At 41.4% G+C, this 144,179-nt stretch overlaps 1 protein-coding gene across 1 annotated transcript; it reads right to left on the bottom strand.

Moving 5' to 3' along the window:
* Positions 1-72,521: 72,521 nt before the first annotated feature.
* cps1 (carbamoyl-phosphate synthase 1, mitochondrial) lies at positions 72,522-142,407 on the bottom strand. The gene is made up of 38 exons (XM_034109301.1): positions 142,127-142,407; positions 140,876-140,985; positions 140,472-140,616; positions 139,745-139,834; positions 139,602-139,658; positions 139,414-139,506; positions 139,169-139,258; positions 138,694-138,822; positions 138,127-138,233; positions 137,619-137,760; positions 137,322-137,399; positions 135,067-135,165; positions 134,682-134,777; positions 133,668-133,857; positions 133,230-133,387; positions 133,018-133,146; positions 131,724-131,868; positions 131,076-131,286; positions 130,259-130,457; positions 129,926-130,102; positions 126,238-126,356; positions 110,580-110,721; positions 109,888-109,953; positions 109,658-109,721; positions 109,358-109,539; positions 106,512-106,706; positions 104,261-104,328; positions 100,338-100,413; positions 98,330-98,407; positions 95,700-95,807; positions 95,371-95,460; positions 94,851-95,021; positions 89,491-89,565; positions 89,275-89,373; positions 79,281-79,340; positions 79,031-79,143; positions 73,691-73,820; positions 72,522-73,580 (listed from the first exon to the last, which is right to left on the bottom strand). The coding sequence occupies exons 1-38, from the start codon at positions 142,250-142,252 to the stop codon at positions 73,443-73,445; spliced, it is 4,545 nt and encodes a 1,514-aa protein (XP_033965192.1). The 5' UTR covers positions 142,253-142,407; the 3' UTR covers positions 72,522-73,442.
* Between the last annotated feature and the right edge of the window lie 1,772 nt (positions 142,408-144,179).

Raw genomic sequence — 144,179 nt, 5'->3', positions numbered from 1 at the left:
TGAATGTCGTATGGTTAGACAGGAATAATCAGGGTTCCAGCAAATCCTTAAAAAGTATTTTAAAAGGTATTGAATTCATTAATCTAAAAAGAAGCCCTTAATAAGTATAGATATGTATTAAACAAAAGACATGGGCAGTAGTATTTACTTTTTTTATGAATCCTTTTTTGACACTGCAACTTCAATTGTCAAAGTAATTTTCAACATCTATTTTAAAATAATTTACTGTATGTCTCTTTTTTTTTTTAATGTCGCATATTTTGCGGCATGGCTGAAACCAGTACTATGCAATGTAACACAATGTTCTTTGTGCAGAAAATATCAAACGCAGCTTGGTGGGAATCACGTCAGTGGAATCCTCCATGCAGTGAGAAACACTCAACTGGCAGGTCAACCTGCCAAGAGTTGCCTCTCCAGGTATTTCTCAGTTCTCCTCTAGCCATATATCCCATCATGTCATTGCAAGCAAAATTGTCCCCAACAAAAAGATCTTAGTTCTGTTCAGTAACTTTGGTTACTGTAGTATTGAAAACGTTTTAAAAAGTCTTCTTGCTTGAGTAATAGGAGCTCTGGATAATGCAGCTTCAGGTGTTTTAGGAGCTAAACTGCTCAACAAGAGTGTATGTGAAATCGTAATCCCTGAACACTGCTATAGAACGTTCAAGCTGTTATGAAGAGATCAGCATCTGTCCCCTCACACGGCTCTGGGGGCTGGAACGACCTGCTTGACTGCCACCAGTGGTCGTCTCCCTGCCCATGGAGGTGGGAATAGTGGGCATACAGGGAGCTTGGTGATCGCACTCAGCAGTGATCAGCTCCATTGAGCATTCCATTGAGCATCTGGTGGTCCGTCATTACGCACAGCATCTGAAGTGCTACCATTTCCCATACTCTGCTGTGACACCCACACAAGGGACAGCGGATGAGTTTCATGATTACGGAACCCCAGCCATGCATCATTTGGTTAGGCTCCCAATACTATGGTACACAATTTGCCTGCTGTTAGGTATGACTTTGGAAGCATGTATGTTAGTGTGTGTGGGCGAGTCTTTGTTTACTTGCACGCCTTGTTGTTGTGTGTGGCTGAGTACCAGCATCTGTCAGTTTGCGTTTAAGTGGCCTGCTATACCTGCATGTGCCTGGTCTTGGCTTTGGATGTGTGTGTGTGTGTGTGTGTGTGTTGTGTGTGTGTGTGTGTGTGTGTGTGTGTGTGTGTGTGTGTGTGTGTGTGTGTGTGTGTGTGTGTGTGTGTGTTGTGTGTGTGTGTGTGTGTGTGTGTGTGTGTGTGTGTGTGTGTGTGTGTGTGTGTGTGTGTGTGTGTGTGTGTGTGTGTGTGTGTGTGTGTGTGTGTGTGTGTGTGTGTGTGTGTGTGTGTGTGTGTGTGTGTGTGTGTGGCCTAGCATTACTATACTTGTGGGGACCTAAATCTGTTTACATGGTCACGTGTGGGGACTCGCCTCCCTTATGGGGACACATTGGAGGTCCCCATAAGGGGAATCATTAATTTTAGGGTGAAGACTTGGTTAGGTTTAGGGTAAGGGTAAGGGTTAGGCATGTGTTGGTTATGGTTAAGGTTAGGAATAAGTCTCCAGGAAATGCATGTAAGTCCATGTAATGTCCCCTAGAGTGATGTTTACATGGTGTGTGTGTGTGTGTGTGTGTGTGTGTGTGTGTGTGTGTGTGTGTGTGTGTGTGTGTGTGGTGTGTGTGTGTGTGTGTGTGTGTGTGTGTGTGTGTGTGTGTGTGTGTGTGTGTGTGTGTGTGTGTGTGTGTGTGTGTGTGTGTGTGTGTGTGTGTGTGTGTGTGTGTGTGTGTGTGTGTGTGTGTGTGTGTGTGTGTGTGTGTGTGTGTGTGTGTGTGTGTGTGTGTGTGTGTGTGTGTGTGGAGACAGGTAGACAGAGGGACGCTCTGCTGCGCTCACACTATGTGCAGCAGGGGTGCGGAAAAGCCGTTCTTGGCAACATACACGTAACATGTGTGCCTTGTAGGTGGCATGCGACACACCGATGATAAGTGCCAGTTAGCAGCACCAGGCACCAGAATGGAGCCGTGCCAATCTGCTGCCAGCGCCATGGGGATCATTCAGGCCAGAGAAACCGCCACTAGAAGGTAGAAGTGAATATCCGACACTAATCCAAAATACCTTTTCTGAAGTATTCTCAACCACACACAGAAACAAGAGGTATATAATGTATTCATTTGTTTGCGTATTATACCTGTTCACATGTTCAATACCTTGAACCCTTTACATCTGATGTGTGGGTGTTTACTTGCGTCATTTGGGATTAAACGTTTATGTTACGATGTTTGTTCTCGTCCTTGTATCAGGGTCTGTGTTTGTATCCATTTGTGTGTTGATGTGTCTGTGTGTTTCCTGACCTCCAGTGGTGCATTGGGAGGCAAAGCAGTGTCTGGTTCTGTGCACGTATCGTGTTCTCATTACCACTAACAGCCTTGCGCCGGCCTCGTCATTAGAGGGAATCATTCTCAATCCAATCACCTATCGGTTACGCTACGCTACAGAGGCCCACAATCTGTCCTCATCCAGCGGCTGAGATTTCTGTGATGTCTCATGCATTGCAAAGGACAAATAGTGACGCAAGGTGAGGAAGAGGAAGAGATAACATAACTGGAAATGCACCCACAAAAGGATGGTAGCTGGTCAGATAAGCGCACAGGTTTCATGACATCAAGACAACCTGTGAAGAGAAAAGGTTTTATTCTATTTATATAAATGATGTTACAGTACACACTAGCAAGACACCACCTGATTGTGTTGGAATGAAGCAAACCAGCTGGTTTAAAGGTAACCTATACTTGTTTGTCCAACCCTGCCAAAACTCAGCAGCTTAAACACAACAAAGTGTAGCTCAGCAGTAGCCTGCATCTGCACATTCCGGGACATTACACCCACTGCTGGAGTGATGGATGACAACAGAACTGGAAAATGCTGAAGTCACTGTTAAAACATTTTGACTCTCCTCTAGAGGTGAGTAAACATAACCACAGTTTAAGATCTGGTGGCTCAACTCAAGCTGTTGTAAAACACCCTTCTGACATCTTTTCATTTTGTTTTATGTAGCCTTTGGTTCTTTCAGTTGACTAATAAAACAGTTAATTTAATGAAGTTATTTCAATTAGACTATCTGGCCCATACATGTAAATCGTGGTTGTATGATGATTTTTGATACTAGAATGTATTTTTAAAGGTGAATATGAAAGTGTAACTGACAGTCGTCGGGTAATAAAAAATAAATCAGATGTTCTTTCTTTACAAATCAAAACCCCTCAGTATTGTTCAGAAAGTTGTGGAAAATAATCGTAATCAAAAATGTGTGGCCACTCAAATAGGGGCAGGTTAAAACAACAAGATTTGTATTTTGTTTTTCTGTCAGTTATGTGGTCAAATTCAGGATGCTTGTTGTTTAATCTACTTTGTCTTCCGTGCACAGCCAGCTCAAGAGACAGCTGAAGACTCTCTCTCCTCTTTCCCTCATTTTGTATCATAGTCTCATTGCTTTTCTATTCTCTCTCTAGTCCCTTCCTGCATGTCTGTCTCCTTGTTTGGATGCTGGTGGCTGTGCAGGTAGGGAATATGAATTACCTGGCAGGCAGGCGTTGTTCTGCTTGGAAGACTGCTGTCAGCATGGTGAGGATGGATGAGGAGAGACAGGAGAGAGATGAGACTGACAGCTCCAGCCAACCTTCATCCATACATCCATCCCCCCCTGTCCCCTCCCTCCCACTCTCTCTCTCTCTCACCCTCCCACCGACTCTCTCTCACCCTCCCTCAGTGCCTTTCTTAAAATCCTTGGTCTTTTTTTCTGAGAACAGGCACAAATAGATATTTGCCACTACTTTACTGGCTAAAAATAGAATAGTGGGACTTGTCATTTCCACAAAGAATAAACATCATGTTCCAACTATTGCAACTGACCAAATAAAGGTAACCTTGGTGTAGAAAGGAATTTGGCTGAACATTTCCAATGAAGAGTACAGCAGATTTGCTAGACCTGTAACAACTAATTGACGCAAACATTTACCACCACAAGTTGTTGATGCAACATAGAAGATCAGTCTGTAAAAGCTTTGCAGTTGCCACCATTTTAAGAAACATGTTGTGGTCTGCTGTGTTTAGCCTTTATCACTTTCTACAGACCCCAACACAGACTCCAGGCCCACTGCGAGGGATTTAAATCCCCAATCCAGTTTGGGAGCGTGAATGTTTTAGAGGAAAGTGTTGGAAAAAAAGGCGAAAGACACCAAAGACTTCACATGAATTAGATAATGCAGAAACAATTAAAACCTTCCTTTTTTATTTTCAATTTTCCAATAATGATGCATACTGATCAAACCCCTAGTTCATGATACAAAGTATGACATTGAGAGTTGTTGAGTTAAGAGTGCTAAGTAGTCATTAATAGCAATACGAAAACGACTTCACAGTTTCCCTCCTACTAGGCCTGTAAGGGACATTAGTAATCTTCATGTTGTGCCACTGCCAACTGGGTGCTTGTTGTCTGAATGAAACAAAACCAACGTTCTCTAATACTAAATGCTAAATTGCTTATTATTAGGTTATTTTTCATAAATACTTTATTGGATAAAATATGAAATAACTTCCATGTCATTTAACCCGATGACTTCAAATCCATCCGATGTTACGACATCAGACAACCTGGACACGAATTAATTTCCGTCTACCTTCAGTTTTTTATAGAAGTGTTGGAATATTTAGGATTAGTTTCAATTGAAAGGTTCCTATTTACTGCTGAATTTTCATTTAAAATAAATAATTCAACAATAAAAGGTGTATCCTATTTTTACTTTGTTATACAAATATGGTATATGGATTCGGGGAGGTGACATAATAAATATATAGAAGGTAATATCTGATATCTGCTGAAATTAAACATTTTAAAGTTGTATTGCCCAGCCTGTGGTGTATTTCTTTCATTTTTTTCTTTCATAATTCAGTCACAAAAAAAGATGTTCAGCTTCAGCCAGCTTTTTGTGGCCCTCCCCTATTGTCTGTTAATCTGAGATGACTTTCAGTTTCACGCTGCAGAGTGACCTCTGCATCGTTAGCAGCTGGAGTGATATTTAGAGACGGAGAGAAAGCAATGTGAGAATAAAGCTTTCCTTTATATTTCCCTCATAGTCCTGATGGATGTCCTGCTTCATCGCTGCAGTTGAAATATGTTTTAATATGTTGGAGCAGGCACATTTACACCCGGGCAGAGGTTCACTTTTTATTTGGCTCCTATTGCTCTGTGGTTTACGTCCAAATGGAAGAAGTATATGCTGCAAGTGTCAGTTCTCCGCCATTTGATATTTGAAACTGATGCAGCAGTCATACAGCATACAGTCATCATTGAAAGCTTTTTCTCTCTACAAAGAGATGTAAGTAACAGCTCTTGATTTTTTCCCCCTTCCAATTAGGATGGATTATTTGCCCCTGTGTGCCTATTTTTTGTAGCTTTGTTTATTTTTAATTGTCCCTCTTCCTGCTCTGTCTCGCTGTCCTCAGTGCGACTTCAGTGGCGATAAGCTGAGGCAGAGGTATCAGGCGGAGCACCCATGCAGGGATCCATTAGGCAAAAACCAATTTCACACAGAACCAATTTCATAAATATGGAGTATGGGCCCACCTTTAGCCGTGCTTGACTAGCTTTTAGAGGGATATACACAACCATAAACAACGAGCCTGTGCCTGAGCACTCATTTTAAATGATAGCTGGAGTGTGTGGCATGGAGCTAAACACATTAAGCTGTAATTTCAACAATTTAATGAGGAACACAATGAATTACTCTTTTATTCAAAATCCAGACCACCCTAATGGAGGATTTGTGATCGGTTAGATACATTTAGAACTGCCTTAAAATGCAGCTCATTCAAGGTGTGTTTGGTTAAAACCTGCAAAGGTACAGTATCTTTCACTGGGGTACAATGTAACATGAACTTCATTTTGTATATGTTTGATGTTCGAAGGAGCACTTGTTCATAGAATTCTAAAATGGTACCTAAAATATTTTAGGGACAGCATTTAAATATCACCTTTCTCATGTGCCCTTTACCTTGGCAGATGCAAGACTTGCTAAGCAGTTTGTTTTCTATTTGTTTAACTTAAGAGCAGGTGGTTTTATTTTCCCTTTCTAGTAAATTGCACATACTGAAGGTGTACTTGGTCTTTCCGGATTTTTACTAGCCTACTTTACTTCCACTAAGGACAGGACTATGGGATTGTGTCTCTCTCAAAAGGTGTCATTATCACAAAATAATGTAAACATTTGAATACGGTGAGGTCAAAGATAGCTTAAGGGGCAAAATTGGATCTTGCTTTTTCTCTTTAGGCAAGGCCATGCAACACATATGGGGGCAATGGGATAAGTTTTGGGGATTAATACTGCTTGTTTAAAGAAAATGGAGAACCCATCATTCAACCCAGGTTTAAGTGGTGTACTGGTGATGCAAACCTTTAAGTTTAGTTCTGAAGCTAACCTGCAACATCTCTGGTACTGGGAAGGTGGTGATGATGATGATGTGTTGATAATATAAAATGTGAATAGTCCTATGCAGCATGGTATCTCAAAACTTGACAAGTAGGACAAGCCTCTTTCAGTTGGATTTTAGTTTTTTTTTTATGTATTTATGACATTTCCTTTATAATTCTGCCTTTTTTCGAATTAAAAGTCTTGTTTCTTTCAACAGCTTCCATTTAATGTCATCAAGTGACTCCGTATCAATGCAGCTTTGTAATAGTACACTGAACAAGAAGGACACAGCTCTTTAAATGTGATTTTAGTGTTTTTTTAATTTTATTTCTATCATTTTTAATATTTAAAGTGGACCTATCATGCTAAATTTGAATAATATATTGTAGGGCCATACCTATATAAAACATGTCTGTGAAGGTTTTTTTTCAAAATACCAAACATATCATTCATTTCTCTCTATTTGCTCTTTTTTAGCTAATAGTTTTCTTCGCTGCTTTTGTGGCTTTTGTGGCAGACTACAGCACCACCTAGAGGCCTGGCATATGGACTACAGCGTCTCCAGCGCTTTCGAAAAGCAATGGCCGTGGCTGTCTCCTCCTGATAGGTGGGGAGTTGCCCATATAGGCGGAATTTTCGAATCTGGATCAGTCTGTATCAGATCCGTTGCAGCCCCGTTTTTAGAGATTTGGGTATGGAGGAAAAGAGAGAGGGTTGTGTTTTCTGACACTTGGTAAGTTCCCTGACACACCGGGGACACATATTCCTGTATACAAGACGTACAAAAGTGCATTTTGTATGATAGGTCCACTTTCATGTAATTGCAATTTCAGCATTCTCTCTATTGAAAAGTCTATTTGTAATAGCTTTGATGTCCTGTGACTGAATGCAGCATTGTAATACTACACTGCACGGGTAGGACACACCTCTTTTGTCTGGATTTTAGTCTCAGCATTAGAGATTTTCAGAAATATGTATAATACTCAGTTACAGGTTATTTGTTACATTTTAAACTGTTTCACAGACTCATATTTTTGTATTTTCTCAGTTACCTTTTATGTATTGGAGTAAAATAAATGTTTTCTTATTGAGAATCTGAAAACTTCCTCCATCCATTTATCTAAAAATGTTTTAATGGAGATAAGATTGAACAGTACAAAGTAACACATTGCTTTAGAAACTGTACAGCTCTCAATTAATCCTTTCAAGAAGCATGTACGTACGTACCATCAAAGTAGTTGCAGACCAGGAAATGTTCATTTCTACTTTCAAGGTCTTTTTTATCTGCTTCTCTAAAGTTCACTTCTGAGGCTCCAGAAGGATCGGAGTTTCTGAGATGTTAGAGATGCAGAGACACAGGATGGCTGAGTGCTGGCTGCAACATCAAAGTGGTTTAAAACAACGGAGGAAACTGAAGCCTGCAGCCTCTCAGACTGACCTCTCGGGTTTGCACTCCTTCCTCTCAACCAAAATTGCAGCATATGTCATTGCGAGACCCTGTAGCCTTGTTTCTTCTCCACTTTTATGAAGCTTTCTAAGTCTAAGAAGATACTTTCCACCACAAAGTTATGTTGTGTTTATAATGGCCTGTACTCAGGAAATTGGTCGATCTTCTCTTGAATAAACTCAGTTTGTATCCAAAGGTCTCTGATTTCAATGGCAGAAGCTTCATAATTTCTCTTTCTGTTTCAGAGCTCTTCACCTCTTGAAATGTATTGTGATATTGAAAACTGCAAAGGAGCATCCTTTACTGTAGCTTTCATAATGTTCCTGGGAAACAGATTTAAAGCATGACCTCCAAACAATGAAGAAAGACCTTCAAATGAAGTTTGAATTAGTAGCTTTGATGTAGTACAAGTTCGTTTTAGTTGTAATACTCCTGAACAAATCCCATGTACAGTATTGCAGATGCTCTCCCCCTGTATTGGACACTATACATTCTCATTGTTGTGTATGACTTATTTTCCAGGTGACCTTGGCATTAATGTTACTGGTGGCTGCTGAGAGTCAATGCAGAGACTCTCCATATGTGGGAACCAGCAGTGGTGGAAGAAGGTTGGCTCCGCACAGTTCTGCTCTGGAGAGATGTCCACACTCATTAAGAGCAACCAGGCCTTCTCTGCAAGGGGGGACAGCGGGGGGGGGGGTGAATATTCACAAGGGGTATGGAGAGGGGGAGAGACTACAAACATATTATGGTAAGAGTAAGAGTCATTTTGCCATTGCTTGTTGGTTTGTCATGCATTTGTGAATTTTGGTTTGATTGATTCAAAGAAAACAGGTGTTACCTGGCAAACAAAACACTGAACAAAAATATAAATACACCACTTTTGTTTTTGCTCCCATTTTTCATGAGATGAACTCAAAGATCTAAAACATTTTCTATATACACAAAATAACCATTTCTCTCAAATATTGTTCACAAATCTGAAAAAATCTGTGATAGTGAGCACTTCTCCTTTGCCGAGATAATCCATCCCACCTCACAGGTGTGGCATATCAAGATGCTGATTAGACAGCATGATTATTGCACAGGTGTGCCTTAGGCTGGCCACAATAAAAGGCCACTCTGAAACGTGAATCTTTGCTTTATTGGGGGGGTTCCGAAAACCAGTCAGTATCTGGTGTGAGGGGTAGGGGTAGGGTTAGGGTTAGGGTAATGTTGTGAATCGAGTGGCCCATGGTGGTGGTGGGGTTATGGTATGGGCAGGCGTATGTTATGGACGACAAACACAGACCACTCGATTCACAACATTACCCTAACCTAACCCTACCCCTACCCCTCACACCAGATACTGACTGGTTTTCGGACCCCCCCAGACCCCCCCAATAAAGCAAAAATGCACGTTTCAGAGTGGCCTTTTATTGTGGCCATTCTAAGGCACACCTGTGCAATAATCATGCTGTCTAATTATGAAGGTAGATATGGTGCAAAATGTGAGAGCGTGTAAAACCTGATGTGAGCACAAGCAGAAAAAAAATCTGAGTTTGTGTGCTTACATTTACACTTGTATAAAATATCCACGTAACTGTGAACCAAATGTACACTTGTATAAAATGTCCACGTAACTGTGAATCAAATTTACACTTGTAAAAAATATCCACGTATCTGTGAACCAAATTTGAAGTCACAGAAGAAGAAAAAAAGTGTTGTAGCTTGTAGAAAAAAAATTACATTAGTGATGAAATGTTCACTTGCAGAAAAATACATATTTTTTAAATATATTTTCCATTACAACTGCAACTTTATTTATTACAACCTCTCAAATCAGTCATTACAACTTGACGAATCTGCTCTGTGGCAGTATAAATCGACGAATCTGCGGTCTTGACTTTTGCTACACTTCTTGCGATAAATGTGTCGCAAAAGTAATTTTCACCTGTAGATGTGGGGGGAGGTTGGGGGGTTGGAGCTATCAGAACAACGAGGCTTGGGTCAGTCACAGTCACAGTCAGGTCGAACCGGATGACAGCGGGGCTAACTGTTCACTAACGGTTCGTGTCGCTACCAGTCCGCTGACATGGCGCGTCAATCAACGGTAAATTTTGCCCATTACTTGCCCAGTATTACTTTGAATATTATTATTGTGATTGAGGATTAAATCTGCTTTGAAGACCACCGTTTTATATCGTGCAGTTTAGCGGCGAAATAACGTCAGTCAGCCAGCTAACGCTAGCTTTGTTGAGTATATGCTAGCTAAACAAGTAGTGGTTGTAGTCTATACAGCAGTAATTCATATAGTATAGCCTACTGCTTTGGCACTAACGGTTGATAACCGTTTATGAAAATAAAACCAATTGAACTGTACTGAAATAATGACAAGTTTTATAATTGTCTTGGGCTCCTGCTGTGTTTTTAAAGCCTTTGTAAATTATCCATGCTATTTTCTATTTAGCTAACGTCGAAGTAGTGTATGTGAAATCAACCTCACAATAAGATGTGTGTATATTACAATTATTAATGTCATATTTCAAGATGATTACTTAGATATTACAATATGGTTGGTTGAGCTGGAGTTCATTATTGAGCTTACAAGTTAACGTCACAGTCATCTGAAGAACGAACCCAAACCTTGTTGTTTTTATTAATTGTATTACAAATTGATATCAAATAAACAGTAAGCATTGGTAACACAATTTCTAAAGTTACAGTAAAATAAAAAGGACCCTGACTCGGACAATACACAATCCAAAATGTTCAACAGAAGAGAATCAGTTATATTGTTTGTACACATGGTACTTTATATATCTGTTCTCTCTCAATATTGTCTGTAAAAAACGTGGTAAAAGTTATTCTTTCAGTGAGACAACAGAGCAAGCTTCTACAGTTGCACTACGTTTTGATAACAGTTAAATATTATTTTGATAATAACATATATTTCAATGTTGATGAATTTCATACTGTTCATTCATAATCTGATTACAATTAAAAAATAATTATATCAACAGCCCCATAACACACAAACACACCTCTTTCATAAATAACACACTTTTTCTGCAATAATGTTTTATGTTTCCTGTAATTTTTGTCAGGAAAGGACATGCCCGAAAGACACGACATCTTCTCCTTCTCTGAGGGTCAAGAAGAACATCCAAGAGGAACATTAAAAGCTGATGTTATGACATTTTAAGACCAGTACAGGACATTCACTAAGAAACTACTTTTATTGTGAAAACAAAGATCTGCACACCGAATATTTTTGTAGTCTATCAGGACCATCATTTGTTTGTGACGCTGCCTGCACCTCAGAGAAGGGGTGGTTATAGTCAGGCTTATAAAGTGTGGCGAAAAACATAGTCAGCTGATCGAATGTACCTATTTCCACATCTACACTCCATCAGCTGATTATTTCTATTTGCCTCACTTTATGAGCTTCACATCACTTGTGTGACACCGCAGAGTTTGCAACGTCACAAATAAATGGGGCCAATCTTCAGTCAGATGTGAATGTGTAATCTAACATTTTCAGTAAGAATAATGGACAAAAGGAGTGCAAATACAAATACAATTTATTGAAATGTGAACCAAAAGTTAATCAAATGTTTTAAATAAAAAGCACATATGGACAGAAGGTGTAAACCTATTAAATGTATAAGTAAACACATTTAGTCAAATAACGTGACAGACTAGGCCTGTGCAGTTGGTATCAGCTTTGCCCAGCATGGGCTCCTTCATCAGCCCTGGTCCTCCTCGCTGAGGAAAGACCCTCAGTCCTCTCCAAACCAACAGACAGGACGTCCATCACACGGAGGTTTCTCCCTGAAGTCTCTGCAGCTCTCTGGACACCACAATGTCTCAATCCGTCCACACTGAATATGAGAGGGGAAAAATGAAAATAATAAATGCTTTAGACAATAAGAAATATAAAGTTGACTGCAGTAGGGCCTGGCTCATTTCGTGGCATCTGCAGGCAGTGGCAAGTCCTTCCGGCATATGCCACAGAGGCCGCTACTCTGTGGTAGCTGTGGCAAGTACTTCCGGCATATGCCACAACTTGCCGAGGAATCTGCCGCTGCTCAACGGGAGTTGCCACAAGATGCCAGAGAGAACGTTTACGGAAGCTGCCACTCGCCTTCCGTGGCAAATGCTGCTATTTAAACCCGTATTTATCGTGTAAAATGTCGCTGTTTTGGCATGACTTTATCTAACTTATCTGTACACAGGACTGATGATCTGTACACAGGGTTGGGTTGTAACGGAATACATGTAACGGCGTTACGTAATCAGAATACAAAAACCAAGTAGCCTAACTGTATTCAGCTCGCGTTACATTTGATAAACAACTAATCCGATTACAGTTACTTTCGTAACCTGAAGTGAATACATTTTGGAATACTTATTGGAATTATTGGTGGAAAAGTTTCCTCACAAAATGTATCCTAATATTCATTACCGGCAGAACTGTGTGCACACATGGATGTATAATAAGAGTGTGCACAGCGCAGCAGCATGTCTGTGAGGCCCCGCCCCTGCACGCAGATGAGAGAGAGATCTCTTTTTAAATATATTGAAAGTTAGAAACGGAGATGGTTCGATAAAACGTGCAAGATAACGTTTATAGCATTTCTTTATTGTCGAAATTATGACATTTCATAACGGGATAAAATCAAAGTGAATGGCCTGCTGCTGCTGAAGGCATGGGGCAAATATAAGTCCTTTGCCTAATTTATAAAGTAAACCTTAGTATCTCACTAGCAGTGGCAACTGCAATCAGTTACAGCTGCCCTAAGTCTGTAGCCAAGTCTAATAACACCAGTGTACACGTTGCTGTGTCCATACAGATATTTATTTGTTAATTATTTGTCTTTACTAGTCATAGGCTACACCTGGTTTATCGTAGCAAGCAGTGGAAACTCCCCTCAAGAAGCGACAATTGCCAAGGGCGTTGCAACCCTCACTTGCCAATATTTCATCATAAATATAGCACGTTTGTTTATTTTAGCAAACCATGCTCCAAGTAAAATTGAATAGAAATGATAATGTATAATCTTTTTGAAAAACAGAGATCGCACATCAGTCCTGTGTACAGATCAGTTCGATAAAGTCATGCCTAAACAGCGACATTTTACACGATAAATACGGGTTTAAATAGCAGCGTTTGCCACGGAAGGCGAGTGGCAGCTACAGTAAACCTTCTCTTACTCTGGCATCTTGTGGCAACTCCCGTTGAGCAACGGCAGATGCCTCGGAAAGTTGTGGCATCTGTGGCATATGCCGGAAGGACTTGCCACAGCTACCACAGAGTAGCGGCCTCTGTGGCATATGCCGGAAGTTCTTGCCACTGCCTGCAGATGCCACGAAATGCGCTTGCTGTCTCTCGTTGACTGTTGAGTTGCTCAGTTTTTTTAGATTGTCAATACTATTACATACTGTATAACTAATATCTCAGGTTAAGAGGCACCTTCAAATAAAGATTGGTCTTTAAATACAACTCAAGGATCTAGAACTGGTACTTAGTTTTAATGATACAGTCTGGTTATTATGCTGTTTGGAGGAGGCATCACAGGTAAGAGCACTAACTAGCTGTACACATGTAACACATGTACCTTAGCTTGACTTAAATGTATTAAACGTATAGTTCAGTGATGGCAAAATATAAATAACTAATGTCATGCAAAAATATTAATATTTGCTTGATTCCAGAGTTGAATTTAGCACAAATGCATACAAACGTTAAGGGATTTTAAGATTCTGAAGTCTTCGTTCTAAATAGAAAATAGCATGGATAATTTACAAAGGCTTTAAAAACACAGCAGGAGCCCAAGACAATTATAAAACTTGTCATTATTTCAGTACAGTTCAATTGGTTTTATTTTCATAAACGGTTATCAACCGTTAGTGCCAAAGCAGTAGGCTATAATATATGAATTACTGCTGTATAGACTACAACCACTACTTGTTTAGCTAGCATAAACTCAACAAAGCTAGCGTTAGCTGGCTGACTGACGTTATTTCGCCGCTAAACTGCACGATATAAAATGGTGGTCTTCAAAGCGGATTTAATCCTCAATCACAATAATAATATTCAAAGTAATACTGGGCAAGTAATGGGCAAAACGTACCGTTGATTGACGCGCCATGTCAGCGGACTGGTAGCGACACGAACCGTTAGCGAACAGTTAGCCCCGCTGTCATCCGGTTCGACCTGACTGTGACTGACCCAAGCCTCGTTGTTCTGATAGCTCCAACCCCCCTCCCTCCCCCCAAATCTACAGGTGAAAATTACTTTTGCGACACATTTATCGCAAGAAGTGTAGCAAAAGTCAAGACCGCAGATTCGTCGATGTATACTGCCACAGAGCAGATTCGTCAAGTTGTAATGACTGATTTGAGAGGTTGTAATAAATAAAGTTGCAGTTGTAATGGAAAATATATTTAAAAAATATGTATTTTTCTGCAAGTGAACATTTCATCACCAAGTTAATTTTTTTTCTACAAGCTACAACACTTTTTTTTTCTTTTCTGTGACTTCAAATTTGGTTCACAGTTACGTGGATATTTTTTACAAGTGTAAATTTGGTTCACAGTTACGTGGATATTTTATACAAGTGTACATTTGGTTCACAGTTACGTGGATATTTTATACAAGTGGAAATGTATGCACACAAGCTTAGATTTTTTTTCTGCAAGTGCTCACATCAGGTTTTCACGCTCTCGCATTTTGCACCATATCTACCTTCATACTAATCAGCATCTTGATATGCCACACCTGTGAGGTGGGATGGATTATCTCGGCAAAGGAGAAGTGCTCACTATCACAGATTTGTGAACAATATTTGAGAGAAATGGTTATTTTGTGTGTATAGAAAATGTTTTAGATCTTTGAGTTCATCTCATGAAAAATGGGAGCAAAAACAAAAGTGTTGCGTTTATATTTTTGTTCAGTGTATAAGTACATACAAACTCAATAAACCAGCAACTTATGGTTCTGTCACATGCAAAGACTAAAAGGGTATACAAAAAAGGCAAAATAATGTTGGTGTGTACCTTGTGTTCCTCGGTCCTTCTTTTGTTTGGTAATGCCAATAATGTCAAGTTGTGTTGCTTTTAATCATCCTGCCCTAAGACCACATTTATTAGGAAGACGATAATATATGCCTCAAGAAAACAACTCATGTTAAACTATTTAAATGACAGCAAACACAGAAAATAATATTAAATATAAAAGTTTGCAGCAAAGTCAAGGGTATTCTGTCATTTTAAATGATTACATCCCAGGAATATATGACTTTCTTTCAGATTTCTGTTAAAACATGTTGACTTTTAAACACAGAACTGCTGATAATATATCATTGATTTTTATTTCATTTATTCTTATTATCTGACCTTTTACACATGTAAAAAAAGACAGAAGTGTAGAACAGTTAAACTTAAAGTGGACCTATCATGCTATATTTGACAAATATATTGTAGGGCCATACCTATATAAAACATGTCTGTGAAGTATTTTTTTCAAAATACCAAACAGATCCTGCATTTTAGCCATGCCTCATTTTGCTCTATTTGTTCTATTCCAGCCCTGTTTTTGCAAGGGCTGATTCTGTGATGTAGCTTTAATGCAAATGAGCTGCAGCTGACCACGCCCCCCTGCAGGAGAGGGAGATCAGCTGCTGGGCTCTCAGAAGAGGGGGAGGAAAAGAGAGGCTCTGTCCTCCGTGTTTTATTCTTATATGATTATATAGAGTCGTTATTCATTTGTTTTAAAGCTCAATAAATAACAAAGAAGACCTTTGACCAGCACTTTTCTAATTTTGTCCGGAAGATTTAAACTTTAACGGACATGTTGACCGGCGGAAAAAAATCTAACTGAAACTCTGCCGCACGGTTTCCTCGTCCCTTAGAAGAGGCGGAGAGGTGGGTGTTTGTCATCTGCTGGTGGACTACCGGAGAGAATTACATCGAGGGAGGGATTGCATTGAATAACAGCAGCAGGAGCAAACGCTTGCCTCGGGAGGGAGAAAAAGAGCCACTGCGGACAACCATGCGCGAGAAATCTTCCTCACTGCTTTTGTGGCAGACTACAGCGCTACTTACATGCCTGGCATATGTACTACAGCGTCTCCAGCGCTTTCGAGCGGCAATGGCCGTGGCCCAACCCCCCATTCCTCTGATAGGTGGAGAGTTGCCCATATAGGCGGAGCATCCCTTTTCTGACGTCAGACAAATTGAAATCTGTATCAGATCCGTTGCAGCCCTGTTTTTAGAGATTTGGGTATGGAGGAAAAGAGAGAGGGTTGTGTTTTCTGACACTTGGTGAGTTCCCTGACACACCGGGGACACATATTCATGTATAAAAGACGTACAAAAGTTCATTTTGCATGATAGGTCCCCTTTAATATACTGTGTGTATAATGTGTAAAACTATGCGCATAAGCACAGACTAAAACATATTTACCTGCTTTCTTTCATATTTGACGTTCTGCTCTTAAACAAGCCTTCTCATTCGATGCATTGCGTAGTCAGACAGCACAGGTTTCAAGCACTTTTAGAAAATACTGTTGAGACACAGTAAAAGCTCCAAAAAGAGAATGTAGGCAAGCTGAGCTGAAGTGGAACCATTACAAAACAAAATTATGCTCTGAAAGGCTAACTGACCTTGTTAAAATGTACATGAAACTAACCCATTGAAGATCTTTTCATCACACAAAACTGTGAGTTGTCAAAAATGTTATAAAGGGTCATCAATTCTGTCATTGACCCCTCATCCTCTTTGCTGACAAAGAATCCTCTCAGAAATGTAAGAGGTTCAAGGTCGAGATGATAAAACTGCAGAACACTCCATTAGCACAAGCTGGATAATCAATACCTAGTGACCAAATCTGAGTTATTAAATAGTGATTTTCCAAAATAAACTCCACCACAGTCTATTTGCAAGATGTGGTTCAAACTTAGTTTCTAAAGGGGACCACAGATCATTCTTAATTGCAAGTGAATATCCAAAAATGTTTTCTTCTGTTAAAATGATGTGGTAATCACTGACCAACTGACCCTTACAATATGTGATCCTTACTGTATATACCTTAGTGTTAAGGAAACATTTTTGCATTATTTTTAATACATTTAATTTTTTTCAGTTTTCCTGGTTTTTGACGCCACCAACTACTACTGTTTTAAAAGACTGGGTCGATGTCCCTTTTTATGCCCCGGAATTACTTTGTCAGAATACATCATATCTGCATATGATGCTTATGATCTACATTGCTTTCTTTGCCCCTTTGCAATACATATTACATGTTATTGTTCCCCTTTGCCAGGGACTGTTGGATTAAAAACGGCTGACACAAGCTGCCTGGCAACAAATAGCACACTACCTTTCTCACTGTTCAGCCCAAAGGCTTTTATAATCAGGTGTTATACACTGGAAAGCAGAGAAAGGATTATTTCCAACAATAACAAAAATCCGGTGATGTCATAAATCAGCAATAAAAACTATTGGATTAAAAATAGCAGTGCGTCTTGGGTTTTTATATATTTAGTTGTACATTGCAAACCAACAGCGGTAGAGGGATAGTTTCAATGTGACTCAAACAGAGTTGAGGCTAGGGATCAGACTTAACAGTAGCCTATGGTGAAATATTTACTTGGCCTAGATCCATATCTAATGAGCTTAAAGAAACCCAGTTATGCAACGGAGCCAATGTTTAATGTTTAATGTTGTGTTGTTGAGAACACACTGGAGGGACATACACTCATCTTTCAATTAGTTAATCTGGCTTCTGTCATACAAATGGGTTTAGAATGAGTTCTTTAAGCGTACTTCACCGTATGCAACGCTCTCCTAGTTTTCCTCTGAACTCAAACAGACCGAGTCAATTTCAGAATCATGTCATGTGGGCTTAAAATAGTATGTCATCTGCTCATTGACTTTGAATGTTTTACAATATTGTTGCTATTATGAAAATGTTGTTGGACTCCTACATTTAACTGATAACTTCATATGTCCATCAGACCTATTTTTGGTGGGTGCAGTTTTTGTTAGAGCAGCGCTGTTTCTAAACATCTCTAATTAGCTGCAAGTGTGCCAGATCTATTAATGTAGCCTGTCTTCAAGTCGTACACTTTAAGGAGCCCACTCAGCACTCATCTGTGCAGATCTATACCCCAGGGTTGTAAAAATAAACCATTGCTTGGTGGGAGAATTCTGATGAGCCTAATAATCCAACAAAAGTTGTCATTTTCATCAAAGGCTTTTTAGATTCTGTTTTTAAGATTTGTTTCCCCCTCAGCCATGTGTCTGTGTCACTAAAGGAAAATTGTCAGAATATGGGTTTCCATGAGGCTAATGAAGCTCTGAGGTTCCTAAGGAAACGTCGATTAAATGATTGGACCCTGTAAAGTGTGCTTTTGTTGTGGCTTTTGATCAGAGTTGGACTTTACTCACACTAATCAACAATCGCCCACTGAAATCAATATTATAGAAATGCTAGAGTTTTCAAATCCATCTCTGCGGAGTTTCCCCCTCAACATATAATATTATTTGGAAACATTTGTGATTTTTAAGGTCTAATTTTTGATCCAAATGTTGTCAAAGGGGTTGTCTCACTAGCAAGTACTGTTTATAGTAACTATTGCGGTCAAATAAATGAACTTTAGAAAATAGTTATTGTAATTTGACACTGGGAAAAGTTAAGTAAAGTAACTCAAAATGTACCTTTTTATATGGTTTACTTTTTATGACACTATGATATTAGGGATAATTAAGAATGAGACCTTAGGATTCCTCAAACTTCTAGAAAATGGAAGTATCTACAGTAAGTTATGGGTTTTTGCATGTGATTATGTTATTAAACTACTTAAGATTATCCCAATTTCTGAGAGGATGAATTGCAAATTAAGAGTACTCTTTCTGATCAGTCTTGTCCACAAAAATGGGCGAGACATCAGCCCAAGTTTATTGTTAGTTAAACAAAACATGTGATGGTCCATGGTGAAGTCATGATTAATTCAATCCAACCTAAGTGAGATTCTGGTGATGCAGAAACATTTGTAATAACTGGTGACTTGAAGAATAATACAGCCGTGATAAAGGCAGCCGTGTTCAGGCAGCCAAAAACCAAACTGGGTGTATCCTCGAATGCTGAGGTAACTAGGTCAGCACTGAAATACAAAGAGAGACCAGAAGACGGGCCAAGGCGTAGATGCACTGACTGCAGACAGTTTCAGACCAGAATATAAAAAACACCTTAAGGAGCAGCAAGAGTTGTTAATGCAATAGCAAGCATAATCCCTCCTGGGTATCAATGATACTCATTATATGTAATCATTGAATAAATCCAAAAAGAATGGTTTTATTTCACTCTGATTATTTTCTTTGAGTGGGGGTTAACATTAGCCTGAGTGTTGTTAGCAAGGTAAAGCTACTCTAATAGCTAAATGTACTGATGAAGTCAAAGTGATTGGTTAGATCAGGGGTTCCCTGGCAGATACATTAAAAAAAAAATCGCGGACCGGTTATCAATTTTAACTGATTTTAATATTTACTCACCAGCAGCAGGTAGCAACAGAGGCTAATTGTATGTAACAGCCTGAACAAATACTAGAACAATATGCATCCAAAACATATTAGAGTCATTCTACAGAAAAGGTGGAATCTGGGTGATACAAATCTGCTGAAATATATTCCTTCTAAACACAAAACCTGTTGAATAGCAATAACTAACTCTTAACTTGATGAATCCACAACAAGTAGAGCTTAAAGTATTTTTTATTATTTTTATACTTTATACAAAGCTTATTTGTATAGGAACGTCACTGGTGTTACATGTTACCAGGAAGAAGAGTAACACCAGGATGGTAACACCAGTGACAATTTGGAGAAAACACTACCATTTTAACAAAATGGCTGCAATGTGTCAGACCAAATATGGCTTCAGTCAATATCAAAATCGTTTAACTCTTCAACACAATACATTTTTCCATTCAAATGTTCACCCCTAGGGCTATGCAATGAGTAACACTAATGACAGACTTGAAAGACGCACGTAACATTTGAAGATAAAATGACACCTTTAACAAACAAAGTAAGAAGTATCTGACCTTCCTTATGTCTTTGTCCACTGCACTGTCTCAAATGATCTCTTGTTACAGGAGGCACTTCAGAGACAGTACATTACTTCAAAATAAAAGCGTTTTGTGTAGCAGTAACACCAATGACGTAATTTTGGGTGACTGACATTTATTGGATATTATTAATAATAATTTGCGTTTTTTTTTATACCATTTCAGTGTTATATTTAATGTATGTAATGTTATGTAATTATGAATGAGATTTATTTATTGAAAACAATTTTTTTTAAATGAAAACTATAGGCTCCACTTCCATCAATGATCAAAGTGACAAGGCAATTCCTTGAACTTGGCATTTTAAATAAATAGCAATTTATGTATAAACATTTTTTTTTAATTTTTTTATTTAGTACCATTGCAAAGACAATCTCTATTTATTCAACATAACAACGTTTAAAAAAGAACCGGGAAAACAGATAAATCAACGTTTTGTTTTTGTTTGTATGATTTACGGATAATCCAGTGAATGCTGGGAAAACGAGGAGAAGGCGCATTATGAAGGAGATGTCCGGTCGCGCGCGCGTGCGTGCGTGCGTGCGTGTGTGTGTGTGTGTGTGTCACTGGCATTTGTTTTCAGAAGATATTATGATAGTGACGTTCGTTCCGGTGCACGTCTGACAGCATTTAGCTCTACATCGAGATCAGTGGCACAACCCCACCTAGTGTCAGCAGAAAGTATTAAAATAATGATTACAACAAAATGCAAAAAATAAATTAAAATATAAAATATATTTTAAGATCATGTTTAATAATCTGATTCGTCTGTACATTGCTGTTTTAGTATGTGTTCTTCTAATTAGTGTCTACAGTGTGTGCCTATTGAGCTATTTAGAGCCATGTGGGACAAAACCCGATCCTGCCCCTCCCTCTCACTGTCTAAGTGAACGGTGACTGTAAAAACTACACTGCTCATGCTCAGAGTATTTTCCTATTTAATGTGTGTGGCAACAAATAATGACCATAGGGGCAGTAAGCTGCCATCCCTACCATACGTCATCTCACATAATTCAGAGCTGATTGGCTGTAAGTACGTGTGCCGCGAAAAGTGTGGTGTGTGAAGAGCAGGTGAAGAGGAGGAGAGAGACGCGTCCTAAAACCAGGAAGTAAGCTGCGCATGGCTTCCCTCCACAAAAAAGCAATGAGATTTCTCCATAGGATTTTAGAAAATAGCTCAAAATAAGATCTGTGGGAAACGTAGCTGTTAGATAAATGCACGTTTTGTTCAGCCGGATAATATCCACATGTCTACCCTACTTTTATAATTTTCTAATCATAAATCCATCATTTAGATTTATGATAGACTTTTGAAACTACAAGAAGATAAGGAGGACTTTTACAAAAAAGTAATAGAGATTTTTGTCCAGAAGGATAGGCAAATGGACTTCATCTTCAAGTCAAGGTAAGACCACAGTTTTATTGAAAATGGGATCTTACTAAGAGAGAAGAATTCAATATTTAAATGATAAAAATTAAAAATGTTGGGTATCCTTTTGTTGAACTGTCTGTTTAAAATAAATCGAAGCATCAGACTAAAGAGGCTTTTGAAAATAATATTAAATTTTGATTTAGGTCAAAATATAATATTTGTAAACCTGAAGAGTCAGTGCCAGTGCCTCGCCAGCCATGAACCTCACTGCAGAAGCTTACCCCCTAAACGCACCAGGAGCGTCTGCGCCGCGTTACGTTGCGGCTGCGCCACACTGCGACCTCCTCCTGCGACCCCCCTAAACGCACCAGGAGCATCTACGCCGCGCTGCGCATTTCAAAACGTTGCGGAAGCGGAGCGTCGTGTGTGCAGCCCATGGTGCAGCCTCGCAGTTGTTCTTCTTCTTCTTCTCGTTAATGGCGAATCGCTTCCACTTGGAGCATATATCGCCACCTACTGTTGAGTTATTAAATGTTCATATTAAATCCTTGTCCTCAGACCAGTGTTTTTGAGGAATTTGAAGATCAGCTTGTTTGCTTCATTTCTTGATTTACTTTCATATATTGACTTGAAATCCATGTCCTTGATGTTGAGTTGTTCCAGTGCAGTTTTCAGAATGAGTCTTTGCCTTGTATATTCCGGGCAGCTAAAAAATACATGATGTATTGTCTCTGGTTGTTGGCAACCATCACAATTGCCATTTGGATGTTTTCCAATCAGATGCAGTGATGAGTTTAATCCAGAGTGTCCCAATTTTATCCTGCTGTTAATGCTCTGTTCTCTTCTACTACTCCCCCAAGTGCTTCCTGTTCCTACTTCCCTTTGTATCTGGTATAAATGTCTTCCTTTGATGTTAGCCTCGCAGTTGTTGTTGATTTTGGAATATTTCCTGGACATTTGTACTTCTACAAGTAAGTAGGCTACTTAGTTAAATGGTTTATGTTTGTGTCTGTTTAAATCGTGTTTATTGTTGTTATTTCCTATTTTGTTGTGTTGTAGACTACAGACACAGTTAATAATAATTGTAATATTCCAGTTATAAACGACATGAATCAAAGATGTGTTGCTGTATTTTAGTGGTAAAAAAATATGCATTCATCATCATAATTATTCTATATATATATAATTTACAGTGCCTGTAAACTGGAGGAGAACGCTGGCATGTATTCTCCTACTTGAAAGACTAGGGGGTGGGGGGAGGAGAAGGAGCCGGTTTTGGGTGCACCCCCTCAACCAGCAAAGGAGACAACAAGGTGATTTTCATCACCTCGTGGCTGAGCTGAGGCTGGACAGCCAACGACATCACCAATATTTTCGGATGAGTGCAGAGCAGATGGATGAACTGCTGTCCCTCCTGGGCCCTGAACTGACCAGACAATCCACAGATTACAGAGCTGCCATTGAACCCAAGCAGAGACTGGCTGTTGCACTTAGGTAAAATGCACATTTCACAGACAATAAATCACTGACCACACATTTAATAAACGTTTTATTTTTAACAATTTCACCCCAAACAACATTTTAAACAGAAACATCAAATATAAACAATCAACACAAAAAAAGTAACTATTTACAGTAAAAAAAACAATGAACTCAATTGCTCAACTACAATTGTTCGTAAAAAAGACTCCTGCCATGCTGAGCTACTGCTGGAGGACAGCATGTCTGATGGCCTTGTAGGTGTTGATTGGGCGCGTGGGGTACACTTGGCCGAAAGGCTACTGGCCTGGAGGTGTGAATGGAATGTTGAGTGGCGGGGGGATGGTCAATGGGCTGCCAATGTTGCTGGTGTTGGGTGTCTCTTTCCAAGTTGTGGAAGGTGTTTAAAATACAGATTTTTGCCTGATGTTTTCTGTCTTTGTCCAGTCTTTGCAACACATGACTGAGGAGTTGGAGGTTTCTGCAGTAGAGATATCAGCTGCTCTCCAAGGTCTGTGCTCTGTGGCCTCCTCCTTGTGTCCCGTGTGGAACGCTGGGCCGCTGCTGGTGTGGAAATGGGATCCCTGGGGCTACGGGACCTAGAGGGCCTTTGCCTCTCTGCAGAGGTTGTGGGTATCAGAGGTGGTGGGGCTGGAGATCCACATGCTGTCCTGGCATGTTCCTCTGTTTCCAATGACAGGGGTGTAGATGCTCTCTCCATGTCTTCTACAGGGGAAGGATTGCTCAAGCTGCTTTTTGAACTATATGAAAAGAAACAACATGAAAACAATTAAAACCTTTTTTCTTGGGATTAATTTATGCAATAGGAACATATTTATGTAATTCAAAATAAAGTCTTTCATACCTTTTGCAATACATCATCACAAATTACAAAATTATATAAATTTAAATATGTGCATACATACCTCCTTTGCTGTACATAGGGCAAAAGGAAGGACATTAGGTCTGTATACTTCCAGCCCTTTTGCGTGCCGCCTGCAGATCCACTTGGGAGAGATTTCTTCCTGTTTTTAACAAAAGCATCCCGGAGTGACTTCCATCGTGCCTTGCAAATATCGACTGAAAGAAAGAATAGATTCAGATTAATAACATGATTTCACATATTTTTCTTTGCTTTTTTTTTTTACCCTTCAGATACTTGGCTTCCAGGGACTCATTGATCAGCCTAGCATTCAGCTATCGCCTAGGATGCGCTACTGTGTATGTAATACAATTTATAATAAATTGTTTTGTCTGACAAATGACTGCCAAATTATTCTTGTCTGTCCTCACAATTTATCTGACTATAAATGCAATGTTTTCCACCACAGCATACTGTATTTAAACATTATTGAGAGTATTTTGGGTAGTTGTTATAACACATGAATAAAAACAAATTATTGTATTGTATTATATTATTATTATAATACAAAAATATAATATCATTATAAAGAGTTAAACACAACTGTATTGATCCCTGGGCGAAATTCACAAGATAAAGTATAGTTAAAAAAACAATATTTATAAAAATATAAATACAAAATAATAATAATATAATCTTGATATAGGAAATAAGATCTCTTTTTATTGTGAAATGCAAGTTTACTGAACAGCTGTTAAACTACTGAATGGCTCTGTACTGTACCTACAAGTATTAATTAACTTTAAAACATTAATATGTAGTTGTTACCTTCCACTCCACAAACTGCAGCGACTAAAAACCAGGCCTTGTCCTTTCTGATGTTGTCCTTGTAAAAAGCATTGGTTACATCGTATACAATTGTGTGTTTCTCCACTTCCATTATGAACATCTCGTCGTCCATTGTGGGTATCGTAGTGGAGGTGTTGTGATGAAGGAGGGGGGTCTGCTAAATTAGTATATGTGGGGGATGGGCCTGGCCCGGATGCTCACCTTTCCACTTCCTGCGAGGAGGGGGCTGCCTGCCCGACCTTACGGCTGCGCCGCGGCAAAAATAGTATTCATCCTAATTTTAGAGAAGCGCTGCGCCGAGCCGCTTCTGGGACGCGTCTGAGCCGTAACGCGGCGCGTGTGGTGGAATAGCACCCATTGACTAGAGTGGCCGCAATCCTTACGACCGCCGTGGCGCGGCCGTAACGCGGCGCAGACGCTCCTGCGTTTAGGGGTCACCCCTAGTTTCCACTGGGTTTGTCTGCGGCGCGTTGCGGCTGCGGCGCGGCGTCCGCAAGGATCGCGGCCACTCTAGTCAATGGGTGCTATTCCACCAGACGCGCCGCGTTACGGCTCAGAAGCGTCCCAGAAGTGTCTCGCCGCTGGGCTCCACTCGAAATAGGATTGAAGTCTATTTTTCGACGCGACGCAGCCAATGTCGGAACGGTGACAGCATCCGGCCCACCCCCAAAACCGGTTCCTTCTCCTCCCCCCATCCCTCCTCTGTAGTCTTTCCAGTAGGAGAATAAAGGCCAGCGTTCTCCTTCGGTTTACAGGCACTGTGTGTAAATTATATAGAATAATTATGGGGCGACTGTGGCTGCGAAGGAGTGTGGTCGTCTTTCAACCAGAAGGTTGTGGGTTCGATCCCAGCCCATGCATTCAATATGTCGATGTATCCTTCTTGGGCAAGATACTTAACCCTGAGTTGCTCCCGATGGCATGGCCAACGGTGTGTGAATGTGTATGCATGTTAGGTCCTAGGTACACTGTTCTCTATGAATGGGTGTGAATGGGTGAATGACATGTAGTATGTAAAGCGCTTTGAGGGGTCGTAAAGACTGGATAAAGCGCTATACAGTATAAGTACAGTCCATTTACCATTTATGATGATGAATGCTTTTTTTTTACCACTAAAATTCAGCAACCCATCTTTGATTCATGTTGTTTTTAACTGGACTATTACAATTATTATTAATTATGTCTGCAGTCTACAACACAACAAAATAGGAAATAACAACAATAAACACGATTTAAACAGACACAAAAATAAACCATTTAACTACGTAGCCTACTTACTTTCTTGTAGAAGTACAAATGTCCAGGAAATATGCCCAAATCAACAAGAACTGCGAGCCGGCAGTTACGACGCTCCGCTTCCGTAATGCTTCTGAAACGCTTGTGAAACGCGCCCGGTAGGGTATGACGCCGGAGGAGGCCGGACCAAAACCGCGGCGCAGCGGTAACGCGCCGCAGACGGACCCAGTGGAAACTAGGGGTAACTCAATATCATGTTTATGTATACAGTAAAAGACATGAAAAAGTGGATTTTGCATAATAGGTGACCTTTAATATACTGTAATTGGTATGGTATAATTGCAGAATTTTTTTTTTTAATTTTTTTACCTTCCCTACGACTGACTCTCACAGACAGAAAAGTCTCAAATCCTGTTCAGTTGAGATATTTTTCCCCGAGCAGCCCAAGAACACCAGAATCACAATTCTCTGCAGGCACAGTAACCAAGCAACAGGGTGTCTTGTGGTGTTCACTGCTTACAATAACTCCCAGGTAGACCCCTATGTCTGCAAATCCCTCTTTGATTAAAGTGCAGTGTTGTTCACTTGAGCCCTCTCTGAAGAGCTTTTTATCTGTGTTGGGCCTGCTGGCCTTCGATACTGTAGAAACAGTCAGAGGTCTGTTCTGTATGAGCTTCTTGTGCCGAAAAAATGAACTGCAAACTAACAACAAAAAAACACATCTCTAACGTTGGCACGGTTTAGCTAAGTTCCAAGTTTACCAAACGTTTTGAAATCATTAAAGCTTTGGTCCATAAACTCCCAGAGACAGAAATAAAAAGAGAAGATCTGGTGGGAAATATACATGTGTTCTTCTAAACTGCATACAAAAAGTAACCTTATCAAGTGGTCAAATAAAATAAATAAAAATGAGTAAACATGGGTTTATAATTTAAGGAAGCTACAATATGATGAAGCCAGTGTTTAGGCCAGGGTCTTCTAGAAAAGGGTTAATACCATTATTAACCTTTAGGGGGTTACTGCTCCATACGACAAATAATAAAGGTCACTCAATTAACCCTATAATATTAACCTTGGCATTATTATGACCCCAGTAGACAGGGATGTTACTGAAAGTGGGAAAAGAACCCATATAGAACTGTATTATTAAGACACATCTGTAACCCTGCAGGCACAACGCTACTGTTAATTAGAAGCTTCAAAGTCTACTGGGATTTTTAAGCCTGTCATCTTTCTCTTTTTATAAGGGAAAGGTCCTGGTACAGTTTCTCATACTGGATTGTGTCACACTATGTAGTGCTACAGTTTCCAATTGTATTGCTTTTGAATGAATTTCCTATTTAAAAAAAAAAAAAATCTAAAATAATAAAAGTAAATCTGTTGACCCATGGAGGTATATTTAGTGTCACGGCAAAGGGGGAAATAAAAGCCCACTCCTTCAGAAGAATAATGTTGATGCATAGAACATGAGGGCCTGTAGAGGAGTAATGGAAACTAAAGCCAATCACAGCAGGCAAACTTAGTATACATCCTGACCGATTACAAGAAAAGAAATGCCTGCTCAAGTCAAACAGAATAATTGACACAGTCAGACTGTGTTCCAGCTTTTAAAAAGAAAAAGAAGAATGAGGCCATGTAGTCTGAGCAGCCGTGTCCAGAAACGCTAAATAATGTATCCTGTCACTACATTCCTCTAGCTGGCGTGAAGACAAACCTGCTGTTTTTGCATTAGAGGAAAGAATAAACCTGGTTAATTGTGTCATGCTGTGCTAAATGAATTATTTATGGAGGTGAGGAGCAGGAAGACAGCGCTTCCTTTAGGATGAGTCACACAGTGGTTGGATGTGTGCTGCCATGTTTGTAGAGCAGGTTGTTAAATACCTTTCAACCATCAACATAACATATATGTTCAAATTCATAGAGCTTTATTTCTTAAAACATATGTTTAAGAAGTGTTTTATACATATCTTATTACACAGCTGTACTTGAAATGTTTTGTAATATCACACTAAGTACAAGCTTTTGTTCTCAACTTTGATGATCCACCACACACACACACACACACACACACACACACACACACACACACACACACATTAAATCCTTACACAACACTATCAACTCAGCTGCTTCAGTGTGTGGTAAATACTATTCTTACAGCAGGACACCGACCCATTAGCTGTAGTAATATCTCACTCCGGTAGTGATTGTGCAGCTTAATTGTTTCCCGGGCCATCAAACGCTTTGAGTTGCCATCTGTACGGAAGACATTGCCATAATGAATGTCCATGCTGCTACAACACACTCACCTAATGTTCGTGCAAATCTTGCTTTCAGAATCATTTTTAGTTATCACGTCTCTAAAAGCAGAGAGTCACAATGTCTTTGTCTGAAGAAGCAGAACACATCTCACAGTTCAGGTGCATATTTTCAGTGCTTTTGGAGCTTTGAGTATGATAGTAACATTACTCAATATTATATTATTATACTTTTTTTATAATAAAAAAACATGTAAATAATGAGTGAATGAATGTACCACTTCAGACATGTCCAGTTTATCACAGTTTGACCACTGTCCACTTGTTTTAAAGGAATGTAGGAGTTCAGGGTCTGTTCAATATGAATGACTCTTGAATCTTGATTATCAGGAGTTGGCTTGTGTAAAAGTTAGGATATATGTTTATGTATTAACAATGAAGAATCTGAGCCATATCTACCTCACCCCTGAATCACACTAAATCTCCATATATATATAAGATTGATTGATGATTTCACTTAAGTGACATCTTCTGATTACTTTCTTGTTAACGTACTACAAATAGAAACACTTTTCAAGGGAATTAGCAGTGATGGCAAATTCCTTTAAGAAAACTGGCTTTAGGAGTATACTTTTATATCAGAATAAAACATGTTCAATATAGGCTCAATCATACCCCTTGTAAGTTGGAAATTCAATGTTTTGTGGACTGCCGTTAGTATTAAGAAGAGGATGGTATTTCACAGTTCGATCCACAAAGGTTGTAACTCAGGCTTGGCCTTGAAAACCAAATAAAGAGTATCCCGCAGCACAAACACCCACACAACTTCACTTTAAAAAAACCTGCCTAGTCTGCTAAAACCTTGCAGCTAAGCTTTAAAACACTCACCAGGGAAAGTCCTAATCACAGTATTTTAGGGTGTTTTAGACTATCTAACCAATCACTTTGACTTCATCAGTACATTTAGCTATTAGAGTAGAATATATATGATCAACAGCATCACAGAGCTTGGGGGGAAGTTCTATAAATCGAGAGTGACAGTGCTTTGTTAGACCTCTTTTGAAATGATTAGCCGTATAGTTACCATCATTGTTTGGACGAACTTTGCCTTCTCTAGCATTTTTTGGGAGGCTACATTTTCCTTTCAATCGCTTGTATCTGTTCTAACAGCACACAGAGTTCACTCTGAGGCTGCTTTAGCCATTGTTTAAGGTAAACTAAATACTGGGTAAATGGACTGCATTTATATAGTGTTATTTATCTTTGTAACCACTCACTAAGCTTATTCAACACAAGTCAGCATGCAGCCAATCACCCTTACATTCATACACTGGGGGGCAGAGGCTGCCATCAAAAGTCCCACCTACTCATCATTAGCTGCAATAAACATTCATGCACTCTCACACAGTTGGCCCTGCCATCAGGGGCAATTTAGTGTTCTGTTTCTTGTCATAGACACAGTGACATGTTGACCTAAGGGGCCGGAGATCCACTGACCTTTACACTCCGAGCCACATCCAACCCGGAACAGACAACACAAGATGTCCTACAAAAATCTGAGCAGGTATGGTGAAAAAAAACGAATGTGATTTTACACTGAGCCCAAAAAATGTAATGATCAACAACAAACAAATCGTTCCAGTCGTCCATTGCTAGCCATTTCTATCAAGAAACAGGAACGTTATAGGCTAAACCAGGGCCGTATTCACCATATACTGGGGGGGACACATCCCCCCCAATATTCAGATACACTCAAAATGTCCCCCCCAATAAATAGTAAAAAAAAAAAAAGTTTTGGCTATTGCTATTCTATGACTTCTTTATTTTGGTTATTTGTATACTTGAAAATCTATATTTTCTGTTATTGTGAGCTTCACCAAAATGATATTTCTTTTCATATGTAAATTGGTTCCTTATTTTGTACCCGCGGGTGTATTTCGCTGTTGCACGTCTGAGTCCACCTTCAGTTAGCTTGATGCTCCAAGCAGGTCAGTCATGTTTTAATTTGCCCTCCATCAGTTCTGGTATCTTTTCTAGTTAGCCCTAAAGTAATCTATATTATTTTATTTCGTAATGGTAATGTTAATGAACCCTCCGGTTTAGCTTCTTTGTGTAAGTAACTTGTAGTTCTGATGTTAAAACCGAACTTTTCAGGAATAGTAGCTAACTAGCTGTGGGCTAGCTGGTTTCAGTTGTTAGCCAGGGTTTGGCGGGCTAGTGTCAGTATTTAATATAGATATCAATATAGATGTTTTTAAAGTAAATTCAGATTGAACATAGTAAAAAAAATTAAATGATAGTGTCCGTGCAAAAAATAAACCATTACTTATTGTGAAAACCACCCTTGAATGATGGGATAGTAGACTAAAAGCTTTAGGAATCCAAACTATAACATATAATAAGTACCCTGTATCAAGATTGATGCAAAACAAGTATTTCCAAGGCACACCTTTATATGATCATAATAGTTATACAAAATAAGAGAATAACAGGTATGAAATCATTCCAACTCATACTACAGTTTAAAAAGAGAGTGATTTGTAAAATATGCATAAAGAAAAAGTAAATCTGTTCAGTTCTGTTTTACATGGGTGTTGTTGAGATGTATCCATAGATTTAGTCCCTAATGTTGCTCTCAAAGTGCACCAGATTGATGCTTTTAACTTCAACATTTTAAAAAAAATCTTCCCGGGGAGCATGCCCCCGGACCCCCCTAGAGGAGGTTAGGAGCCAAGCTTTAAAACACTCCAAGGGAAAGTCCTAATCACAGTATTTTAGGGTGTTTAATTTAGACTATCTAACCCAGGGGTTCCCAACCCCCCGGTCCGCGGACCGGTACCGGGCCGCGGAGGTGTTACTGCCGGGCCGCGAAATAGCTGTGAGTTTATCGTAATATTTGCAGAATTATAAATATATATATAAAAAAAAATATTTTATCATAATATTTTTTTAAAAAAGTGTTTCATTTGTGCACTTATACCAGTCATATTATTTCATCCAGTAGCCAGTTAATCTTTCACCAGAAAACCGTTGAAAATGGCTTTTATGATGTTCCGAGCACCACCTTCGCTGTGTTTTCCTTCATCAGAACTGCTTAAGAGTGACTGCAGGCTGCTACGTGTTAACTAACCACACACACCTCTACACACATCGAACTGCCCGATTATTCCCCCTTTTATTAGTTTTATGAAGGAGATGTCCAGTCACCAAGGCGCATGATGTGTGTGTGTGCGTGTGCGTGCGCGCGCGTGTGTGTGTGTGCGTGCGTGTGTGTGTGTGTGTGTGTGTGTGTGTGTGTGTGTGTGTGTGTGTGTGTGTGTGTGTGTGTGTGTGTGTGTGTGTGTGTGTGTGTGTGTGTGTGTGTGTGTGTGTGTGTGTGTGTGTGTGTGTGTGTGTGTGTGTGTGTGTGTGTGTGTGTGTGTGTGTGTGTGTGTGGGTGTATGTGCTCTGCTCAGCTCAGCTCTGTGTGTTTGTGTCTGTCCGACACCGGCATTTGTTTTCAAATGACCATGAACAGTAATTTACATACATCTGGCTAATTCCACAGCCTATATGCTGGTGTTCCCAAAATAAATTAGTTTAATCTTAATCTCGATCAGTGGCGTTTCTATATGTACAAAAGTGGTGGGGCACAAAAAACTTAGATGTCTATATATACAACACACTCTCACTCCCTAAGCGTCCAGGAGCGACGTTTGGTCAGTGTCCGTGGCGTCCAGTTGTGACGCTCCTAGGCTCCTTCAGCGTCATAAAGGGACGCAAATAGCTTTAAACTGATTGCAATGTATTCCCATCTGCGGCGGGATTTGACGCTCATGGAAGCACGGCATTCGTTTGTGGCGGCTGCCCTTAAAGGCAATGTGAGCGTCCATTCCCATTGGATAACGGAGAATTGTACACCCGGAAGTAAGTATTCCTCTTACTGTCGATTGATTTTACAGTGATATCTGCACTACTCATCGACTAAAAAACACCAGATTATCCTTGTTAATTACACAACATTGATTGGTTTAAATTGTGTGCAATGCTTTTGTATTTTTCCCCTTCGATTCGGAGAAACAAATATTTTTTCGGAGTAAAGGATGGCAGAAGACACTACACTACCCAGAATCCCCAGCTATCGTTTGGACTACTCGGGAAAGGGGGTAGCAATAAAGATAACACCATTAAACAGTTACACAACATAACAGAAATAATATCGATAGCAGCGTCCCTAGCAACCACCTTGGTAACAATGAAAACGTCGCGATTTCCTGAAGTAATCTTCGTAATAACTAGCAAACTAAAGATCATGTACATCCACTGCACACATAATCTGAAATAACAACTCATATTTCTCGCATCAAATGACATCAAAACGCATTTTAATGGCCAAACTAACTTTAAAATAGGCATTTTCCACCGAAAATAAAACGAAGTTCGGCCATGTTTTCTTTTTCTGCAGGGAGAAATTTGAAGATCACGTGACATAGACGCCAGCCATTGGAATGAATGGTGAAAATATATATATATATGTATATATATATATATATATATATATACATACATATGACCCCATGGTGATCAGGCGGGCAGAAGGTACAATGAGTTGGAAGGCAGAGGAGGATCGGAGAGTACGAGAGGGAGTGTAGATGTGAAGGAGCTCAGAGAGATATGGAGGTGCAAGAGTGTGAAGGGCCTTGAAGGTGAGGAGCAGCACTTTGAAGTAGGGTTGCCAGAAACTGACCATGATCAAAATCGATTATTCGGCAGCCCTGGCGAATAATAATCGATTATTCGACCCCCCCCCCCCCCCCCCCCCCACGGGAGGGAAAAAAAAAAGGACGGAAAAAAAAAAAAATCAGACAAAAGGAATTCCGTTGTTGTCGTTACTGTAACATGTTTAACAGCACAAACAACAAACAAGCATGTCATCACAACGACGTGGCCTTGAAGTGAAGTTGGTAATGGCCAGCTGTGCTGCGTCTTTCTCTGTAACCTCTTTGGCGTGCTTCGCACTCAAATGCGAACGCATTGTTGAGGTTGAGCTGTGATAGACCAACGTCTTTTCGCAGAGCTTGCATTTAACTTCCTTTGGACTTGTAAGTTCGAAGTAGTTCCACAAGGAGGAACTCTTTTTACCTGCCGCTTTGTTCATCTTTAGTCGCACGTCTGAGGGAGAGGGGGGGCGGGGTCGGTGTGTAGCTGCTGCAGCAGCAGTCTGCTCTGCATGCAGGCTTCCTCCAAGTTTACAGTAAAACAAACTGGTGGTGTGACCAATGGCCATTTACAATTATTAATACTATTACTATTATTAGCATATATATATTTATATATATATTTTGGTTGAAACTAAGCCAAAAAAACAAAAAAAAAACATAAATAATAATAAAAAAAATTTAAATAATAAAAAATATATATATAAATAAAATCGATTTTTAAAAATAATATTCGATTATGGAGACTGTAACGAATATTCGAATAATCGAATAATCGCTGGCATCCCTACTTTGAAGTCTATGCGCTGCTTAACGGGGAGCCAGGGTAGTTGTTGGAGAACCGGAGTGATATGATTAATGAAAGGAGTTCTGGTGATGATACGGGCGGCTGAGTTTTGGACCTGTTGGAGCTTACGTAGGGATTTCTGAGGAAGACCAGAGAGGATGGAGTTGCAATAATCGATACGGGACGTAACAAGGGCGTGGACGAGGATGGCGGTGCTGTTGGGTGTGAGTGACGGGCGGAGGCGGTTAATATTGCGGAGGTGGAAGTAGGCAGATCGAGTGATGTTGTTGATGTGAGCTTCAAATGATAAGGTGCTGTCAAGGATGACACCCAGACTCTTAACTTGGGGGGAGGGTGAGACTGTGGAATTGTCAATAGTGAGGAAGAATTTGTCAGTTTTAGCCAGAGTGGACTTGGAGCCAACTAGGAGAAACTCGGTTTTATCACTGTTGAGTTTTAAGAAGTTGGACGAGAACCAGGATTTGATTTCCAGTAAGCAGTCGGAAAGGGCAGTGGGGGGGGAGAGTGGAGGTGGGTTTGGTGGAAAAATAGAGCTGGGTGTCATCCGCGTAGCAGTGAAATTGGATTGCGTATTTTCTGAAGATATGGCCGAGAGGTAGGAGGTAGATGATAAATAGGAGGGGGCCCAAGACAGAACCCTGAGGAACACCAGTGAAGACTGGATGGGACTGTGATTTGAAGTGTTATTTTATTAACACGCTAATTTGATATGAAAATCAATGGAGGCTGAGTTAACTTTGTAGGAAAACCTACCGTCCATGACTGCCCCTGAGCTGTGTTTTATTTGTTAACTTCATATTTTTCATTTCCTAAATTTTTTATTTTCCTCTCATATTAACAGTGTGGATCATTGAGACAGCGTGCCGTCCAGAGTCTTATCCCGTGTTCCCACTTCCTCTGAGGGGACAGCACGGAGGGGGGGCATGAAGAAAGACCTGCACCAGAGGCGGATTTAGGATTGTAGGAGATCTGGGGCTTAGCCCAGGAGTTGTTGAGGGGGGGTGCAGGGGTAAAGTGCTATTTTTTTTTTACAAGTGGGGGGTGGACTAAACATCCGTTAGGGGTGTCGTCACCTCCTCTAGGGGGGTCCGGGGGGCTCCCTCCGGGAAGATTTTTTTTTTAAATATTGAAGTTAAAAGCATCAATCTGGTGAACTTTGAGAGCAACATTAACCCTACCTTAATAATACCTTAAAGGGGACATATCATGCTATATTTGAACAATATATTGTAGGGCCATACCTATATAAAGTATATAAATAGTTTTTCTTTCAAAATACCAAACAGATCCTGCATTTTAGCCATGCCTCATTTCGCTCTATTTGCTCTTTCCAGCGCTGTTTTTGCAGGGGGCTGATTCTGTGAGCTGCAGCTGACCATGCCCCCCTGCAGGAGAGGGGCGCGTGCTTTGAGATCAGCTGCTGGGCTGCAGCGGGGAGAAGAGGGGGAGAAAAAGAGATCTCCGTCCTCCGTGTTTTATTCTTATATTATTATATAGTCGTTATTCATTTGTTTTAAAGCTCAATAAATAACAAAGAAGACCTTTGACCGGCACTTTTCTAATTTTGTCCGGAAGATTTATACTTTAACGGACATGTTGACCGGCGAAATAAAAATCTAACTGAAACTCTGCCGCACGGTCCCCTCGTTCCTTGGAAGAGGTGGAGAGGTGGGTGTTTGTCATCTGCTGGTGGACTACCGGAGAGAATTACAGCGAGGGAGGGATTGCATTGAATTACAGCAGCGGGAGCAAACGCTTGCCTCGAGGAGGGAGAAAAAGAGCCAGAGCAGAGTATAAACAGAAGGGCAACCATGGCAACCATGCGCGGGAAGTCTTCTTCGCTGCTTTTGTGGCAGACTACAGCGCCACTTACAGGCCTGGCATATGTACTACAGCGTCTCCAGCGCAATGGCCGGCCGTGGCCCAACCCCACATTCCCCTGATAGGTGGAGAATTGACCAGTTTCATCAAGCTGTAAAACTAAAAAGAATGTCTTGAAAATATTACATCATAAATAATAAGAAAGTCTTTCAAGAGCGCAAAGTCGTTGAAAAAATATGCCAAAAGCTTCCGTTATTTATTTTGGTCTCTCGGCTGTCATGTCTATTGGTTTATTAAAAACAGCGGGGATCAGCTGTTGAACTGCTGTTGTCTTTTGCCGAGCTCCGGTGATTGGCAAATCTGGGTGATGCCTTCTGATGTGATTTAGCATGTTTGGCGTGTGTTCCCATTAGCATACCGCACCGCTATCGAACAACGCCAACACACCGTCCTCTTCCGATCCACTGCGCATTGCTTATCGTTTTATAGATCTATTCTCATCCACCATCTTTGTTTGTGACGTAAAGAGTGTAAGAGTCACGTTTCTGAATCGGGCACTCTGAGTGGATGCAGTCACAGCCAATCGGATTCAGAGTGTTGCCTGTCAGTTCTGTTGCCTGTCAGTTCCGTTGCTATGGTTCCGTTGTTATGTGTACTGAAACGAGAGCCGGTATAATTCCACGCGCGAAAACTAAATAAAAATTGGAATACGTTATTTTAGTGTCTTAAAAGTAGACTGAGGTATGAAGGGTTAACGTTACATCTTAGGATAATTTTTAGTCATGTTCTGTATACATACTAACATATAAGGGTTTTGACTTAGTGTGGTTTATCTTTTTGTCGCTGCTTTTAATTTAAACTGAGCTGTTGTGTTCATCAGTAAAGTGGAACTTCTGTGTGAACTATTCATATCTTAAACTTATTCATGTGTTTTTTCTTTTAATGTTTCTTTTATTATCTTTTACTGTTTTTAAATGCCTTTGTCTGAATGCCTTTCATTTTTGAAAAGCACCTTGAATTGCCTTGTGTTGAAAGGTGCTATATAAATAAACTTGCCTTGCCTTGGTTACTCCATGTTTACTAGCTATAAGATTAACTTTACAGTACATCACAGGGCCGGACTGGGACAATAAGTCAGGCCGGGAATTATACACCCAGCCAGGCCACTACTAGTTTTTTGTGCCATGTTGCTGCCGTTTTGCTGCCCATAGTGATAGCCGTCTAAATCTACTATCCAAAAAAAAACATATGGACATGGGTTACTATTTAAAAAAATGTGCAAATCTATTTAGGAACCTATGTGAACATATTTTAAGTGGAGGTGGACCTCAAATCCTACCGGGGGGCATGCTCCCCCGGTAAGATTTGTTTTAAAGGTCACATGTCATGGCCATTTCCACTGATCATAATTCCATTGTTGAGGTCTACTAGAATAGATTTATACTGTGTACCTTTACAGAGCTTCTAGGGAGATCGTCTCACCACCGTAGCTGTCAATCTGATCAAAAGACGTGTTCAATGGCATTAAAATGAGAAAAAACGCGGCTGAATCGGTTAATCCATAGGTTTTTAACGTCTATGTATACAAAAATGATTGAATTTATAATCCATAATTCCATTTTAATGTAAAGATCGGAGAGCAAATGCTAGCTGCTAATGGTAGCCACCACAGCTAGAACTGCTTGTTGCTGTGGGTGACCCACGTGTGTGTAGCGACCATAGACTGTATATATAAATGGACGTAGGGTCCGTGACGTCACCCATAGGATTCTGCAGAGTTGCCGTGAAGCCCTTAGTAGGCGGAGTCGGCCATGCGGCTTTCACACCAGCGCTTTTCAGTTTCTAGCTCCGAGCGGGAGCTTTTCTGGTTCAGCTCCGGTTTCCCTTTTCAGCTCCCGCTCTGTTCACACCGCCCACTGGCGCACCAGAGCTGCCCCTGCTGCGTCATGACGTCACCGTTTACATCGCTGATTTGCTCAACGGCACCCATTACGGCGCTCACAACAACAACAACAACAACAGCGTCGGGTCGATGATCGTGTTGCTTTTAATCACACGAAGCCAGAATAAATTGAATAACGACTTCTCCAACCTTATACTTTGCTCCAGAGTGCCGTGGTTCATTGTTTATTCATGTGTTTCTGCAGCATTTACCGACCGCTGCAGTGCTGGCTGCTCTTCCACGGGAGTTTATTCTCCCGTTAGCTCCTGGTTAGCTCACACTGCAGCGGCCGCTCTAAAGTATTCACTGTCCGACTCACACAAGCAGCTGATGCATATCCCCAGTTCCCCTTAGCCTAAGTGAATGTGTGTCAGTCTGAATTGACACTGTTTGGTATCACAACGCTGTTATGAAAGTTTCTCTGGTATAAAACGGGTGATGTTAGCATAGCAACCGAAGCTAAACTGACTACTTGCATCCGATAGCTGCAATAATACAAAACAACACGTCTGCCTCTCTCCACAATGATCGATAACAGTGAACGGATGGTCAAAGTAAGGTACAAATAAACAGAATCACACGAAGCCTGGTTAGTGTTGCCTGACTTTATAAAGTGTGTTTATAGGCACTACTGCTTGTAGGCAGGCATAACAGTCGACCCATTTTCAGGGGAGGTGGGTTTAGTGTCCTGCACGCCTCGACGTAAGAGAGACGTAAGCGACGTCGCCTCTTAGCTCCAAAGCTCTTGCCTCTGGACCGACAATTTTTTGGAGCTGGAAATGAAGCGGATTCCGGAGCTAAGAGCCGGCGCCGCTGCGGTGTGAACTGGAAAACCCGGCGCTTTTCAGGCTCTAGCTCCGAGCCGGAGCGGAAAAGGCGCTGGTGTGAAAGGGGCAACAGAGACCAATCGAGGGCATTAGTGTATGTATGATCTGTATGAAAGTGGCCATGTCGGCAGGCCACATCATGTAGACAGCCAGTCACCCTCTGTGAGGCAGAGTCAGACCCACATTTGTGCAGCGTTGCATTCACAATACATACATACAAAAAGAGAAATTCCTCAGGCCAGCAGGCCACTTAACAGGCCAGGCCATCGGGAAACCTCCCGGTCCTCCCGATGGCCAGTCCGGGCCTGGTACATCACTCTTTTTCACTTCTTACTCAGTCAGCCAGAGTGCAGATATCACCATTAGATTCACAAACCTGAAACATCAATTTCTTCACTGCTGGTGATGACATTGTTGTCAGCTGCTGCTGCTGCTGCTGCTGCTGCAGCTTGTGGCGCCTGCTTCGATGAAAATAACTTTCTAATATCCATAACTGTATAGGCTATTAGTTTAAAACTCGTCAGGCACTAAGAAGGATCACTTCTTCTTCAGGGCAGGGAAGGCTACGCAGTACGCAGGCTAATGTCCCGCGGCGGCTGCCTCTCTGGTGGACTCCGGTACTGCACATTACTCCCGAGACATTTTCAAAAAATGTAAAAAAAAATTATTTTTTAATTGAAACATCCGGGGCTTGAGCCCTAGTAGCCACCCCCTAGCGCCGCCTCTGACCTGCACCATCTTCATCCACGCTGGCGTTACTGTTATCACTGGCTCAGTGTCATTTCATTTGACCAAATGTCTTTACATATACATTTAATAGATTGTATTATTATCCACCTTTTTGTTTTATGTCCTTTTATTTAAAACATTATTTGAGACTTCATCTAATAAATGTAATTTGTATAATCACTCTTTTGTCTTTATTCTACATGAAAATGTTAGAGATTCCATTAAAATCTGTTGATTATTCATATCTTCCTCAGGCTAGGAATAGTATGTAGAGTTGTTAATGCTAAATGTACATAATTTTATCACAGGATATAGAATGAGACGACACCGGTTTTATCCATTGTGTATGAATGCTTCAGCTCTTCAGACCAACATAGTAAGATGTGAGCATGTTCCTAATTGTGTTGACATGCAACCTAGGTCTGGTCTGTTTAATAAAGCAAATCTGCCACTTTTATATTGCAGAATTTGTTCAATTAAAGCAGTCTGTGACGGGGTTCTATTTCTCCGTTCAAAACATGGCTTAGTCGGTTGTTTAAGCTCCAAAAACACTTTATTTATATCAGCAACAAAACAAAAAAACGGAACCAGCACAATTTAAACAGAATAAATAAATCCAAAACAGGCCGTCCTGCACTCATCAGAGTAAACATGCTCCGGTGTTGCCTTCTCTGCAACCATCTCCTGAACATGTCCCAGCTGTTGCCTTCATTGCAACATTCTTCTGAGTTCCCCCTCCAGGGCCAAAACCGTCCATTTTGAGCTCATAGCTCCTCCCACAGGCTTACCGTCAACAGGTGACGCAATTACCTCAAACCACATTGTCAACATAAAAGAATCCGACCCAAACATAAACAGGTTAACCACCTCTTAACATAATCATTTAACAAATTAACAAATTAACAAATGCACAATAAATAATAAATTGCATGGTTCATTTGGGGAGAGAGCAGGAAATGTTTAGTGTGTGTGTGGTGTGTGTGTGTGTGTGTGTGTGTGTGTGTGTGTGTGTGTGTGTGTGTGTGTGTGTGTGTGTGTGTGTGTGTGTGTGTGTGTGTGTGTGTGTGTGTGTGTGTGTGTGTGTGTGTGTGTGTGTGTGTGTGTGTGTGTGTGTGTGTGTGTGTGTGTGTGTGTGTGTGTGTGTGTGTGTGTGTGTGTGTCGGCTGTCAGTGGCGGAGTCAGTCACTCTGTGACCCGCTCCGTCACACAATCGTTAATTGTTTGACCTAAACATAGCAATATATGCTTTTGAAATGTAACATGTCTTTGAAAAATAATAGTATACAGTTTATATTTTGTATCACCTTTAGCTTAAAAATACATAGATGTGTTTTTTTAATCTATAAAATAAATAGACACACTTTATCAATCCCAAATTGGGAAATTATTTAACAGCAGCAGTGTGTTCAGGTATTACAATATTTAAAGTTGGAATAAAGTATGAACTACACATCACAAGTATAATGCACAGCAATCCATAAAATAAGTCCGATATGTTCATGAAAACCCCCCAGGAGACACCAACACTAATGTGGCCGAGTGGACTCCGGAGTTTGCTGCATGAGTTGCACTGTATGATCTGTGGTGTAGTGGTCTGTCACTCAAAAGCTGAGTAGCCAATGGGGACACACCCCTGAAAGTCCCGCCCACCTGGGATGTTTGTGTCAAAATCTCAAACAAAAAATGAGGGAGCGCAAACGAGAGAGCTGTAGCGAGAGCAAAAGTCTGATCATTGGAAAGAAGAAACAAGAACTGCAAACAAAAACCTATGTTAAAACAAAGAAAAAATACTTATAGTTTACATGATTACACAAATTTCATTTCATTTAATTTCAAACCTTTATTTATCCAGATTGGTCCCATTGAGATCATAGATCTCTTTTTCAAGGGAGACCTGCAGCATATAGATTCCACATGAAACATACAACAATAAAGGACATTATACATTATATTTACAGGATACATAGTTATAGACAGTTACAAGTGCCCATTGTATCAGCAAGAATTACATTTTGCCTAGCTTTAAAAACATGCAGAGGAATGAGATTGCTCAGTTTCAATTCTTGCTGAAGATTGTTCCAAGCAAGTGGAGCTGCGCACATAAAAGCTGTCTTACCGAAGACAGTCCTTGCTCTTGGCACATCTAACAAGACTACATCATGTGACCTCAGACAATATCTTTATGATACAAAACTAATCCCATAAAAGTACACCCTGTAGCGAGTAAAACCTACGGCCCGTACACACTACAGGCGTCAAAAAAGGCTTTCAACGCTTCGCCCATTCATTTCAATGGGGTGACGTAGGATATTTTCAAAATTCGCCGAACTGCATTGTGGGTAGCATGGCAAGGCGTTGCAAGCCTCGCGAGCATCTATCGGCGTCAAAAGTTCAACAATGTTCAACTTTTGAGGCTCGATGCTTGCTCGAAGCTGGCGTCAGCCAATCAAATCCCGTTCTTTAATTCCCGTCATTACAAGCGCTAGCCAATCAAACCGCGTGTATGCAGGTCTCGACTATTTTCCTTATGTCAGAAAATGGAGGAAAAATTAATCATTGCCGTGGCAAATGTCCCAGTCTTGTATGACTGTACTCTGTTCACCTACCGGGACCTAAACCGGAGGAACCAGGCATGGCGGGAGGTGGCAGAGACAGTTGGTGAAACTGGTAGGTTTTCAACTGTTTGGAGAGTTTATATCCAGTTTACTTCGTTTTAGCATTGAACGGACAGCTAGTAATGTAGCATAATAACATATATATTAATAAAAAAATATTATAATAAGTATAAGCATAATATATAACATAACATATAATACATGCACAGCTATCAAGCATAGACAGTATATTTAGCCAGCTAGTAATGTAGCATAACATATAATATATATTAATATAATAATAAAAAAAATTATATATAATATAATAAGTAGCCTATAAGCATAATATATAACATAATACATGCAGAGGGTGTCGTTTTTCTCATACTGATATTCTGAACAATCTGTGCTGTTGTATTTGCTGTAAAGTGTCTCTACTGTAGGCTAATTTTATTATATGTACAGCACTTTGGCTCGACCAACAATCGTTTATAAATGTGTTATATAAATAAAACTTGATTTGATTCACAGCTATCAAGCATAGACAGTATATTTAGCCAGCATGGAATGTAGCATAAAAATTGCATTCATTAATGGAGGAATAATTTAGTAAATTAAAGAAATTCACTTTATTATTTATTAACTTTATTATTTCATTTCATTTCATTAGAGAACATCTGCAAGAAAAGATGAAAGAAGTCTGCTGTCTGCTGTGACGATTGCCCAGCCAACCCCACCAGTGGTGGAGGAGGACGAGGACTTTCAATTCTTCAAGAGCCTCTTGCCCACCATGAGGCAGATGACAAAGGCACAGAGGGCAAGAGTCCACCTCGGGGTACACCAGCTCATTTTTGAGGTGGACCAGGAGAACAATGTATAATTTTATAATTTTTTCACACGTACTGATCCACATTACATTTTTTTACACTCATCACACACACTTCACTCAAATTCACCAAATAAAACATTATTTCAAGTATGTTATGGCTATACTGTGTCTTCACTTGTTCATGTGGTTTGTCAGTTGCAACATACCAGATGCTTCATGTATGTCGGTATATATAATGTGCTTTCTTCTGTAATTGGTCATGTTCACCTGTTGAAATTATGAGTGGTTTATCAGTAAAAACAGGGCTGAAAGAAAAAGGTTGTTAGTCATATTATAATATAATAATATGAATTCAAGAAACATGTTTATTAGGAATGTTTGATTTTAAAATGGCTCATTTGGAATATTTGCTCTTTAAAGAAAATGGGTAGCTCTTAAAAGAGCTTTTGGTTTGGAGGAGCCATGGTGACCCTACACCACGTTATGCTGCCATGACACTACACCCTCCTCATTCAAATAGGAGCAGAAGGTCTCCCGCAGTTGGATGGATCGGCGTGTGGCGTTGTTTGAGCCCATCATAGGTGCATCGCGCAGGGTTGGAGCTTCATCACTCGACTCTGCGACGACAAGTGTGCGTGATGACCTTCCTATTGTCTTCCGGCGGAGGAAGTTGTGCAACACACAGGTGGCCTTCACACACAACTCTGTTACCTCCAGGCTGGTGGTGGTGACACGCCGGAACATTCTCCACTGTGATGAGAGGATGCCAAACTGTGAGCTGACGTCCAGGGAACGGACGCAGCAGGTTGTCCATCAGCGGAAAAGCCTCATCTCCAACAAACACATGGGGAAGAAGGCCCAGCCGCTCTGCTCCTGGGATGACGGTGTCAGGTGGTAGCTGCAGACTGCCATCTCTGAGGCTCTCTCCAAAAGCGGAATTCCGCAGGCTCCCACCCCAGCCAGCAGTACCAAGGAGTGGGTGGACTTGTAGTTGAAGTAGAGGGACCCAGAATGTGCCGGAGCCTGGATCACCACGTGCTTCCCATCAATGGCACCAACGCAATTCGGAAAGTTCCGGCGCTCCTGGAACCCAGCAGCGATGGCTCTTCAGTCCTCCGTCTGTGGTACCGGCATGGTGTCCTCGACCAGCGCGGTCCAGATGGCACCCGCAACCTCCTTGACGATGACAGCCACTGTTGTATGCCCGACCCGATAGCTGAATGCTATGGTCCTGTACGAGTCACCGGTTGCCAGGTACCTGAGAAAAAAGTAATATACATGATTTAAAAAAAAAAGAAAGTTATACGCCACGCAGACACACACACACACCAACATACCACAGACACACACACATCACAGACACACAATTACACCACAGGCAGACACACACCACATACATACCACAGACACACACACATCACAGACACACAATTACACCACAGGCAGACACACACACACACACACCACAGACACACACATCAACATACACACATCACAGACACACAATTACACCACAGGCAGACACACACACACCACCGACACACCAACATACCACATACACACAATTACACCACAGGCAGGCAGACACACACACACACACACACACACCACACACACACCAACATACACACATCACAGACACACAATTACACCACAGGCAGACACACACACACACCACCGACACACCAACATACCACATACACACAATTACACCACAGGCACACACACACACACCACACACACACACCAACATACTAGACACATCACACACACAATTACAACACACACACACACACACACACACACACACACACACACACACACACACACACACACACACACACACACACACACACACACACACACACACACACACACACACACACACACACACACACACACACACACACACACACACACATCACCATACCACAGACACACAATTACACCACAGGCAGACACACACACAAAAGGGCACTTTTGAGAGAATTTAAATCTCAGATCTGACCACGTGAAACTGTCACTGCGTCCAGTTTCTGTCTGGGCTGCATTTAAATCCGCACCCCTCTGCGTTGTCGCCCATCAGCTGTAGAGAGTTAACTAACTAGAGGGGCGTGGCACCTTAGCTGTGAGAACTCAGCAATCAGGCGTCCATTTAGGCAGCTGTTTCTTGAGCGTCAGACAGCCGAAGACATTGGAGTCACGAGGGTGGCAAATAGGAGGCAAATCCTACTCTAATTTGAGCTAAGTATCACTGGTGTCTTATTCTTATTTTTCTTTTGTTTAGCTTTCTAGCCCCTCATGCTATAATCATGTGTATTTTCTCCATTCCTGTTCATGTGTCTTCTCGCAATTATCACTGGCCCCGTGTATCTCCTAATCGCTATAACCGGCCCGCTCTCGTCTATCCCACATGCTCCACTGAGATCCAGCACCTAGTTTCAGGCGGCCTGTGGAACTGCCAGTCAGCTGTTCCTAAGGCTGACTTCATCTCTGGCTACGCCTCCCTGCAGTCTCTGGATTTCCTTGCTCTCACTGAGACGTGGATTACTCCATCCAACACATCCACCCCAGCAGCTCTCTCCACAGCATATTCCTTCTCCCATACACCCAGACCCACTGGTAGAGGAGGTGGCACTGGTCTCCTGCTCTCTCCCAAATGGAGCTTTTCCCTCTTCAAGCTACCTAACTTCACTCCTTCCACCTTTGAATTCCATGCCGTCACTGTGACCCATCCTATACAACTGACCATTGTTGTTCTCTACCGTCCACCAGGAGCCTTGGGGGACTTCTTGGATGAATTAGATCATCTCCTCTCACACATCCCTGAAACTGGCCCTCCCGCTGTACTTCTCGGAGACTTCAACCTCCAGACGGGGAAGATAGACGAACTAACATCTCTGTTAACCACCTTTGCTTTCTCACTGTCTCCGTCCCCACCGACTCATAAAGCTGGCAATGTCCTTGATCTCATATTCTCAAGGAACTGCACTACTTCTAACCTCTCTGTAAACCTGCTCCACACCTCCGATCACTTCTTCATTTCATTCTCTTTACCCCTTTCCAAACATAACAAACTAATCTCTTCTCATCCTGCACTTGTCCGCCGTAACCTCCGTTCCCTCTCCCCCTCTACCTTTGCCTCCTCGGTGCTCTCAGCCCTCCCTTCCTCTGACTCGTTCCAACTCCTGCCTCCAAACTCTGCTGCAGAAACTCTCCTCTCTACTCTCTCATCCTCTCTGGACTCTCTCTGTCCTCTCACATCTCGGCAGGCTCGTCAGTCCCCTCCTGCTCCCTGGCTAAATGACGCACTGTGTGCTAATAGAACCGTCCTTAGGGCAGCAGAGCGGAAATGGTGGAAATCCAAACACCGTGACGACCTCCTAACCTATCAGGCTCTCCTCTCCTCTTTCTCTGCTTCCATCTCTCAGACAAAAAGCACTTTCTTTCAAGATAAGATCCAATCTTCCTATTCCAATCCTAAAAAACTATTTTCCATCTTCTCCACCCTCTTGGACCCCCCCAAAGCCCCTTCCCCCTCCTCCCTTCTGTCAAGCGACTTTGTTAACCACTTTGAAAAAAAGGTTTACGACATTCGCTCTTCTTTTTCTGACTCACCCCTACTCACCGCCGGATCACCTGAGCCACCTTCAACCGGCACACTAACCTCCTTTTCCCCTCTCTCTCCAAGTGAGGTTCTTACCCTCATTACCTCTGCCCGCCCCACCACCTGTCCTCTGGACCCTATCCCTTCAAACCTCCTTCAGACTATCGCTCCTGATATTCTACCGTTTCTCACCCATTTCATCAACACTTCTCTAACTTCTGGTCACTTTCCAAACAGTCTCAAGGAGGCGAGAGTAAACCCTCTCCTGAAGAAACCCACTCTCAACCCGTCTGATGTTATAAACTACAGGCCTGTCTCTCTCCTCCCGTTCCTGTCTAAAACACTTGAACGCGCTGTCTTTAAACAACTCTCCTGTTATCTCCATCAGAACAACCTTCTGGATCCGCACCAGTCTGGTTTCAAGGCAGGTCACTCCACAGAAACTGCTCTCATTGCTGTCACTGAGGAACTGCACACTGCTAAAGCAGCCTCCCTCTCCTCTGTCCTCATCCTGTTGGACCTGTCTGCTGCATTCGACACGGTGAACCATCAGATCCTCCTTCGCACCCTCCAAGAACTTGGAGTTTCAGGCTCTGCACTTTCCCTCCTCACCTCATACCTCAAAGACCGCACCTACAGGGTTACTTGGAGAGGGTCTGAGTCCGACCCTTGTCAATTAACTACAGGGGTCCCTCAGGGCTCTGTTCTTGGTCCTCTCCTCTTCTCCCTGTACACAAACTCGCTCGGATCTGTCATTAGCCCGCATGGTTTTTCATACCACTGCTACGCTGACGACACCCAATTAATTCTGTCCTTTCCCCGCTCAGAGACCCAGGTCGTCGCACGCATCTCTGCTTGTTTAGCTGACATCTCTCAGTGGATGTCCGCTCATCATCTCAAGCTCAACCTTGACAAAACTGAAGTGCTTTTCCTTCCGGGAAAAGATTGTCCCTCTCTTGACCTAACTATCAACATCGGCCCCTCTGTTGTTTCCCCGACTCAGACTGCAAGGAATCCTAGATAACAACCTGTCGTTTACTGCAAACATCGCTGCTACAACCCGCTGCTGCAGATACACGCTTTTCAACATCAGGAAGATACGCCCACAGCTGACCCAGAAATCGACGCAGGTTCTGGTCCAGGCTCTCGTCACCTCACGCCTAGACTACTGCAACTCCCTCCTGGCTGGTCTACCTGCATGTGCCATCCGACCTCTGCAGCTCATCCAGAATGCAGCGGCTCGTCTGGTCTTCAACCTTCCAAAATTTTCCCACACCACGCCGCTCCTCCGCTCCCTCCACTGGCTTCCGGTAACTGCTAGAATCCACTTCAAGACACTGGTACTTGCGTACCATGCTGCGAATGGATCTGGCCCTTCCTACATCCAGGACATGGTTAAACCGTACACCCCAGCACGTGCTCTACGTTCTGCATCAGCCAAACGGCTCGCTGCACCCTCGCTGCGAGGGGGACCCAAGTTCCCATCAGCAAAAACACGTGGGTTTGCTATCCTGGCTCCAAAATGGTGGAATGAGCTCCCCATTGAAATCAGGACCGCAGAAAGCTTACACGCCTTCCGGCGCAGACTGAAAACTCATCTCTTTCGACTCCACTTCGAGCGATAGAATGACTAACAAAGAACTGCTAACAGAGCACTTATATACTAATAAAGGACTGGCTTAGCCAGTTGAGCAGCACTTGAAACGATTGGCTCTTTGAAACCTGATGTTCTTATATGATTCTGTTTTCCTCAAGGTTGTGTCTTCCTGGTCGAATGTACTTATTGTAAGTCGCTTTGGATAAAAGCGTCAGCTAAATGCAATGTAATGTAATGTAATGTAACATCGCAGACACACACAATTACACCACAGGCAGACACACACACATCACAGACACACACACACAATTACACCACAGGCAGACACACACACACCACAGGCACACACATCACAGACACACACACACCAACATACTAGACACACAATTACAACACAGGCAGACACACACACATCGCAGACACACACACACACACCACAGGCAGACACACCAACATACCACAGACACACAATTACACCACAGGCAGACACACACACATTGCAGACACACACAATTACACCACAGGCAGACACACACACATCACAGACACACACACCACAGACACACACACACGCAATACTGCGTTTACCTAGCTATCTTAATTAATGTCATTCATCTGAACTAAATCACAGACTTCATTCATCCATTGCATGCATTCTCTCTTTATATACAGAGTCATATTAAAGAAGTAGAAATACACAAAACGTACCGTAGGCAGATGGCGAGTCGCTCGGCGGGTCCGATTGACAAACGCATACGGGTGTCTGCCTTTGCAATCAGTGGACCACCGACTTTTCCGAGCAACTCGTCGAACGCGTCTTTGCTCATCCTGCTGAAACAGTACACCATCCAGGCGGATCTCTTGGACAAGAACGTGGTATTCCCCCCGTTGCAGACGTTTTCTGAGTATCAGATGTACCAAACAGCGACGCACTATACGTGGCCTCCTGCGAGACATTGAATAAACCAACGCTACCGTTGCTACAAAACCGGCATCCATTTTGGCAATAGTGAAGAAGAGCCGGGCTTTTTTTTGCTTTGTATGCCGGGGGCGGGCGGGAGATTCCTGATTGGTTGTTGGTCGCCTTGGGCGCGAGAAAGCGCCAAGCCTCGGACACGCCCAGCTTCAAGCTTTTCTGACGCCTGTAGTGTGTACGGACCGTAACGGAGCGTCCACACTACAGCTTCAAAAAAAGCTTGGAGCTGGGCGTGTCTGGAGCTTGGGGATTTTATTCAAGCAATGCGACCAAAATACCAATCACATGAATCTCCCGCCCCCGACATACAAAGCAAAAACCCCCGGGGATTTTATGGGAGCAATATATATATAAACTCCCCAAACAGGCGAAAACCTACCAGTTTCACCCACTGTCTCTGCCACCTCCCTCCATGCCTGGTTCCTCCGGTTTGTATCCCGGTAGGCAGTGGTGTAGTGGAGATTTTTTTACTGGGGGGACGCTATTTGAATTAGCTCCAAACAATGCCACACAAGTGCGCACGCGCGCAGTGCACTCACAAAACGGGCAGACAGGTCCACAGAAACTACCGGTATGCTTAGTCCTACTTTAGTTACTGTACTGCAAAAAGCAGACGGCGCTGCGCTCAACACACACAGACTCCAAACCATGGACACACTGGCACATAAGTTACATAAACAATTTATAGTGTCTGGTACTCAGACATTTTCGAGAAGATCCCACGTCTTCTTCTTTGAAGATTGAGCGGAAGGAGGAACCTATTGCGGTGAGCACGTTGCACGTTGTAACTTCCGGTTGTTGTTGTTGTCATCTCCGGGTATCCCGTGTGCCTGTTCTGTTGCTGATAGCTTATTAACTTAAACTTAATCGATCGTTTTAAAACTCTTGATCACGGCAACTGCCTGACGTTGTAATCACACGTTACTACAGCTTAAGCACTCACAACTCTCCTTCTCTTAGCTACTGTAACTCCACAGTTGCCTACACTCTTTTCGGGTTTGCTAACGGTAGCTACTTTAGCTTGATAGCTAGCCATGGCTCTTTCCCCACCTTCTGGTGCTATTTCCTGCTCTTCCTGTCTCATGTTTGGTTACTTCCCGGCCTCCCTTACTGGTAAGGATACATGTGTTAAATGTAGTATAGTTGTTAGGTTGGAGGCGGGAATCATAGCCATAGAAGCCCGGCTCCGCATCTTAGAAAGTAACTCAGCTAAAGTAAAGCCCATGTTAGCATGTGCGGACTGGCAAAAGGAAGCTCCTCTTAGCCGTCCCCCGGCAACTCCCGAGCAGCAGGGAGGCTGGGTGACTGTTCAGAAGGGGCATAACGCGAAACCCGCAGGTCCCCACCAACCCGTTCACGTATCTAACAGATATTCCCCACTCAGCGAGACACCCGCTGAGAAGCCAACTCTGGTTATTGGTAGCTCTATTATGAGACACGTGAATTTAGAGACCGAAGCCTCCACAGTCACATGCATTCCGGGGGCCAGAGCGGGCGACGTTGAGGCGCATCTTAAACTGCTGGCTAAAGCTAAACGTAAATACAGTAGGATTGTTATTCACGTCGGTGGTAATGATGTTCGTTTACGCCAATCAGAATGCACCAAACTTAATGTGGAGTCGGTGTGTAGTTATGCTAAAACAATGTCGGACACCGTAATCTTCTCTGGTCCCCTCCCCAATCTGATCAATGATGACATGTATAGCCGCATGTCATCATTTCAGCGCTGGTTGTCTTGGTGGTGCCCAGCAAACAATGTGGGCTTCGTAAATAATTGGACAGCATTCTGGGGAGAACCTGGTCTGATTAAGAGAGACGGCATTCACCCTACTTTGAAAGGTGCAGATCTCATTTCGGCAAACATTTCAGGGCTTTGTGGACGTAATCCATGACAAACTGGAGTTGAGACCAGGAGGCAGAGTCGCAGTCTTACACGCTTCTCTGCGCTCTCTCCTAGGCAGTCACCCATAGGAATCCCGAACCCAATAAAATACCCAATATTAGCGGTGTGTGTGTCTGCTAAAGGACAATTTAAGGTAAAACCTAATAGAGGTGTCATACATAATAACCTAATAAAAGTAAATGTAACAACTACTACAGTGCAACAAAACAGGAAGATTAAATGTGGTCTCTTAAACATAAGATCTCTAGCATCTAAAGCAATATTGGTAAATGATTTAATATCAGATTATAATATTGATATATGCTGTCTCACTGAAACTTGGTTGAGACATGAAGAATATGTCAGCATAAATGAGGCCACTCCACCCAGCCATGTCAACACTCATATTGCTCGAGGCACGGGCCGAGGAGGTGGAGTTGCAGCAATCTTTGACTCAAGTTTACTTATCAATACTAAACCAAAATGTAATTATACCTCTTTTGAAAGCCTCGTTTTTAGTCTTACGCATCCGACCTGGAAAACTTTGCAGCCAATCTTATTTGTTACAGTGTATCGTGCACCAGGTCCTTATTCAGAATTCTTATCAAAATTCTCTGAGTTTTTATCAACTTTGGTTCTTAAAACAGACAAAGTAATTATCGTAGGTGACTTTAATATTCATGTTGACGATGATAAAAATAGCCTTACTGTTGCATTTAACTCTATATTAGATTCTGTTGGTTTCTGTCAGAGTGTAAATAAACCAACCCACTGTTATAATCACACTCTCGACCTTGTTCTGACTTATGGTATTGAAATTGAGCAACTATTAGTCGAACCGCTTAATCCTGCTTTATCCGACCATTTCTTAGTAACTTTTGAAGTACTGTTACTAGACTACAAAGCATTAGTCAAAAGCTCTTGCAGCAGAAACCTATCTGTTAGTGCTATAGCCACATTTAAGGAAGAGATTCCACCAATACTTAACTCGATAGCATGTCTGCATGTAGGGGAGGAAACTTATACAAAATGTACACCACCCCAAATTGATCATGTTGTTGATAGTGCTATAGATGCGCTGCGAATAAAATTAGACTCTGTTGCTCCTTTGAAAAAGAAGAAAATAAAACAACATAGATTAGCTCCATGGCATAATGCCGAAACCCGCAAAATAAAGCAAAAGTCTAGACAACTTGAAAGGATATGGCGTTCCACTAAACTTGAAGAATCTCGTTTAATTTGGCATATTACTCTCAATGAATATAAGAAAGCACTGCGTAAAGCGAGAGCAGCCTACTACTCTTCATTAATAGATGAGAATAAGAATAATGCAAGATTTCTTTTCAGCACTGTAGCCAGGCTGACAGAGAGCCACAGCTCAATTGAGCCTTCTATTCCCATAGCACTCAGTAGTAATGATTTTATGTGCTTTTTTAACGATAAAATTGTTACTCTTAGAAACAAAATTAATGACCTCTTGCCTTCGACCAGTATAGTGTTATCAACAGCTCCCGGAATCGTAAGTTCTAATATTACACTACATAGTAAACTAGAATGCTTTTCAGCCATTAACCTTGAACAATTACATTCAATGATTCTCTCTTCTAAACCATCAACGTGCATGTTAGACCCAATTCCAACTAAGCTGTTGAAGGAAGTTTTTCCATTAATTAGCACTTCTTTATTAAATATTATGAATATGTCTTTATTATCAGGCTATGTTCCACAATCATTCAAAGTAGCAGTGATAAAACCGCTTCTTAAAAAGCACAACCTCGATCCAGAGGTTTTAGCCAACTATAGACCTATTTCTAATCTTCCGTTCCTCTCAAAAATTCTTGAGAAAGCGGTCGCAAAACAGTTGTGTGATTACTTAAAAAACAATGATTTATTTGAAGATTTTCAGTCTGGCTTTAGAACACATCATAGCACAGAGACAGCTCTGGTTAAAGTCACAAATGATATTCTAATAGCCTCAGACAAGGGACTTGTCTCTATTCTTGTTTTGCTCGATCTCAGTGCTGCATTTGATACTATCGACCATGATATCCTATTGCAAAGACTAGAGCACTTAGTTGGCATACAGGGAACTGCTTTAGGCTGGTTTAGGTCCTATCTATCTGAACGCTCTCAGTTTGTACGTGTTAACGATGAATCTTCCACGCAAACCAAAGTTAGCTATGGAGTGCCACAGGGCTCAGTGCTCGGACCTATTTTGTTCACATTATATATGCTTCCGTTAGGCAATATTATAAGGAATCATTCTGTAAACTTTCATTGTTATGCGGATGATACTCAACTATATTTATCAATCAAGCCTGATGAAATTAATCATCTAAATAAAATTCAAGACTGCCTTAAGGACTTAAAAACGTGGATGACCTTAAACTTTTTGATGTTAAACACGACCAAAACTAAAGTTATTGTACTTGGCCCGAAGAATCTACGAAACAAATTATCTAAAGACATACTAACTATGGATGGCATTAATTTGGCCTCCAGTGAGACTGTAAGGAATCTTGGTGTTATATTTGATCAGGATTTATCCTTTAACGCCCACATAAAATCAATTTCAAGGACCGCCTACTTCCATCTACGTAACATTGCAAAGATCAGGCATATCTTGCCTCAAAACGATGCAGAGAAACTAGTCCATGCATTTGTTACTTCTAGGCTGGATTATTGTAACTCTTTATTATCAGGGAGTACCAAGAAGTCAATCAAGTCGCTTCAGCTGATTCAAAATGCTGCGGCTCGTGTACTAACCAGAGTTAGGAAAAGGGACCACATTACTCCGGTTCTGGCTGCCTTACACTGGCTCCCTATAGAACACAGGATAGAATTTAAAATTCTTCTTCTCGCCTACAAAGCCCTTAATGGGCAGGCGCCATCTTACCTTAAAGAACTTATTATACCCTACTGTCCTACTAGGGCATTGCGTTCCAAGAATGCAGGGTTGTTGGTTGTTCCTAGAATCTCTAAAAGTACAATGGGAGCCAGAGCCTTTTCTTATCAAGCTCCACATTTGTGGAATCAGCTTCCAGTTTGTGTTCGGGCGGCAGACACCCTATCCGTTTTTAAGAGTGCGCTTAAGACCTTCCTTTTTGATAAAGCTTATAGTTAGGGCTGATTAGATTCAGCCCCTAGTTTTGCTGATATAGGCTTAGTTTGTCGGGGGACATCTTACTTCTTCCTTCTCTCTGTCTATACCCGTGTACACTCATGTTCCGATTAACCCAGCTTCCCCAAATGTCTTTCTTTTTGGTGTCTATATACGCTGGGATCCGGAGTCATGGATGATCCTGCGGTCCTGTGTCCTGGATCGCGAGCGCTGGATCTTGAGTCGTGGCTGTGGTCCTGGATCATAGGTCCTGGATGGATATCCTCGTGGATTCATCTTCCTATTATATACACACATGCATTTCCAAACATTTGGACTACCTATGTTGCAAATGTATTATCTTTTCAATTTACACACGGCATCTATTGCACGTCTGTCCGTCCTAGGAGAGGGATCCCTCCTCTGTTGCTCTCCCTGAGGTTTCTCCCATTTTTCCCTTTAAACTGGGTTTTCTTTGGAAGTTTTTCCTTGTACGATGTGAGGGTCTAAGGACAGAGGGTGTCGTATTGTCATACTGATATTCTGTACACACTGTGAAGACCACTGAGACAAATGTAACATTTGTGATATTGGGCTATATAAATAAACATTGATTGATTGATTGATATAGGCCTAAATTGCATAAGCTACAGTCTCTCTCTCTCTCTCTCTCTCTCTCTCTCTCTCATTAAATAAACGAAACGAAAAATATAGCCTACTTATGCAAACAACATTGAATCTGGACTTGAAATTATTCTGATTAGGCCTAGCCTACATTGCAAATGAGCACACACACACACACACACACACACACGGCGTTCGCAAAGATCGCGGCCACTCTAGTCAATGGGTGCTATTCCACCAGACGCTCGAAGCATCCCAGAAGCTCCTCACCGCAAGGAATTTCTAAAATATAGGATGAATCCTATTTTTGACGCGGCGCAGGAAGGAAATGATGAAAATCAGCTTGTTGTCTGCTTTGCTGGTTGAGGGGGTGCACCCAAAACCGGCTCCTTCTCCTCCCCCCACCACCGTGTTTCAAGTAGGAGAATACATGCCAGCGTTCTCCTCCGGTTTACAGGCACTGTAAATTATATATATATTAGGGGTGTTGAAAATAATCGTTTCTACGATGCATTGCGATGCGGACGTGGACGATTCGGTCTCGATGCAGTGACGGAAGATAATCGGTTATAGAGTAGTAACGTTGCTTCCTGATTTTCCGGCCGCGGCTTTACTATAACGTTTTTTCTGTCACTTTAATATCAAATCGGTCGGTGACTCAGAGATCAGGGAACATACGTGACAGCGGCACAGCAACACGGAGCAGTCTGCTTTATCCACCAACACAAGAACACCAGTCCAGAACCGACAACAGCAGGACCCGCTCTGAATCACTCCGTGCATGTCGCTGCGGCTCAGAGACACAGGGAGGGATTTATGTTTTTCAAAAATAATCGCGTTACAATCATGTCAGGTTTTTGGTGGATTTAATTAAGTCTTGGATTGCAAAGTATGAATGTCCTCTAGCAATTTGCAGACGATATATACGTGTGTAAAGTTTGTGAAGGCAGGAGGAAAAAAGCTTCCGCGATCACCGTCTCCTCTCCGTTACTCCAAGCCCCGCCCCCTCCCTGAAAATAATGAGTGACAGGCTGATAGTGACCCGATAGAAACGTTGTTATTCACTTAATCACTGAGATATAATGAAGCTAATTTAATCTCATACATTCATGGGATTTATGTAACAGTAAGACAGAGAATGTAAGTGTGCACCCACATGCAGTATTTTTGTTTGTATATGCTGTTGTAAATACTCCTGTTGTCTGCTGTGTTCAGACTCAAGTCCTGTGTGTGATGCCACATTCAGGACATTGAGAATGGAACAACTTCACACACGGAGGCTAGACCTATACAATTCATTTATTTTGGTTTATAAATTAATGTCAAGACATTTATGTAATTGATTTCTGAAGCACTTTCTAAATAATAAAAAGAGAGTTCATATGTATTTACATACATGCAGTATGCATTGATGAAAAATAAGCCATGTGCAGTAATATAGAAAATTGAGGATGCAACGCATTGGTATGAATCGTGATGCACCGTGATGCACCGGGATATCGAACCGAATCGAATCGTTGACAGGATAATCGTAATCGAATCGAATCGTGAGACCAGTGAAGATGCACAGCCCTAATATATATACAATAATTATGATGATGAATGCATATTTTTTTACCACTAAAATACAGCAACACATCTTTGATTCATGTCGTTTATAACTGGAATATTACAATTATTATTAACTGTGTCTGTAGTCTACAACACAACAAAATAGGAAATAACAACAATAAACCCGATTTAAACAGACACAAACATAAACCATTTAACTACTGTTAGGAGATTTTAAATGATAACTTGGCCGCATTTCCAAATCTCCCCGCGTCCCTACACAAGCTGTTATCTTACATGGAGGCAATCCAGAGCATACACTTAACCGTTAAACAATAATCCACTTTAATGGTAATATACAATGCAATACAATCAAATACATTACCATACACAACCATATCGTATCATATGTGTAATGTCAGGAGTTTGGCCTACTCCTGGCTCCTGCCCACAGGCCGCCAGACCTCCAGTCCCAGCGGCACGAGAAGAGAGAGAGCGAACACAGCGGGGTTCCTGTCTAAATACCTCGCTGACCAAAGGAGGAGTGATCTGCGCCTCCCTTCCAGACCAGTGATTGGCTGCCCAAAATAGTATCAACAGCTCACATCTTAAGTCCCCAATCCCAGTGGCTCAGCTTCCTTATCACAGGGATCTGAGATGACTGTATGTCAACTCCACACCTTCCCCCTCTTCCTTTGTCCTCACAAAACCAAATGTTCACAGGCCCCAAAAACAGTTCACAGTTTTCTTACTCAAATCATTTTCAAGCTTCTTCACAGTTTGCATGAATACATACAAATATTTCCTTACAATTCCCTCTTTTGCACTCTTAAAAAAGAGAGTGCAATTTACACAAGGCACTTGCAAAAAACTGCATCCTTGTCTGCTGAGTGTCCATACTTTTTATTCTCAGTGTCCACAGTGAAGGGCACTCCGTCCAGGCTCTCGTTGCAGATGACGCAGCGGAAGCAACCGGGGCGGTAAGACTTCCCCAGGGCCTGCCGGCCTGCATGTCCATGATTAGATGTCCACCTGCGTTGCACTTGTCTGCAGACTGCTGGAACCCAGAGTACAGAAAGTCCTCTTCACAGAAAACCCTTCCTGCGTCATAGTAGAACGCCTTCCCTCTCAGCCTTCGACTACAGGCGCTGCAGGTGAAGCAGCTGTCATGGTAGAGGCTGCCCATAGCTTGGCAGGCCCGGCTGGCTCCATACACCGTCTTGTTGCACTTAACCCACACTCCTGTTTCAGCGGAGAGTGGAGTCCCCTGTGATCCGCTGACGGCGGCTTCTGGGCTGCCTGCTAGAGAGATGTCTTCCTTCTCCTCCGGCTTGCTGATGGCGGCTTCCGAGTCGATGCTGAATAGATGTCCTCCCGATCTTCCTTCTCCGGTCCGATGATGATGCCTCCCGGGACGACTGCTGGCTGGATGTCCTCGAGGTCCTTCTCCTCCAATCCGCTGATGACAGCATCCGAGTCGACCTCCATGACGAGAGCCAGATCTGTCCTGATGTCGTCTAGGGTCCTCGCAGGTGTTTTCCCCCGCCGCACACTGGCTCCGCACAGTGGTACCAGTTGTCCCCCTTTCCTTGTAGGCGGACGGCATGGGATGTCCTCTGGGTCACTCGGTCGGGGCCGGAGAGCCTGGGGTTGACAGTCAGCCTCCTGCGTCTCGGGTCCCCCTTTTGGCATTCACAACCTGTGTGGAGAAATCTGATACAAATCCCTCAAGCCTACGCTCCGGGCTCCGGGGCCCTCGGCTGTTTGACCCACCAGTGCGTGGCAACTTGGAGCCTGTTGGTGGGGTGTCTTAAAACAACAGACGTCTGAGCACAGATTTTCTAAATTAATTGTGCAGCTTCAGAATCTTAATACTTGGACTGTGCCCACTAAATAAGAACCACAACATCTTTAGGTAAACTAAATAACATATTTCAATAGCTCTGAATTTCTGACAAGCATCTGTATTTATTTAAATGAAATCCCTAAGATCCCATTAAAAATCTAAAAATATGATTTGAACTGCTAATGTTTCTGGTAAAGAAACACACTAATCTTATGGATTCAAAAACAACCAAAATCACAATACTAACAAAGTGAATGGCTTCCTGGTGATACTGCTTCTACCCGTCAGTTCTTAGATATTATCCTACTAAAAAAATGAATACAGAATTCCCACAAACTGTCATCAAATGTCTTTCTATTACAAATGTAGATGAAATGTATATCCCCATAATGACCTAAACAATAAAGTCTATGGCTTTTACTTCTTTACCAGGCTAGTTACATGATGTTGTCTGTTGAAACATTACTCACAGCTCAGCTCCCAGCATTCCATTCTGGACTTACATCTCTCCCAGCAGCCCCTTGGCCACTGATTCTTTATCTGTGTTACCTGCTATAACTCAATCAATACTAGAGACATGTCAACATTCATCAAACAGCCTCTTATCCCCAAATATGGAGCAGGTCAATTCTAAAACTGTCAATCAATGGTCAGATTGAACAATCGAGTTGTGCCAGCCGGTTCCTTTCAGTCCCTAAATGAAAAATGTACATTGTAAAGTTTACACTCCCCCTTTTTTACACATTATCTCATGTGTAAACAAAAACCTGTATGGGAAGAAAACCTTCAGGTCATAATGGATTATAAGACAATACCAAACATTTTCCCAAAGGTACATCCATTATTTCCCCAGTAAACACTTCAGTGAAATGAAGTGTTTTCTCTCCATCTTTCAGTCCTAAAAGAAACAGAATTCCAAATGTCATAGTTTGAGTTTCACATTCTTCAAACCGCCACCTCCTGTGGGAGTGAAACATCATCAAGCAGATTAGATACGGTTTCCCCTTTTGTGCAATGTTAGGAAACCTCTCATTTCACACATTATTATCACCCAAAAATAATGTGTTAGTCCAAAACATGCTTGATTAGTCATCGTTTTAAATCATGCAGTTGCACTGATCAGGTGCAGACATACACACACTCACACTGTCAGGTTGTAAAGTCAGGTTTGGTCAGGTTCACCGCAGAGTCAGTCATTGACAGTGCCTTCCCAAGTTACCCTGTCGGTCAGTTGGTCTCAGTCTTTTTGGCCATGTGTCGTGCTCTGCAGAGACTTTGATGTTCCAGCACAGGCCAGCATCCTCCGTCTATACAAATCTGTATATATGGAGCGCCATCATTTATTAATTCACAATTACAACTATAATGTTCAAGATATCTCCAACCCCTCCTTGCTGTTTCCCACATTCCCTGAAAAGTGTCTAGCCAAAAAAATGTCACTTCCTTATTGTACTATTACTATTACTGCAATTCATTTACACCTAATTAGTATTAAAATGACTAATAGATCTATTTCAGAAACATGTGTACATCACTATCTTGTGTCAAAACATTACTAGGATCTGTAAAGATCTGCTATTTATTCCATAACTCATTCTATCAATTTATCTTCAATTCTGGTGCACTTAAAGAACAATGTTACCCTCTTTAACAGTGCGTGGAACTCTGGGTGTCTGAACATGAAACCAGTACCTCAAATTGAAATACTATATTTTGTTTAGAACCAGCTTTCCCTTCAACATGACCTATATAAATAAATATTTATCTGATCTTATAGAGCTGTTACTAAAACTCTCCCTTTGAACTGATCAATACTGTAACAAATTAAAACACTACCAAATTCACACACGAATAAAAAGTCCAGTGCATACTTCCTTCATGCCCCCCCCCCTTTTTTTATCAGTGTGTATTAGACTGATTTTCCACTTCCCTTTAATAGTTCCCCTCTTTTCCGCTATTTTTATTTACTACTTGACTAATTTATGGTCCATACATCTTCTTATCTTCACTTATTTATCAAGTCAATTCAAGTTCTTTACAATACATTAGTAGATACCTTGTGGAGTCTTCACAATAACTAATCCCCTCTAGGATATGAAATCCATTCATCTTCAAGCAGATACTATGTCCTTATTTATGTTTTGTTCACGATAACAATGGTATAACAACCACATGTCATCAATTCTGGTCCACCTAAAAACCAATGTTAAACTCTTTAGCAGTGTGTGGAACCCTGGATGTCCGAACATGCAACCATTACTCCCTCCTTTATCAAGGATTTAAAAACAGAAGTCATTTCATATTTCCTATGGTAATAACTATGCTACAATGGTGAAATCAATTATTTAGATTGGAATACGATATCTGGCTTGGCACCAGCTCTCCCTTTAACATTATCCATACAGATAAAGATTTGTCTTATAGAGTGGTTCCTAAAACTATCCCACTACTTTATTCACACGTGAATAAAAAATGTCAAAGAATATTTTGTTAACATGATGAAAAGATTGAAGAATATGGTTGTACTCTGTCATGTGGCCCCCTTTAACCCTCCATGTGTTCTCATTTTACTCTAATAGTTTACTGCTATTTTTAATTTAATAAATCTTTCTGTCTTTACGTATTTATGCTTTAAATGTGCGTTTTGTGAATAAGTGTGTTTATGTGTAAACTCACTCATTCCCGTTCTCCTTTTCTCCTCCTCTGGTTTTCTCAAGCCGTGACCCCGGCCTCCTCACTTCTAATCGACCATGCCAACTCCTCTGATTCTGTGTTCTCTTCAGTCCATCAGCTGTAACTTCATCCGCTGTCAGCCATTGGCCCAGTTACATCTGCATGCCCCATCATGCTAATGTTCTTGCACTGCTTTGCATTTCATCTCCTCCTTTACAGTCTCCCTGCTGTTTCTATGGAGGGCGGATTCTGCTCTCATGTCCCACACTTTGCTCTTGTGCTCAGCTTGGAACTTCATGGTCCCGTCTGAGGGACTGATGAGCGTATATCTCTGCCCGTCAGCATGCTGTTTGGTTCTGGATGCCACAGGTGGAGATAGTTCTGGCTGCAGTCTTGTTGTTGTTGTTTCAGCTCTGGTTCTCTGTCTGTTCGATGGAGAAGGAGGAGTCTCCCGTTGGGTTAGGTCTTTTGTCTGCTTGGAGGGTCGGGATCGTAGCCTTTTCTAACTCGGAGGGGGAGTCCAGGTCTCGGGACGCATTACCTATAAAAAAATCTACCACACTGAGGTTAAATAAATCCAACCCTTTCCACTCTGACTCTTTGTAATCATACTATCTGTCTTAATTGTTAAATGCCATCTAAACAACGTAATTGATGTCTACAAATGATATTACAAAAACTCACTCTAAAAATTGTTTCATCCATTGCTACATATTTACCCAACATAACTCTTTCAGGAAACCATTTTCTCCTATACATTGAAAAACGTACATGTTTCCAGCATCACATATTCCACACACTACGAAAGAACATCTACATATTTTCTCCAATATTTTAAGTTAGTTTCTATAGCAAGATTATCATGTGTGACATAATAATCAGATGTCTTGTTTGCTAACCAAGTATATTAAACTTTAAAATGTCTTTTGGCCAGTTGAAGTCCTGCTTACTTCATCCTTAAACTCTTCTTTAATTTGAAACCAAAAAAGGTCTTCCTTCTCCACCATGATCCTATCTCTATATCAAAGTCCAGACAAACTGATGATTTATCTCTATAAACCATGAGGAATGACTCATAAAACACTATTCTCCCTTACTTCAGTTCTAAATCAAATGAGCCAGACAGGAAACCCCCTCTAACCACTTGAAATTGTTTATCTAAGTTGTGTTACAAGCAGGTTAGATCTGTAATGAATTAAAATCAATATTTAAGGACGTAATATAAGTTAAATATATTGTTAAGCAAATTGCTGTTTTATTGTGAAGGCCTCTCTGGCGAACAGCGGCCTTTGGCTTTTATTTTGAAAGGCCGTTCCGGAACAGCGACAATCGTTCTAATGCATTAACTATAGTCGTGAAAGAGACAAGGAGGGGGAAGGCGTGTGGAAGCAAGCAATGAACTGAAAATGCCACCAATCCTGTTTTAACGTGATGGCGCACATTGAAAACCGAAGCGCCTGTCATAACTGACAAGCGTTCAAAAACCTTTCTGCTTATCACTTAGGCTACTACTTTTCGTTTTATTCATAACCTCAAAATCCAATTGTGATGAATAGCTTGCTTTTGTACCATTACATTTACCAACATAAAACAAGGTCTGTACTAATCAACAATGACAACCTACAGACAGCTCATTTATTTAAATATACGCAATATATTGATTTCGCTTTTATTTATCTGACTCAATTAACGTGCTTCCCCCCCTTTCAGCCACTAGATGGCAGCAGCAGAGCACAAATGAGCTTCACTCTTCCGAGCGAATGTCTGATTACCACAGACAATGCTCACACAGGTTATTCAGGTAAAAATCACACAGATTTATTCCCCGTACAGTTTGTCTAGCTTGATAACGTGCCTCATATGTCGTCACGCAGGACTCTCTGCCTACCTTGCGATCAACGTTATGTTTACGTCAGCCTTTCAAATGAATTTTTACAGACAAGGGAAACGGGAGCCGGTCTCGTCACAATGTAGGTGACGTTAGCGCTCTCTCCCAAGGATTTAACATATAAAAGTCCGCTGACACTTTCGCTTATTTGGTCTTGGACTCTTATTTACCCCCAGTTTTAAACAGTGGCTCGATCTGAAAATATCGAGCGTCCAGGTTTCGCCGTGTAGGAATTACACCCACAGCCCACGAACTGCACCGCTTCCACGTCACTTCAGGAATAAACTTACCTGAGATCCACGCTAAACTGCTTTATTTCTCGTCACGCAGGACTCTCTGTACCTTGCGATCAACGTTCACGTGTTTTATATAACTTTCCTAACATGGTAAAATATGCATTGTATATTCCATTCAAACTTCAAAAACACTCTGAAACGCCTACAGACAATCCTACAGTTTCGTTACCTCCTTTGTAGTGGTGCAGGGCCCTGCTGTTGTCCGAGGCGTCTAAAAGTGTTTGTTCCCGACCCAGTCTGGTCGCCTGAATTCTTCCACAGCTCATGTTTATTCGGCACGTCGAGATCACCATTTGTTAGGAGATTTTAAATGATAACTTGGCCGCATTTCCAAATCTCCCCGCGTCCCTACACAAGCTGTTATCTTACATGGAGGCAATCCAGAGCATACACTTAACCGTTAAACAATAATCCACTTTAATGGTAATATACAATGCAATACAATCAAATACATTACCATACACAACCATATCGTATCATATGTGTAATGTCAGTAGTTTGGCCTACTCCTGGCTCCTGCCCACAGGCCGCCAGACCTCCAGTCCCAGCGGCACGAGAAGAGAGAGAGCGAACACAGCGGGGTTCCTGTCTAAATACCTCGCTGACCAAAGGAGGAGTTATCTGCGCCTCCCTTCCAGACCAGTGATTGGCTGCCCAAAATAGTATCAACAGCTCACATCTTAAGTCCCCAATCCCAGTGGCTCAGCTTCCTTATCACAGGGATCTGAGATGACTGTATGTCAACTCCACACCTTCCCCCTCTTCCTTTGTCCTCACAAAACCAAATGTTCACAGGCCCCAAAAACAGTTCACAGTTTTCTTACTCAAATCATTTTCAAGCTTCTTCACAGTTTGCATGAATACATACAAATATTTCCTTACACTACGTAGCCTACTTGTAGAAGTACAAATGTCCAGGAAATATTCCAAAATCAACAACAACTGCGAGGCTGCACACACGACGCTCCGCTTCCGCAACGTTTTGAAACGCGCCTGGTGTGTTAGGTCGCAGCGTGGCGCAGCCGCAGCGCAGACGCTCCTGGTGTGTTTAGGGGGTAAGCCTTGCACAGAGGCATGAAAATACATTTTCAAAATGCTCAACAGTGCTGCCAGAATTATAAACTGACTGCTACACAATTAAAATAAATGCTTTTATATATTTCTATTAGATGTGACTCTTTGGCGTTTCTGTTATTACCTGCTGCTTTAGTTGTTCTGACTGCTAACATCATCTGTTATTCATTATTTTAAATACGATATTCCGTGGGGTCGGTCAGGGCTCGGATCCTTGTCACCTTTTTCATACCTGATGAGTTTGCCTCCCTACAGTTGCTTCAGCGTGTAGAAGCTAGTAAGCCTACTATTGGATTTGTTTTATATAGGCACAACATGTTTCATATGCAGACCTGTTACATGTTCAAATAAACCATTTTCAGTGGTAATTTTTGTTTGGTCATGGAAAATGAGGTAAAGGTCATTGAGAAGTTATGGAAAAGTCATTGAAAATCATTGGTGAAAAAGTGTATGAACCCTGAAGGCCGACCCAAGGTGCACGGTGGTCGGACTCATCACCTCCGTGATGAGTCTCCATTGTGATTTGAAAACTTCCATCAAACGAGTACGAGTCCTTCGGTGGGCGGGAAAAAAACGCGTCAGAATCGTCACTTCCTGTACTGACAGTGGAGGTGTCCTGAGAGTGGAGGTCTGCACCGGAACTGTCCTGAGAGTGGAGGTCTGCAGGCAGGGCCGTATCCAGGATTTCCTAAATACCGAGGTCCAAACATGTTAGGGGGGTTCGGGGGATACCCCCGAGATTTTTGGGATTTTCATGATCTAGTTAGGTGCTTTTTAAGTCCTGTGGGGGGTCACACATTCGATAATATATTGATTTCAAACCATGTCAGTGGGCTGCAGCATCAATTATTTTTGAAAGTGTAATACATTAATCTGTTGATTGTTACTATTAATGATCTGGACATGCAGAAGGACCTGCACCCTCTCTTCCATCTTCTTTAGTCTCTCTGTCCTCTACTCTTTCTCTTTGTTCAATCTCTCCCTCGTTGTTCACTGTTTGCTCCTCCTCACTTGTCGCTCCTGCCAGTCAATTAAAAGCAATTCAGCCATTTAAACTGTGGGTTTTCTCCGGAAGTTTTTCCTTGTACGATGTGAGGGTCTAAGGACAGAGGGTCTAAGGAAAGAGGGTGTCGTATTGTCATACTGATATTCTGTACAAACTGTGAAGTCCACTGAGACAAATGTAACATTTGTGATATTGGGCTGTATAAATAAACATTGATTGATTTATTTAGTTCATTTCACTTGTTTGTTTGCATTATTTTTTTTTAATCTGTTTTGTTTGATTCTCAAAAGAGAACAAAGATGTAAGCAAATGGTGTTTTATTATGAAATCATAACTGCAATAGATGTATGTTGTTTTAAAATTATGCCTATTGTAAATGAAGACTATTGTTATAGATATATAGATAGATAAATAGATGGGGTTATTAAGCCTGCATTCTTTTGTGTGACTGTACCTGCAGTTCCTCCCTGACTTCCATCACTTTCTCTCTCTCTCTTTCTCGCTGCCTGTCCTGTCTCTTCCTTACCAAAGCTGAGCTTCGAGCTTTCGACTGACGTCTTTTCATTATATCTGAGTCAGTGTAAAAAGAAAACAATACAATGTTATATCTTCAATGTTTTACTCAAATTGAAATGAAAGAAAAGCATTACAACGTTTGTTAAAAGGTAATCCTTCTGACATTGGATGAATGTAATTAACTTTAGCTCTCTAGCTAGTTTATTCACGCAATTTAAACCAAAGTATAGCATATAGCTGCAATTGTATGGAATGCCATTTAAGCCAATATTAAATAAATAAATATTGTGTAAATGTACATGTATACATATTTATTGCCTAATTTATTTAGGTGGATAGTGTATTGAAAGCGATTTGTTGTTCATTCCTGTTTAACCCTGTTCTATCATTTACCCCGACTCCATGAGGATGCCCTTGATATGAATAATTATTATACGATTTGAACAGGGTTTCTTTAAAGGGTGTAACGTGTCTATGCTGGTTCACTTGTCACTACGGTTGGGAACCGAAACTCGGTTCCAGATGAGAACCGATAAGAAAATGCCGGGTACCGGGTACCCATACAAAATACACAATTTCGGTTCTGCTTAACGGTTCCTAAACGCGGTAGGCCCTGTATTCCACAGGGTCCGTCTGCGCCGCCCCGGTGGAATAGAGAGGCGAAGTCCCTCCCTTTCCGGGAGCCTCCATGGGACCCCGGAAGCGTACAATTATACATTGAAGTCAATGGAGAGAGAAAGGTTATCTTTTGATCCCGTTTGAATTGTGCCACGAATGACACATATGATGTTTGTCAATTTAAAAGAATATTTTGCAAGTCAAAAAAATTAAAATGTGTCGTAAAACTGTGAAGTTACAATTTTTTTTGTGTGAAACCGCTGAGTGAACTACAGGTCTCTTGGTCTCGCACAATACGCGTCACCATCACAAAGATGGCCGTCACGTTAGCAAATTTCACCTGTTTCTTTCAGAATGAGAATAAAAGTATAAAACGAGGTGACTACAAGTCTGGATACGTTGAGAGCTGTACATACACGAAAGGGGAGTTATTCGGTTCTGTAAGAGCAGCGGGACCGGCTTTACAAGATGTTGGTGAGTAATATGAGTGCAATGTGTAACGTTAATGTCAGCTAGCTAACATTAGCTAACAAGGTACACTAACGTGTTTTGTTTCAGTAACTAGTGTTCTCCTTTAGAACTTCGTGGTCTGTGTGTGCTGTGGATAACATTAGTGTTCACAAGAACAAGGTAAACTCCCGTGTTTTGTTTTAGTTGCTCTTCAGATTGAAGCGGCCAGTTTTATATCGACTATACTGTATGTGTGATCTCCTTTTACATCTCGTTGTGTCATTTGAGTTTATTTGCTGTGTGTAGATTCAAGGGTTTTGGTTATCTTGTCAATTTGTTTGGTTATCCAGGCACAGCTGTGCGTGACTCCCTCGGGTACACTGGTATGTGTTTTCCTAATGTAGAGAGCATTGATTAATTAATAAACTACACACTGAGTCTAGATCCTGACCAAATCCTTTTTTATTGTTGATCAAATGTTTTTCAAAAATGTATTCATACACATTTAGAAAAATACAATCACAACCAGTACAACACACATTACAAAAAATACAGAAAAAACAAACAATAACAACAATCAGACAAAACTATGGAAAAATAACCCCTCCCACCCCCAGATCCGGACCATCCTTGTATTATTGCTCATTCAATCTATTATAGCATGCTAACAAACATGGTACTTACTTTATTTGTACAGATCTGCATGGGAGACGATGGCGCGATGCAGAGCGCTGTCTGTGATTGTGCACGGGGGATGTACAAATGCAGCCACGCTGCAGCATTGGCAATATGTGCCATGTGGCAGATCGCTCCACAGATGTTGAGTGCCAGTGGAGGAAGCCTGGCACTTCCAAAGTAGTCCAGCCGGTGTCTCAACTTTACCAACAGTGAGAGGAGACATACAACCCACTGGCCAGAGACATCGCCACTCAGGATGTAGACTGGTTCAGGTCTGCACTGAGGGGCGCACAGTGTGGCATGGCATGGCTTTTGTCACCTGAGCCAGAGCCGCGGCCTCAACATCAGGCCATTGTCACCGTGCCGGAGCTGGTGAAGGGGCATGGGGGTCGGTGGCTTGAGGCAATTCTTGCCTCAATGCGACTGAGCAGAGACCAGCAAGCTGCCATCCAGACAGCCACCGGAGGACAGCGGACAAAGTGGCAGTTACACAGGCGGGGCAGGTTGACAGCCAGCAAGTTTGGTGCTGTGCTGCGGTCGGGACTTTCATCCACTCCATGCGCGTCCCTCATGAAGAGGGTGCTCGGGGGGTACAACTTGGACGGAGTCATGGCTGTCAACTGGGGGGTTGTAAACGAGGCCGAAGGGGTGAAGGCTTTTGTGCAGGCCTATCAGGAGACAGTGTTCGAGTCTGGTCTCTTTGTGAGTGAGTCGGTGTTTTGGGAGCATCCCCCGATGGACTTGTGCAGCCATCTGCCCTGCTGGAGGTGAAGTGTCCACCATCATTATATAGGATATATATATATATATATATATTTGTATACATATCTGTAAATTGTATAATTTTATTTGATTTAAAAGTATTTTTGATCTCTCTGTCTATAAACACAAACTGAGTAAGATTGACAATAAAGTTGACTTTGAAAAATATATATATTCTTTATGAAAATAGTTGACTGTTGGAGAAATGAATCCAAATGAAACGTTGGACTGAACTACAACTACGCCTTTAAATCTCTACGGACTGTTTTTCAGTGGGATGGCAAGTTCCTATCTTTAAACATTTATTAGTTTTTTCTCAGAACAGATTTGATTTTCTGAAGTTAATTTAACTTAACCATGTAAGGTCATTATTAAAAAGGTACAATCAATTTGTTTAGGGTTGAATAAAATAATGATAAACATTTTATTTGGATAATTTACTGACAGAATAAGAAACTCAATGATGCTCTACTCACCTGTTCCTTTTTATAAAGTGAAACAGTTGAAACGATAGATTTGAGTAAACTTAAAAACAACCTTCTCCAAAAGCTATCAAGGAATATACCTAATACTTGTTTTAGAACTTTATTACATATTTTTATATAAATAGTTTGAGTGATCCATAATTGACAGAAGCTTGTGTTTACACTGACCTGTTACTCATATATTAATGTCTTTGTAATAGAGCCGGGACTCGATTAAAAAAATTAATCTAATTAATTAGAGGCTTTGTAATTAATTAATCGAAATTAATCGCATTTTTAAAAATCGCATTTTTAAGCACAGGGTCATCTAAGCTAATTTACAGATGGCCCTGAGCCCAATAGAGATTGCCCTGAAAAATGCATGCGGACGAAATGGCACGAAGGGTTTGGGGGGCCTCCGTCCCCCTAGACATTTTTTAATTTTTGCAGGTCTTAGATGCTGTCTGGTGCATTCTCTAGACTGAATTATAAGATGAACCACCACAATATTATATTGTACAATTTCAATTGTATTCTTCATTTCACTTCAGCACACGTCAGAGTTCCCGTTAGCCGGCAAATCTAAATATCTTCGGTCAAAATAATTTCCCTTTAGAGCAATACCGCTTCAGTTGCGCCACTTATGTGACAGACAAGAAGAGTATGTGACAGACAAGAATAGTCAACTCTAATGTCTAACACTTAATGTGGAGAAAGAGATGTCCTGTATGGGTTGATTGTGCGTTGATCTGTTGGTAATGCCTCGGGGTTCCGGTGGGCATGTAAACAAATGCATAATGCTGCGCTATACTTTGTGGCCTCATCCAGTTGCATAGCGACACTTATTGTGTAGTTGTATTTTAATAAGCAGGTAGTCATGTCATTAGCTAGAACTAGCTGGATCTGATCGATATGGACATAAACGCGAGTGAAGTCTAATCTGACGGGAGAGATCAGCTGCTGCTGACGAGTCGAGACTCGACACGCAGCTCTGCATAATCACATGCCGCGGTGAGCGGAACAAAACACACACTTCTGGTTAGAATATCACACGTAGCTATTTTAATTACCTCTCAAACTACCTAAACTAGTTATAGATATGTTTAGTTTTACTGTCGGGTCACTCATTACTAGATCCGCGAGCTGCATGATACTGGCATAATAGATTGCCCGATCGGGCAACCAGCAGGTGAGGCTTCATTGCCCGAGCTAAATACTAGATGGCCCCGGGTTTTTTAAAACAAAATTTCCCATCCACGGGGCCGACCAAAGCGGTCTCATCAGCGTGTTCGTTCATGTTTGACTATTGATCACCGTGGTTTGTTGTTGTTTGAAGTCCCATGCTGAAGTCATGAACGTTAGTTGGTGCTCCAGTATAATCGGTACGCCTGAAACTCATCCAGTGAGAAACGTTCCGCTGTGCAAAAATAAGTGCGATTAAAGTGCGATTAAAATGCGTTAATTTTTTTAACGCGTTAATTTTTGTGTAATTAATTAATCTTAATTAACGCGTTAAAGTCCCGGCCCTACTTTGTAACTTATTTAAACCACTACCTCACTAATTTCTTTCATTCATCACGGTTCAGTAAACTAAGTGACACATGAACCAGTTTAATAATTATAATAACGTAGGATTGCAACTCTTTGAAACTGTAGGTGGCTCTTAAAAGAGCCGTTGTATTTGGGTGTGCTGGTCTCAGGTCAGTCTAAGCCCTCTCTCGCGGATGCAACGGGATGTCCTTAGGCATGATGTTGACCCTCTTTGCTTGGTTCATCTTACTGGGGGGCAGCTACATGGATGTCGGTGCAGTCCACAATCATTGTGCAGTTGAAGGCAGAATGAATTTATTATTGACTCCGAATGAAGCACAACTTCATGTCATACAATACATTGACTTTATTTGTAATTGTGTACAAAAATAAAGCATTGATTAGCAAGCAGGACCTGCAGGAACAGAGCACGATGATGGATGGAGCTGGGAAGAGAGAAGAATAAAGAAAACAGATCAACTTCATTATCGGATATTAAAAATTCAATTTCAAAACAAGTTGCCGCTACTACAGTTTTATAGTGTGTAAAGATGATTTCACTTGACCTATGCACAATATCACACTCAATACATGTGTGTCTCTGGGGGGTGCATTGTGCCTTTGATGTATATAAATAATATACCATAACCAAATACTATTACGTACAGTGGAAATCAGGTTGCCAGAGCAGGTCAGTCCAGTGTGCATGTTTCTCAGGGTCTCAGCAGTCACAGGGGAGGTAAAGAAAATAAAAGAGAAAAAGGTCAGTAACAACACTTTGAATAATTATCTCTTTTAATAATGTTCGATCAGTAATCACTCAACTACTGTCTTTCCAACAAACAGATTGACTCACTATCATCACAATGAAACACGTCCAGAAGAATGGACCACAGATGGAAATTAGCTATTAGCTATAATCTGGCATATTGCATCTCTTCTCTTTGCTGAGATTAATGTTTTTGTATGCATGGTCCTTCTATAAATAAATACATGTCATGCAAAGCTGCCTGCCTGCCTTCCTTCCTTCGACTCTCCCTGATCTTTTAATGTTCAATGTTAACCATTTGAGCAGATAGCATTAAGTAGAAAAGATCGCAGATGCTAATCTGCCGTTAGCCTACCTCCCGCCCCCTTAGCACCTGGTGGAGGGGGCGATAGGCTCCTCTTCAAATGTTTCACAAAATACTTACCATCATGACTACTCTTACTGTTTAACATTTGGGTTCACTTCATGTTAAGGCTAATACAAATGACAAGGCTAAGTAATGTGATGCTAACTAACGTGCTCGCTACTAGCTATGTAGCTAGCTTGACTGTGTTCCATGCACAACATGTGTATTACCTGATATGTTTGGTCCAACGACTCCTGGTCCTTTCATCAGAAGGGAAGCGATAGAACGAGCTATGATCTATAAGTATGATCACTAAGTGATTACAACCTGGTACAAAGCACACAGGCATCTTGTAAAAGTGAATTTATTTTTAGCAATCTCTTATTCATTGGAGGGAATAAATCAGTTATGAGATATTCTTCTTCTTCTTCTTCGCTTTAATTACGAGTCGCAACCACTTGGAGCATTATCGCCTGTGACATCACTTACGCGAGCCAGAATGGGATTTGGGATTTGTAGTCTTTGTAGTCGCGTATTTTTCATAGTCTTATATTTCAACAGTTTTACGACAAAATGTGACTTTTTTGACATGGAACTTATTGTTTAAGATTGACAAACATCATATGTGTAGTTCGTGGCACAATTCAAACGGGATCAAAAGATACGTTTTCTCTCTCCATTGAATTCAATGTTAATTTTTCGCTTCCGGGGTCCCATGGGCCGGAAGTAGATGGGCGTGACTTCGCCTCTCTATACAGGGTAAGGGCGGACTGGCCATCTTTGTGTTCTGGAGAATCACAGAACGGCCGGTCGTCAGCGGGCCGTTTGACGGCCGGCACCGCCCTTAATTTTTTTAAACGGCATCAGGTAAATTGCGCTGACAGGCGACAGAGGTCCACAGTTTCCCCGCAGCGAGGCTCTCCAGTAGACATTTCACGAGCTCAGTCACTTCATAACACCAAAGATGGATCGCGGTAAACGCTCTGAAGTGAGGCTCCACTACACTAAAAAAGAAAAAGACAAGGCACAGTGTAATGCCTGTTAATAGCTTGCCACAGGCATAACTCAGTTAAAATAAAGCACAGCTATTGCATGTATATTTTTTTTTGTAAAAATGTCAGTTAAAGCTTAAAAGAATAAAGATTTTTTTTTTATCTAAACGTTTGACCTCTTTCTTTTACAATTTTGGAATCGAAACAAGGAATCGATAAGAACCGGAATCGATAAGCAGAACCGGAATAGGAATCGATAAATTTCAAACGATATCCATCCCTACTTGTCACGTTTACTGGCTATTTTGTCATGGAAATATTGGCACAGCTTTTGATCTGATTTGATATGACAACATGTACCTCTTGATGTTTTAATCTATAGAAAGCAGCACCACAGATATGCACTTTATAAGAATGGACTTAAATCTGATTCATCAGTTACTGCATTGCAGGCAATACAGAGAGGCACCAGTAGAAGATAGCTTAACTGAAGAATAGCCTGATTTAAGGTACTCCATATTTGTCAGATTTAGCTGTTTTAGAGCCTTGTGCTTTTGTTGAAATTGTTTCCATTAATGCATGGTCTTTGCTTTACATACTGATATAAACCCTAACAAAATGGTGATTGATCTACAATGCCCTTTCTCAGCGTGTTTTCTTTTAGTAAAGTCTTCTTCCAGTGTTCTGTGACCTCAGCACACCATTTTCTGTTCCAATAGAGTTGTATTGGTGTGTGTGTGTGTGTGTGTGTGTGTGTGTGTGTGTGTGTGTGTGTGTGTGTGTGTGTGTGTGTGTGTGTGTGTGTGTGTGTGTGTGTGTGTGTGTGTGTGTGTGAGTGAAACAGCTCTGATGAGGGAAAACATAATCATTTGCACAGTACAAACAAACGGGAGACCTCATTAGAGATAAGACTTCATTGTGTTTCAGAGGATTCTTAAACAACACATACATAAACAAAAACATGTAACAATAGGGGATTATCGCTTAAGTTAAAAATATAGAGCAGGTTAAAACATACACCACTTCAAGTATGTACACAAATAATTCCAAATATATAAACGGATCAGTTGTCATTAACTTAAAAACTTTAAAGGCTTTGAGACCCGAGCAATTTAAAAGATAAACATTCTTTCTTATCAGAAATGACCTTCATTGAAACTCCTTTATCTATTGAAGGTTATGCATATAGTACATCTTTACTATATACATGTAATACATTGCATTCATCAAGTCTTGCAAACAGATAAGTGAGAAAAAATGCATTGCATCAAAACATAAAAAAAAAGGACTGTCAATATGGTCCCCGGTACGATTGAATAATAGTCCAGGGGTTATATTTGACAAATAATAATGAATTCTTCAATGCTTTAAAGCTCACTTATCATAAATAAGATTGTCAGGCTGTGATGTCTTAGCAGGGTGCTAATCCTCCTCTCTTTTCTTCCCTTTTAGTTCAGGAAGTTAAATTATGTCGAACTCTGACCGCCTGGGAAGATCTGCAGAGCATCTGGTCCCTTTTAACAGTTTATTCATATTTACAATACCATATTTGAATTACTGTTAGAAGTTATTAATATAAATAAGTATCCTGCATGAGGATAAAGACCAGGAAGTTTTGTTTATAATGAAGAACTGACCTGTAAAGCATTAGTAAACTCAATCGTTGACGTAAATGGGAAGAACGTAAAACAACGTATTAAACAAAGGGTTGTGTTTTGTTCGGACATATTTTAACTCCTACAAAGAAACCTACTCTTTTTTGCTACCATCGGATGGTAAAAGAGAAGGAATTAAAGAAACAGTTTTATGAGCACCTGCTCCTCAAAAAGACTTCTGTTTTACAAACCAACGGGAATAGAAGGAAGAGTTAGCTTGTTAGCCACTCTCTGTTGGCTTTCTTTCTGCCGGTAGTGGAAGAGGCTGTTGCTGTCCAGCTGGCCCGCATAATGGATGGCCTCTGCGAACAGCTTCACCACCTTAAACACACAGAAACAAACAATGAGTTGAACCCTATTGAGTGACGGGACAGACATATGGATGCAAATGTATGTTTTCCCTGGTCACCTTGAGCGGGACATTTACCGACCTGATAATTGGTGATGAGCGGGACACCGTGGTCGATGGCCATTCTGCGGATGACGAAGTTGTCCTTCACGAGGCGAGTGTTGTTATTGGGCAGGTTGACCACCAGATCAATAAGACCTTCACTGATGAGACTATTAAAACAAACACAGTATAACATCATCAATAAATAAATATGCTATTTTTGTGTTTATATACACTGAACAAAAATATAAATGCAACACTTTTGTTTTTGCTCCCATTTTTCATGAGATGAACTCAAAGATCTAAAACATTTTCTATATACAAAAAATAACAATTTCTCTCAAATATTGTTCACAAATCTGAAAAAATCTGTGATAGTGAGCACTTCTCCTTTGCCCAGATAATCCATCCCACCTCACAGGTATGGCATATCAAGATGCTGATTAGACAGCATGATTATTGCACCTGTTCACATTGGCATGTTCACCTCCAAGATCGTCTGAGACCAGCCACTCGGACAGCTGCTGCAACAATCGGTTTGCATAACCAAAGAATTTCTGCACAAACTGTCAGAAACCGTCTCAGGGAAGCTCATCTGCATGCTCGTCGTCCTCATCGAGGTCTCGACCTGACTCCGGTTCGTCGTCGTAACCGACTTGAGTGGGCAAATGCTCACATTTGATGGCGTCTGGCACGTTGGAGAGGTGTTCTCTTCACGGATGAATCCCGGTTTTCACTGTTCAGGGCAGATGGTAGACAGCGTGTGTGGTGTCGTGTGGGTGAGCGGTTTTCTGATGTCAATGTTGTGAATCGAGTGGCCCATGGTGGTGGTGGGGTTATGGTATGGGCAGGCGTATGTTATGGACGACGAACACAGGTGCATTTTATTGATGGCATTGTGAATGCACAGAGATACCGTGACGAGATCCTGAGGCCCATTGTTGTGCCATTCATCCACGACCATCACCTCATGTTGCAGCATGATAATGCGCGGCCCCATGTTGCAAGGATCTGTACACAATTCCTGGAGGATGAAAACATCCCAGTTCTTGCTTGGCCAGCATACTCACCGGACATGTCACCCATTGAGCATGTTTGGGATGCTCTGGATCGGCGTATACGACAGCGTGTTCCAGTTCCTGCCAATATCCAGCAACTTCGCACAGCCATTGAAGAGGAGTGGACCAACATTCCACAGGCCACAATCAACAACCTGATCTACTCTATGGGAAGGAGATGTGTTGCACTGCGTGAGGCAAATGGTGGTCACACCAGATACTGACTGGTTTTCGGACCCCCCCCAGACCCCCCAATAAAGCAAAAATGCACGTTTCAGAGTGGCCTTTTATTGTGGCCAGCCTAAGGCACACCTGTGCAATAATCATGCTGTCTAATCAGCATCTTGATATGCCACACCTGTGAGGTGGGATGTATTATCTCGGCAAAGGAGAAGTGCTCACTATCACAGATTTTTTCAGATTTGTGAACAATATTTGAGAGAAATGGTTATTTTGTGTATATAGAAAATATTTTAGATCTTTGAGTTCATCTCATGAAAAATGGGAGCAAAAACAAAAGTGTTGCATTTATATTTTTGTTCAGTGTAAGTGAATCAAGTGGTTTCCTGTTGTTATAGTTATTTGTATTTTTGATCCCACTTAAGAATCAACCCATAACTGCAGCTAAGCCCATCGATTTGGTTTTGCAGTCAACGCAAAAAAAGAAAGTGCTAATCATTCTCGCTAAAACCAGAGTATTGAAAGGGGCGTTCTAAATCTGGTAGAGCTGACTTTGGCCAGGAAGGTCCTAATCTCACCAAAATCACACTGGTGTTAGCCAGCGAAAGTCAACTTTTAAATGAAATCATCTCAATATATGGCAAGCAAAATGGACCGAGATATTTCACGGCCTCTGTCTCTTTTTTAGGCTAGTGGGGCAGTTGGTTACTCTGTCATAACAAAGTCATTTAAAGGATTAGAAGAAATCCAGTTCCTTGAATGATTGATGTTTCTTTATAGGGTAAAAACAGCGTTTAGTTCATTAGAAGTTCTCATTCATAACACTCCGTTCGATGTCTCACTATGGGATGCACCTCATCGCGGAGCAAACACAAGCATCAATCTCATTACGCCAATCCTGATTGGCTGGTGATCTTGACGTCAGCGTCAGGGAATTCACCCCCTATAAGTAGCTTGCGCCACGACGCATGCGTCATTCAAACACCTCTTCTCGCTTCAGAGCACATCTCTATAGTAGCCGGACAAGCTTAACTGTCCACAGACTGAACCCAAATATATCCATTTCGGTCGACGGGCGCTCGCCGGCTACTCCTTCTGCTTTGCAGGAAGACGGTAATACTAACGCTGTTAGTATTGAAATCGACCTCGCCCTTCTCTTCCCCGGAAAGTAAGGTAGGTCTGATTTTTTCAAGCTAGCAACACACCTGTTGCTAGCTCGCTCCCTCACTATCGACACCACGGTAGCGAGGAAGTTTTTTCTTTTCTCTTCCCCACGGAGGAGGAAAGGATTAAAGGAGCATACTGTCACACCAGTCAGTATTCTCCGGGAATAAAAGACCCACACCGTCCTTTTCTCCGGATTAAGGACAGGGTGGTAACACCTTTTTCTCCCAACTTACCTGTTGAGAGCGGGTCCTGTCCACGCCACGAGGCGAACAAGATGGACGCCTCTCTCCCTCACACCAGAGGAGTCAGGGACTCGGTGGCTCGACTCTGCGGCTGCGGGTTGAAGATCTCGGGGCACAGACACACACCAGGTCTGCTCGTCCTGCCTCGGGCTGGAACACGCCCAAGGCGCTATCGACAACCCCGGCTCGTGCGGACATTGTGTCCGCTTCACCGCGAAGAGCCTCCGCCGACGGCTAGCACGCCAAGCTAGCCTGTCGGAGCAGGACCCCCCCATGTCCACTGACCTGCCGGCCGGCAGTCAAGACGCGGGGGCGTCCGCCGCAGAGAGTGAACCCCTCTCCGTGTCGGTCTGGGGCTCATTATCTGCGATGGCTGCAGAACCGGAATCCCGTGCCCTGGCAGGCTGGGACCTGGTGACGGCAAGACACGCGGGAAGGGGACCCCACGCTTTACCGAGCTGGGGCTCCCGGTTAGACCTCACCATGGTCTCACCCGCGGAGGATGTCCTCGAGCTGGACAACGATGAGGACGAAGAGGACGCTTCGGTGTTCCTCCTGTCAGAGTCGGATGAACATGAAGAGGACATCTTCATGTCATCGGCTCAGGCTGCAAAGCCTGGAGCGAGGGCTGCTCTCCCGGGAGATAGCACACCAGCTTCGCCCTGTCTGAGCATGGACCTGCAGGCCGTGTGTAAACGCGCCGCGGCCAGACTCAACATCCCTTGGCCTGAAATGGCCAAGGAGACCTCCAGGTCCCGCTACGAAGGGAAACATTTTCCCCAAGCAGCGCGGACGAAGAGGCAACTCCTTCCGGTCCTTCCGCTCACATCATCTGCTTGGGTTTTCAAGACAGTAACACGGGGCTACAGACTCCAATTCGCTGTCACCCCCCCTCGCTTCTCTGGCATTCTGCATTCGCAGGCCCGAGGAGAGTCAGCCCATATTCTGGAGAGAGAGATTCTCTCACTCCTAGAAAAGAGGGCTATATCTATTGTACCCGCCGAGCAGAGTCAGGGCGGCTTCGTTCCCAAACGGGGAGGGAACGGAATTCGGCCAATACTTGATTTGAGGACTCTGAACAAATATCTAAAAAGATATAAGTTCAGAATGCTCACTCACACATCTCTGCTGCGGCTCGTGCGACAAGACGACTGGTTTACATCAGTCGAACTGAAAGATACGTAGATCACCAGCCAATCAGGATTGGCGTAATGAGATTGATGCTTCCGTTTGCTCCGCGATGAGGCGCATCCCATAGTGAGACATCTCACTTCATGTTACTCTGAGCTCTGGGGTTACGTAAGTAACCTATAGATTCCCTGTTTATAAGACTTTTTTTTTGTCAAAAAGATTTTCTAATACTACTACCAGCTGTAGAAGTGTTTGAATTAATTAAGTTGACTATAGCATATCTATGTGTTTCTGTTTTTCACTCAAACACACTCTCACATTCATATGAAGGACTTTGACAGACAGCATTGAATTAGGACCAGATTCTAAAAGAAAATATGGAGGACGGAGAGCCGTTACAAGAAAGGTCATGTTCCTCTCTTTAAAGAGCCTCTCTGCAGCGCCGCACAGCTGATGCCTGCTGGCCAGCCGCAGTGTGTACCTGTGGGTTTGGTCTAGGTCTGTTCATCCTCTTTTATTTATTATAGAGCTTTTCCAGATGCTCAAAGCGCTTCACAAATACACATTACACATACATGCAATGGCCATGTACTGTGGACAATACCCACAGGAGCAAGTTCAGGTGAAGTGTCTTGCCCAAGGACACAACGGCTTTACAGACGCAGCTGCGGCGGGTTTCACCCCTTGATCTGATGATCATTGCACAGCGCACTGCGCCACACCGTCCATCTTCACGCCTCGAAGTCATCGAGGCTCTTTTACAAGTACACATTAGTATCATACATGTACTGTGGACAATACCCACAGGAGCAAATCCGGGTGAAGTGTCTTGCCCAAGGACACAACGGCCTGACGCAGTGGTGGCAGGAGCGGGTTTCGAACTGGAGTTCCCCAGCACCCCCCCTTGATCTGATGATCAGATACACAGACCACTGCACCACCCGTCCCGACCCGACATGACATGCTCTTCTTTACCAGCTCTTCTCCAAACATATGCTCCAGATGGCTTTATTGTAGCATATTCATGACTAGTTTATGGAATCATTGCCTTAGAAATGCAGTAAAACAGCGGGCTACACTTATCCTATGTTGCTTGTCTTGTCTTTGAAAACTGGTATACATGGAAGAGATGCAGTCAGCTTCTCTTTGAGGTAAATTAAAATATCAATTACATCTACCTTAAAAATATACACGTTATATTTCTGGTTTCATTTTTGACGGCCATAGGAAAAGTTCAACCATATTGTGGGTTAGCCTCTTTAATTTTCTTTCCCCTTTGACATTGATCTGTCCAGATTTCCTCATCCTTACTATTTCAAGCCCTAATGCTGGCTAATGCAACATATCTGGACTTCTAAGTCTGCTACATCTTCTTTGATCTTATCAGCATATCACAAAGATAATTAATAAGGCTATGCCCTTTGATCTAAAGGCAGGATCTCATTAGATATTAGATATGCCTAGTTTAAATGGAACCACAATTGATGTATTACTTAACCGCTGCCTCAGGAAACCGGAGGCCTATTTCAACCTCACAGTTTAACATTAGCTAGCTTGGTTTACCATGTTTGGTTGAATATGTCAAAAGAATGATTTCCCAACCTCTTAATACTGGGCAAACTTTTGTCTCCTCCCTCCTCAGAGGGCCAGGCGACGGGCGTGGCCGGCATATCGTTGGCACACAGCCAGGCGGAGGTAGCTTCAGTCGCATAGAGCTAGAGGACAGAAATAAGGCAACGTTAAAACATATATAGAAACATACAAAGCTTAATATCCTCCTGGATTTGTAATACTTGTTGATAATATGTCTTGTTTTCAATTACAAGTCTCTTGTCAAGCTTTCAATACTCGCCTTGAATCCTTCTTCGTTCAACTGGTAAGCTGTAGCCAGGAAATTAGGTCGGAACGAATACTGGATGGGAGGAATCAGAAATGAAGAAACAAAATGATTAGCATTATAAATACAGATACATAAGTGTTCATGTTGATTTCTGTATTCATTAAAGAAGATCCACAGCAGTTGTGGGAGAAAAAGTCCATCAGATGTTCAACGTTCTTGCTCAAATCTGTAGTTTTCCTGTACAATAATCTCACTGTTTTCTATCATGATGTTACATTTGACAATATATTATAGTATGGTACTTTATGATACACAACGTGATGACAGTTATTGAAGGGCAAAAGATGGATTGCAGTACATCCTGTATATTTAGTAGAGAGTATAAGTGATGTGGAGTGCTATGGAACAGCTTTTTAAGGGAGGCTATTTTCTCTCTTTCACTCCGATGTGATGGTTTTGCGGTCTCTCTTTTGGTCACAATCAGCCTAAAGTTATCTGAGGCCTGTACGACGAAGCTGGATCTTCGCTTAGCGGGCTAACTTCAGGGAAAACTCTGGGTTTCCGGTCCTACGACGCTGGTTCGCTTTTTAGCTAGATTTCCATGGTAACTTATAGGGATGTAACGATATACCGAATATCGCGGTAAATAAACGTCCCAATATCGTCGTGAGACTGACAAAATCTACCACGATGTTTTTTTCATGATTTTTTTTTTTAAATATATATATTTTTTTAAACACTTTTTTTTTTTTAAACCTTTATTTAACCAGGTGGTCCCATTGAGATCATCGATCTCTTTTTCAAGAGAGACCTGTCCAACATGGCAGCAAGTAGGTTACAACATGAACATAAAACAACAGAACACAAAAGGACATCGTATTTACAGGGCTACATTTACACACCTAGAGACATTGACAAGTACCAACAGTATATTTATATCTCGCCCTGTCAATAAGCCTCACCTTCTTGGCAAAAACTGTATTTTTTTTTAAGTGGTGGAGAGACAATGCACAGTTTGACCCACTGCTGTCACCCATGGCCAAAGCATATCTCTCCGTCCCACTGAGGTGGCGTTAGACTTTTTCGCAAAACCTCCCAGACATGTGTTGATCTGTACGGCAAGGTATGGGTTGGAAACTATATCATTTCCTTTTGGAGGGCATGCATAACACGGCATAACACCAGAGCCTCGCTGCGGGAAAACGTTGGCGCTGTTCCGAGTTTGTTCTAATCTGTCAAAATGACAGACTGCTTTCAGATTTTTCCGTCATTGTTAAATAAAATATTCGGTTAACGCGACCACTGCTGTCCCCGCAACATCAGTACCAAGCGAGAGAGTTTTTTCCAGAGCAGGGGATATTGTAAATGCCCAAACATCCCAGCTTATAAATACCTGGAAATGTGGACATTCTCATATTCCTAAAAACCTGTCTGATGATGCCGAGTGAGTGACTAGTGAGTTTGAGTTGAGTTACTTGAAAAACTAAAGTGAAACTTGATTTATTTTATTGCAGGGTCTGATTATTAAATGTTTAATTGTGAGATGCAGTGGCACAAAGAAAATGCCTACTTTGTTTGGTAGTACTATAGGTACAAAAACACTGGTTCTCATTCATAACACTCCGTTCGATGTCTCATTATGGGATGCGCCTCATCGCGGAGCAAACAGAAGCATCAATCTCATTACGCCAATCCTGATTGGCCGGTGATTCTTGACGTCAACGTCAGGGGAAATCACCCCCTATAAGTAGCCTGCGCCACGACGCATGCGTCATTCAAACACCTCTTCTCGCTTCAGAGCACATCTCGAACGGTAGCCGGGCTAGCTTAACAGTCCACAGACTGAACCCAAAGCTAATTTCGGTCGACGGGCGTTAGCCGGCTACCCGATTCTCTCACAGAAGGGTATTATAGTCAACCTCGCCGTTCTTCCTCTGGAGTAAGGTAAGGTTTTGACTTCAAGTTAGCAACACACCAGTCGCTAACTTGTGTTTTTCCCTCACTACCGACACCACGGTAGCGAGGACACTTTTTTCTTCTCTCTTCCACGGAGGAGAAAAGGATTACAGGAATATTACCATACCAGGTAATATCCTTGAGAGAAAAAGACCCACGCTGTCCTTTTTTCCCCCGGATTAAAGACAGATCGGTAAACATTTTTTTCTCGAACGTACCTGTCATGAGCGGACCCTCTCCACGCCTCACGGCGAACGAGATGGATGCCTCTCCCCCTCACACCAGAGGAGTCAGGAACTCGGAGGCTCGGCGCTGCGGTTGCGGGTTGAAAGTGTCAGGCACAGACTCACACCAGATCTGTTCGTCCTGCCTCGGGCTGGAACACGCCCAGGAGGCCATCGACAACCCCGGCTCGTGCGGACATTGTGTCCGCCTCACCGTGAATAGCCTCCATCGAAGGTTAGCGCAACAAGTTAACCTGTCGGGACGGGACCCCCTCATGTCCACTGATCCGCCGACCGGCAATCAAGACACGGGGACGTCTGCCGCAGAGATGGAGCCCCTCACTGCGGTCTGGGGCTCAACGACAGCGGCACCCGCAGAACCGGAATCCCGCGCCATATCAGGCCGAGATCCGGTGGCGGCAAGAAACGCGGGAACGGGGCCCCACGCTATACCAAGCTGGGGCTCCCGACTGGACCTCACCATGGTTTCACCCGCGGAAGATGTCCTGGAGTTAGACTACATGGAGGACGAAGAGTACACCTCTGAGTTCCTCCTGTCTGACTCGGATGAGCAAGAAGACGACGTCTTCGTGTCACCAGCTCAGGCTGCAAAGCCGGGAGCGATGGCTGCTCTCTCGGCGATAGCACACCAGCTTCGCCCGGTCTCAGTATGGACCTACAAGCCGTGTGTCAGCGCGCTGCGGCCAGACAATCTCCGGTTCCGGCTGCAGCTCAGGCTCAGCCAACCCAGACTTTCGGCCAGCAGTCGAGGAAGAAGAAGCGAGCGGCGTGACAGCCCCTCCTTCTCCCCTCCGTGCATGTGTTCCAGCCGCCTCGAGAGATGCCTAAACGCCATCCTCAAGTCCGCACAAACACATGTCACACGTTGGTTGATTCCTCTGTCATTAAACATTTTCTGCTGACGCATCCAGGCCGAGGGCGCAGCTCAAAAAAATGAATATAAAATCAATAAAACCAATTTTCTCCCCTTTTGAGAGCAGCAACGGCATCTCTCAAAAGGCGGATTATTGACGGGTCTGTGAAGGCACCACCGCCACACGCAGTGCCGGCTGGAGCTGTCAGCGTGACATCTCAGCTGGCTCTAAGGAGCATGCAGCAGGAGATACTCACGACACCCAAGCTGCCTCGTACTCTGCTCGGTTTAAAACACCGAAGACGCAGAGGTCGGAGCCCATCCCGAGTCCCCAGCCCAGGCTGGAGACGAGGGCAAGTTGGCCGAGAAAATCTCCGGTTCCGGCTGCAGCTCAGGCTCAGCCAACCCAGAATCTCGGCCAGCAGTCGAGGAAGAAGAAGCGAGCGGCGTGACAGCCCCTCCTTCTCCCCTCCGTGAATGTGTTCCCGCCGCCTCGAGAGATGCCTCAACGTCATCCTCAAGTCCGCATAAAACACATGTCACATCTTTCTGTCTGAATAAACCATTTTCCGCTGACGCATCCAGGCTCCGGCCAAGGGCGCAGCTCAAAAAAAATGAAAAGAAAGACAATAAACAGTCCGTTAACCATAAATCCCCTTCTGAGAGCAGCTACGGCCTCTCTCAAAAGGCGGATAATCTGTGATCTGTGGCGGTCTGTGAAGGCACCACCGCCACGCGCATGCGCAGTGCCGGTTGGGGCTTTAAGGGCACTACCGCCACGTGCGTACGCAGTGCCGGCTAGAGCTGTAAAGAACGGCCCGTCAATCCTTCCCCTTTCAAGAGCAGCTACGGCATCTCTCAAAGGACGGATTATTGACGGGTCCGTGAAGCCACCGCTACACACATGCGCAGTGCCGGCCGGGGCTTTAAGGGCACCACCGGCACGCGCAGGCGCAGTGCCGACTGGAGCCGTGAGGGCACCACCGGCACACACATGCGCAGTACCGGCTGGAGCTGTAAAGGCACCTCCGTCACGCACATGCGCAGTGCCGGTCGGAGCCATAAGGGTGACATCCCAGCTGGCTCTAAGGAGCATACAGCAGGAGATACTCACGATGTCTGCCTGGGCTTCTCAAAACAGTTATAATTGATCTGTTTTCACAAACCCAGTGAGAGTCAACCCACATTCTGGAGAGAAAGGTTCTCTCTCTCCTAGAAAGAAGGGTTTTATCTATAAAGCCCACCGAGCGGAGTCAGATTACGGAGGAAAATGTCCTCGTAAAGCACCCGCTCAACATGGGCCTCATAATAAAACTAAACCCCGAACTCCACGGCTTACGGAGAGTTTTGGTGATTATGAAATGCGTAGTGGCACTACACCCGACTTTTCCAGTGCGGGACGCGCCTACGGGTGCAGTCCTTTCGCGGAAGGTGGTCACCACGGACGCAGGTCAGACGGGCTGACAGGGGACTTACGAGGGTCGCCCGGTGAGAGGTCTCTAGAACAGAGACTTCCAGCGGGCACGCGTAAATTACCCGGAGCTTTTAGCGGTGTTCCCCACCCTAAAACGCTTCCTGCCTTCTCTCAGAGGACTTCATGTCCCCGTGAGGATAGACAACACGATATCGTGTATGAACCGCCAGGGGAGATTGCGTTGTCTCCAGTCACACACACTGGCACACAAACTGATCCCTTGGAGCGGCAGACGTCTCCTCCCTCTGAGAACGACACAAGTACCGCGTATGCACCTAGGGACAGAATTACTGTCAAAGGGTGCACCACTCTATGCAGACTGGACTCCTCATCCAAGGATCGGGAGTCCGCTGTGGGTGCGTTACGGCGGAGCCGCGTTAAGTCTGTTCGCAAGGGGAGAAAATGCTCAATGACAGCTGTTCTCTTTAATGCACGATTTAAACGCACCGTTAGGCGGGGACGCACTCGTACACGATTGACCTCCGGGTCCTCTGTACACGTTCCCACCCCTTATTTTGAATGACGCATGCGTCGTGGCGCAGGCTACTTATAGGGGGTGATTTCCCCTGACGTTGACGTCAAGAATCACCGGCCAATCAGGATTGGCGTAATGAGATTGATGCTTCCGTTTGCTCCGCGATGAGGCGCATCCCATAGTGAGACATCTCACTTCATGTTACTCTGAGTCTGGGGTTACGTAAGTAACCTATAGTTTTCTTGTTCCAGTATGTTACTGTCACTTTGTTTTTGACATTTTAAAATACTGCTATCCTACTAAAATGCTGTACAAATCAGATTTATTATGTAACAAAGAAACATTTCCAGAGTAAAAAAAAATCCCCTTTATTATTCAATATCGCGATAAATACCGTACCGTGGACTTGTTATCGCGATATTATCGTACCGTGAGTTTTTGGTATCGTTACATCCCTAGTAACTTATGATGAGCGACTAACCTGGGCCCTATACTACGAATCTAGTTCAACATATCCTGGATATGTTTTGAGATATCCGGTTGACTTATTCCAAAACAAACCCGCTCTCGCTAAACTGTCTTACGTTGCTGGCTATCAATTCGATCGCTCAAGCCAGCCGTGCCCTATCTAGTTAGGTGCGCGTTCACATAAAATGGGTGGTATCTGGAGCATTCGACCAATCACAAACATGGAGAAGCGTACTGACAGCACAGCGTCATACTTCCTGAATGAAAAGTCAACTATAATATTAGTCAAATATGAAGAAGTTAAACTTTAAACATCCATGACTTAAACACTTTATCCAGGATCAAAGCCACATAGCTGCAAGGTGAATACAGCTGGTAAAAGAACAAGTGTTTGAATGCGTACATTAAAAAGGTTTATGATATCACTGCCCCGTCTAAGACACGAGTGGATCTGACTTTAATTACACTCGAGTGTTTCGTCAACTTAATGTGTTGCTTAAAATAATACTTCTGCATACAGTATGTGACACTGAGTGTTGCACGGCCATATACGGCTCAGCTGACTCAGATAAGGAAATATGATACATTATGATGTGAATGATAATGGGACACATCGACGTCTGCACTCACAGTGCCGCGGACTGTAGGCTACGTAATGTTACTTTGATCCGGTTAATTATGTTGTTGTGGCAGATATTTAAGTAAGCTTTCTTAGCATAATAGTATAATAATAGTATAATAGTTATAATAGTCAGATTGCTCTGAAGATGGGAGGTGATATTCTATTCATTTTCACGTTCACACAGTCAGTGATTTTGGCCGGCAGTCTTTCCTGCAACGGCAGTTTAAACTGTATTTCCTCCGCACATTGAGCTCTGATTGGTCAGCAGGCACGGTGCTTTCACTGAGTTGATCTCTTATCCTGGAACCTATCCTGCTCCGGAGCAGGCTAGCCGCTCAGCATAAGTTATCTAGCCCGCTAAAAAGTGAACCAGCTTCGTAGGACCGGAAATCCCTGAAGTTAGCTTGCTAAACGAAAATCCTGATTCGTAGTATAGGCCCCTGGTCCGGAGCCGGTTAGGTTGCAGGCTAAGAGATCAAGTCAGTGAAAGCACCGCCTGCTGACCAATCAGAGCTCAGAGTTTAAAGCGATCAATTCATATTTCAGGAGAAAGGAAATACAGAAAAACTGCCGTTGCAGGAAAGACGGCCGGCAAAAATCACCGACTGTGTGAACGTGAACATTAATAGAATATCACATCTTCAGAGCAATCTGACTATTATAACATTAGCGTTAAGAAAGCTTAATTAAATATCTGCCACAACATAAGTAACCGGATCAAAGCAACAGTACAGTCCGCGGCATATCACGTCATAATGTATCATATATTTCCTTATCTGAGTCAGCTGAGCCGTATCTGGCCGTGCAACACTCACAGTGTCACATACTGTATGCAGAAGTATTATTTTAAGAAACACATTAAGTTGACGAAACACTCGAGTCAAATGTAAATAAAGTCAGATCCACTCGTGTTTTAGACGGGCAGTGATATCATAAACCTGTTAATGTACGCATTCAAACACTTTTTCTTTTACCAGCTGTATTCAACTTGCAGGTGCAGCTATGTGGCTTTTATCCTGGATAAAGTGTTTAAGTCATGGATGTTTAAAGTTTAACTTCTTCATATGTCTAATATTATAGTTAACTTTTCATTCAGGAAGTATGACGCGCTGCGTTGTCAGTACGCTTGTCCATGTTTGTGATTGGTCGAATGCTCCAAATACCACCCCTTTCATGTGAACGCGCACCTAACTAGATAGGACACTTGAGCGATCCACTTGATAACCCGCGTCGTAGTACAGTTTAGCGAGAGCGCGTATGTTTTGGATTAGGCCAACCGGCTAACTCAAACATATCCAGGTTAGGTTGAACCAGCTTCGTAGTGCAGGCCTCTGTTGCACACTTCTTCATAATGCCTCCAAGTGTTACTGTTTTATGTAGTATAATACAATAAAAAATAGAGTTTTAGCATTTGCTTCAAAAATCAGTATTACGTGCTAGCTATAGTTTATGGAGTTTGTTAGGACAATCAAGTTTGTTTATGTTCTTTTAATCTTAAGGATGGCAATGTTATTGAAGCATTATTTCTTTTTTTGCTGTGGTGATAACAACTTGGACCCAGATATTTATAGTTGCAGCTTTCACAAACGAAGACTGCAGTTTTACAAATAAAATCATTATAACCATATTTCCAGTTTGATACATTACCGTTATCACAGGATGTAAAAGAAAAATAAACAAATCATGTAGATATGTGTTTATGTTGGACATCAGCTTCTAAGTACCCACCTAATGTATTCCATCAAGCACATTTCAAAGTGCTGAGAACTCTTGTGTGAGTTGTTGCTGTTTATTTGCAAGTGTTTACGCTCGATGCCCTTCAGCTTAATAAACAATAAGCTTGCTACAATTACAGCCGTCTCACAAAAGCATTGTAATTATGGTTTGATATTCTTTGAAGATTCTGCGGCCTACATTAACAAGTTTCCATGTTATACCAGTTTCTAATCTAGCTTGCAATTTTGACAGACTGCCTGTACTGGTGCAAAAAAGCTACGCTTAATTAAAAAGACAGAGGCAAACAGTGAGGATTGGAGAGTATGAAAGACAAAGACAATGTAGTTTCATTCCCCATGACTATTTGCCAACTCTATTTGCTCAACTATGGTTGATGTGTAATAACTTTAACTTAAAATGGTATCAATTTCACCTCCTGCAGTAGCACTTTGTGACTACTTTATTTTACTACTATCCATGTGAATGATGTTGGTATGAAGTGTGTGCTACGAGCCATCAATATGAAATCCTGCATGAACAGATATTTTGTGCTAACTGGTAACCTGAGCTAACACAGCAGAAAAAAGCCAGCAAAAAACAAAGCTGACTTGTTATAACTAGTTCATATGGTAACGTTGTCAGCAACATTTGTTTATTTTCAACAATAGCATTAATTTTGAGTCAGGCTACCTACAGGTTGAAATCCAATATAAGCTTTACACAATCTCCTGAATAGATATCCGGCTCTTCCGCTGCTAAATGCTCCACCATGTTCCCTGGCAAGTTGCCAACTAAACTCTGCACTTTGTCCCAGCGCATGTATCGTTCAGTTGGTTTTGAGGTTGTTTTTTTTAAAACAGCTTTCTGCTGGTGGAATTGAGGTTGTTGAGAGTAGTGAGACTGAACCAAAACAATGGGCTGGAAGACAACAACAAAAAAGCCTGTTGATGTGAGGGCTAGTCGGATAATATTTCTCTGAGGGTTCCTAACTATGTGGGAACTATTTCACGTTGGCATCTAATTTATTGGTAATATAACAGCCACTAACCCCATCCAAATACAACATTTGATCATCACTTTTTCGAACGGTAAAATGAACCGCCCTTAATCTGAAGGCCACAGTCTTTTTCAATAGATTACCGCCAAAAAACGTTTTAACCCTCCTACCACAAACTTTCTCAAAACCATTGGTAAATCACACCTATGTTGCGGTTTGTTCTCGATCCGTCTGCTTGAAGTGTTGCTACTTGTCAGCCTCGTTACGGTGCATATCTAACCCCAGGTACTTGCCTTGAAGTGGACCTGTTCCCCAAGAGCACCAATTATACAGCGAGTGTTGCGAGTGCTTTGTTGACGCTGCATTACTCAAACTTCCAGTTTGGCAACCAAGGGTAGAAGCAAAACGTAATTATCAAAACTCATGTAAGATTGTGTCATTGAAAAAAGTACAGTGCTCAGGCTCACAGTTTGTGTTCTACAGCTAAGGATTTGTAAAGGATTGAGAGATGTTTTTACGGCAACTTTATCGAGCAATGTCCATTAAAGATTTTGGACAGAGCGCTTGGTTGATGAGAAAATAATTTTCGTGCAGAACTTAACCTGTCATTTTTTGTGAGCAGTTCTTCTCCAACTTAGGATATTGTTTAAGAAAGATTATTGTTTGAATACTTTGTTGACTTTTATGTTTTTGTAGTTCCTCTTAATCTTTTAGGTATAAAAGCATCAGGATTAATCTTCGTATCCTTCGTCTTCCCTGTTCTACTTACTAATCCTCAAGGTCTTATGAAGACCAAATAGTTTGTACTGAGCCTGAAAATTACCACAATACTGCCAAAAACCCCACTGAATTAAAAATGGTTGACTACCTGTTGCTTTTAGACAATGTCCCTCCAAAACATGTTTTTGTTTTAGGGTTGTTTTGGGAAGTTTTGATCAAGTCTTACTAATAGGTAACCTCTCCGAGTAATTTACCCAATGTCTCTCACATCATGAGAGTTGCTAGCGTTGCAAGAATCAAGTTATGATTTGCGTCAAACAAACGGAGGAGTGTCGGGCTGGCACAGTAAGAGGCTGATAGCTTGAAAGATTTATACCACCTGTTCTGCTGGCCCTGTGTATTTGCTGTCTTGCGGGCAGGAGGCACCAAAAGGAAACACCAACAGGAGGCAAGTGGACCTCCAGATGGCTGTAGTCTTACCTGAATCCCAAGCAGGATGCCCTTCTGCGGAAGCTTGAATCCTGTTGAGAGCATAGCCTTCAGGAAGGCTGAATAAATGTTTGGTCCAAAACACGCTACCTGCAACAAATCACACATGACTAACTGTTAACACTGAATCACCCATTTCCGATAAAGAAAAGTACACTTCACATTAATGAACCAAAATATGTTGCTGTGTGACTCTGAGGGTCTTACTTCTCCAGTGGAGGCCATCTCACAGCGAAGCACTGGGTCTGCCTCCCTCAGCCGCGGCCAGGAGAACATGGGTGCCTGGTGAGAAAAGGGAAGAGTGGATTTATTTCAACATGCTTTGGAATAAAATAACATTACAACTTGAGATGGTAATGAGTCAACTACATAATTACTTTTGAAAATCCTTGTTCAGCTGTAGTAGTTGCTACAAGGCCCAATGCCATTTGAGTCAGTTCTTATGACCGTTAACAATTGGCCATCATTGTTGTTTTTACAAGAAATCCTGTTGATTAACCATGAAAAACATCTGTGTACCAACAATAGTGGAGCCATTATAAACTACTGCAAAAAGAGTGGCAATCAATTGGAGAATAATTTCACACTTAAATGGCTCCAGTCCATTGGAAAGGTTTCAGGGACTTCATGACACTGCTGCCACCTAGAGGACAGACTAAGCTTCCAGCTTCCCTTAAAGAGGAGCAGGTCAAGTGGCAATTACTGTTTAATGATCAATACAAACTATTTATACAAACTAAGAAAAGGGGTGCTTTCTCACAATACTACGAGTTATTTCATTTTGCTAATGCAATCCACTATTTCCACTTAAACACTGATATATAAAAGGGCAGATAATAGAAAAGAGGGAGCGGTGTGGAGAAGCAGATAGCAGTAAGGCCAGAACAATAAAAATTACTTTAGAGGAGATAGTAATGGAGAGGACTTGAGAGAAGAAGGGATGACATATAAGGAAGGAACAACATTTTTTTTCAATTAAGACAGGAGAAATAAACATGACCATTTAATTAAAATAATGGAATTGCAGATATACAATCAAATTAAAATGGGTGAGAAGAAAAGATAAAATATTGTTTTGTTAATTTTAAAGAGAGGAGAGAAAGATTGAAAGGAACGGTAGGAACAAGGGCAGAAGGCCGAAGCTTTGTCCTCATTATATTAAATACAAATTAAGTGTTGTGAGAAGCCATTCATATATTTTAAAGCAGACAACCCCCATTACTTTGAAAAGACAGAGAGGTGGTGCAGCGTTGTGTGGTTCGTGGAGAAGCACAGACACACACGTAGAGGCAGGGCCACTAGGGGGGGATTCATCCTTGAAGCAGGCTATCTAATCAGCTGAACGTAATGTTAGCATACTAATGTAAGAAGGGACCAAGAGAAGAGAATGCAGACGGGGAACCAGCATCGCTTATCGTGGCTTTGTTCAAAGAAAGACAGAGAAGTATGCATAGATAACATGGCAGAATGTGACCAAGAAAGACAATGAAATGGCGAAAGGGGAACACATACAGAGAGGGGCAACTTCTAATAGTGCTATGAAAGAAGAAACTCAAATAAAAGAGTGGATTTTTTGAAAAGCAGAAAATAAGTACCACAAAGACTGTGCTGGTGGTATCTGTAAATCCAGAATAGTTGTATGGTGCATAATTCAAATAAAAAGTGGATCCCTATTTTATCCACGATCCCCACTGTAAAACCAAAATTGCAGCAAACACTTAAAACTATGAAGCAAGATATGGAAATATAAACAAGAGCTGTTAGAAAAATGGCATCACTAACACTAGTGGAGACATAAATGGTCTGAAAATGAGAAACTTTACACAAGCCCCCATAAATATAATTATGTAAACCTCGGGAGTCTCCGTTATAATGGTTTGTTGTTCAATTGCAATGGTGTGTCTCTGGGACAGAATGAGTGTGTGTGGCTTTCACACAATAACCAAGGCTATGTCACACACACACACACACACACACACACACACACACACACACACACACACACACACACACACACACACACACACACACACACACACACACACACACACACACACACACACACACACACACACACACACACACACACACACACACACACACACACACACACACACACACACACACACACACACACACACACACACACACACACACACACACACACACACACACACACACACACACACACACACACACACACACACACACACACACACACACACACACACACACACACACACACACACACACACACACACACACACACACACACACACACACACACACACACACACACACACACACACACCATTTCCCCATCTCGCTATCCCACCCCAACCGCCCACTCCTAAGAGGCGGAAGAATTGTGAAGCTCCACAACATGAACAATATTATCTTGGGGTAGCAGCTGAGCTCCACAGAAGGGAATGAATGAAGTAAGACATTTCCACATAATATTGTCGCTCGCTATGGGCCTTGTTAGAGGCGGAAGTGACACCTGTATACATGTCTTTATCTCCGCAGCTGAATCAAAATGAACAGCTAGTTTAAAACTTTTTTCAATGACGATTTCCACATCTTTTTTTACTGATCTAGTACTGATACAGATACTTTTTACATATGTTTGGTTGGGCTTTCGTTGTTCCTCACTAAGACATAGTTGGGTGGTTACAGTCAAATTACGAGATAAAGGATATTGCAAGGTGGTTGCTATAGTTTTCATGGACTTCATTTAAGGGCATAGGTTACTACCATACCTACTTCATAATTACTATAATAACTCTTGTGTACAATGCTAGACTAGGGAGTATCGAATGGGGTCCAAGTAGTATGTGCCCTGGCTATATACACAATACATTAATGTAACTTTTGAGGGTTCAATTCTCTAATGATGCACCAGGCTTGACAGTTCCAAACAACATTTGCTCACTAAGAATCTATTTTATATCCAAGCACTACTGGTAGCCTACGGTAACTGTATTGTTCCCAATCTAATCGGTTGAACCTATTCGTAGCCTTGTGAATTGTATGTGTGAATCAATTTGTTCAGCAACAATACAAAGCTCTATTAGGCTTGGTTACTGCTTCTTATTAGGATTCTGATACATAAGGGCTAGGGGGCTTAAGATCAGATCTTTGGGCATTGTCGGGATGTCGAAAGTGGGTACTAGGGTACTTAGGGTGGTAGAATTAGCATAAGTGGTGCTAATGTTGAGTGTTGTTGCTATGATGTTTATAATTGGTTGCTATGGTGTTTCAAAGAAGTAGTAATGATTCTAGCGTTAGAATTCGTAGTAGTTGTAACTGTAGTGTTTTAATGTTTCCATTCTGTATAGAAAATGAAAAAAATGTCCAAGACAAAAAAAATAAACCTTTAACCAATCCCTCAAAAAGTTTAAAATGTCAAAATGGATTAAGAATAATAAAGAAAATCAATTTAAAAGTGGAATAAAGTTATTCTGTCAAATGTTGCCATGTATTTTCTATGGAGAAGAGGGGCATTATTGCACGTTTTGTAGAACTGTATGATAGATTGCAACTAAAAGTCAAAGCACACATCTCAGTGAGCAATATTTATCAATATTTCACACGCCTATGTGACAGAACGTTTTGGGAGAACTGTGTGCTGGGAATGCTTTGTGCGATATGGTAATATTGATACTGATCAGCAAGTAAACTTAACTTGTTGACGAGGAGATATGCATTAACCATTACAATAATTGAATCAACACATTAACTAGCAAACATTTCTATCCCAACAGGATTTTGTTCAGGAAAAGACTTGATGGCAAAAGATGGATCTTCTTCTCAGGTAATTGGGCTGACAAGAATGTGTCTCCGAAGTCCCCATAATGTCCAACATGCCATGGTCAAGGGGACAAATAAGCAACAATTAGAAGTTTTTTTGTATCGCTGAATAAATATGCACTGGGAACTGACGCTTCCTCCTTCACCAAAGCTGTTTAATGGTCCTCTCCCTCTCTCAGTATCATAAATACAGATATGTTATTGTTCCAGTGAGTTTGTACATACACAGAAATCACACAATGGGGACTTGTTAGTGAACAGAAAACAACATGGCCTCAAATGGGGAACTGTCAAAGAGAGAAGAGAGACAGCAAGAGCAACAGATTAAGGATGAGACAGATAAATGAAGACGGTCTCTCTGGATGGCAAAGACTTGTGATGATATAGTGAGGATTGGGGATGAAGGCTGAACGAGTATGTCTTGATGGCGCTCACTTCAGGCTACAAAGGCTAGATAATGGTTTCAGAGGTCCCTGTGTGTTTACGGGGGGGCTTGATGTTGAGGCAGTAGCAAGGTGTTAACGGGAAGAAATAAACTATCACTTCTTGGTTAAACAATTGTCGTGTTTTTTGGCAGGGTTTCCAGGAAGGCCCGTATCAGTCAGGGAGTATGGACTCTGTATCATAGACTCCAAGTCAGCTCTGGAAGTCTTTTAAGCCTGTCACCAGGAGTATTCAGAGCTCCGATTAACATTCCTCACCACTGTGCAGACTAGAAATTGAAAACTTTAGGTGCTGGGGAAGAGTGGGGGATTATACCTGCGTGAATGGCTCCAAACTACAGCCATTGTTAGAACAGCTCTGTTGTAATTAGAGGGAGAAATTACTTTGGAAAAAAATAGCTTTGGAACAGCTGGCGACACGTTAACTCTCTCATCTCTAAAAAGTAAGCCTCCCACCCGCTATGAGAAAGCACCTACTACCCCCCCGCCATCATGCCAGGCAAGGAGATGGAGCAGTAATTGCCGTCTTTGTTATGCGATCCAGTGGAAGCTGTACTAGCAGAACCTGAAATATCTATTGTGACATCATACATGTAGGGGGATCTTTACATGGGAACAGGCTGTATGAACTTCACAGACATGGTTCTCAAGACTTGTAGAGAAACATTTAAAAGTTGCTTTTATGCAACAGGTAGTCATTACCTTTGAATATAATCATTAAAGGAGGTTTTTTTTCTGTAAACCCTGTAGGACCATTATCCAAACTATGAACCATTCCCTGGAGCGATAAAGTGTTACTTTCTTCATTCAAGACTTGTTTAAGACAAGGCTAGGCAGCAATGGGAAATGTTTGCAATGTATCTTGCATCTACTTTTTACCTTTGATCTGAAAGTATGTTCATGTTCAAGAACAGTAGACTGCTAGGCTTATGCTTGTGTCTAAATGCACAGTGGTTTATTTTGAATCTTATATTCTACATAATATTTTAGAGTTACACTTTGGCCTGTTCTTTTTGGACATGAGGCTGTCTTCCCAGAATTCAGAATCCTTATGTTTGGTGAGGTGCAAAAGGTGCTGTATAAAAAAGCAGGTACAAAACTACCATGTCCATTCTTGCAGCCTGAAGCAATTGTTTTTACCTTAAGACAGACACATAAGCTTATCCTGATAGTAACTTTTCTACCCTCTTTCAAATAGTGTTGATTCCCTCTTACTTCTGGGTGATAAATGTAGCAGAGAGAGTAGTTTGACAAGAGAAAAAAACAGCCACATAGTTCCCAGATTGCAATCGTTATTTCAGTTTCCCTACTCACCTTGATGCCAACATAGTCTAGGGGGATGATGGGTCTCTCCAGCGAGGGCAAGCTGGCCTCATCTAAAGGCTCTCCCACCATCACTTTGGTTGCCACATTGATAAAGTCCACGCCGATTGTTTTTGATACAAAAGGGAAAGAGCGCGACGCCCGCAGATTACACTCTATCACCTAAAAAAGGTACAAAACAAACACTGTCAATTCAAAACGACACCCATGCAAAGAAACACATTGGCTAGGGCTTTTTTTTTTTTTTTTAAAACACTCAAGGCCGATATGTCAAATACCAACGCACAAACATACTGGAAAAAGAGTCAGCTTATATATTTGCACATTTCCTGTGTGTGTGTGCTGTAGCATCAAAACTGAATGCAACGCCATTAATCATAAAATCCATCCAACTTTGCAAATAATTTGAAGCACAAGGTGATTTGAGTAAGTGAGTAAATTGCATTTGCTGCAACCAAGTGTGAAAATGTCGATCTATCATTTAGTCATACATCCGAGAAATATAACCTACCATGACATCATTGCCTTTCACCAGAAACTGAGTGTTGAAGGGGCCCGAAATTTCAAATGCTTGCGCAATTTTCTGGGTAGCAAACTTAACCTGAGAGCAATGAAGAAATAACACACACAAACACAATATTAATGATGCTGAATTCAACTTTTTCTTCCATCAATACCTGTTTAATCACAAAAGGCAATTTTGTTACATCATGTAGATTGTCTTTTAAATGCACACAGCATGAGTGAAACTGCTGGTTTCCAATCAAATATCAATATGGTCATTGAAAAATAATGGTATGATTTGTACAGTTTGAATGTGGATACTAAGAAGGACTTTACCTTTTCTAGCGCCCCCTGGCTAACAGTCTGAGTTGGTAGCATCAGAGTAGCATCTCCTGAGTGCACCCCCGCATCCTCCACATGCTCTGTTATGGCATGGACCAGAACCTGGATGCAGTCACAGACACGCAGCTATTATGACACACTCAAAGCATTTGCATGCAGATCAACAGCAATCCCTACTCCAGGCTAGCTTTTTTTTACAGCGTGGTCTGTTATCTAATGAGAATGTTTTTCAGACTTAAGAGGCAGATGGCTTCCAGGCTTGATGTGTTTATCCCTACAGAATGTCACAATGCAAACTAGTTTATGGAAATGCTGTGTCAACATATTGTAAGCCAGTTCAGAAACAGCCAGTGCTGAGTTATGACTTTGAAGAAATGAATAAATTAATTCAGGTCAGATGTGCTCATTTGTTAATGGACTACTTCAGAAACAATGTACGCAGATATGCAAAGTGAAAGATAATTTAACATTTCACCTACAGGAAAGAAGATTTGTATCACTGTGTGTGTGTGTGTGTGTGTGTGTGTGTGTGTGTGTGTGTGTGTGTGTGTGTGTGTGTGTGTGTGTGTGTGTGTGTGTGTGTGTGTGTGTGTGTGTGTGTGTGTGTGTGTGTGTGTGTGTGTGTGTGTGTGTGTGTGTGTGTGTGTGTGTGTGTGTGTGTGTGTGTGTGTGTGTGTGTGTGTGTGTGTGTGTGTGTGTGTGTGTGTGTGTGAGAATGAGCTGCCGTGTCATTAGCTCATTTAAACTGCTGCTAACCACAGCATTCATTAGCCCCCTTCAGATAGAGCTTGTAATTAATACGTATTATCTCAGACTTTTCCACTCTCCCACACATACGCGAACACACACTTACAGTCACACATAGTCTGGCCGGGAATAATGAGGCCTGTTTGGTATTCAATGAATGGACAGCTTGTTAATGTGATACTGAAGATAAAGAAAGGGGGGAGCATTCATGGAATGTGGAGAGAAAATCCACCATACAACTGGATTGCCCACGTTCCAAATGACACCCTTGAAATGACTCCCACAGCCCAGACAATAGAAAAAACAGACGGGGCGTTCAGGGCCTAGGTGGTTCTGTCGCCTAATGGAACTAATAATGCTTACAATTATACAGTTGTAGAAGTTTCCAATACTGACTCACTGTGAAGGGACTGAAACTTTGTTGAATAGAATACATCTGAATGTGAGGATCCATGTGTCGTGTTCAAATCTTATTTGGCCATTTAAGTTTTCTATATCCTTCCTAGATACATTTCTGCCTGACGTTTCTTTCAAACTTCAGGCAGAATAAGAGAAACAGCATGTTTGCATATATTTTTTGCAGGTATTTAGTAACCTGCAGAATAATTTGAGGATCGCCTCCAGACATGAGACGTATACAAATACAGTGCTTTAAGTCATAACCTTTGTTCGATATAAATTTCACACAAAAAGTCAGTTACCTTATTAAAAACGGTCTAATATGCACCCACTCCTACTCCCTCATTGGCCAAAAATGATTCTCATACTACTGAAAAGTGTAATTTCAGTTTTTGTTCTCACGTTTCAACATCACACATGTGTAAGAGGTGCATACTCAGACATTCATGCTCAAACATGTATGTGTTAAAGTTTAGGGCTGAAGAACGTACCACTGTCCGCAGATGAGTTTGAAAACCAGCTTCTTGACACTTCCTTCTCATCCAATGTTGGACATACTATGCATAGTATGGTATATTCTATATACTAACACTAACATATTCTAGATACTAACATCCATCTGTTGAGAATGAGACCTGTGTCTCAATGCGATTCCTGATATAAATAAGTCAGATAAAATAAAAAAAAGATATGTACCAATTTCCAAATGTTATGACATTTAAAAGACTGTTCCCAATGTTGGTTTTCTTTATATTCTAATGATTCTGTAACTATATTGTAGCATATGTACATGTTTTAGAGCAGAGCAGAATCATACTTTGAGAAAAAACACAAAGAAAATGACAAATCTGTGATGCATGTCAATCAGATAAAACCAGTTTGTTGAACAAGAATCATTTCAAAATGCCATAAACTGATCTAATTTAAAATGAAAAATTAATTGAGTATCACCACTATCCAGCATTTTGCTTTTAGTGTATTCCATTCTCCCAATCCTAGCTGTCTGTGCTGTAATGTATTTTCACTGAAGATAAATTAGATTACTTCCACTTTATTCATCTTCGGGGTCAATACCTCTCCATTTAAACTGAAAAATAATGGAGCACTGAATAATGCAAGGCTACAGATGAATAACAATACTGTTCACGAAAATATGGTCAAACACGGTGTCAATATGAATCAAAGCAGACCACAAATAAGGTTGTTTTCCACGCTGTTACACTTTGCATTATGTTAACTTACAAAGAATATGCAGACTCTCCTAACAAGCATATTCTAAATAAAACCACACGCCTATATACGTATCTTTTGATGCCAGGAGTATTTATTGCAGGCAGACAATAATTATATGTCTGGGGCATGTTGTATATTTAACCTGCATTAGCACGGCGTCTTGCATTAATGGGATGGCACCACTCCAATAAGCAGAATCAGGCAAAAGCTCCTATGGCGACACAGATCCTACAGTAAAGTGTTACCTTGCCGTCTCTGGCCACAGCATCCATCTCCACCTCCCTGGCACCACAGATGAATTTGGTGATGACCACTGGATGCTCCTAGAAGAAAGACAACAGGATGGTTAGTGATCAATGAATGAAGAGGAAAAATAACTCTTAAAAAAGTAAAGTAAACTTTTATTAGAAGCTTTTTGCATGAATACAGGAACATGTATGCGTTGCTCAGCTAAAGCAATCAATGAGGGGTTCTTTTTAGCATTCCATAATAAATGATTGTTACCTGATCCCAATCCATCCAATTCCTTGCTTTGAACTATTGGTAAAATAATTGACCATGTTTGAAGAAGAAACACCTTAACGAAAGCTTTCTTATTTCAATGGGTCATATATTTCAAACTAATTTAATTTGCTGCGAGAGATGACACACACATTTTTAATTATGACAGCTACTGTATATCAATTTGAGAAAATTGATATATTATATTTGATGCCCTTCAATTACAACTTTAGTATTAAAATTGCCAAATCTGACATGGACATTAGCAGCCTTAAATGAAAGCCCAAAGGCATCAGCTTCACTTGATGGTCATTTATTTCCATTGGGTCCGATGTGCTGGAGTACATAACCAAAACCAAATTGTTACTATACCATTATTGTGGGCGCCATTAATGTCTGAAAGGGATAATTTGTGTTGTTGATTTAATAAAATTTTTGATTTGTTATACTTTGGTATTGGTCTTTTTATATATATATATATATATTATTTATTTTTTGGTCAATAATGTGTTGGATCAGTTGGGTCACATGGGTGGCACTCAAAGTAAATATAATCACCTGTTTACCTGTGTGTGGATGACAGGGTGAGAGGGTCCCATTCTTTTTTATTTTTTTGTTTTGTTGTTTGTCAAAACTGTTGATAACTCGGGTATACAGACTATATGCTTTTAAGTGTTATAATAAGCCAACCATTTTCCTTCACATTGTGAATATGTTGAAAGAGTTGAATGTGACACAATGATATTAATATAACTTTCTAAACATTTTTGAAATCACCATTATATCCTTGCTTTGGTCAGGGTTCATACACTTTTCCACCAATGATTTTCCATGACTTCTCCATGACCGTTACCAAATTTTCCATGACCAAAAAAATTACTCTTTCTTACCATTGAAACATTTTTATTTTAACATGGTAAGCTGGAAAATAAGGTCTGCATATGAAACATGTTGTGCCTATCTAAAACAAATCAAATAGTAGGCTTACTAGCTCCTACAGACTAAAGCCACTGTAGACTAGAGGGCGTGATTGTAAAAATCTCTCACCAGCAAAATACCTCGTCAGTTAAATGCCATTTTACGTTTCATTACTAAACGATACAGTATTTATTATCGTTATAGTATTACTATTTTGGAGATTAGATAAAATATAAATTATATTTGATGCAACTTTGGTTACATTTCCATGACTTTTCCAAAACTTTGGGAAAGAAATTGTTTTCCATAACTTTGCATTTCCATGACTTTTCCAGGTTTGTAATGACCGTAGGAAACCTGTTTGGTGCATTAAAACAGTCATAAAGGCATGTGTGTGTGTGTGCTTCTATTCCCAGGTAGGGGCCCTTTGAGGGGCCAGGTGCCCCTAAGCAACATAGGGCTTCAGTGAAGGAGAGAGGCGCACACACACACACAATACTAGCCAACAGCCATGACAGCTCGTAGCATCAGTTAATTGAAAGCAGAGGGAGAACACAACAGGAAAACATGAGTCTGAGAGTGTGTGTGTGTGTGTGTGTGTGTGTGTGTGTGTGTGTGTGTGTGTGTGTGTGTGTGTGTGTGTGTGTGTGTGTGTGTGTGTGTGTGTGTGTGTGTGTGTGTGTGTGTGTGTGTGTGTGTGTGTGTGCGTGTGTGTGTGTGTGTGACAGAGTGATGACTCAACCTCACAGCTAATGCAATAAAATACAAGGCAAGTGATAAATGAAGATCCAAGCTGTGACTTATGGAGGCAATATGAGTTAATACCGATCTCACCTGGGACACCTGAGTGGCTTCCTCCAAGAAGCGTTTCATCTCCTCCTCTCCGTACACAACGTTCATCGCAGAGCCGCTGGTGAGATGCGAGAAGGAGAGAGAGAGAGAAGAGTGACGGAGAGAAAACAAAAGGCCACAGAAGAGGAAGAGAAGCAAGCTAACAGGAGAACACACAAGCTTCAAATGATCGTTCGAAACACTCATTATCTCTGCGTTGCATCACCATTACCATCGGGAACGAGGTCTGGAAACAGTCAAAAATAAGCAGCGAAAGAGAGAGAGAGAGAGAGAGAGAGAGAGAGAGAGAGAGAGAGAGAGAGAGCTATTTAGGTCGAAAAGCACTCCAGGCTCTTGAAAACAACTTCAGAACTGAGTCATTAAAAAACAACAGATTTAGGCTAGTTTTGTTGTGCTTGTTGTTGTTTTTGATTTGAGTCTGCTCGCTGGGCTTTCCTCCTGTGAGAAAGAGGACAGAGGAAGGCCAGCAGCTTGGGTCACATCTTTGCTCTTCAGCTGAGTGTGGCTCAGAGGCAGACATATGTCCAACCCCAAAGATGAATACTACTGACCCTTCCTTTGAGCACCAGCCACAGAAGATTCTTATGAAATGATATTCAGGCAAATCTTTAACTCGGATGCCACCTAGTTTCTGCATGACTGTCCAAATTAATAATCTCTTTAGGAGAGATTAGTCATTCTGTATTTTATGTTATTAGAAGTAAAAGTGTCAGAAACAGGGATCATGCATGTCTGGTTGGTTCTGTGTTTTGACAGCTAAATTCAATACAACATAATCATATTCATGTTTTGTTTTTTTAGATTGCATTCCGGCAAATTCATGTTGGCAATGATTGATTCAGAAGGGCCGGACTGAATCTGAATCCTCATGTCAAATATCAACAACAGGTATGCTTGTCAATATATTCTAGGATAACAAAGGTCCATACACAGCATAACAATAACACCAGGGTTAGTGTGCGACATTTTATAAATGTCTCGAATGAATTATGTAGGCGGAGGTTTTCTTTACACTGGGGCCATGTTGTGGGTTGAATAACCTTCCATGTAACATTGAGTCTTTTGGGGGCGAAGAGGGGCTTATAGCAGACATGATGGGGCTCTTCTTTGGAACAGTGTAAGAAATATATAGTGATTTTTGAAAAGACACAAGGGATTTATTTTCCTTCCTAGTTTAGTTTCTTATCTTTAATGTGTTGAGCTTTTTTTTTTGTCTTTGGCTTCAAACAACAATGTTTTTCCACTTTGACAGATTTGTTTTGTCTCATAACAGTTATGTTATACAGTTATACAGTGGGGCAAAAAAAGTATTTAGTCAGCCACCAATTGTATAAGTTCTCCCACTTAAAAAGATGAGAGGCCTGTACTTTTCTCTCACAGACCTGTAACTTCTTCTTTAGAGCCTCCTCTGTCCTCCACTCGTTAACTGTATTAATGGCACCTGTTTGAACTCGTTATCAGTATAAAAGACACCTGTCCACAACCTCAAACAGTCACACTCCAAACTCCACTATGGCCAAGACCAAAGAGCTGTCAAAGGACATCAGAAACAAAATTGTAGACCTGCACCAGGCTGGGAAGACTGAATCTGCAATAGGTAAGCAGCTTGGTGTGAAGAAATCAACTGTGGGAGCAATTATTAGAAAATGGAAGACATACAAGACCACTGATAATCTCCCTCGATCTGGGGCTCCACGCAAGATCTCACGCCGTGGGTTCAAAATGATCACAAGAACGGTGAGCAAAAATCCCAGAACCACACGGGGGGACCTAGTCAATGACCTGCAGAGAGCTGGGACCAAAGTAACAAAGGCTACCATCAGTAACACACTACGCCGCCAGGGACTCAAATCCTGCAGTGCCAGACGTGTCCCCCTGCTTAAGCCAGTACATGTCCAGGCCCGTCTGAAGTTTGCTAGAGAGCATTTAGATGATCCAGAAGAGGATTGGGAGAATGTCATATGGTCAGATGAAACCAAAATAGAACTTTTTGGTAAAAACTCAATTTGACGTGTTTGGAGGAGAAAGAATGCTGAGTTGCATCCAAAGAACACCATACCTACTGTGAAACATGGGGGTGGAACCATCATGCTTTGGGGCTGTTGTTCTGCAAAGGGACCAGGACGACTGATCCGTGTAAAGGAAAGAATGAATGGGGCCATGTATCGTGAGATTTTGAGTGACAACCTCCTTCCATCAGCAAGGGCATTGAAGATGAAATGTGGCTGGGTCTTTCAGCATGACAATGATCCCAAACATGTTGCCCAGCGACAGCCCCAAAACATCACTGCTCTAGAGGAGATCTGCATGGAGGAATGGGCCAAAATACCAGCAACAGTGTGTGAAAACCTTGTGAAGACTTACAGACAACGTTTTACCTCTGTCATTGCCAACAAAGGGTATATAACAAAGTATTGAGATTAACTTTTGTTATTGACCAAATACTTATTTTCCACCATAATTTGCAAATAAATTCTTTAAAAATCAGACAATGTGATTTTCTGGATTTTTTTTTCTCATGTTGTCTCTCATAGTTGAGGTATACCTAGGATGAAAATTACAGGCCTCTCTCATCTTTTTAAGTGGGAGAACTTTCACAATTGGTGGCTGACTAAATACTTTTTTGCCCCAATAATCTTTATTTTCACCACCAAATCCTGATTTCATGGTATCTTCCAATTCCCAAAAAAGTGAGCGAAGTCATTTTGATTCTTATGATTATTATTTCATACCCACACAGGCTTGATTTGACATCAATAGGAATTCCTCAGAACACCTATGCATTTTAATTTCACTCAGCACTTGTAAACAGTGAAGAAATGTGAAACTTTTCAGATCTTGAAGCTATGGTTAGACAGTGTGTTAAAAAAGTTGCTTGGCACCAATAGAAAGTAGCTACAACTGATTGCTTGTGCATATCATTACACAGCTGAATCTGGTGGTGTTAGAATGTCAAAGAAAATATACTTGTTATATTCGAAAGATGAAAGAGTTAGGGATGCAAATAATACATGACGTGAATATATTTTAAGGCTAAATTCTTCAAACTTCGTGAGTTTTGGTGTGGATGTGTGTCTATGCTTTTAACTGTTTAAAAAAAAGACGCTTTAATCTGGCAAGGAAGAGAGTGTTTGCTGAGGAAATGTGTGTTTTTATGCATATGTACCGAGGCTGAAGAGAACATTCAAAAACCATTAACAACTATGTCAAAGGGGAAGAGTGAAAACGCATTGGGGATGGGGAAAGATCAGAGGGAGTTCACCGTACGCTGAGGAGGAGAGATGGGGGAGGGGGAGGAGAGAGAGGGGAGGAGAGTCATCCTCATTAACAGTATCCAACAGAGGTTAACAAAAAGTAGGTGGTAGAAATTTAAATTGCAAATTATAACAAACTATAATATAAATAAACTATATTGCTAATGGCATAATTGTGGTTATTTTAATATTGGAGGACTAGATTTTTCCTTTCATGAATTACATAACTTTGATTTTCAGTAGTTTGATGAGACCTAGTGCATGACACTCATATTTATAACAACATCCAGGCTGATTTAAACCCATAAGAAGTCCAACCTCTGCTGAATGATGATGGGTCTCATCATGATATCTGCTGGGCAAAAGTGTCACTGCAAGTGTTAACGAGCTATAAAATGAATAAAGTCACTATAACTAACATTGTATTTTACTCAGTAAGCAATAAGTCTGTTAATTTGTTTTTAAGAAAGTACATTTTTCTTTCAAGCCTCAGCCGACAAGGACTGTACTATTTTCATACTTCACAATACCCTTTATTGGCTAAAAAAATAAATAATAGAAAACAAATGATGTGAAAGTTATCTGCCCTTACTGTTTATATTAAATTGTATTTTATTATTGGTTATTGTTTGAGTTAGGTGTTAAAGTTACCTGAGAACATAGGAGGGCCGCAGCAGACAGGGATAGCCCACCTGGTCGGCGAAGGAAAGGGCATCTTCCTGGGAAGGGAGAGAACAGCAAAGCAGATGTTGGAAATGTATTTATAATTCTAATTAACTGAGATAGAGCATGTGCAGGATGTTACAAATCCTCCAGAATTTGCATATTTGAATTCTGATGACGTGGCATATAAACCTTGGCTTTAAACTAATTGTCTCTCTTTGACACATAAAGATGTAAACATTTAGTAAAATGTGTAAAAAAAACTGAGGTAAGTGCAAGACAAATATTGAACAAGCTTAAGCAATTGAAAAAAGTTTGAAATGTAAACACATTTAATTCAAAATCTACTTTGACAGAGGTACAGACAGAAGTGGAAAACCAATTTTAGCAAATATAAAAGCATTGTGTCGAACAAAACAAAAGCATTTAGTAAAACAAACTGTAAACATGGCTTTTAAAAGAGGACAGAAATGTGGTTGATCAATGGCCAGGAAAGCTTCTTCATCTTCTTCATCATCATCATCATCATCATCACCACCACCTTTATCATGCATCACCAGTCTTTCAACCTATATGCAACTCTGTGTATTTATCATATGTTTGAATGCTGTATGATTACAGCCACTTGAGAAAGAAAACAAAGAATCAATATCAAATCACTGGTGTGCTTCGCCCAATAACAAACCCTCGTATACAGCAATGCCCACTTTACCCATTCCCTACAATTACACTACAGACATTTTAAAGGCTTCAAGAAAAAAAGGCTTACTCCAATGTCTGCCAAAAACAAGACTTATCAAAAGAGCAAAAAGGAGAGTATAAGTGCTCCAACAGTCAGAAAAAATTGATTCAATTCATCTCCCTTTTGATTTGCTTTTCTTCCTTTCAGTTCACAGGAATGAGAGAAGAAAGAGTACAAGTCGTGGAAGGAGTGTAGCGGAGAGAAAAAAGGCTGTTTGTCCTGATCATCATCATCATCATCATCATCATCATCATTATCATCATCGCTCTTTCTGTCCTCTCCATCTCTCTGCAGGTCGAGCCTCCCTCGCTATCATTACCCACTGTTCCCTCGCCAGGTGGGATGCCATTACCAAACACAAAATAGCTTCCCAGAGACGCGGGAACCTTTTCCCCACGGCTCTACTAGAGTTATTCCAGCCCAATAAAAACAAACTGTTTCTTCAAGATGGGAAATAGAATATGTAGGTAGGCTCTGGAGAGGCGCACAACTGTGTGTGACGGCTAATCGTTCCTCAGCGGTATCTGAATACAGGAGCAACGCTGGGGGACACATTTCAGTGTTGGCTGTGGACATTTCAGTGCTCCACATGTTCCACAGAGGGGTCTGACAATGCCTCGTTCTGATGTAGCCGCCAGCTAAGTGAGAGGGCCAAACAGAAAAATAAAAGCTAAACATAAAGTAAATGGTGTGGCTAAATGCTCCAAGAAAAAGTTCTAACACTAAGGCGACATGTTTGTCTGTAGGGAAAGGTGTGACGTTGTAACTAAACTGTTACAATGTTTTTTGTGGAAAAACCAGATAACTGGTGCTTTGGATACTCAAACGCAGATATGTCAGGTGCTCTTTGATAAATGGGGAAAATACAAGAAGAAAATGAAGGCACTATAAAGTGATTGATGATTTAGTCACTGCAATAATATATATTTTTGACATACCCTTATTCATTGCTACTTGTTCATGCATGTTGAAGTGCCTGGGTTGCATGCATCGTTGTTAACCCAGTATATGAATACAAATAAAATACATTTTTAAAAAAAAGCTACTTTTCAGCCCAAATATCTGGGCAAGTAAACTGTCCACATGTATTTGGAAAGACTTTAAATTGTTATTGATATCATTGATATCACAAGACATTTAGGAGAATGTTTTTATACAATATGTTTTCTATATTATCTAGGGTTTGTCTCGTGAAGATAAAAAATCTCTTACACATTTGGCCAAGAACAGAAGAAATATAAAAAATGTGCTGAACCTAATTTCCCTGAACTAACATTCTCGAAGCTCCCGAGTATATATATATCCTTTTCTGGTGCAAACACTGTCACTGTTACCCAGGGAAATCATCCTTTTACTTTATTACTCTTGCTAACAGATAGCCTGCAAAAACACATGAGCGGACAAACAACTCAAACTCACAACACAGATAAAAAAACATCGTGCCACAATCAATAAAACACCCCCCGCACTATCCATTGTTTATTAGTTTCCTCTCACCAGGGAGCTGAGGGCCCTCCATGGAGCTTGGGCCACCTCGAGGTCATCTAGTATCTGGGAGAAGACGGAGCGTTCCTCGGCGCGGTCGATCTGCAGGGGGCTTGTCCCCAGGATCTTCACCCCACTGAGGTGCAGCGGGACGGCCAGGTTGTTGGGGATCTGGCCCCCGACTGACACAATGCTGCCAGAGCAACCCTGGCGAGGAGATGAGGGGAGAGAAGACGAATGTGAGGGGAGAACAGCAGGTAAAACAAGAAGGGGGAGGAGAACGGAAAGGATAATAGAATACAATTGTAAAGTCTTGGGCTACTTCCAAATGTAAAAACACATAGGGCTGCACACTGTGTGCGTGCGTGCGTGCGTGCGTGCGTGCGTGTGTGTGTGTGTGCTCACTCAGGCTGACACAAGCATTACTATCCTTGTGGGGACATACATCTGTTTATACAGTCACGTGTGGGGACTCGCCTCCCTTATGGGGACATAATGGAAGGGAATCATTCCTTTTAGGGTGAATACTTGGTTAGGTTTTGGGTTAGGGTAAGGCATGTGTTGGTTATGGTTAAGGTTAGGATAAGTCTCCAGGAAATGTATGTAAGTCAATGTCATGTCCCCTGAAGTGATGTATACATGGTATGTGTGTGAGAACAATAGGTGTGTTCCTTTTATTAACAGTTGATCCAGAGGGGATGCCGTTACTATGGCAATGCCAGGTTGTATCTCTTCATTATTCATGGTTCTGCTCGCTTGCTCCTGTCCAGGGTTTATCTTTATGTTGTAATGCCGTATTTATTTATCACACACACACACACACACACACACACACACACACACACACACACACACACACACACACACACACACACACACACACACACACACACACACACACACACACACACACACACACACACACACACACACACACACACACACACACACACACACACACACACACACACACACACACACACACACACACACACACACACACACACACACACACACACACACACACACACACACACACACACACACACACACACACACACACACACACACACACACACACACACACACACACACACACACACACACACACACACACACACACACACACACACACACACACACACACACACACACACAGAGAGACAGACAGAGAGACAGACAGACGGGACTGCTGTAGCTGTGAGAGAGGGATTGATGGTAATGCTATCACCCTGAACAAACAACCGCTTAATCACACTGTGATCCCGCAGCGACTTTAGCTGGATTTACATTAGAACACAAACACACCGATATCAACAAACATGTACACCGAAAACATCAGGGAAATAGCTGCTGTTCACGCCCTTGAGCATGTTTTCAATCTTTGGGGTCAGACGGGCTACAAGCACACAATGGTGGAGCATTGGGCAGGAATAATGTATCCTTTTATACATGTTATAATATATCATGTCTTGTATGTGAAAACACATCTTCATACAAAAAATGTGTTTCAATGTATATTGATTTAGTATTACTCGAATCAAAAAAGGTACTACATTATTACTACAATCATTCTGTTATCATTATTTTTATTTGAAAATGGTGGGACTGTATTACAAAGTGCCTGCATGATACTAGCTACGTACAGATCAAATACCTTAGAATCTGTGTGACAAACTGCCAAATGTACATTTCAGAAAAGTATACAGGAGGACGCATTTTTTCAATGTCTGTAAATAAAATAAACTTTCTGCAAGGAAGTCAAAGCCTCACAGTGATTTTAAACTCCAACCTATGAATTGATTTACCCTTACAGCTATTCTGCAAGCAACCGTGAGTGTTACAGACATTGAAAAAGCATAACGAACCCCACACTCCTGTTACTACAGAAAGCTAGGCTCTTAAATCTTGGGTTAGAGAGGCATTACAAGTGTCCCAATAAGGAGTGTTCCCAGTGGTTGTAGTGCTTGGAGATAAGGCAGAAAAAGCTGCATGCTAAATAAGTTTACATACATGCATATAAATCCACATAATGGTTTAGAAAAATAAATGGTTATGTGTATTTCATGCCACTCCGAGCTGGGAATGTATTGTATTTATTTATATCTGCATCTGCTGGACAGCTGCTTTTAAGGCTCTGGATGATAATTGGCCCTGGTCATACTGGCAATGGTTTGTTTCTACTTAAAAAAGAAAAAAGAAAACGTACTCTTGACCAGTAAAACCACGTCAGAAAGCTTTAGTTAGGAAAGTGATGTGCATGCTATGTACCAGTCAAATACATTTGTAATAATCTTTGGCTGATATTGTCTCTAACTTTAACTATTGTTCCCTTCCAAAATGATCTGACCACATTGATAGGATTTGTTTATTTTTTTATAAATATTTAAATGTTTAATACCTCCTACAATGAGGTTATGTTTTAGGTATATACCTGTTAGCCGTATTACAGAAAAAGTACTGGCCCGATGTTCATGAAGGTTGATGGAAGGGTGAAACATAAGCCAAGGAGAAAGTCCTTAAATTGTGATGCAGATCTAAATTACAGGGTTTTTTTTGTTAACACTGTAGGGCATTTGGCCTTGGCAGTGATTTGCGCTCACCGAATCTTTTTCTATTGGATCAATACAACTCTGCCTCTGGGAAGTCTTACATTGATTGCAATGCAATATTTTAACCAAATTCCACTCAATACACATGCAGATGTAAGTAATTATCAGCACTGATAACCCCCTTGATTGATTGGCGATCTGTTTGGGAGAAGGCGACCTAGAGTGCCCTCTCCCAAAGGCCCAGCAAAGGACCGTTGATAAATAAATAAATCATTTAAAAATGTTATTGTCTGCGTGTGTCCTAACCTCCTGTTCGGTGATGTCCAGGATGCGTTCCAGGCTCAGCTCCTCAAAGTAGAGGCGGTCACACTCGTCGAAGTCGGTGCTGACCGTCTCGGGGTTGTGGTTGACCACCACCGTTTTCTTCCCCATCTCCCTCAGAGCTCTGATGCTGGACACCGCGCACCAGTCAAACTCAACACTGCTCCCTGGTGGATTAACACTTTGAGTAAGTTTCACAAATTCAGCATAACTAATATCAACTGCATATAACTACAACCAGTAATACTTTGTTTGAAAATGATGATAGCTTATAGTTGAGCTCACCAATGTGATAGGGCCCACAACCAAGAACCATGATACCCTGGTCTTTAAAGTCCAGATCATTTTCCTGTTGATTGGATGAATGGATGAAACCATTGTTGATGAAGCACTCATGTCATTTATTCTGTTTAAAACTGTTTAAATAGTGGTTATATTTGCCTGTTCTATTAGTTTGATTGATTGACATTATAATGTTAGTAAAATGTGTTTTTCTTTAAGTAGAATCCACGTACCTGGCCATTGTAGGTACAATACAGGTAGTTGGTCATGGCTGGATACTCTGCAGCCAAGGTGTCAATCTGAGAACAGGGATTAGAGGAAATACAGGTCGGTAAAATGTAAAACAAATAAAAATAAAAAAACGTTCTGTACTTTCAGTTCAGCAGATGTTGAAAGATTGAGGACTACTTCTATATAAAGCACAAACACATCCGAGGAAAAAAGCAAAACCTACAATGATCTGATGCTAGTTAAGAGTATTGCCTGTGTAGCCAGAGCCTGATACTGTTCTCACCAAATAATTGTCAAAAACAATTTAAACAAATGTTTAAAGAATCCTGATTTAGAAAATACAAAGATAAATGAACGCAAATATTAAAATTGAAGTAACTCTCTAAATATTTCTGGAAGAGAAATAAGGATGTCAGAACTAATACATTGTTGGTATTACTTCCAATTAGTTGTTCATGTTATGACTTGTAAATTGGGAATTACACTCTAAACAAAACACATGTCAATGCTGCATGAATGGGGAAAGACAGTAGATAGCTCTCACCTTTATGCCCCCTAGATATTTTTAGACTACCCTCATTTACATTAGTGGCCTAGTTTGTCAATGCGTGTGTGTGCGTGTGTATTGATCATTCACTTATCTGAGTGTATCTGACCTCAGTGGAAGCTGCAGTAAGATCCCAGTGAAGCTCACCTGTTTGACCCAGGGTCGGATGCCGTGAGCCAGCCGCAGCTCCCGGGCTGCTCGCTCACTGCAGCCCAGCACCTGACCCAGCTGCTGGTCGGAGAAGCCGTCCTGCTTGGCCTTCAGCAGCAGCTCCTTGGATATTGTCGCACTGTTGGGAAAGTCATATAGTGATGGTAATTAAAAAACCTTCCAAATCCCCACAGTTTCAAATTGAATTAGTTGACTACAACTAAGTGAGATGTCAGGTTTCTCAATGGAGTTCAATAAGAGGGTTGTTTTGAAGGCTTATTTTTTTAAGGATTTAATTTGACTTATTAAGGCATTATGATCACTTCTTAAAGCATTACACTCCATCTGTATTGGAACAGCATTGCTCTTGTCATATTGTGCTGTAACAAAATCTCCCTTAATACCAAAAAAAACCTGTAAGATCTACTTATTCTGATACAAGACTTTGTCTACTGCGAAGTAGATGTAACCAGTCTGTCAATCATCTCCTAACCTTAAATGTTTAATGCAGAGTATCCCTGATGTGAATGTGGAAGTGAAGGAAAAAGAAGCAGGAGGTAGATGAAAAGAGGGACAGGGGAATGTATTATTGATTGATTGATTGATTGACATACTTTATTAATCCCCGTGGGGAAATTGTTTCTCTGCATTTGACCCATCCTAGTGTTAGGAGCAGTGGGCAGCCATTTTTGAACAGCGCCCGGGGAGCAGTGTAGGGAACGGTGCCTTGCTCAGTGAATGTTTTCCGTCTGTTGCCCCTCTCATATATCTTTGTTTTTTCAAGTTCACTGAACTAAGAGGGTCATTCCGGCAGCGGGTCATGACTGTCTCGCATAGCCAGTGATGTGGAGCAAGGAGCAGCCCGCCTCAGAGATCAATAACACATCGAAGGTAAGGCACCGAGGTGTCAAAGTTCCAGGTTGCCCAGTGCAGCCATTTAAGACACACTTTAAGTCTATAAAACTGTAATGCTTGCTGTGAGGTTAAGGGAAATGGTGGTAGAAATAAAGTTAGGTATCAAGAGGTGATTGTGAATTGGAGCAATTACTAAAGGAAATTCATACAATTAAATGTTGGACCTAATAAGACATTGAGCAGGTTGGTGTAAATTGTGGTCTATTTTCATGATGAGGGAGAGTAACACAATTAAACCTTAGTATATTTTATGTTGATATACAACATTTCAGCAGAGTAAATCTACTGACCTTTTTCTTTTAAGTTTTTGCCTTTCTACATTATTGAAGCAAGAAGACATACATTTTTTGAAATATGTTTTGTTTGACCTGTGTCAAGTAAATCGTTGTGCATTGAGTATTGAAATGTGTTCAGAAAATGTTAATCCTAGCTTAGCACAATTGAAAGGTTACATGTTGCATTGATGTTTTTGGAAAAGCTCAGAGTTAGAAAGGTGTAAAAGCCAGACACTACACAGTAAGGACATGATATGAGATGCTGGTGTAGTTACAGTTACACAAAGTAGTTCAAGTATATAAGACATGTGCTAATAAAACCACAGTTATTGTTGTTTTAGTTATTTCTAAACATATTAAATAATAAAAGTGTTTAAATATAACAGCTAACGTCTCTATTTTATTTTTCTTTAGTTGCCAAATGAAAACAAATGAATGCATGATGAAATAGATTTTGATCTTAACTCCTAAGAAACCTCACTTCTATAATGTCACCGTATTCCTTTAATCCTATGTACTGAGGGAATTCGTATTTCTAGTAAACCACAATTTGGTCGCCCTCCTCCTTATCTGAATTATTTATGAACTTTAAGTGAAACAATATTGGAAATGTCAAGTGTGTTTTAACTCCCACTGCACATGGCCGGGCTGAGAAATGGCAACCCAAGAAACGAGGAAAGGAGAGCGTCTGAGTCAGAGAGAAGATTTGATCTCAGGGCTCAGTTGTCCCGTGAACAATTATCCTCCGTGGAAGAGCAGTTTAAAGCGAGAGGGAAATCCTTGGCATGTCATGAACTTATGTACTGACGCCGTCACACACAAATAAAAACACGAAAAATACATTGTTAATATGCATGATGTTCAGTAAACGACCAGTCAAAATCGAAGGATCCAAAGTGTTTTTAAACGGAGTAGAAATAGAACTAGTCTCCCAGTTCAAGTATCTTGGAGTTATATTGGACTCAAACTTGACTTTCAAGAAAGTATCCAATACCGTTAAATTCAACATGCAAATTAGACCTTTCTTAACTGTCAATGCTGCAAAGTCATACCTTCACTGTATGATTCTATCCCATATTGAATACTGTTTTACAAACTGGTCGCTTGCTTGAGCCACAAACCTGAAACCTATAGAACAGCTACAAGAGACCTATCAAGGTGTTTGACAGAAAGCCAAATTCACACCACCACTGTCCAGTGTGAGAAAAAGTTTTTAGAGAGTACTTGTCCATGGACAAGTGAGTTTGGCAATTTACTTGTCCGAATACATTCTTCACTTGTCCAGAATGGACAAAAATTGGGGCCACTGGAATCTTCTTCTTCGTCATCGTATTTTACATTTTCCCACGGTTTTTACAACACCGCTAACGTAAGTGAGCGGTAAGATGTTACTGCATCACACATAGGGATGGGTATCGTTTGGATTTTAACGATTCCGGTTCTGCTTTTCGATTCCGGTTATTTTCGGTTATCGATTCCGGTTCTTTGAGAGGGTAAATAAGTCCCATGACAAACTGGGAGAAAAATATATTTATGAAAACATTAAGTCAAATCTGTATTCCTATTTACAAATCACTTCATACTGTTGAATTTCTTACGGTTATTGAATACAATTATATAAAAATAATCTCTGCATTATTTAGTTAGTTCTAAGTGGTGCAGTTTAAGAATGTACAATTGGCCCAGTCTCCTCTGATGTTACACTGCAACCTGCCTGTGAGACAGAGTCCAACCACACATCTCCAACACATAGGCCTAATAATAATAATAATAATAATAATAATAATAATAATAATAATAATAATAATAAATTATTATTATCTCAAAAAGAGAGATGCTAACAAATAATCTAGGAAGTTTAACCACTTGGATTAAACCGGAGGTGACAAGTCTCGGTGTCATCCTGGACTCAGATTTGAACTTCAACGCCCATTTAAACAAAGTGACCAAAATAGCTTTCTTTCATCTCAGAAACATAGCGAAGTTAAGACCATTCATAAATCAAAATGATGCAGAGAAGCTAATTCATGCTTTTATATCTAGCCGACTGCAATGCACTATTCACTGGTCTCCCCAAGAAAGCTAGACTCCAGCTCATTCAAAACTCTGCAGCTAGACTACTGACGAATACCAAAAGGAGGGAACACGTTAGTCCTGTCTTAGCTACTCTACACTGGCTTCCTGTAACTTTCAGAACTGATTTGAAGGTGCTTCTCCTCACATACAAAGCTCTAAATGGACAAGGACCCAGCTACATTGCTGACTCTCTAATGAACTACACACCCGCCAGAACACTGCGATCATCAGATGCAGGTCTATTAGAGGTCACCAGAAAGAGTCATAAGAAGATCGGTGATGCAGCCTTTGTAAACCACGTTACCCAACAATATTAGGGAAGCCAATACATTAGGCATTTTTAAAAGGCAGCTTAAAATCTCTTTACCAAAGCATTTTTACACTATTATACTGCACTATTCCCTGTGATTGACATTGCACTATTTCTCTATGTTTTATTCCCCATGTTTTTATTTTTAATTATTTTATCCCACTTTTTGCTCTTGCTGCTTGTTTTACACTGATTTGATGTCTTATTTGTTACTGATGTAAAACACTTTGAACTGCAATCCCCTGCATGAAAGGTGCTATACAAATAAAGTTATTATTATTATTATTATATTTATAGCCTATAGGCCTAGCGCTTTTCTACAACTCAAAGCGCTTACACATGTCCTGCAATACACATGTCCTGCAATACACATGCTGCAGCTACCCAGCTACTCACTGTTTGTAAAAGTAAATAAATAGTATTTTCATTTCAATAATGTACTTTCTATACCCTGCTTCATAAACAATACTAACATGACATCCCTGTGCTCCTCCGAGTCTGGGGGTCCGGGGATGTGAGGACAGCGCGAGGACACAGACAGGGAGGCTGCTTCACTTCATAAAGGAAATGGCGGTCAATATTAACGACACAGGAGCTAAAACGCTTAATAACCTTCATTACGTGTTAGAGAAAGAACATAAGAAAGTTTGACAACGATGAGGCTGTTAAACGGGCAGCGGATCCGCTGTGTGTAGAAAGAGAAAGAGAGAGAGACGCTGAGCTGCACCATGCAGCGATCAGCTGATACGGAGCATAGAGAGAGAGAGAGCTGCGGTCCGCGGGGCTCCGCCTCCTGTCCTCACAACTCTTATTAATCCCGGTACCGGACAATTGTTATTTGTTCCTACTCGAAACCGAGTTTTGCTTCCCAACCCTGCCACTGTGCTACACTTCCCACCCCGCTCCGCCCCGTCCCCGTCTAACTGTACAGAAAACGGCGAGATGCATTTCCTTATGAATCGACAAGCAGAACCGAAACTAACATTTCTAAACGAACAATGGCGGACACGGACAATTTGCGAATGAGTTCTGCCTTTTGTAAACTGAATTTATCAATAATGTGTCAATAAATCGGGGCGAAAAACGTCACTTGTCCACCGGACAAGTCAATTGAAAGATCTACTTGTGTAAATAACACGTCCCGGACGGTGGGACGTGTACTTTTTCGCACACTGCTGTCCCATCCTTGAAAAACACAATTTCTTAAGTTTTGACAATTTTACATCTTTTAAAAGTATGTGTATTTCTTATAAATGTTTACATGGACTGGCCCGCCCTTCCTTAGGGGAATTCATCCACAAAAACACACTGGACGCTGCACCAGGTCAGAAACCAGAGGAGACTGAAGTCCACTGCAGACGGACCACTTTTTGACAAAATGTCCTCTCAATTAAAGGCAGCTTATTCCATGGGAGCCTGCCTGCAGACCTCCACTCTCAGGACAGTTCCGGTGCAGGCTGCACTCTCAGCACACCTCCACTGTCAGTACAGGAAGTGACGATTCTGACGAACACGTTTTTTTTCCCGCCCACCGAAGGACTCGTTTGATGGAATTTTTCAAATCACGTGATGAGTCTCCATTGAGTCTCCACCGTGCACTTTGGGTCGGCCTTGGTCAAGCCCTTTTGACCCCCCCAGCCTGGTTCTCGTAAAAGTTTTTCGCTCAAATGACACCATGGAGGAATGTAACGGGAGTTGACAGGGGACAAGTGCCTATTTTCGGACACTTTTTTTCACTTTCCCCCCTATTTTCCCTGGTTTTATTATTTTTGCCCGGTCTCGGTGTCCAAAATCGATTAATCGTTCAGACGTCAAGTTAACGCAAAAAAAAATTAATGCCACTAATTATTTTAACGCGATTAACGCACGTGTATTTTTGGTCCTCGGCCGCCCCGTAGTTTCAGCGCGAATCGAGTTTAAAATACCATCTACAAGCTGATGCTGACAGCCCCGCTCCTGCTGCCTGCTTGCAGCAGACCACACATCCACGCTCACCGGCAGGCACCGACTGGCCATCGGGAGGGTGTGGCACGAGCGAGCGAGAGAGAGACCTTAAGTGTATTGTTGTTGTTAGCATCTGGTGCTAGCTAGCTGCGCTAACGGATATATAAGGAGCTGTTGAAATGAAAACGGAGGAGCGACATTTCGCCGACAACTGCGCCGAGCACTTGACTTTATACAGGTAGCCAGACTTGTACGAAAAGTCAGCACAATCAGCGGCCAGGCAGCTCCCGTTCGAGCATATAGCTCCAACGATCCATCATAGTGTCGGTCTCTCTCCACACACACTAGGGCTGTGCGATTATGGCAAAAATCATAATCACGATTATTTGGGTCAGTAATTGATATCACGATTATTTTGACGATTATTCATTGACCATTTATTGAACTTTAAAACAAATAATATTTTACCAATAAACAAGATCAACAAATATGTTGGAGCGCACTTCCAAAACCATACTAAACATATATTATTAATATGATAAATAAAAATAAATTAGACCAAAAATAAATTAAATCAAATATGATGCAGTGCACTGTCACAACCTACTGAAAACTCCTTAACATATAGCCAACATTTTTGTAAAAACATATTCAACATATTCCACTCAGTTAAACGTTGAAGGCTGGCACGTCGGCGTCTTGTCTGCATACAGCAGTTTAAACTGTATTTCCTTTATCCTGTAATATGACTTGATAGATTTAAACTCCGCACACTGAGCTCTGATTTTTCAGCAGGCGGTGTTTTCACTGAGTTGATCTATTTTCTATAGACGCCGGAGACGGGCAGCGTCGGGTAAAAAAAAGTGATTTAGCCTTCCCAAACCTGAGCCTCACGCGCCGCCTATGCCTGGTTGCTAACAGTGCTAACTGGGCACATATCTTTAGCGATGTGAAATGTAATGGCAAAGTACTTGCAAATAGTGGAAATAGTTGTACCCTTCTTTTTAACGAGTTGCTGCTCTTGTTCTGACATCTTCGCTCGCGCTGAACACACTCACAACACATGTCACTCCCACGTGGCCGAGTGGGCTTTTAGGGAGGGGCGAAAGCGCACCCAGCAAAATAATCGTATTTTGTCAATTATGCCGTTTTCATAATCGTCGCAAGCCACACACACACACACACACACACACACACACACACACACACACACACACACACACACACACACACACACACACACACACACACACACACACACACACACACACACACACACACACACACACACACACACACACACACACACACACACACACACACACACACACACACACACACACACACACACACACACACACACACACACACACACACACACACACACACACACACACACACACACACACACACACACACACACACACACACACACACACACACACACACACACACACACACACACACACACACACACACACACACACACACACACACACACACACACACACACACACACACACGAGGTTCCAGGTTGAATTGAGGCGAATATTATGTTCAGAGGTTGTTGTGTTTAATATTCATGAGCATTTGTCATTGTTCAAATGATAATAAACACACATATAAAGCATATTTGTCCACTCATATGTTGATAAGAGTATTAAAAACTTGAAAAATATTCCTCTAAGGTACATTTAGAACAGATAAAAAAAAAATATATATATATATATATATATATATATATATATATATAGATATATATATATATATATATATATATATAGAGGGACACCTTGTATATATATATATATATATATATATATACATGGGCGTAGGAAGCATCCTGAATGTGGGGAGTGTTAGGGAAATTATTGACCTAGACTCCTAGATATGACGTACAGGACCAACCCTGACGTTTGTTTATCTCCTTTAAGGACATAGGCTGCTTGAGCCATAAATGTTATTGTTCCCATTCTGTGACCGGTCAACACTAGGTCACAGATGGTCTGTTGTTGTGGGTGCACTGGGACACTTCCTTCTTTGTTGTTTGTGGACTCCAAGGTATGACATCTTCGAGGCCATAAGTGACGGACGCAAGTGACTCAGTGTGCCCAACTGGTTAAACTATCTTATCAAGATATGTTGATTACTCTCTTTGAAACCAGTTAAATGGGTTAACAAGAGAGAGGTTCTCCAGAATTGACGTGGCAACTCTCCCGTGCAGTCTCACCGTGACTGCTGTGATTTGTGATGTGAATCCTCCGGCCGTAACTCAAAATAAACCTCCAGTGTATGACATCGAAGCTCCTGCTCTACCCTGTCTCCTTCCTGAGTCTGTGACTCCCACTGCATTGCTACACAGAAGTTTCCATAACAGGGGGGACATTTTTAAGGGGGGGGTGTGGGTGTGGGTGTGGGGGTCCCCCCCCCCCCCCCACGAAAAAAAAAAAGTAGATTGTGGTTTGATACTTTTATGTGGCTAAACTAGCATGAGGGAAATGATGGGTACATTTTGTAATTTCATCCAGTAGCAAAGAAAGGAAACATATTTGATTATTAATTCAGAGCCGTCTTTGAATTAATAAAAAGCAGTTTAAATGTCCATTTTTTGTACATTTATATACAACAATAAATATATGTAAGTGCGTTGAGAGATATTGTTGTGGAGAGTCATTTATATATACATCGCAACATACATTTGTGAATCCTTCAGTGAGTATTTATTAACATTGAGACTGATCTGAGAATCTGCCTTGGTACAAAGTAGCAGTGAAAACATGGTACGGAGTATCATTGATTTGGGCATTCTCTCGATAAGCAAGTGGAATGGATTTGATAGTGAACCACTGACACAGCACTCTACAAAGTGTGGCGAGTGGATAGACCGATTCACGGACTTTCCACATGGTAAAAGTGGGGGGGTCTAAACTAATCATTTGAAAAAGTGGGGGGGACTTGTCCCACCCTCATATAATGGCTGCGACGCCCATGTATATATATATAGGGACACCTTGTATTGTAGTTAATATCAGTACAGTATCACTTTTCATCACTTAGATTTCATTGAACTGTTCTGCCCTTACAGCGCGTATCCCTATGCGTAGCTAGACAGTTAGCTAACATTTAAAAGTCCTCCAATAAAGATGCAATGTTTTCTTTCTTGACTTTACTGTTCTTCTTTTACTTTGTAAAACTGTAACAATACAGAAATAAAACACATAAGTATGCAGGCTTTACATAACATATAAGTAGCACTGTACAAACGACACACATACTACTATTAGGAATTAGCTATCATTAGCATCACTATTAGCTAGCACACGTCAGAATCGTCACTTCCTGTACTGACAGTGGAGGTGTCCTGAGAGTGGAGGTCTGCACCGGAACTGTCCCGAGAGTGGAGGTCTGCAGGCAGACCCCTCTCGCTTATTCTGGAATAGCCTCCCAACTGAGATACAGGATTGTCCCCTCAATAGTTTTAAAGGTCAACTCAAAGAATGGTTGAGAAACAAACAGACGTGCAATCACCGCTAAATGCACTTTACCACAGGGGTATCTCCTCTTGCACTTTAGGTAGCTCTTGTATCATCTCTTGCACTTTATATGTCGTTACTGCTATATTGTATTACAATGTCATAAATACTCGTGTATGCTGCTCTTGCTCTTTTGCACTTTTTGCATATCATGTATTTTGTTTTTGCTATGTTTGTAAAATGTAATCTTCTTTAATGTTTTATGTGAGGGACTGCGGATGGAAATTAGCTCAAAGCTAAATCTGGCACGGTTACGCTTGACACATTTGAATGTTTTAAGTGTTCATTATTGTGCATTGTCCCTGCCAAATAAACGATTAAATGAAATGAAAATCTGTAAGAGGAGAAATGGGACTGATAGATATTCTCACACATGCTTACTAAAAACACACATTCACTTAATTGCACTTTCTCGATTTCTACACATTTAATTGTATTCTTTTTCCAAGTTTTAACCATTAAAAAGGTATAAGAATGACACTTGTGTGTTTTGCATAATTACTGTCCTTACACACTGAGTAAGTCCATCTAATTGTCATTCAAATCATGCACAAGGCTTATATAGCTACCTCATTATTTCTGTACTCATATGCAGGTGTAACAAACATCTATGTGTATGTCTATAGGCGTTCTATCAAACTAGATAATTGAAACTAAACCTCAATGCAGAATATGGTCAGGTATAATATTGGTGTAGTATTTATTTTGATAACCAATATATCGTTAAAGTCATATTTTCAGATTTAAAAAGGGCCAACATCTCGTTCCAGCAATGAGATGATCGGCAGCTTTGAATTGGTCATGTTGCATGTCAATTGAACATCTTTGGTCTTGGACGCCTGAGAAGTGGTCCTGATCTTCAAAAAACTGATGGTAGTTAGTTTTATTATTTTATTATGTATTTGATTTACTTCTGATGTGCTTAGAGGAATTAATGATAAACATAATAATCAATTATGAATGTTAGTGTTGCAGTTGTTACGGCTGCTGCCTTCCGGGTCGTCTTTATTGTATTAACTCTGTTGTGTGTGTGTGTGTGTGTGTGTGTGTGTGTGTGTGTGTGTGTGTGTGTGTGTGTGTGTGTGTGTGTGTGTGTGTGTGTGTGTGTGTGTGTGTGTGTGTGTGTGTGTGTGTGTGTGTGTGTGTGTGTGTGTGTGTGTGTGTGTGTGTGTGTGTGTGTGTGTGTGTGTGTGTGTGTGTGTGTATGCAAATGAGCTGTACGGTTGCCCCGATGTCATTGGCTGTCCCGCCCTCGTATCATCCAAAGAGGTGGTTGGATCGATGTCATCCAATCCCTGCCTGCTTCCGGCACATCTTCCGGGGGAGGAGTACAAAGGCCGGGACGGAGATCATTTGGGAGGCTCTGTGTTGTGAGACAGACGCCTCTAGCCTCTTGTTGTGTTTACTCGTTGTGCTCGATAATACTGTGAATCCTCTGTGTTCAGTTATACTGCTTAGCAGCGTGTTTAAGTAGTGTTCTGTGTTTAGTGTAGTATGTGTGTGTAAAGAAGACACAGGTTAGCTTAGCGGTTAGCGCCTGTTGATCAGCAGCAGCTGTGTTTTGTTACAGCCTTTTCAGTTTCATGTACCACGTTTTAGTGAGGTTTTTGTTTCTCGTTTGTACTAATTATTACTGTGTGTATCTGTCAAAATCCCTTTTGGAGTCTCTTTATTTTGGTTGTTGTCAACCGGTATTTGCCCCTTTGTTGGTGCCAGGCTATATGTGACCTGCTCTATCGAAATCAGTCGCATTGACCCGAAGACACATTTTGAGTTGTATACACTGTTGGAAAGAGGATATTCCTAGCTTTCTAATGATATCAGGATTGTTTTTGTACTCCAAATATTAAGCAAAATATGTCACATTATATAATGACTGTCACTGAGTCATCATTTTGAGAAATAGCCCTTCAAAGTTTTCTCTTCTCTGGAATCCATCGATCTGATTGATTATTAGCGGAGCAAATTATCAAAATACTACAGAGGGAAGATATTTTTGTTTGGATTACTGGTCTGGGGGAAGCTCGCGAGTGTGTGTGTGTATACGTGTGTGTGTGTTTGTGTAATTTTGCGTTTGTGTGTATTGTGTTTGTTTCCCGGGGGAAACCCTCACGATAAACACCGGCTCTTGTTATGCCTGCTGTGACGTTAAGTTGCTCCGTTCTCTGCTTGTAATTATGACGTTTCAAGCTTCAAAGTTGTATTTATCATCTGAATTTGCCAAAACAAGTTTAATATTCTGAAAGCCAAGACTTTGTTCAATTGAAATCAGATGAAAACAAACTGTAACGGACCCTGCCGTGTTATCTATGACAACTATACGCTTACATTCATAATTTCAGCCGGAGGGAGGGGGGGCAGCGCTGCGGAAGAGCAGATTGCGAGGGAGAGCTGTCATCTTCCATTTACAAGCTTCAAAAATGTATTTATCGTGTGATTTTGGAAATAAAAGTTTCATATTCTTAAAGCCAAGACTTTGTTTGTTTAAAATCAAACAAAACACCCGAACCCCGAAAAAATAGTTTTTTACGCAAATCCACGTTTATTTTGAAATTAGCCGTTGCGACTTCCGACTGATTTCGATAGAGCGGGTCACATATGCCCTATTATTTTGTTCATACAAACTATAGTTATAATAAAGCCACTTATAACTGTTACCAATTCCATTCTGGTTTGTGTTGCTTCCCTTTGGTTCCCTTAGCCCAGTAGGGAACGTAATACATGGGGGCTCGTCCGGGATATTTAACATAATTCCTGGGGTTATAGGTGGGGTTTTTTTATAGCTAGAAACTATTTGGTCGACTGTGTAAGCAGTTCATCTGAGTATGGCAACTTTTGATTTGGAGTCCCTTTTGGTCTGTCCTTCTCATGAGCAGTTAGTTCAGTGTCGTAGAGACGACTTGTATGAGATCGCGCAACATTTCAGTCTCGCAGTGAATAATTAAACATTAAAAAAAGAGTTAAAGGCTCTGGTGGTGGATGAGTTGGTGGAAAGGGGTTTTCTGGTGCTGCCTGCACAAGCTGAGCTCACTGTGCCAGATGTCCTTGCTAAAGGAGAGGGTAGTGACAGCGAGGGGAGCGAGCAATGTAAAGCACCGTCCGCGCCGCCTTGCTATGACCCACCGTCTCCTGGCAGCTCAGATTACCGGGAGGGGAGTAAACTCAAGGTCCGTCTCGCACGTCTTCAGCTAGAGGCTAAAGACAGGGAGCAAGACAGGCAGTTCCAGTTGGAACTAAGAAAGTTGGAAGTCGACAAGGAAGTCCGGATACGTCAGCTGGAGCTAGACTCCGAGCTGCGCGCCTCCGTTGCTTTTGGCCATGTCGGAGGAAGCCTTCCACTTCCTTCTCATCCACCTGCTTTCAACGTGGGTAAAAATATCAGGATTGTTGACCATCATTACTGGTGGTCACTATTTACTTCTAATATTAACCCTATAAAGGAAATGCTGACAGTACACATTACTTTAAATAAATATTAACAAAATTGTGTCACTTTAATTTAAAGGATTTTATCTCTATCAATAAGTATCTTCTTATACTGACTACAGCAATAGAAGCTCCAACACTCTAATGCACAAAAGCAGAGCGAGTGCTGCCTAGCAGAGCCTGAAGCCGAGCTGTACTCAGCTCCACGCTCCATCAGTCCGGCAGCAGCCTATTGTTGTGTGTCCGTCCCACTGTCCCCTGCTCCAGAGGCAGCGGAGACTACAACAGCCCTCCATGAGTCAGAGTGTTGCCCACCAGACGGCCAGCCATTCATTATTAAACAGCAGAGTCAGGAGGAAGCAGCAGGTAACCTGTGGCTTAGCCATGAAAATTCAAAACGGTTGTCCAGGTACTCTTACCTGGACAACCGTCAAGTCAGAGAGACAGAGAGAGAGGCAACTGAGAGATGGTGAACCACCAGAGAGAAACAGACATGAAGAGACTAGAGTTCAGCTTATTTTAGAAGATTTTTCCCTACAGAAGAATATTTAAGTAATTTCTGCAGACGTAGACAGGACTTGCTAATAATACAAATATGAAATAAGTGGATTGCTGTTGGATGGGTTGGTAAGTCAGAATCTCGCTGCGAAATATCATAATGAGATGAAATGTTGTGTTTTGTCTTTTAATTTGATAATCAGAGCAATGAATGATCAAACTGAATATATTAATTTAAAACAAAAACCAAGACTATGATTTCCCTGCAGGTTTTACAATATTCCATTAATCATCTGAAGCAAAGGGCAAATATTAACCAGCAAACCAACAAAGTCTAGTGCAGAAATAATGAGACAGATAAGCAGCACATGAATGTATATCGCTAAGAGGTGAGCCTGACAGGGACTGAGCCTTCTTGGGATTACGGTAAGGAATTTCAATATATTCTATAAATGATAATCTGCCTGTGCTGTAATAGCCTGCAACTCTATGGATGGATGAACAGATTGATGAAGGTCTAATTAGAGGGGATATTTCCTCTTAACTAAATGTTTCCATCTAGGGATGTCCCGATCACCTTTTTTTGCTCCTGATCCGATTCCGATCATTTGATTTTGACAATCTGCCGATACTGATTTTTCCCGATCCGATCTTTATGCATTGCATTATGAGAAAAAAAGGTAACAGATAACGGCTGGTCATCCAACGTGATGAATTCAGCTATCTTGGCTGTTATTTTTTTGGCCTTTTCACTGTTCTGGGGCAGTTTCTCTTTCCTTTTAAAAGTCTCTGAAAGTGTCGGTTGTTTCAGTGCCGTTACCTGAGTGGCCGTTGTGTACTCGTCGTGTTGTTGTTGGTGTTTGTTTCTCAGGTGGCGTATTACATTGGTAGTGTTGAACGTAGCTCTGTTCTTTCCACAAAAAAAATCCCGATCCCCGATTTTTTTCTCCCGATTCCGATCTTTTGAAAATCACGTGATCGGCTCCGATCCCCGATCACGTGATCGGATCTGGACATCTCTATTTCCATCCATGAAGAGTGAGTCAGACAGATACTAGCCTACCCTATGTAGTGTAACTTGTAGTATAGTTCTTGAGGACACAATGTCACATAAGGATACAGACATATATGTCATCATCATGAAACCGATGTTTCCGTATCTTAATCAGGTCTCAATTTGCGTACTTCTATACATGTGCTAGTTTGAGTGCATGTGTGCGCCCCATTGCGACGTATGGAAACATTTATTAGCCGGAAGATGCAGTTAAAAGTTGTTGTGGAACACTGGACACTTCTCATACTCAAGACATAATCTTCGAGAATTGACGTAAGTAGAACGAAAAGCTGCGATACTTTTTGTCAACGGAGCAATACACAAATAAAATGTATACATTAGTTTTATTTCTATATTTAAAGGTGGGGTAGGTCATTTTGGAGAAACCAGCTCGAGTGCGCTAGAATACCGGAACAAATCTGCCACTTCCTTACAGAGCCCCTCCTCCAACACACACGAACGCGCACATGACCAATGAGGGCACGAGATAAGTTTGTGCACAGATCATAGAGGCACAGATGGAAAGCTGACAGGCAGGTAGGCCATCCAGTTATTTTAGCCGGGCCGGCTAAAATGATTGGTCGTGCTTTTTACAGTACTGCGGCTTCCACAGATGACATTTTTTTATGGATTTTTTGTCAAAGCACTTAAAATATTCATTGCTATCGGGATGTTAAGAACATTCCATGGAATACAACAAAAAGTATATCTCGAGCCGGTTTCTCAAACTTACCTACCCCACCTTTAAAGGGGACCTATCATGCAAAATGCACTTTTTGATGTCTTTTAGAAATAAATATGTGTCCCCGGCATGTCAGGGAACTCACAAGGCGTCAGAAAATAAAACCCTCTCCGATATGACGTTATTTACCTCATATCGGATGGCACCCACGTGGTGGACCCACGGCCCTATCAGAAAGTTTCTATCAGAATCAATGCCCGACGTAATATGGTCTTTGTTTACATTAGCAAGCATCGCTAACACTCAGAGCTAACCAGTACTGGAGAGAGCACATGTGTGAAGAAGCAGGAAATAAAAAAAATAACTCACCTTGTGGTAAACCAGCAAGAGAGAAAGCCTTTGAGCTCCATACTGTTTCAGAAATAATCCTTGATGTGGTTTTGGCGTTTCATCACCGCAGCATTTATTTTAGACAGTATCTGCCAGGTCTCGCTCTGCCCCCTCTTTTTTTTTTTTTAAAGCTTTATACCCCAAATCAGCACTTTAGTAACAGCAAGTGAAATAGAGGCATGGCTAGAATGGGTGATCTGTTTGGTATTTTGAGCAAAACACTTCATAGACATGTTTTTTATACATTTTTATATATCTGAGACCTATGCTATTGCCTAAATATTGCATGATAGCTGACCTGTAATAAACGTACCACTATACTGGTGTCTAAAATAATCCACTGTTCATTTTATTAGGATAATCGAAAAGTCTGTAATGAAAATAATGCTGCTTGCTAGCTAGCTAACAGCGGCGACGGGTCACTTCCGGTGAGGGCACAACAAGTGTTCACAGTGCATTACATTGCAGTGTATTAAGTAGTGTACCTAATAATTATAATATATTCCTTGAATTAATTCCACATCACCTTACAGAAATACAAAAGTAACAAACCTGTTGTAGTTTGCCAGGTGCTGCTCCAGCTGTGTGATCCTGTAGAGTTTGTGGAGGAACCACTTGTCTATGGCCGTCAGCTGGTGGATCTCATCAACACTCATACCACTGTGGAGGGCCTAAAGGAAGAGCAATGAACCAGACTCAGCATTACATTCATCATTCAACAAGTCCATCATCCTCCTTGCCCCTTATGGGAGCGTTCCGAGTAGATTTCTAATCGGTTTCCCTGAATTTCACCAGATTAATAAATTGCTTGTGATTTAAATCTTGTGTTACGACTCCTCACGAGTGTCTTATTTACTCTCTCTCAGCTCACACATGAGATCCGGTTTTCAATGCCTTGTTTTGTCTTTTCTTTTAGAATTAAACTATTTTAAACACTAATTTCTGCTCAACCTGGAACTTGTGTAATTCACTAACCTACCAATTGATCATTCTCATTTATTTGTTTTGTAAATAACATTATTTAATGAGGAATTTCAGTTTAAGGGGGTTGCCACAGATGTTACCAATCATTCAGTGACATGTCACTGGATAGGAGTGGTCATTCAGCACGGTCACTGTAAATAATCCGTTTTTATCCATTACTTTTTCAAGGACTCCTTCAAGTAGAACATCTATTACAGGGACAATATATTACTTATGAAAAATCTAATATCAAGCCAGGCTGTGACATTCACCTGTAATATGACAGAGGTCCTACCTTGACATTAGCTTGTAAATATGTTTTATCCTTTTCTTATTAGATCGCTGACCAGAGGAATCATTCCAGGTTAGGAGCAGGAGGATTCTTCTCAAAAATGAAATGAACCCTTCCCTGCGAATAAAGAACGTTTAATCGAGCTCCAAGTGATTTTATCTGTGACTTTCAGAAGAGCGTGTTTATGTATTTTGTGATATCAGAATCAAACATTTCCAAACAGATATACATGTATGAAAAACTAAACAGGGATATGTTTGGTGTTTTTGAGTGCTAACAATGCAGACAAAACAAGGTGCGAAACCTGAGAACATAATATCCAACAATATATGAGAATTACATCTTATGCATTTTCTTTCTTTGCTACTTATCAAAGCGTACTGCTGTCTAACTGTGAAGGAGGGAAGTGCTGCTTATGGCACTTGCTGTGGTTTTTATTATGCTTTCCAAACCGTAGTATTAAGTATCGTCTGGAATGGTTGTGACTAGGGATTTCCCGATCAGCTTTTTTTGCTCCCGATCCGATTCCGATCATTTGATTTTGACAATCTGCCGATACCGATTTTTCCCGATCCGATCTGTATGCAATGCATTAAGAGAAAAAAAAGGTAACAGATAACGGCTGGTCATCCAACGCGATGAATTCAGCTATCTTGGCTGTTATTTTTTTGGCCTTTTCACTGTTCTGGGGCAGTTTCTCTTTCCTTTTAAAAGTCTCTGAAAGTGTCGGTTGTTTCAGCGCCGTTACCTGAGTGGCCGCTGTGTACTCGTCGTGTTGTTGTTGGTGTTTGTTTCTCAGGTGGCGTATTAGATTGGTTGTGTTGAACGTAGCTCTGTTCTTTCCACCACGCGGAACCTCCGCCTTGCAAACATTGCATCTGGCTGTTACACTGCCTTCGCTTTCAATTTTATAATACTTCCAAACTCCTGACATTTTCTCTGTCCCGACTCCCGAGTCACCAGCTGAACGTAGCCTCTCGTTAGCTTACTACTACTATTAGACACTGCGCCCACTCTGTTGCCAGATTTGAGAGAAATAAGCAACCAGGGGGGTATACTGCGAAGCAGGATTTTCGCTTAGCCGGCTAAATTCAGGGAAAACTCCGGCTTTCCGGTCATCCGAAGCTGGTTCTCTTTTTAGCAGGCTAGATCTCCATGGTAATATATGCTAAGCAGCTAACCTGGTCGGGACCAGGTTAGGTTGCAGGCTAAGAGCTCAACTCAGTGAAAGCACCGCCTGCTGACCAATCAGAGCTCAGTGTGCGGAGTTTAAAGCGATCAAGTCATATTACAGGAGAAAGGAAATACAGAAAAACTGCCGTCGCAGGAAAGACGGCCGGCAAAAATCACCGACTGTGTGAACGTGAACATTAATAGAATATCACCTCCATCTTCAGAGCAATCTGACTATTATAACATTAGCGTTAAGAAAGCTTACTTAAATATCGGCCACAACATAAGTAACCGGATCAGAGTACATTAAGTACAGTCCGCGGCATATCACTTCATAATGTATCATATATCTCCTTATCTGAGTCAGCTGAGCCGTATCTGGCCGTGCAACACTCACAGACTGGATGCAGAAGTATTATTTTAAGCAACACATTAAGTTGACGAAACACTCGAGACAAATGTAATTGAAGTCAGATCGTGTTTTAGACGGGGCAGTGATATCATAAACCTGTTAATGTACGCATTCAAACACTTTTTCTTTTGCCAGCTGTATTCACCTTGCAGGTGCAACTATGTGGCTTTTATCCTGGATAAAGTGTTTAAGTCATGGATGTTTAAAGTTTAACTTCTTCATTTTTGACTAGTATTAAAGTTCACTTTTCATTCAGGAAGTATGATGCTGCGCTGTCAGTACGCTTCTCCATGTTTGTGATTGGTCGAATGCTCCAAATACCACCCCTTTCATGTGAACGCGCACCTAACTAGATAGGACACGGCTGGCTTGAGCGATCCACTTGATAACCAGCATCGTAGTACAGTTTAGCGAGAGCGCGTATGTTTTGGATTAGGCCAACCGGCTAACTCAAACATATCCAGGTTAGGTTGAACCAGGTTCGTAGTATAGGCCCCTGGTCTATGAAAACAAGCCCAAAGAAAGCAACACATACATGATGTTGTGTAATTTTAAACCAAAACTAAGGCCTCAGGATGACTTTAAGACGTGAACATGGTCATTTTTGTTTTGTAACATTAAATAAAATAAAAATATTTTATAAAAAAAAAAAAAAAAAGATTCCCGATCCCCGATTTTTTTCTCCCGATTCCGATCTTTTGAAAATCACGTGATCGGCTCCGATCCCCGATCACGTGATCTAGTTGTGACCAAAGAAATGTAGGTTTCAAAACTAATCCAGTGGGCAACACAGAGGTTAGCTGAGAGACTGTGCTGACCACCATAAGATATTTGATTGCCAGAGATAAGATGTGGATCATTAATCCCTAATGCTGTCGCCATCCTCAGTGATCTCAATCCATATTAAAAAGGTGGAAAGTATATCTTCACTGTTAGAACACCAAAGCTCACACAGTTGGAGGTTTTGACACTGAGACGACCTCGGTCAGCTCTTCTTTCAGCAGATTATAGAGCATGTTGAAGTCTGTTTAAATGAAGGAGCTTGACCCCGTATCTCGATGTGCTTATGAACCTTATGTTTAAACCTTGATCTAATTCTATGAGGGGAAACTAGGGCAAAGGTCACTGCATTGTGCAAGCAAAGCTTCAAACGCCCACTCCATCAGTTAAATAATAAATCACTTTTTATAATGTATGTGTTTTCCAGGTGAAATATGTCATTTCTGTGCATCTGTTACGGTTCAAATAAAAGACAAGCATACAATTATGCATTCACAGAATTTCAGGGACACATTTTTTCCTGTATTTCATGTTTTTTTCATGATTATTTCTCTGAAACACTTCATTTGAATGAGAAACTTGGTGTCATTCATTATTAACGCTATGAAAGACAAGTGTACCTTGGCGAGGGAGAAGATGCGGGTGATGGAGGGCACCGACAGTTCCTGCTGCAGGTCCTGGTTGTCGGCCCAGGCTTTCTTGTGTGGGAGTCGGGGCACAAAGCCATCCACTGATGGATGACACATCCTCAGGGCCTTCTGCATACTCTCCTCAAAAGTCCGGCCAACCGCCATCACCTGAATCCAGCAAATGGAAAAACGTGACGGAAAAGTCTTGCTGACAAACACACTGAACCAAAAAAATAACCTTCATGGCAGGTAATACAATTGGTTTGTGAGTTTAAAGAAGAAGCAAGTTGAGGAGTGAGTGTTTATCCATAGATCCTGCCTCACCTCTCCGACACTCTTCATGGCGCTGCCTATTTCATGGGATATGCCCTGAAAGCGGTCCAGGTCCCAGCGGGGGATCTTGGTGACGATGTAGTCCAGACTGGGTTCAAAACACGCCGTGGTCTTCTCCGATACAGCGTTCTTGATCTCCGGTAGAGGGATACCCAAAGCCAGCTTAGCAGCAACAAATGCCAAGGGATACCTGAGAAACAGGCATTGAAGTTAAGCATTTTGATTTTACATTTTAGTTTTGTGAATTCTTTGGAAAATATGTCTTTAGAAAATATGGATACATAACTGGCTTTGTAAAATACCAACAAGATGTATATTTAATAAAATGTTACTTTAAGTAATACATCGTTTTGTAGATTAACACACTCATGTATGTTTTATCTAATTATGTGGCAGTGCTTTTGCTGCCCACTAGATGGCAGAGTGAAAGCCCACTAGTGAGTTGCAGCATGTCGATAATAGGTGTGTCATTAAAAAGTAATAAAAAAAGGATATAGTAATAGTACAGTACTTCATAAAAATAAAAAAAAGAATAATGAAAAAGTAGTTTTTTTTCATAAAAAAAGTAATATGATATGATATCATAATATGATTTAACATTCAGCTATCCAATGTTGCAGAAATCCTACACTATTATATGAAGATTATTCATCAAATAATAAGCACTATGTGTGTTCACTTAAAGATATTTTAGATTTTTAAGAATTTAATTAATTAAAATGTAAGCTATATATATTTTGATATTGTACAACATATTGTAACACCAGCGTACCAGCAGTGTGACTTATGTATTCATGTATTCTCTCACCCGGTGGCTTTGGATGCCAGAGCGGAGCTCCTGGAGAGCCGGGCGTTGACCTCGATGATGCAGTAATCCAGAGAGGAGGGGTGGAGGGCGTACTGGATGTTGCACTCGCCGATAATACCAAGGTGACGGACGACTTTAATGGCCGTTTCACGGAGCATGTGGTACTCCTCGTTGGATAGTGTCTGGCTCGGTGCCACTACTATGGAGTCACCTGAAGAAGAAGAAGAAGAAGAAGAAGAAGAAGAAGAAGAAGAAGAAGAAGAAGAAGAAGAAGAAGAAGAAGAAGAAGAAGAAGAAGAAGAAGAAGAAGAAGAAGAAGAAGAAGAAGAAGAAGAAGAAGAAGAAGAAAGAAGAAGCAGAAGAGAGAAGAAGAAGAAGAAGAAGAAGAAGAAGAAGAGAAGAAGAAGAAGAAGAAGAAGAAGAAGAAGAAGAAGAAGAAGAAGAAGAAGAAGAAGAAGAAGAAGAAGACACATTTATCCTCAAGTAGCCTCCAAAGACAGAGTGCTTTTTTTGGACAACAGAATAGCAAACAGAACTCAATCAAACACAGTAAAAGTGAGAACAGAATACTGCAACTAATTCTACAAAACAGAGCACAATACTCTGAACACGAACACATCAGTATGTACTAGTGAAGGTTTTTCGCACCTGTGTGGATGCCCAGCGGGTCGAAGTTCTCCATGTTGCAGACGGTGACGCAGTTATCAGCCACGTCTCTCACCACCTCATACTCCACCTCCTTCCAGCCCCTCAGAGACTTCTCCACCAGGATCTGACTGCTCATGGCCAGAGCCTACAGCACAATACGCACAGAGTATAATCAGATAAGATGCTGTGTGCCAACTTTACAAAGCTGGTAGACACAATAACATGAATCTCTGCACAATAAACGTTAATGAGATAGCCCTGTGATGTTAATAATGTAGTTGGCAAAGCGTACATTCAATAGTTTCAAACACTTGCTTAATATCGTATTATTAACAATGCTTAATTATTATAGAACTGCAAAATCACATATGGAATGCAAAGAGATTTACATATTGTGAGATACTTTCTGAATGTTCTCAAACACAGAACACAATTCATATTGGTTTTACAAATAGAAGAACATTAAAAACAGACTTTATTTAGTAAAATAATTAAGAATAATAATCAACCTACACTTTTTGATTTAATGGTTTAACATACCAGTGCAATTTTTTTGCACTTAATTTTCCAGTGAAGGATACCGTGTGTGGCATAACAGCTCGATGGATACAAACCAGACATCAAAGGAAGGGAGAACATTTTCATAGAAGCACAGTCAAACAGATGGCTGTGTATATAAAAACAACCAAGAGACCAATAACTTAACAATATGATGCATTTATGCATGAATTACAGCCTCCATCATTAGCATCTTTCTCGTCAAACCCTAAAACCTCATCGGTACATAGACTGTGTTTTTAATTAGTTAAGGATTCAAATATCTGCAACCAAATGTGATAAAGGGATAAAGGGCATGTACTAGTGGGTAGAATCTAACATAATACTCTTTTGATAACACTGAGAACATCAGCACTTACTGGACGGCTTAGAAGAATATGCAACATTTGAAAGCAGTCTGTCACACCGTTCATTTGGCAGCCTGTGATCACAGATTATAACTGCCGTCAGACACAGTGTGATGCTGGACGAGCCTAAAAGAATGTTGCTAAGCAACTGCAAACTATTCCCTTCCTGGCAGAGCACGAAAAATACATAACTTAGCAATTTCAAAGCTTTTATCATTGTGCAAGTGAATGCTTCAAACATGGATGAAGTTATAACACTTTAAAACGTTTAGGTAGAATGCTTCATTGCTGATTTGATCTGCATGATAAAAGAAAGCATAACAAAGAATAACAAATATCATTTGGTACAGATGCTTCCACTGTCTCTACCCTGCGGCATTTATTCTGACCTTGTTGGCAGTTTCCTCCAGCAGCTCTTTGTTGGCACACAGACCAGAGCCCAGACCCCCAAGGGCATAGGCCGATCGCAGCATCACCGGGTAGCCAATCTTCTCTGCTGCTTTCAAGGCTTCAGATACCTGAAAGATGCACACAAACACTTGAAAACTAAATATGTATATATCCTTTGTCTCAAAGTTCACAGAAAGAAGATGATACTTACCGACTCCACAGCGAAACTGGGGGCAATATTTTCGTTAATCTCCTTCAGTTTGTCTGAGAAAAGCTGCCTGTCCTCTGTGGCCATGATGGACTCCACCGGGGTTCCTAGGACCTTCACACCGTACTTCTCCAGGACACCACTCTGGAATAATTCAACTCCTGAACACAAAGACACAGGCAACCAAGACAAATAAATCAGCAGTCGTTGGAAAGATTCTCACCAAACAATGCATATGGCAGTTTCTATATGCTATCACAACAACAGACGTGCACATATCCTTGGTGAGAGTTATTTCTAACCCTGTAAGTGCCTTGCAAAGTAGGAATGTAACCCCTATCCCTGACAGTCAGTATGTCCCACTACTTGAATCTCCACAGGGAAACAGGACCACAGATCAGCAATCCTATACATTGACACAAACAGTTGCACACATCTCACCGCAGTTGAGTGCAGTCTGCCCCCCCATGGAGAGCAGGATGCCGTCTGGACGCTCGGCCTTGATGACTTCAGTTACAAACTGTGGCGTGACGGGCAGGAAGTAGACTGAGTCGGCCTGCTTGATGCCCACTTCGTTGGTCTGGACCGAGGCTATGTTTGGGTTCATGAGCACCGTCTTCAGGTTTTCCTCCTGCAACGACATTGTCTCGTTTATAACATTCTTGACTTGAATTGCCTATGGACTGTTTGCCAATTTGATAAGCAGGGAAATACACATCATTTTTGTCTTTTAATAATGATCACAAATGTATTTATACAGCACTTTTCTTTACGATGTAAGTGTTTCACAAAAGGAATGGAACCAGAGAAGGCTCAGTAAATAAGAATAAGGTCAATAACATGAGCACAGAGGAAATTAAAGACAATAAACTATTTTAGAAGCGGTCTTAGCGTAGGTCTCCGTGTACACTTCCAGTTTTGAATGTGCAACTGTGGTTTTACAGCCAGGTCTTTGGGTTACAACTTTTTGACCTTTTAACTAGTCAGTATGGAGAAGCATCAGGCGTTACTAATAACATTAACAATGACTGTTCTGAGCCCACCTGCCCAATATCAGGACATTAGAACTGAAGCAGCAGAGAATAATTCAGCCTCCCTGATATTATTGTTCAAAATGTGTGCTTTTCATACTGTGACTTGACTCAAAATGGCCAATTAATTCTACAAGGTCTGGAAAGGGACACTTTCTTTAGTTTTGTTAACGTCTACAAATTGTTACAAAAAATCACTTCTGTTCAGTCTTGGCTCAGCAGACAAACTCATCCCTCTGCGTCACATGAATGCACCAACCCCATTTATTTTCACATATAGCTTTATTTTGAAATGCTTATACATGTTTTACCCAGTAATTGCCTCAGACAGCTGTGAACTGTAATTTGAAGCAAATGTTTTGTAAACAGTAAATACTAGAATGTATATGTTTAGCCACAGCTTAGCCCAACACTTCTCTCTTACCTTCATGGCCTTGATGGCCTGAGACCCAGAGTAGTCAAACTCTCCAGCCTGACCGATAGACAGACCACCGGAGCCCAGTATCAGCACCTTTGACACCTGCAAGTACACAAACATGAAGAGTCATTATCAAAACATAATCTAGGCTTTCAGGTTCCTGGGTGGATCCTTCTAAGGTCATATCATAACCTTTTTTCTGTTTCTAAAGCGCACACCAAATACACAGATTCCAAGATTTATATTTGTTATTCTCATCTTTATAACCATTCTAACTATTTGATTCATTCACCGATTACCTTTAAACAACCTCACATACTCGAACACAGCTAAAGGAACATGCTCTTCCTAAACGTACATAACCCTGATATACCTGTTTGATATACTTTACCTTAGCTCTGGGCGGTATGTAAGGTTTCGCAGGCATGACAGACATTACAGTGGCATCTTTTCCTTTCTTGATCAGGGAGATGAAGGAATCAAAGAGGAACTGTAGACACAAGAAATAATGGCAATATAACCAGTTTTCTAAATTTGTAATTCACTTGTTGTAAGTCTAATTCAGTGTTTTTCAAAGTGGGGGCCGCCAGGGGGCGCCATGGGGGTCACGCAACATTTGATGGAAAAGGGAATTATTTATTTTTTTAAGTTGCATTTTTTTTTTTTTATGTTATTAATAACTGCATATCTATCAATCTATGTGTCCTTTGATGCCAATCTTTTAATATTGTTTAAATCACACGACCGCCCTTCAAGCCAATTAGAATTGAGCTGCCGCTACTGAGAGTGAAAATCAGCTATTGGAGCAAGTGAGAGCTAGTGAATATTTCGCTCTGCAGCTGGATGAGAGCTCGGATGTAGCAAATGTCGCAGAATTGCTTGCATACATCAGGTTTATTTAAAAAGACAACTTTGTTGAGGAAATTATTTTGCAGAGCACTGGAAGGTAGGACCACAGGAAGAGACATTTTCCAAGTTTTAGATGAGTACATCATCTCAAATGGACTTGACTGGTCTCGTTGTGTGGGTGTGTGTTCAGATGGGGCAGTGGGGCTATGACAGGCAAAAAAAGTGGAGTGACAGCTTTGATCAGGCAGAAGGCCCCAAATGTAGTGGCAACGCATGCATGCATGCTCCATCGCGAGGCACTTGTACACATCATTTTTATAAAAAAAAATAATAATTGCAACAGGGGGTCCCCGCCAGAGGATAATGCTATATGGGGGTCCTTGGCATGGCAAAGTTTGGGAACCCCTGGTCTAATTAATACTACTATTGACCTAACATACGACGAAGGATGGGTACCCAGCCCCGGTATTACACGGGCCCCGGGGCTGAATTATTAAAGACCGTGGTACCGTTAAGCTCCGACGTTAGCGGTCTTTTTATCGGTACTGGAGACATGTACAAAATATATGTCATGTGTGTTATTGCTACACAAACATTATATTGCAGTTTTAGTCTCGCCAACTCCGTTTCTAATACGCAAAAAGACTGCAAAATGCTTCTATGATTATTTTTTGTATTTTCGAACTTTACCCGTCTCGATGCTCATTGCCTAAAGTGCACTAAGAGTTTAGCATGTAAGGGCGGTAACACGAGCAATTTGTCTGAACATTTAGCAAAAGTGCAGCACATTCAGACGGAGGAATGCACCGGGTTCGACTGTCTTTCTAGTAGCTCTGCACCCCCATCCACGAGTATAACGTTTCCACGTCAGGTGTTATGTACGCTAGCAGCAACACACCGAGTTAACTCAATTATACAAACATGGGTTAATGATTATAGGTAACTGAGTTATTTATTTAGTTAAAGTTTCAGCTATTCTGTTTACAGTTCTGTCATCAGATTATTTAATACGATTTGTTAAAACGTTGTTTCTTTTGATGTGAAATATTATGCATTTAATTTAAATAAAAAGCAATGTTAGTTTTGTTCACAGTTTGTTTAGTTTACCTAATTTTCTTCTCCAAAAGAACCGATAAAAGTACCAGACCGATAAGCGATATCGATAAAAGTAGTAGTACCGTTAAAACCTTAACGATACCCATCCCTACATACGACTCATTTTAAGAATGTTATTATAGTGCGTGTAGTCATGAAGCATTTTAATTCATAATGAATGCTTCAATAACCCCCCTGAGATGTGGTCTTCATATGAATTGTTACCCAGGATTCTTCAGCAGAGCTTCAGCTGCATGTTGGTAGAGAGGACAGGTCTCATTATTCTGCTCTGACATGAGAGGTTACAACATACTTGGCCCAGGACTTGAACTACAGTCCTCCCCTGTCATGTTGGAGAAAAGGAGTGCAGAGCCACCCACGTCTCACTGTGGAGAAAGGGATTGGCACCTGTGGCTCTGGGGCAGTCGAACATCAGTCACCACAGATGATTACACCTTTCATTGCAGTTGATGTAGGAACTGCATATTTATATATGATTGATTAAGCATTTTGTCCCGTTAACATACCATGCACAATGCACATACAAACAAATGATTTTCACCAGCCACCTGATTGTTGCTTTTGACAATCACACAATTCCTGTTTCAATGGAAGACGTCAATTTATACTTGAGAAACAGCCAGATAAGAAACATTTTGTATAACAGGAACTTTATGAATAACTATCAAAGTCTTTATTTACCTCTGTGTCGGTGGGACCGCCTTTTGCCTCGGGGTGAAACTGGGCCGTGAAAAACGGCTTAGTGTTGTGCATAATGCCCTGGAAAATATTTGATATAAGAGAAAATTAGCAAAAAGGTATGCATTTAATACAGAGAGATTACAGTTTATTTTTGGTAAAATGGTGATATTTTGATAACTTCAGGTGTGATCGTCGCTTGACCTTTTGGTATTGTAGAGAAATGGGTGTTTTTATATACAAACCCTTTAGAAAGAAAATGTCAACGTGCCATGTTGTTTATCACAGAGGGGAATTTACCTCATTGGTGCCATCATTGGCGTTGACAAACAGCGGGCTCCACCCTGGGGGCAGCGAGTGGCTGTCTATGCCGTAGCCGTGGTTCTGCGCCGTGATGAAGGCCTGACCCGTCCTCACATTCAGCACCGGCTGGTTCTGGCCTCTGGGAGAACGCAGACAAGCAGAAAACACAATATTTTATTTCTGTTTATATGCAAGTGAGAGGACACACAGTCATACCAATGATGTCACACTATTCAACTGATCAACTGGTAGAAGAAACACCAATGTATGATGCTATGCCGGTTTTCAAATGCTTCCACTTTGCAGATGTTATAAGAGGAGTGTGTATTAGATACATTTGTTAAGCTTAATATGGAAACACCCAATGTGTTTTGGCCAAATGTAAAATTATCTTTTGTTTGTTTTGTAAATGTCCACAGGGCACATTTAAATTTTTGTGAGGATTATCTACATGTAAGTGAGTGTACACTTTGCCTTAATTATGCCAATGTATTACATGTTTTACCTGTTGCCCATTGGAAGCTTGTATGACTGAGCTCCGGCAGCCAGAGCTGTGATCTGGTTGCCCATACAGATCCCGAACACTGGCTGGGGACGATCGCTCTCCAGCACCTGCACAGCGCAAAAGAACATTCAAAATTACATTTATTGAAAATGCAGATCATGATATATATATATATATATATATATATATATATATAATCTATGTGATGAAAATAATCTTGTGGACAGCTGTGTACTTTCAAGCCAATATTATAACTTCAAGAGAGAATCAAATTCCCCTAATTATATGACTCTAAACTTTAATTACTGTAAATTAAAATAGGGAAAATAATGTAAAAAATGGACTAGCTAAAATCTCCATACATCCACTAAATATAACAAATACTTGACAAAGTCTAAAAGCCTATGTTACAATTAGAATGTCATTTTACAAACAATCTTCAGCCTCCTTAAAGCCTCTTTTTAATGGACAAAGAAGTGAAACTGTAAATAGCAACACTTTGTGGGCAATCTTCGAATAAAACACAAAACATTTAAATATTAAAAAGAGCATTACTGTATGTTGTACCTTGCGGACGTTGTTAATGAGTGTGTTGGCCAGAGACGGATCTCCTGGTCCATTGGAGATGAAAAGCCCGTCGTAGTCCAGACTCATCAAGTCCTGATCCCACGGGACGAGGTGGACCTCTGCACCCCTCTGCACACACAGACATACAGAACATACACTCTGTGATATAAAGGCATGATATTGTACTGTAAGTTCACCCAAAATAACTTCATAGTTGTATACTAATTTGGCACCAGTTGAGAATTCCTGCCTCGAGTTGTGAACAGTTTGTCAGATCTAACATTACCATCTCATATTTTCTAGGTCAGGTCAGGTTGAAAATGTGACGCGTCTTGACTTATTTTTTCTATTTATGCAGACAGGGTCATTTGGGGCAACATCATAAAAACGTCATCGCCAAGTCTGTAAACTAAGAAGGATGCACACTCAACAAGAAAAGAGATTTCTTTTTGACACCCGCTTTTCTTTCTCTTACCTTGACCAACAGGCGAATTATGTTGTGTTTAATACCGCAATCAACCGCCACCACTTTAATTGGGTTTCCTTTTCCAAAGATCTTTGTTTCCTAGTGGGTAAAAAGACACCGGAAAGAAAAGTTATCACTAATCAGCAACAATTGTCCACCGAGAGAATATGATCTGAGTGGTCATATTGTACGCGGCATATTGTGCAATGGGAAGAAAAGGTGTTTTGGGATGTTTTTGTTATAGCAGCTGTTACCTTGGTTGAGACCTCTGCTACCAGGTTCCTCTGGTTGGGGTCAGATATCTCCACAGGCTGCCCATCAAATTCTATTTTCCCCAAAGCTGTGCCCTGAGGAGAAATCACAAGCACAATACCAGTTCATCAAACAACTGCTTCATCAATTGTAAAAGATGAAGCAGTTCACATCTTGACATTTACAGTACCTTATCTCTGATTATCTTGGTCAGCATTCGGGTGTCTATTCCAAACAGTGCAGGGACCTTCAACGGGAGAAAAGTCACATTTTAAAATGTACCAGCAGCAGACTTGCCTCTCTGAGATTACATCGGAAACTTTAAATCCATACCTTCTCTTCTTGCAGCCATTGTCCCAAAGACTTGACAGAGTTCCAGTGGCTGTACTCGTAACTGTAGTCTTGAACAAGAAGACCAGATACCTAGAAACGCCAAAGCACAACCTTAAAAAAAAGGTCATACTAAAAAGCCGCTGTTGTCCATAATTGCTTAATATCACTTCTAGGTGTTGTGTAATACTGCAGCTCTTGCAGGTGAATGGTGTCAAGAATACCTCAAGCATGGTTCATGTTGTCTTTCATTTATTAAACAATAAAATATTGCACTGTTGTTGTGTTGTTATGTGTAGGAATGCCACTAACTATTATTTGATGCATTTTTTTTTGGACAATATAAGAAGATTTGTTTTAGAAGAAACCCTGAATAAAAGGGTGAACCTGAAAATGCACAATATGTCACCAAATTAATTATGATTCACCCTTAGGGGGAAATGAATGTCTGCACCAGATTTTTTGGCAATCCAGCTAATAGTTGTTGAGGAATGTAGTGTCAACCCAGAAGTGAAGTTTAAAAAAAAAAAAAGGAACGAATATCACAAAGGTCGTTGGGAGTATCATGGATGTGGTTATAAATGACAATAGCATTTCATGTTAACATTTCAATCTGGACCAAGGTGGAGCACTCTCCAACAGACTGACAGGATCAAAGCAGGAGTTGGTAATTGCAGCACCGAGGCCTCCACCAATCCTGACACCCCCAAACCCCCACTGAGTTTCATACCTGGATGCGCTCTGACTCCAAATGTTTCCTCAGGCCAAGCTCGTCCAGTTCCTGGCTGTTGGGTACCCCATAGTTTCCCACAATAGGGTAGGTGAGAGTCAGGATCTGACCTCTGTAGCTGGGGTCAGTCAGGGCCTCAGGATACCTAAAGAAAGGATACGATATTGTGATGATAACGCACATCGTCATATTATCGTCTCATTATCCTCTATACAGTGAAAAATACAGTGTAACTTCATCGTGTAAAGACATTTGAGGAAAATGTAACAACTGGATGCAAAGTTGTGAAGCTCAAAGCCAGGTTCATATTTTAGTATTTACCATCTGATTTATTTTGTTGATTTAAAACAGATCTTTCTTGAATCTAATGTAGTTCGACTTATGTCAACATGTCTCCTTCTTACCCCACTAGGCCAGTATTGAAGACGAGTTCCCCGGCTACAGAGGTACCATGCCCAAAGGAAAATCCTTTCATCCGCGTGCCATCCTCCAAGACCAGGTGGGCTGTCTGGGCCTGGGATTTAAAAGAGAGCAGGCAGATGGCAAGATAAATCTCCCCCAAGAATAATGAATTCCCTTTATATGAAGAGTTTGGAGAAACCAAAGGCAAAAGTTTGAAATAGATGTGTTGTATGCTTATGAATTAAGTAGTGATAGCTGGATAAAGTGAGACTCATGCTGAAACTGCAGGACAATGTGAATTGTGCTGTGAATGCTGAGACAGACAAATATGTTCTCTCTCTCTCTCTCTCTGTGGGTGCGTGCGTATGTGTGTGTGTGTGTGTGTGTGTGTGTGTGTGTGTGTGTGTGTGTGTGTGTGTGTGTGTGTGTGTGTGTGTGTGTGTGTGTGTGTGTGTGTGTGTGTGTGTGTGTGTGTGTGTGTGTGTGTGTGTGTGTGTGTGTGTGTGTGTCTCAATATGACCTCGAGGCAGGCACCGTCTCTTATAGTCTAACTAAAGACTCCTATTTCCAAAAGCACCATTGATGTATAATTTGCCTTATTCAGTAATATTGTGTGGCTGTTGCAATCAGGGCGCACCTCCAAAGTGATGCAACACACATGATACACATTATCTAAGAAAAACAAAACTGGAAATCCGGTTAAATAATAATGAAGACTATTATGCTTTTGTGGTTTGGTTTACTATTTACTTTTTGTGAGTTAATACTTTAAGTGTGTCGCCGCACCAAACTGCATTCAAAATAGGGCAATTTACTGCAGTATTTGTCAACTGCACTAGCACATACTTCAGGCAAGTATTTCACTTGTGTATTTTATGTAGACTCGGCGTATAGACCGTCCACTGGAAGTTCATACTTGTTCAACTATGTACTGCTTCTGTCGCTCAGAAAGCTTCGTTTCTAAATGCAAGAGCGCTATGATGAATGGAGCTGGTTAACTATACCAAGTTAAAATAATGTCTAAAGAAATGCTTTCTCTTCTATTGAAGGTATGCCGAAAATAGAAGTAGCCCTTGATTTAAAAAGAAAAATGTGTGTTTTAACGCCAATGAATCACAAACAATAGATTTTTCAGCGGAATTTGGCCTGAAGCCCAGAGGAACACCGTGTCTGCACTACTTGAAGGCACTTTAAAAGTTAGTATCGAGCATTTACAACTGACAACAACCACTTTAACTCACACGTAGTCTTACCTTCACACTAAAAAGTTTAGCCGTTTGAAGTCTCAGCCATCCCGAAGTGTTTCCCACTCTTCTGCCAACAATGCATCCTTGCCTCAGAGATTTAACAACGCTATGAGCTAACAGGATTGTTGTCATGTTAGCCTACGTTACTCTTTAGGCAAAGTGGCACGGTCGTGAATGAAAAGTTTCCCGATATAAAAATGACTATTTAAACTGTCTAACAAAGTCTACAATGAATTGTAAATTGACTCGAGGAGACACTAGCTCAATGGGATTTGGATTTTCCTCGTGTTGCTTCAACAGCGAGCTTGAAGTTTATCATGATTGGTTGTTGAACAGTTGTTTTTCTCACCGCTTGACGCGCTCAGCGTTTAGATTGGTCTCCAGGAAAACGCCCTACTTTCTCTCAAACATGTATGAACCCAGCATTCACATGTTGAAATTCCGAAACACACTGATAGTAGGATCATGGATGTATGATACAAAGCCAATAAATTACACTTTTTCCTGTTGGACTACATTTTAACATCTCAAATATTTAAAGATACTTTTTAACTGGATCTGTTTCAAGTTATTTTTGCATTTAGCTTGAGCACCACTATATGGCTAGCTAAAACTTCAAATAACCTTTCTGACAAATATGTTTTATTCACATTAATTTTAAACTGCTGTATATTATTATGTTTTTACAGTGATTTCATTAAAGAAAAACTACTTCTAAAAGGCCTACACAAGGGGGCATAATGATTACATTTGGTTCATTTCAGGTCATTGAACCACAAAAATTGCAAGCTGAATGAGAATGAATGCACCTGCTAAAAAAAGTTGTGTGTATGTGAGGCTCTATCTGAGTGTGTGTAGTTTTTTTTCTTTCTTCCTGTGCAACAAACTCCTCTTCACGGCTTTTTTTCTTTGAGGCCAGTTGCCTGCAAAAGAAAAGGCAAACTGATCGTGGCCATGCTGCATGGTGGTGGGATTAGAGTGGTGTGTGTATTTGCTGATCACTGCAAGACCGGCCCTCTGTGGAGAAGGCTGCCTGACTGCCACTCTGCTGGGTTCAGCAGTCTGAACAAAGTGAGTGTGAGTAATGGGACTTGCGTGTGTGGCATACAGAGCCATCAGTGGGTTGATATCAGGCCCGGTTCTACGGGGGTGCATAAGGGTGCATTGCACCCTCAGTTGAGTCGTTATGCACCCTCATTTGAAAAATGAAAAGTGAAAATTATTACAAATAATAATAATAATAATAATAATAATAATAATAATAATAATAATAATAATAATAATAATAATAATAAGAAGAAGAAGAAGAATTTAGTTGAAATAAAATAAATTGTAATTGTGGTTAAATTACATTGTCTGCATTTATTTGGTCAATTTTAACGGTAAGTAACATTATTATGTCAGGTGCGTGTGACCTGTGCCGCTGCACGTTCGTCATCTGCAAGGTGCTTACACAGCAGTCAATGATGGACATCAGAAAATGGTTAAAACAACTGTCGCCAGTGGGGATGGGATTGTTGTATGTCATATGATGATGCATTATATTTACTGTGTGTATATGTATTTTAAGCAGAAGTGGGGACAAATGTGTGTTTCCATTCATAAAAGGGTTAGCCTGTCAGGTGGGCGGAGTATGTGTGTTTTCGCAGCTGGTGTGATTCAGCTGGATGAGGGCAGCGTGATTGGCTGCTGCCTGCCCAGCCTTCCAGGGAGCTACGTGGATTGGCCGGTGGGTGGTTAAAGCGAGGAGCCGGGACATTTACCGGGAGAGCCGGGAGAACGGAAAAGGTGAAGCTACGAGGTGAAGAGGGAACGGGAAGCAAGGCTCTGGACGGATCGACGAGGAAGTGACCGTGAAGCGAAGGTCCACTGTGGAAGTACTGCTGCACTGCGATTTACTGTACGGCTGCCAGCTGCTGATCGACGGGTCGGTTGAAGGCAGAATTGCGACGCTCCCAAGTTCCTGTCTATTGCCACGCACTCAAGTACCTGATATTGCAACGCTCTCAAGTTCCTGATCATTGCAACGCCCTCAAGTTCCTGTCTTTCGCACCGCGCG

Source organism: Pseudochaenichthys georgianus, chromosome 21, assembly GCF_902827115.2.
Source record: "Pseudochaenichthys georgianus chromosome 21, fPseGeo1.2, whole genome shotgun sequence".
Classification (NCBI taxonomy): Eukaryota; Metazoa; Chordata; class Actinopteri; order Perciformes; family Channichthyidae; genus Pseudochaenichthys; species Pseudochaenichthys georgianus.
The sequence above is the reverse complement of the archived record's forward strand: the minus strand, read 5'-3'. Positions and strand labels throughout refer to the sequence as shown.

Coding starts and splice junctions, on each gene's coding strand:
- cps1 (XM_034109301.1), bottom strand. CDS start 142,252: ATGACAACAATCCTGTTAGCTCATAGCGTTGTTAAATCTCTGAGGCAA. Junction 133,388..133,667: donor GCAGACTGCACTCAACTGCG/GTGAGATGTGTG, acceptor CTTTGTGTTCAG/GAGTTGAATTATTCCAGAGT. Junction 109,540..109,657: donor TTGTGGGCCCTATCACATTG/GTGAGCTCAACT, acceptor TTAATCCACCAG/GGAGCAGTGTTGAGTTTGAC.